The sequence below is a fragment of the Lytechinus pictus genome, chromosome 2 (genome assembly GCF_037042905.1).
Source record: "Lytechinus pictus isolate F3 Inbred chromosome 2, Lp3.0, whole genome shotgun sequence".
In the NCBI taxonomy this organism is placed as follows: domain Eukaryota; kingdom Metazoa; phylum Echinodermata; class Echinoidea; order Temnopleuroida; family Toxopneustidae; genus Lytechinus; species Lytechinus pictus.
Window position 1 is genome coordinate 36,171,626 of NC_087246.1, and position 144,179 is coordinate 36,315,804.

Below are 144,179 nucleotides of genomic sequence, written 5' to 3' on the forward strand. Positions count from 1 at the left end.
CGCATGTATCCATTGCGATATATTTAATAACTCAGTATTAACTGTATCAACTAAAATATTTGGATCTTTATGTGAATAGAAAATATTGGTATCATCAGCAAATAATATAAATGATAAGGAGTTTGATGATCTATAGAAGTCATTTATGAACAAAACAAAAAGAAGAGGGCCAAGTAAACTTCCTTGCGGTACACCGCATCTGGTGTTTCGTAGTTCAGATTCGTATTCATTTAAAGATACATATTGTTTCCTATTCAGTAAATAACTCCTGAACCACTCCAAGGCCTTCCCACGCACACCATAGTGCGACAGTTTATAAAGTAAAATGTCATGGTTGATGGTGTCGAAGGCCTTGGAGAAGTCCAGGAATATACCTATAGTGTGGGACGATAAATCAATTGAGTGAGAGACTTTCTCAACAAAAGACAATAAAGCGTGTACGGTACTGTGCTTCTCACGGAAGCCAAATTGAAAGTGAGAAAATATGTCAAACTTCTTAAAAAACGAAATTACACGAGTATATACAATCTTTTCCAATAACTTAGAAAACGAAGATAATAAAGAGATAGGTCTATAGTTTCCAACATCAAGCTTATCACCTTTTTTAAAAAGTGGAATGACCTTCGCAGTTTTCATTGCATTGGGAAATTGACCGCACGATAGTGAAAGATTAAAAATATGGACCAAAGGGTCGACGATAAACGGTATTATGGATTTAAATATAACATTGTTGATTTCATCATACCCTGAACTGTTTTTATTCTTCAAATCCGAAACGATTTTTATTATTTCTTGTTTATTTGTTGGTAAAAAGAAAACGGAATTGGGATTTTGATTACCTAGAAAATCTTTAAAATCTATATTTGTTGGTGGAATAGTTTTAGCAAGATTATTTCCAATTGAAGAAAAATAATCATTAAAAATGTTTGCAATTTCTTTGGGGTCTTCTGTTATCTTATTTTCATGGTTTATTTTAGTAACATCACAATTATTATTTACTTGGTTCATTGCCTGCTTAATTATTTTCCAGGTATTTTGCGTATCATTTTTGAAGCTTTTTAAACGAGTAACAAAATAATTTCTCTTTTCTAAACGAATAAGTCTTGTTAATGTGTTTTTATAATTTGTGTATTTTTGCTTAGACTGTTCAGTACCCTTAATTTTGAATTTGTAGTAGAGATTATTTTTTCTATTTATTGACCTGAGTAGAGACTTCGAAATCCAGGGAAGTTTAGGTGTTTTCTTATAATTTGACTTAATTTTTTGCTTAGGTAAGTTTATATCTAGTTGAGAGGTAATTATATCAGAAAACGAATTGAATGAACTATCAACATCATTGTTAGAATATACATTGGACCAATCAAAATTCTCAAGACTTATCCCGAGACGAGCTAAATTTTCTGCAGTGACTTTACGCTTACTTCGACTGGTGCCATTGTTTAGTGTTTGAACAATTGGATAGTCTGCTAGAATGGGAAAATGATCGGAAATATCCGAGAGGACAATGTAAGAATTGGTATGTGAGGTGACATTAGAAAAAATGTTATCGATTAACGTGGCAGAAGTATTTGCAACACGAGTTGGTTTCGATATAAGTGGCAAGAATGAGGCGGATAGCATTAATTCTAGAAAATCCTGTGCAACAGTATTGTAATTATGTTTCATCAAGTCGATATTGAAATCTCCCATTAAAAAAACGTCTTTGTTGTTAAAATGAGTGTTATGTAACAAGTCACTTAAATGTAGGAGGAATTCTTGAGCATTTGAATTTGGACATCTGTAAATAACACCGACGATTATATTACGGTTACCAGGGATAGCAATTTCAACAAAAAGAGATTCAAATGAATGGTTGCATAACGAAATCTCGTCCAGCACAGTGTAATTTAAAGTCTTAAAAAGATACAAGGCAACGCCGCCACCCACCCTATTTTGTCTATTTTTATGAATGAATTCGTAATTATCAATATGAAATGGGAGGCACGAATCACTACTGAGCCAAGTTTCTGTCAAGCCAATTATTGATATAGGATTTTGCGACTGGTTATCTATGAGCGAAAGTAGATCGTCAAAATGTCTATTTAAACTTCTAACGTTTGCATGAAAAAAAGAGATGCTATTATTTTTGAAATCTTTGAGAATATCAGAAAACTTATTGACAGAAACATAATTGGAAAAGGTGCGATGAGCAGGATCATCGAAATCAAAATCAAACTCAAGTTCATCAAATGAGGAATTGATGTTATCCATGACAACATTGTCATACGAATTAACTGAAATATCCCTATTTACGGTATGAATATGGCTATGTAATCCAAAAAAATCATCATCACTTATGTTATGAAAAGGTAGCTGCTTATTTGGGCTTTCTACCATGTATTGGATAACAGTAACAGATCACAGTAGATCGACCGTGTAGGATGAAATATGAAAATAATTTTGGCACTACCAAAGAGGGAAGGAAATGAGGAAAGAGGAGTAGAGAATCCATATGCAGCTTGGAAAATGAGAAACTGAAAAACATCAACAAGTAACATGAATATGAAAAAACATAGGGGGTAAACACAATAAAGAGATGAACAAGTGAAGATATAAAATGAAGCTCTGTTGGCATTGTGATTTTGTGAGAGCAATCGTAAGATTTAGATTTCATAATTCATTACATTATCAGCATCAGAAATAAAATCGTTTGAGGTCGAGGAAATCTCTGGATAAAGAACTTAATGTCATCCTAAAATATCGATCAACAAAAAAACAAAACTTTTTTTGCGATGAAAAGCATAATGTATTACATAATTAACCTTAATGACACTGCTCCTAATAAACATTGGAAAATTAAATGTAAAGAAAGAAAGATTACGCACTGGCATTCACATTCCTTGTTTAAAAGAATGCTATATACAGAAGCTGGGATTCATTGTCAACGAGTGAAATTGTCGGAGATGACAATGATATCAATTAAGAGTTCAAGCAACTGGAAAATGCATTCATTCTTGTACAAGCTGGGGATAAAAAAAAAACAAGTAAATAAATAAATGAGCAGGTCATAGCCCAGTCGACGGACACTATTCAATAACAGAGGTATATGCAAGAATTTAAGGATTGAAATAGTAAATACATGACGTACAACTGGTATTTAAATTTCTTTTAAAAATCCAGTCTTGGTAGACCAGGCGAGGACAGACACAGCGCATTCCAGGGGCACATCAATGTAATTAAACAAAGCGGGCCCCCGGAATACACCGTATCAAACCGGGCCATATCCACCACTGCACTCTAAATCATGAATATTTATGAAAAATTATTAAGTTGGATTTGAAATCGAACACGCAAAACAGCAACAACTCAATTTTTTTTGTTTAAAGTTAAATTGGTGTAGGAATAGTTATCGGTATGTCGAAAGCATGAATACTTGCTTTCAACCATCAAGTTCATACATAACTTAACTTAAGTTATGTATGAACAGGCAACCATGATATTCACTGCTTATGCTTATGTGAAATATGACAGCAAAATAATTAAAAAAATTTAAGCTCTATTGGGCGCTATACAAGAAAATTATTAGAAAAAGAGTATGAATAAATGAATGTGTGTACGTACAATGCATGAACTGTCGGCTTATTAAATTCAATGTCATCCTGTTTTCAGGTAATATACCTAAATAACATCAATGCAAACATGAATAACCAAGTCCAATTTACAGAGTAGCTTGGTAAAGAAAAGGAAAATCCTATATTCCATCAATAAATCTTGCTTTGAAAAGGAGATAGTGACCAGACAATATACGGAAGGGTAACGAATTTGATCATTAAATGTAAAAAATATGTCAAACAGTGATGATATGAACACAAATCATTAAAAAACACAAGTGCTATATAGGATTCCACAGGTTACCTCATAGTCAGATCGGTATATAAAAGAAAAGTATACCTGGTGGGTGTTTCATAAAGCTGTTCGCAAAGTTACGAACAACTTTACGCACGACCGGAACATGTTCTTAGGTCATAACTCAATTACATATAGATATCATATAGCATAAGAAAGGATCACCAGTCGTGCGTAAAGCAACTCGTAACCCACGAACAGTCCTATGAAACGGGCCCCTGTAAACCTCAGAAATATGACATTTGTTTATTTTTTTTTCTAAGATAAAATTACTGAAGTGTAAAGTTCTGTCTTCAACAGAATATTTTAAATTATTTCCAAAGATATAAGTTAACAGCCGTAGCAAACTGTTACCTTCTTTCATGGATTTTTTTTCATGAGATAATATAATAACACACCAGAATCTCCACTTTGGTCTCCAATCTACAAATTCCGGCTCTTCCAATATTTATGAATAAACCATTTATAATATCAATGGACAAATAGCTACATCATGAATTGTGCCCAAACTCAGTACTCTTTTTTTGTACAACTTGTGGGGATAAGCAAACTGAGGCACAATAGATATGCAATTTTCATAGCTTTAATAAAGTTAGAAGTCTAATAATGTTAATAATAATAAGAGTTTCAAAGTAAAAGGAAGACAAAATACAAAGTTTTGGATACCAAGAAAATCGCTTCAGTCATAAAAAAATTAGCAACACTATATAAATTATGTCGCATGAGTGGTATTATTCAGGCCATATACATTTTTTTCCATGACAAAGACTTGAACAATATAAAACAAGAGCCTACATTCATTTTTGCCCAAAATGTTTTGCTCATTTTTTTTTTTTCGTTATCGATATTATTCTGGCTTGCATCGTTTTGTAAAGAGAGAAAAAAATACAATTCAGGCCATATACAATTTTTTTATTTTTCTTGAGAAAAGCTTGATAATAAATAATTTAGATCCTAGATTCATTTTTATCCAAAATGTTATGCTCCTTTTTTCTTTTTCAATTTTGGTATTATTCTGGCTTGTATCGTTATATAGAGAGAAAAAATACAATTCATTTTGTTTGATGTTGCACATTTGTAAAGTGTAAAAGCAAAGGCCATCAAAATGATGTCACTCTTTGAAATTTACATCATGATCGAACATGATCATATAGAAATCAAGGAGAGGAATGACTTTAATAGCTGATATCAATCACAAAAAAGATCAAAAAATTGTAAATATATCACAAAATGTCAGGATTATTAAGGTAGGTTGATAAATCTTTCTTTCAGGCATTGTTTTTTCTCATGAGAAATATAATAATAGGCCAGAATTAATCCATAAATTTCGGCTCTTCTATTATTTATGAGTAAACTATTCTTATATACAAATGGAAAAATAGTTACATCATGAATTGTGCCCAACTCGGTACTCTTTTGTCAGGGGATACATACTTGTGGGGATAAGCCAATTTATAAATAATGAATATGCAATTTCCATAGCTTTTAACAAAGTAAGAATAGTTAAGGCTGTTATGTATTGCTCAATGTTTTTTTTTTAGTGTATAAATCTGCAAGAATCTTCAATCATGAAGGAGGCAGATTTAACCTGAAGAAGAAATGGAAAGGTGAAACAGAGCAATGCATATTTTTATGTTCTGTGACATAATCTACGTTCTGTTGCACAATAATAACTTCGTTCAGGATTATACACAGATGATTTGAGAATGGCATAATGATTAAATAACTGACAAGGATTAAAAATTGTTTAATGCAATGGTAATTGGTGAGGCGAGCTTACTTTGATCATGCGTCTTGGTGTTGGTGATTGGAATGGTGGTTGATTACTTTCCGAAATAAATGAATAACGTAGATAGGGGTAAACAGTGGCACTACATGTATATTGGTGAACAAGTTGCAGAGGTCACAAACTGTTGATGATCCATGATGTCGTGATCAGGCGTTGTCAGACCAGTTGACCCAACTTGATTGCGGTGATCCGTTGCGTGCTGGTTGGCGAGTTTGCAGAAATACTTTGGTGCCGTTTACGCGGATTCTAGTGGAAAGCTTCTTATCGTTGCGAATTTTAAAGGCAATAGATGCTAGTCGGCCTCGTTCGCGTTTCATTACAGGTGGCAAGTCGGAGCGAATGGTGACGCGATCAAAACAGGCGGCGGGTGTTGCTTGCTGGGGTTCCGTGGGTTGTTGTCCTGGTTGTTGTTGGGGCTGCGTGGCTTGCTGTTGACGATGTTGCTGGCCGGGAATATCATTGCGGCGCTGACGATTTACTTGCTCAAAAGCATTAAGTAGACTATCACGGTCAGCCATGTTGGCAAATCTGATGATCAAGGGTCGAGGTGCTCCTGTTGCTTGTTTAGGGGCCGGTAGTCGGTGTGCATTTACTAACTGCGTTTTGGTAGCTACAGCCGATGACACTTTAAGAAAGTGAGCAATGATACCATGTACAGTTGAGTATACATTTTCCTTTTGGTTTTCTGGTACACCATAAACAAGCAAATTCTGCTTCCTCTGATGAAGTTCAAGTAGGATAATTTTCTCTTCCAAATCCGCCGTTTTACGATCAATTTCCCCTCTAATATGAGGAATAGTATCCTTCTCCAACACCTTAATTCTGTCCGAATTAAAACTCACAGTGGTCTCCAGATCCTGGATTGCCCTTCTAGTTTGGGTTAGCTCCACTTTGATCATATGGATATCATTCCCCATAGAGTCAAATCTTGTGTTCATTTCTTGAGAAAGTTGTGCAAACATTTGCTTCATTTCAGCTAACATGTCATTAGACCCACCTGCTGTACAAGCGTTAGAAGCGGCGCCTTGGGCGTTGGCGGCTGGTGAAGTCACGTGATCGCTGCTGGCGTCTCCGGTCGCATGGGTACCTTCAGGAAATTGGAATGGGTTGCTTCGGGTTGGCGAAGGTTGGGCGTTTCCCAATACAGAAATGTTAGACTGTGAAGCCATTTTATCCACTTTTTTCAGATTTTTGGTCGTCGACTTTGTAGAAGGATTAGATCGTAGGTTGTAAGAACGCTCTTTACTCATGTCTTGATTCGAAAGATCGAGATTTTACCTCTCACATAACTTAGAATTGAGAGCTGAAGTTGAACACGTCCGCACTCTACGATTGCATTCTATAAATATAAATATCTCCAGCCTGGACCATATCCCTTTAAGTGACATTTCTCTAAATTACTGTCTTAATTGAGGTGCATGATGATTGTTTATGTTATTTTTTATTTAAGATGTGAATAATGTCTATATAGGGGCATTATTTTAGTTATTGTTTTAATTTAATTTTTGTTCTGGTTTTTATTAATGCTTATTTTGAGCCATGTTTTAGTTTAACGAGTGACTTACACACGATGTTATTTAAGGGAATCTGCAGGCTTCAAACATTTTTTGTTTATGCTTATTTCCTTCTGTGTATTATTATTATTATCAATGTAACATTATATTCTGTAAATTTATTTCTTACAATTCATGGTTAAAAATAAAACAAACAAACTTGTTAAACAAAAAAAAAGAAAGTCCAGAGTAAGTAATCAATACAACTAACTGTTTTTCTATATTTTCATTTGGAACAATTCTGATTTTTTTCGCAGTCTTGACAGTGAGATATACATTTTTTTTCACGTATAAGATCTTGATTCATATGATTTGTGATTTTAGTATGATTGATTTGAAGGGAAAGAAATAGAATATGATTTAAAACAAAAATTCAATAACAGTCGGACTGCAGGTCATCTATCCTCTCGTGGCTGCATGAATCCTGCCGGCCCTGCAAAATGAATCGTGAGATTTTCTTTCTTTAAGAATTTACCTATTTATCTTCTAATCTTCTTTACACAATTGGACAGAGCAAATGTTTCACTTTCATATTGGTCACTTATTTTGTATAAAATATTTTGACAAATAAGTGAATCTCAGGCCTGAAAATGTGCATCAAAACTGAATTCTCTTCCTCTGTTTTCTTTTGCAAATTGTGCAAAAAAAATATTTTGAGCCTCGAAGATATCTATATCACCACAAAGCTGAATTTCTGTACTTTCTCACTCTTAATATGCATGGGGCACCTTTTAATCGGGTCAAGATCACACTTTTCCCACCAAATTGTGCAAAAAAAAATTATTTTGAGCCTCGAAGATATCTATCACCACAAAGCTGAATTTCTGTACTTTCTCACTCTTAATATTGGGCACCTTTTAATCGGGTCAAGATCACACTTTTCCCACCAAGGTATACAAGACGAGATTTCTAAAATGTTGGAGCAGCCAACCGCGTAGCCAGGGTATCATTTCGGAGGGGGCGGTAAATGCACGCGAAGCGTGCCAACGGTGCCAACACTTACAGAGCGCGCGAAGCGCGCTCCCTAGGGGGTGGGTGCAGGGAGGGGGAGTTTCCCCCTCCATCGCGAAGCGCGAAGCTTTTGGTGTTTCATAAATTAAAATGAAAAGGAGCCGTCTCTCTTGTCTCTAGTACCTATATCAGCCCCAATTCAGTTGACTATATTGTGATTTTGAACCTTGTTTTCAAAAGTGATTGTGAACGCACAAAAAAGGGATAAAATGGAGGAAATTAACCCCGCGCAAAGCGCGGAAGCGAAAGTGTTTTATCAATTTTTTTGCAAAGAAAAGTGTCCCGAGAAAAGGGTATTCTCTAAGTTATATTGAATACTTCCTTTGGAAAGATCAGATTTGGTTACCAACAATTTAGCGACAGTGCATATCTTTAACTCGCAAAACAGAGGAGAAGGATATATGCCGGGAGGAAGATATTCCTCCCCGCGCAGAGCAATGAAACTCTAAAATTTCAAAGGGCGGACGTTTCGTCAAATGCAGATATCTCTAATACCCCCATCTAATTCAGTTGTTTTTCCTCTTAGATTATTGGACTTCATTACAAGGAAAAATTGTGCGCAAAGAGTTGAAACTTTTGTGATTTATTAAAATTATATAAAACAGGATGATGTATAATTATCCTGATGCGCTTCATTTTTAATGATAAAGAAATTTAAGTGTCATTCAAAATTTCAAACTTAGGGCGCAAAATAGGACAGGAGATTAATGTGTAGGGAAATGACATGAAGTTGAGTAGAATTTGATAAAACATATTGTACTCTTCTTATTTAATACAACACGAATATTTTATACCTTCCTCTTTTTAAATTAGGAACCTGTTGGCCCCAAATTATGATTATTTAGTAATGAGCTGAAAAGCGGGATAAGTTGCCTATATGGAGGTGACGGCAGAAATTGATATAAAGATTTTCTTACCCGCCCGGAGCCGACCCGACCAGAAGTTGCGCGACCAATTAAAAAAAAATAACTTCATATACTTCGGACTATCCTTACTCTAATTCCATGCCCTAACATATATATTTGAACTTTAACTGGCAAGAAACACGTATAGCTAAAATAGAAAAACAGGGTTAGAGAAGTGGTGAGGGAAACAAAGGGGAACTGCAATATCATTTAACCGCGCGCAGCGCGGAAGCAAAATTCTTGTATATAAATTTAGAGCAAGAGTGAAGGAGTTTCTTTTTAAGAAAAAAAATAAAATAAACAAGAAAAACCCACAAAGCTACCTTTCTTCCCTTTCCTTCCTTCGCTTTTCCTTTTCTCTTCTCTTTTTTCCCTTTTTTTTTTTCTTTTTGGGGACGTTTTGGGGGGCGACCGCCCCCACCGCCCCCCCCCCCCCCTGGCTAAGCGCCTGGGAGCAGCATATCCAGAGTTCCGATGGCTGGATAAGGCTTCAAACCAACAGGCGCGGGTATAATTTGATATGAGATTACCATGGGGAGTGTGACCTTGCCGTGATATACACTGGAACCGTTGGGTATGTGCATTCTATGATCAATCAGAGTGCAGTATTCTTAATTTCAAGCTGCTTAAAAAAGGTGTGATCTTGACCCGATTAACCCAATTCTTGAAATCTATACCATTTTAAAGCATAGAATTCAGCTTTATCATGATCTAAAAATCATTTGGGCTCAAACAAAAATGAAGTGTAAAAATAACAACTTTTCTCAGGTGAAAATAATTATTTTGTAGCATATTTTAGATAAAAAATTTCACCTATATACATTTTCAAACACATGACCTGAAAGAATGATTCTTCTTCTTTACAATGATACCAAATTCATGAAATTTGATGCATATTTAGAGCAGCAATGACCGAATTAAAAGAGGTGTTTGGGTCCGCACCAAGCTCATTAAATATGCAAAACCTCTCTAGTCATGAATATCACTTGGATGAAAGAAGCCCGGTTTTGGGACCTGCCGACTGATAATTCTGTGAACGTCGTCTGAACGTCTAAAGCGTATAATAATCTGTTCAGATAATTAATCGAGATTTTCTATTTGGCATATTTCTATTGAAACCAAAATACAATGATTTGAAAAAGAGGAGGGATACTACACGAAGTAAGTTTAGCCAGCTTTTAAAGAAACATGGGAAGAACTCAGGGACGACGAACTGGGAAGTGGAAGGTTGAGGGAGACACCAAGGGGAAAGGTTCACTTATATATTCTTTTGAAACCAAGAATTGAAAAAAAAAGTAGCAATTCAATGATGTGGGACGTAAGCTGGGTGCAATCCACTGACGTAAATCCCAGGGGGTGCAGATCCCCCCCCCCCCCCACTTTTTAAGACAGCAACAATATTTTGTTTTTAATTATCAAAATTATTAATACGGCTGTGCATATATGGATTCATCTTTAAATGCATTCAAAGTGCTAAAATAGGCCCAATTTTGCAAAAACGCGAAATTTCTCGCGCGGTCGCTTCGCTCCCGAGCTCTATTATATCCCATATTGGCCATGGCAAATCCATGACGTCTACTATCTGCACTCCGCTTCATCTAGAGTATGGTTATGAACTTTATAATTCCAATGACTTTTAAATATGGTTATAACTGTTATTATTAAAGGTCAAGTCCACCCCAGGAATATACTGACTTGAATAAATAGAGAAAAATCAAACTAGCATTGTGCTGAAAATTTCATAAAAATCGGATGTAAAATAAGAAAGTTATGACATTTTAAAATTTCGCTTATTTTTCACAAAACAGTGATATTCACAACTAAGTGAGTCAGTCGATGATGTCCATCACTCACTATTTCTTTTGTTTCTTATTGTTTGAATTATACAATATTTCATTTTTTATCGATTTGACAATTAAGGACCAACTTGACTGAACCATTATCAATGCTAATTCCACACGTTCAGGGAGGAATTAATCGTTGTATCACTTGACATTGAGGAGAAAATTAGAATATTTCATATAAAGAAATAGTGAGTGGATGACGTCATAGTTTCCCCATTCGCATACCAGCCAGGATGTGCATATAACTGTTTTGTGAAATTAAGCGAAAGTTTAAAATGTCACAACTTTCTTATTTTACATCCGATTTTGATGAAATTGTCAGTGTACGTTATGCTTGTTGGATTTTTCTCTTTTTATTCAAATCCACTTTTTGTTGGGGTGGACTTGTCCTTTAATTAAGCAGTCAAAAGGAGGGCATGAAAATGATTCCGTGCATTTTCATGCCCTCGTGAGTCATGGCTCATGTTCAGGCATTAAACAATGTCTGGGGGTACGGGTATTGTGATCATTATCTAGATCTACGGAAGATCTTGAAATAGTTTTTGAAATATTTCACAGTCTAATTTCAAGGCGTTATCTAATGTGTCTGAAATAATCAACTTGCTATTCAATTGAAAATAACCTGATTGTAAAATTGAATAATTTATCCTTTAAATTGATATGAAATTGTAAATAAAATACAAAAGTATAATTATATTAGACCTACCGTTTTAGCCTTTAGACCGCTTTCAATTTTACGATCCGACATTATTTATTTTTTGTTATCCTTGCAAGTTCAGTCTAGTCAGAGCTTGAACGAGATTAGACGGAGGCTCCTTTCGCAATTTCCTACCCGAGCTGCTGATTTACTGGTTTTCTCTTATTTTCTTAGTAAGTCAGTTGTTTTATATATATATTTTTTCAGTCATTGTCCAACTACGCTGATCTAGCTCATGAGTTGCGATTGATATTGTATTATTATAAGAAATATAACTTTGTCGGGTCCTCTCCTAATTCCTGCTCATTCGCACTGGATTGCAGAGCGGTGCAGCTGCAGTGTGGCCCGCGCCCCCAGCACCTTGGCAATGGCTCGCCTTCAAAGTTGGCGCTGGTTGTTGCTCTCCGAATGCCGCACTGGTCGGTCGTCGGATACTTGTGGCTAACCATGGCTGGGACTGACTGGGAGCTTGGCTAATCAACTCGGCGTGATGCATGTGGGGTCAGAGCGTATGTCTAGTAATCAATGGTAATAGCTTCCCAGGGAGGGGGCGAATGCACGAAACGTCGAAAGGGTCCTTCCAATTCTCGCTAATCAGAACCGCAATGACATGGGATTGAAAAGGGGGCCGTCTAGTTAGCTAGCTCTATAGTATAAGACTATATATATCTTTCATATGCATAAATTCTAAATTTTTGTTTGCTTTTTTTTTCATATCAAATCTGAGCAGATGTTGGTTATAAATTTGTGTTTACTTACTAATTTTATTTTTTCTTGTTAGCTGCATGTTCCATGACTTTTTCCAATATCATAGTATCTCGTTCGTATTGATGCACTGTCGATCGTAGACTGCTCTAAGTAATCACGGTAACCTTGCGCACTTTATACCTTGAGGCTAGCCATCGACGATCATCCACAATACACCACACCTCAAATTTCGATCAAAGGCGCAGATGAGATTGAAATTCGGCAAATCAGGCCCATATTTCCGTCAGAAAATATATCAATTGTTAATGCAAAACTACGTGTAAACCTCTGTCTAAGTTACAATGTTATGAGATAACACATTTTAAAAAGAATGATTTTGTCTAGAACCTACTTTAATGGAGGAATGTTTGCAGGTAAGTTATCGAAAATGTGTTTCACATGGCGACAGACAGACACAAAAGACGTTTTTTGCAAAGACCCTTTCTTCTAATCAGCCCCATGACATGTATATATTATCAAACATTTGCTTTCTTTTCTTCCGTAACAAAAATTCTATTAAATCGTATTTCAACATTTCTAATATTGAGTAGATGGGCAATTTCACGGTCAGTCATATTACACTTTTATGTGACTTTTCTAATACTTGGTGGTGTCAGTTTTACAGGGGCGAGTCATTCTGTCAAGTTTATACTGTCAAATTATCTTGACAAGTGAGGCTTTAAAACAATACCTAAAGAATGGTTGTAGGCTGTATATTATGGATGCTATGATGTCCCAATAATCGGTTAGTCGCATTACACAAAAAGGACATGGAAAAAAGTGACTGATTACTTTTTATTAGTTCTTTCAAATCAAAACACCAATTTCAATACCTGCAAATCATTACTTCCATATATAGAAGTCTCAAATAAGACATTTGAATTTGGGAAGCAACTTTGAGTTTCTCTTTTGGACGGAAAAACTCTGGTCAGTCGCATTAAACTTTATTCGGCACCACAAATTTGACATTTTTTAACCTTTCCCGCAACTTGTATTTGAAAATTTTCTTTTAATGTAGTAAACTGGGTTTGGGTTGTAGTATGGGTTGGGGTTCTAGTACTCAGTCAGGACATGCAACCATAGACAGGAAGTAGGGGTGGGTCAGCCATTTATTGAAAGCCGGGTAGAACATACAAAACAAGGAAAAACCCCTGTAAATAAGGGAATAATATTGATTGATTGATTCTTTATTTCCATGCAAAAGATAAATCATACAACAGAAAATATATTGACAAAAAAAATATTTCACGGTAAAATAACAATCAACAATCATTGCATGGGAGGGGACAGTCATAAGCACAAAGGCTTGAAAAAGGACGCCCCTCAAGAAAGACTATGTATACAATGAATGAATGATCACGTGATTATGATATCATATCTTGATAAATTATATTTCATTAATCATTAAATCCTATTTCATTAATCGAATGCATGATAATATATGTAATCATGGATTTACCGTAATTCAATAACCTGTAGAAATTATACAACAAAAATTGCATGCAAATGTACAAAATTCATTTCTTGCTCATAAGGCTTTAACATTACTAAGAAGAATTATTGATCACTTTTCAATGAAGTCTGAATTATTACAAAAATATATATTCCAATTAACCAATGGTAATAATAACAATAATACAGCACTGATTAAATCATTCCTTTTAAGCACATTATGATATCATAATACTTAAACAGTTATTGCCTTATTATGTAAATCATAACAAAATAACCATAAGTTGGCCATGCTACCAACTAACTCACCCTACTATTGGCCAAGAGATAACAGGGTACATCCACCAAGTCACCCTCCGGAGATTTCACTTTGCATCGCTCATACATGGTACGTCAAATGAAATTCCCTAAAAATTGACACAACAAAATTAGCTAGTACGGTTTTTCCTAAAACTCATCTAATTTAATCGACTCTGAATTTCTAAGACTACTACTACCACTCGCCAAATATAATCAAAATAAATAAAGTTCATTCACTTTCTACGTACAGCGAATGGGGGGTATACAAAACTGATCATGACAAAATACTGAAAAGAAAATCAACTTCATTTAATATACTCGATCTCATAGAAAATAAACATAATACAATTTCATTTTATAAACTGATCATAAGAAATCTTCTCTTTTATAATGTGAAATTGACTATAACAATAACATGAAGCATATAACGATCTTGTACCAGATATACAAAATTGAATTGACATTCAACCCTACTCTCTGTAATAATGTTTTTCTTAAGAATGATATCAACGTAGTCAAAATCTTAGCTTCTAAACTGACAAACGATATATATTAGATTCAAACTTACATGCCTACTTGTCGAGCATGACTTGCAAGAACGAACATGTAGCCCTAACGTGCACTGTCATCACCAATCGCTTTCTGATTTATCCTCCCGCCGTAACAACAAAACGCTTGTTCTTTCACGCCACCTACATGTGAACGCTATCTGATATAAATATCCTTCCACAACATCACAAATATTTATGACATATTACTAGATTTAGTATCAATGAAAAAGTATAATGAAAACAACTGGTTTTAACACAAAAGTCATACACATGTACTTAGCTATAAATCTGAGGAACTAATTTTTTTTTTTTTGGGGTAACAACATCATTGCCATTACGTAACAGGTGAGTAAACAACGGAAAATATCGACCAAAAAGAAATACACTTTCGCTTTAAATTCTCGTAAGGTGTTTCCTAAGAAATAATGATTTTGCAAGAAAATTCAATTCCCCACATTAATATGATGTAAATAATGACCAGATTATCCAACTGAAAATTTAAAAAAATAAACAATAGTTCTGTTCAATTGAAATTCATTGAAAAAAAAATGTAGTCCCATGTATATAATTTTCTGTATGGTTCGGATTCTTCTATAAGGAGATGCGGAAGAAAAACATATTGAGGCTAATTTATGAACTTCCATATGAGTTTGAACAGAAAATGTTGATTCAGATTTGAAATAGAGCTAATATTAATTTGTTGAAAAATGTCTGCTTTTGCTTGGAATCGCCCCAGATACATGTATTTTTACTTCGATTACTTGTCTCTATTTTTCAGTTTGACATTGTCTTGATTTTCTGCTGAGCAACCCAGACACCTTCAGAAATGGAAGAAGAAAATGGTCCAAAGATCTTTACTGGCTCCTCTGATGTATTTTGTGGAATCACAGTAGAAACAGAGTCACAGAACTGGAACACAATGGATGAATTTAAAACAATACTGACAGGTAATGTTTAATGCAGATTTTGCCGTATTAATGCATTGATCAAATGCGTTAATTCACACTTTCCCCAAATAAGTCATCATGTTTTAGAATTTATAAATTGCATGTGAAGCCATTGAATTATTTTTTTCATTGGGTTAGGCACACAATGGGTGGTTTCGGACATTGGGTCAGATGCATAAAAAAGTAGCAATCGCTTCAAGCACAAGCAATTGCTAGCCAAACAAATGGTCATTCCTTAGCAATTGCTTTATTTTGAATGCATAAACCCTTTGCTTGTGCTTGAACCCTTTTATTGCCTTCAGAAAACAATTGCTAGCGGTTTGAACAATAACGACGTCATGCTGGTGCAAACACGACTCACAGAACAAAGGCTGGACTCGAATGCAGAGTTTTGGCAGTGCAAAATACCCCTACTCTCATGTAACATCTTATCCTTTGACGTGACGGTGGTGTCAAATTATTCCTTGAACTTGTTTCTAATTAATAAATTTATATTCGGTTTGCACTCACTAGGAAGAAAATGTGTTCATGTAGGGTTCTGTACACCTTGGAGTTCTCTCTTAGGTACATAAACATGATCATGGAACGCGAACACCCTGATCAAGCAAACACTCAGCTGCTCTGACAGCGCTTGAAAAACCCAAACAAATGCTTAAACGCACAGGCTAAATGTTTGCTTGATGCATACGCTTTTTATCAATAGCTTAATCTTCAAGAAAATGCTACCAGGCAATCAGCAATTGCTTGAGCTTACTAGCAAAAGCATTTGCTAGCTCATTTTTGTGCATACGGAACCAAGCAAAAGCCTAGCAAAAGCAATTGCTACTTTTATGCATCTGACCCAATGCCATCACTCGTGATGGATATTGCTGAAAATCATTAGTGATTATCACTTGAAGTCTACAACCATCCTCTCTGTGTTGAGTCTTTGCAACAGATAATATGCTCCAAAGAATGAAGTCTTTGAAATATCCCAACCCAAATAATACTTCATTCCATTTACCGTATGTATGATCTGTTTTTTGTTATAATCTTGTGGATTTTTTTATTCACCAAAGTGCTAACAAACTGTAATTGTGAGCATAATTGTGTGAGGTACACTATTGATGGAAATTTAGAAATGTAGCCTGCAAATTCTCTTTTAGAAAAAAAATATTGAAAGAATTCACTTTAGCTAAATTAGGCCTACCGAGGTAAAAAATGACTGTGTTCATGGTGAAGTATGATACATCATACAGGAATGTCAGTTTTCTAGCAAATCTGATCTTTCTAGCGCAAAGTTTTTGTATCAATCACTACATGGCAAAGGCCAAATAAGATCAATTTTGACCATCAACCAACCATAATTGTTCTTTTTTATTTGCTATCCATCACAAACTTTTGTGTTTCATGGCCCTTCTTGTCACAATCATACTGAATAACTAACTTTGAAGCTTTTGGGTCATGCATACTATCTGTTTTATATGGAAAAGTACAGTATACACACACAAGGAATGGTGATGTACTGAATGACCATTAACATCAATCTGTTTCAGAATGCACTCTACAAATGCTGCAAGACTTGACATTTTCTTGTTATTTCAGTGCATTCTTGATTGCTGAAATAGATGAAATGATTGTCGAGTACAGACATGGCCTGATTTTTGTTGTTGTTGATATTTTGTTTCTTTAGATTCGCTTGATCACTGGAAGGAGACTGGCAAGAGAGGTATCTGGATCAAAATACCCTTACACCAGGCTGACCTTGTTGGCATTGTTGCTAAGGTGATGCCTTGACACTCTTTGTTCCTTCACCAATCGCTCCCACGGTAGATCAGGGTCCTGGGTCCCGTTGCATAAAAGTTACCATTATTGTAACTCTGACTGTCAATGGTAGCTTTCCTGAAATCCTTGATTTTGATTGGCTGTTCATCAGCATTACCATGGTAGTTAGTTACCATTGGATGTCAAAGTTACTATTATGGTAACTTTGCCATCCAATGGTAACTATCATGGTAACAGTGGCCAACAACCAATCAAAAGGAAAGATTTCTTAGAAGTTGTCAGTGGATGGCAAAGTTACCATAACAGTAATATTTATGAAACGTAACTCTCCACAAATATGAAAACCCAAGACCTCAAAGGTTATGCTAACCCCAATTTCAATCCCATAGCTCGTATCATTCTGATCAACAGCAAATCAAAGCCAAAACCCCAAATTTTCAGAGAAAGACATGAAATATAGTAGGGGGTGGGGGAATGTTGTATCTCCTAATTCTGTGTGGAAGTGTTTCATTAAAAAAAATCAATAACCTCACATTTTAAGCATTGATCTCTTATATCCCTATAAAGTTAAGAAGAAAACCCCCAAACAAAAGTCTGGCGATCTTGATACAGATGAATGAGAAATCACTCTCCTAAGTATTCAAAATCCATTGGTCAAGGGTCATATATTCTAGAACAGCAGAGAAACTATGCTGAAGATGCCCTCGAAGAAGTATAGAAATTGGGTTTTTAGTACTCGTTTCCTTCTGCCAACCGCTCATTTTAATTGGTGGCACATTCTGGTTATATGGGATTCTTGGGATGAGAATATTGTTCTGTGTAATGTTGCAGTATCATTTATGAGGGTATCTGCATTTGCTGTCAATTTCTCTGTATTTGCTTACACGATATTTTTGACTATTGGATTTGATTTGATTTTTTCATGCTTATGATACCTGTCTGTCATGCACATGCAGTATTTCAAATGTCAATTAATGCTTGTGTTATGTACGATGTTTAAGTGTCAGTTATTCATTTATTTATCCATTCATTCATTCATTCATACATTCATTCATTCATTCATTCATTCATTCATATACATAGAATATGTTTATTCATATATCTCTTATTTCTTTCTTCCTTTCTTCCTTTCTTCCTTCCTTCCTTTCTTCCTTCCTTCATTTATTTATTTTGTTTCATCATTGCTTTTCCATGGGTTGCATTAACAGCTTATTGCTGTAATATTTCTATTACATTACCTTCTTTACATTTCTATTCTTTGTCTATTTCATTTAAATTGTTGTTTATATGTGTATGTATTTTTCTTCAAGTGCCATGAGTACCTAAAGGTGGATCTGTGTGTGGCCACCCTTATTAGTATAATTTCATTATAAGTTGAAGTATGATCTGGAACATCTAGTTATGTTCCACACGTAACTCCTCATTGTTGCCTGCTATCAAAATTTGATCATCCTCCATTTTGACCTGCACTGACACGTTTATTTCCTCGCTTGCTTTGCCATTTCTTTCACGTACCCCAGCTTGGCTTTGTGTTCCACCATGCTCAACCAAGTTATGTGATGATGACAAGATGGCTTCCTGAAGATGAACCCAATATGCTGCCAGGCTTTGCTACACATTACATTGGTAAATGCACAGGTGCACTCTTTTCTTATGCTACAGTTACACCAATGAAACCACCTGCAGACTGAAAGAAACTGTTAGTACTGTCAATGAAATACGATTGGTCAGTTTGGATTCGGTATTGTTGATGTGACTGTAGCATCATTCATTTTGGCCACGCAATAGAGCTTTTATAATCAGGGGAGTGTTTCATAAAGAGTTCAGTAGGACTTAGAGTCGCACTTAAATGCCGACGCGTACATGATATGCAACGTGCAATCTTATTGATCAATACGCAGTTGTGCAGTGTGCACGTCCGCTTGGTATAATCTGACCAATGCGGTGATGTCTTTTATACCGCATGCAAATATGCATTTATGTGCGACTCTATGTCATACTGAAATCTTTGTGAAACACCCCCCTGGTGGAAGTGGGTTTATATCTTGCTTTAGATTCCAACTGTTCATTTATGACAGTGGTTGATACTTTTCTGCCAAAATACTGCAAATGAAGACCATTCTATCTCTCAATATTTGCTTAGTGTTTTCATTTGCATTATGTAAAATTTGTCATTTTTGTAGTGCACTTTGTATTAAAGTCAATTGACTCCAGGTGCCCTTTATCATAAGTGTCTGGATATAGTGTTTGAATTGCATTAATCTTTTGGAGATCTTTGTGCCATGTTGGGCAAATCGTAGGCTGCACATTGTTAAGCATACCCAGCATAGCAGCGGCTTATGGGTTCGGCATGGGTTCTTTTTTTTCGTGGGTGGTGTATATCTCGACAGGGGGATAAAATTTTTAGATTAAATTTTGGGTGCATTATGAAGCTGACCTCTTTGTATATAATGTTATATTGATTGATGTCTTGTGATTCTTGTTATTTGTAATTCATGTTCATTTTAGTTTGTAACTGCGAGTCAATGATTTTAAGTAAAATATTTAATTCATCTGTTACAGGTGTCGGTGGCTTTGTTTTGAATGAAAATAATGAGCTGTTAGTTATTCAAGAGTTGTATGCAAACAAACGGCAATGGAAACTACCAGGAGGAGCCGCAGACCCAAGTAAGTATATATTTTAATTAAAAATGTACTTTTTTACAGCTACAAGTGGTTTTGTAATACTAACTCTTTGATACTTAATAACTAATGGCTTTTAAAAACCCCTTGGTAATATATAGTCGATCGGGCCATTGGAGCCATTGTGGAAGAATCATCATTTCTCTTATTGCATACGTGTATACTTCATGACAATATGCCAATTATTATATCGTATATTTTAATTGTGGGATAACAACTAATCAATATTCCAAACTTATTAAAATATAAGTACATGGTTTCAATAGAAACACCAATCGGCATTAGGTGGTGGAATGTTCTCGGGCGGAATCGAATTATAATACATCAAACCATGTCATTTAATCTTTAAAAGCTATATAACTTTGCCTTTGGATGAAGTGATGTGATCATAAACATATCCAACCATTATGCGAGTTAATCCATTGCTCTTCATCCAGTTACAACAAAGCTAAAATTGGTTTCTATTGATATAGATTTGAAGAACATATCTTGTCACTTAATATTCTTGTAGAGGAAGATATACCAGACGCTGTTAGGCGTGAAGTCCTTGAAGAGACGGGGATATCTGCAGAGTTCAAGTCCATCTGCTGTTTTCGTCACTTGCATCAATTTCGCTTTGGCAGATCCGACATCTACTTTGTGTGCCATCTGCAACCTTTGACCTCGGAGATCAAGATGGACCCCAAAGAAATAGCAGCATGCACATGGATGCCCGTAAGTTGTCGCAACTCTCAATTAACCAGTTTTATCAGAGCTAATGAAATTAAAACTTCTCAAGTATGCGAGCCAAAAGGATGGTGTTTCATAAAACTGTTCAGAAATTACACATGACTTTGGCAGATCCCAAAAGAGGGGGGGGGGGGCATAAAAAGTGCTGTGTATTGTGTGATCATTGAACTATTGAGGGGAATATCAGATGGCCTCTTGCAATTCATGGATATTTCATATATTTAGGGTGATAGGAGACCGATTAAAAATTACTATTACAACTGATTTTATCTTTACATGTAGGGGTATGCTGATATATGTAGGGCAAGCAGTTAGACCATAATTTGGGTTACTAAGGGCAAAAGCCCCCCCCCCCCCCCCCACCGTCCCCTCTACAATCCACTTTGGTACACTTCCAAGTCGGAATGTGCCGTATATCTTTAAGTTCAGTAAGTTTAAATTATACTATTTTTTAGACCAAGAATTCAATTCTTGATGTCAAGAGTCATTTAGAAATAATTTGTTAGTTTTTAAATTATATTTTTTCATTATTTTAATTAAGCAATCTGTGATATAAAGAATGTAATTTGTGATATAAAGAAATATGATTGAATGATAAAACGTTTTAACACACATATTAACCAAGCGTACTCTGCTGGAACTGTCCCAGGCCCTGTTGCATTGAAGTTACTTATACTGTAATTTTATCATCCAATGAGGTCTTCCATGGAATCCTAGAATTTGATTGGCTGTTGGGCCCTATTTCTATTGTAGTTACCATTGGATAGCAAAGTTAACATGATAGCAGTTTTCATGCAACCGGGCCCAGGTGTGACAATCCCTATACTTAAGTCTTTCATTGTCCCTCTTTTCAACAGATCAAGGATTACCTGGAGCATCCTGATGTCAGTGAAGGCAACAGGTACTTTGCCAGGCAATGCCTCACTGTTCTATCTAAAGACTGTAAGGTGAATCTTCGTCCAGAGAAAAACAACAAGGTGCTAGTATACTCCATCCTTCCCAAATCTGTGGCCACTACATCAGAAACCTCTTCCACTGACGATGAACACAGAGAAAGCGCGAGTGACAGCATGGAGAAATTGTCGCTTGGAAAGAGTTGATGATTACCACAATTCATATGTAAAACTGATCAAGTTATAGTTTTCAGTATTCATCTATGTAAAATATATGCCCATTCCTACGAGACATTTGTTTCATATTACCAATCAGAAATCCTTTTTTTTAACGAATTTCATATTTCATTGTCTTTCCTAGTGAACAACTGACCATGGCAAATAAAAGTGCACTTTGGCATTTTGTCTGTCAAGTACTTTTTAATCTGGTTTGTAAAGAATGCTCAGGTAATGTGAAAATATCAACCTTCAACACATGGGCCTTCAAGCCCATCTCCAGTTTAAATACCAATATGAATATTTATCTCTGATTAGATATATAATGAAAATGTTTGCTTTTCATACAAAGGTACATTTTGCAATCTGAGATCTGATATTACTCCCATCTTTTCCAGAAAATCTCATTTAGTTTTTGCAATTAGTGCAAGGAATTTTTTTCCCAAATAAAAGTCAAAGTCATTTTTTTAAACCTAATTAAGATAGTGCAATACATTTTTTATACCCTAATTGGCCCTACCTTCTAGTCATAAAATCTCACAGATATGTAGTTTATGGGAAAGAATGAACACATAACCAGGATTCAAATCTTTGACCAAAGGACTACTAGTATTGTAGTCCTTACTTTACTTTCATGTTTATCTATCTTCATATGGAAGTTTTCCCTTTGCCTTTATATTGACTAGTTCAAAAATAAGAACTTGTATTCAAGGTCTTTGGCAAACAAAATTTTGGAATTTAGAGGGATTGTGAACATCATCGAAAGAAGGAATTCCGATTGTGATCGAATGTGAAGTCTACTATTTATAACTCTTTCTTGTGTAATAATACCTAACCTTTTTGATGTAATTGAAGCCTTCAAGTTTCTAATAAAGCAGCGAATCATGAAATCAGTGGGCAGACCATGTAGCCCAGTGCAGCTGTGTAGAATGTGTCTGTCAGAAGAATTCTTCACAGTATGGTGGTACCTTATCACCTTCACAGTATGCTGGTACCCTATCACCTTCACTGTATGGTTGTACCTATCACCTTCACTGTATGGTGGTACCCTATCACCTTCACTGTGTGGTGGTACCCTATCACCTTCACTGTGTGGTGGTACCTTTTCACATTCACTATATGGTGGTGCCCTATCACCTTCACTAGTTGGTGGTACCCACTCACATTCACTATATTGTGGTACCCTATCACCTTCACTGTTTGGTGATACCTTATTACATCTGTATGGTGGAACCCTATCACCTTCACTGTATGGTGGTACCCTATCACCTTCACCCTATGGTTGTACCTTATCACCATCACTGAATGGTGGTACCCTATTACCTTCACTTTGTGGTTGTACCCTATCACCTTCACTGTATGGTGGTACCTTATCACCTTCACTGTATGGTGGTACCCTTTCACCTTCACTGTGTGGTGGTACCCTATCACCTTCACTATATTGTGGTACCCTATCTCCTTCACTGTTTGGTGATACCTTATTACATCTGTATGGTGGTACCTTATCACCATCACTGAATGGTGGTACCCTATCACCTTCACTGTATGGTGGTACCCTAATCAGCTTCACTGTATGGTGGTACCCTACCAACTTCACTGTATGGTGGTACCCTTTATCACCTTCACTGTTTGGTGATACCTTATCACCTTCACAGTATGATGGTACCTTATCACCTTCACTGTATGGTGGTACCTATCACCTTCACTGTATGGTGGTACCTTATCACCTGCACTGTATGGTGATACCCTTTCACCTTAACTGTATGGTGGTACCCTACCACCTTCACTGTGTGGTGGTACCCTATCACCTTCACTGTGTGGTGGTACCTTATCACCTTCACTATATGGTGGTGCCCTCTCACCTTCACTATATTGTGGTACCCTATCACCTTCACTGTTTGGTGATACCTTATTACATCTGTATGGTGGTACCCTATCACCTTCACTGTATGGTGGTACCTTATCACCGTCACTGAATGGTGGTACCCTATCACCTACACTGTATAATGGTACCTTATCTTCACTGTATGATTGTACCCTCTCACCTTTGCCTTATCACAAAATCCCAGATGTCTTGATAAATAATTTATCTCTTGTCTTGGCTAAGCTTGGGACATCTTAAAGGATGGTAATCAGGTTATCACCCACTGGGACGAATGGATGTTGCTACTAAATGATGTTCCCTCCCAAAGTCATGTGATGACTTCAATTCAAATATCAGAGCCATATGAATGCAGTATTTTTGATGGATTTTATAGATTTAGCCTCACTTCTTCAGGGACTTTTCTATTTCTTGAAAACGAGCAATGGCATTACTGCTCTGTTGATTAAAAAGGTTTCATAGAATTTGCAGGGTAGTATTCAGGGTTCTGCATTAATTTCACATACAGTCTGACCTCTCTTATCCGGCCTCCCCTTAACCGGATCTTTCTATTATCCGGATGCACACTTGCAGAGATTTTTTTTTTCAATCTAGTACGTGGGGAAATTAGATTTCAATCTAAAATCAAAATTCCTATATGCTAACTCACTTTTATTGCATACATTTTCCAATAAAGTCTACCTACAACTACATTATTTTTTATGAAAATATCTTGTGCAAATTACCGAAAGAACTTAGACAACATAGTTTTCCAGTAAATCAGTTCACAGCGCAACCATTTGTCACCTTCTCTTTTGTTTTTCAGGGAAAACACAAAACAACACGTCTTGCATTATGGACAGCGCCATCTGTCATGTTTGAGCCTACAGTTAGTATAACAATGGCTGACTTTGTGAAGCTGCAATGCCTGCTGCGATGATCCAATTTTCTAACTTAGTTTTGAGTCATTCTTTTTCTTTCAAGGTATGCTCGATGTATTCCTCAATCATTTCGGCAGGTAACTTATCCAAGAGTTTTGGCAACCAATTAATTTCATTTCCGTAAAAAAAATGCCTATGATTTGTACTGACACTGCAGTGAATACTGTCTATGTACCGGTACGCCCACTACAATAGATTACGTGTATTGGGGAGGCAGCTGCGTGTATTTAATATTGGGTCTCCCAGATCCTGATAAATCCCTTATCTATATTGGTGCTGGTCCCAGCTTGTCCGGATAAGAGAGGTCGGACTGTACTGTGAAGGCTGAATGTATTTGTTTTAATATTGTACAACCGCAACAATTTTCACTTCCTGATACAGTTTATCCTACCAAAGTAAAGTTAAATGCAATAGACTTTAATTCTTGTGTGAATTTCACATTGTGGATTGCAATTGCAAAATAAGAGAAGGAAAATGAGATACATGTATGTATTGTTCCACCCAAAGATGGTCACTAGTTTTATAGGTGAGGGTCAAATTAAAAATAAGGTATTACATGTAGAAGCATGGCTTATCTTCGCAGTGTGTTTTGTAAATCTAAAATACAGTAGATTATATCATACTCCATTGATGTTAGTATTAATAGAAAATATTAGAAACTGTTTGTATATGTGTATTATGTATATTTCAAATATAAATATATAATATATTTATAATAATATGATGTACAGTATGATAAAACAAAAGATTATTACAAGAATTTTAATTCCTTAATCTAACATAGATGTAACGGTGTACAGTTCTGTGCATTTGATATCAAGGACTTTCATAAAAAATATAGAATGATATTAGTATATTTCAAATTATAATGTATAATGATTCTTGCCAAGAGAGAGAGAGTGCAACAAGAGAATGAAGAACTAGACAGAGTTACATTGAAGATAATTCCAGTACATACAACATATTTTGTGATTTATTTGTAAAGAAAACGTCAATTTGTGATTTATTTCCTAAGAAAACATCATGAAAGTTCACTATGCACCCTGCCTGAACGCAATCATCAGGCAGACCATGTGGGTAACCCAGTGCAGCTGTATGCAATACACACATAGAATGTGCTTGTCAGAAGAATTCTTTACAGTATTTGGTACCTTATCACCTTCACTGTATGATGGTACCTTATCACCTTCACTGTATGGTGGTACCTTATCACCTTCACTGTATGTTGGTACTCTAATCACCTTCACTGTATGGTGGTACCCTATCAACTTCACTGTATGGTGGTACCCGTATCACCTTCACTGAATGGTGGTACCCTTATCACCTTCACTGAATGGTGGTACCCTTATCACCTTCACTGTATGGTGGTACCCTATCAACTTCACTGTATGGTGGTACCCTTATCACCTTCACTGAATGGTGGTACCCTTATCACCTTCACTGTATGGTGGTACCTTATCACCTTCACAGTATGGTGGTACCCTATCAACTTCACTGTGTGGTGGTACCTAATCACCTTCGCTGTATGATGGCACCTAATCACCTTCACTGTATGGTGGTACCTTATCACCTTCACAGTATGGTGGTACCCTATCACCTTCACTGTATGGTGATACCTTATCACCTTCACTGTGTGATGGTACCTTTCACCTTCACTGTATTGTGGTACCCTTATCACAAAATCCCAGATGTCTTGGTGAATAATTGATCTCTCGTCTTGGCTTACTAAGCTTGGGACATCTTTAAGGATGGTAATTATGATTAAACTAGCAGCTGAATCAGTGATTATTCCTGGACAAAGTTACCAAGTTACAACTGCCTTTATTAGTAAAGGCTCCTGACTACAGTCTTTTCTGTATATTTATGTCCTGAACGCAATCATCAGGCAGACCATGTGGGTAACCCAGTGCAGCTGTATGCAATACACACATAGAATGTGCTTGTCAGAAGAATTCTTTACAGTATTTGGTACCTTATCACCTTCACTGTATGATGGTACCTTATCACCTTCGCTGTATGATGGCACCTAATCACCTTCACTGTATGGTGGTACCTTATCACCTTCACAGTATGGTGGTACCCTATCACCTTCACTGTATTGTGGTACCTTATCACCTTCACTGAATTGTGGTACTTTATCACCTTCACTGTATGGTGGTATGTTATCACCTTCTCTGTGTGGTGGTACCCTTATTACCTTAACTGTATGGTGGTACCCTATCAACTTCAATGTGTGGTGGTACCTAATCACCTTCGCTGTATGGTGGTACCTTATCACCTTCACTGTGTGGTGGTACCTTATCATAGTCACTGTATGGTGATACCTCATAGTCACTGTATGGTGGTACCCTATCACCTTCACTGTGTGTTGGTACCTATCACCTTCACTGTATGGTGGTACCCTTATCACCTTCACTGTATGGTGGTACCTTATCACCTTCACTGTGTGATGGTACCTTTCACCTTCACTGTATTGTGGTACCCTTATCACAAAATCCCAGATGTCTTGGTGAATAATTGATCTCTCGTCTTGGCTTACTAAGCTTGGGACATCTTTAAGGATGGTAATTATGATTAAACTAGCAGCTGAATCAGTGATTATTCCTGGACAAAGTTACCAAGTTACAACTGCCTTTATTAGTAAAGGCTCCTGACTACAGTCTTTTCTGTATATTTATGTAGTGAGGCTATCATGATATTTAATTCATAAAAGTCCAGACGATTGAAAGAAAATATAGCTGTAGCTGAAGTTGGTGTAACTACAATTGTATTTTAGATCCAAATGTTAGGGTAATGGGGCTTTTATGCAAGGTAAACTTGGGAAATATGAGTAGGAACAAAATCACATGACAGATTTGTTTTAAAAAATCACATAGTGCACATTTAAATTGAATTTATCTTTTGAAATTAGTTTGTTACTCTTTACCTTTATACCAAAGAAGCTATCAAATGATTAGTGTAAGTAATGTCAATAGAATAATTGACATACCAGTACTGGTGCTACATGGATGCAAATCAAAGCAGGTTCAAAAGAATATATTGAATGATTAATCTCCTAATTCATTCATTCATTCAGTCCAGTGGGTGTTTTATAAAGTTGTTCATGAGACATGCATGACTTTATGAATGATCGGTGCATATTCTCAGTCATTTTGATCTGCATAAGTTGAAATTTGATCATTTTACATTAAAAAGTTTTCTTGTTAACCATTTCAATGCAAAGTTGCATAGTATTATGCAAGTAAAGAATCTGATCAGAAAGTTGATCCAAAAATCTCATTCCACGAAAGAAGAATAGGATATTTGTGTTTAGTTTTGTTTGCAAGTAATTCGTACTGTACCTTTTTAGAAACGGCTTTATGAAACAACCCACCGGCTTTTTTTTAGGAGGAAGGGGGAAGTGGATTGAAGATTAGTCTGCCTGTGGGATACATTTGTTATTTGCAGCAATGCACAATACTAGCTCCATTTGAAATGTCATTGGTAATTTCATAATTTTCACTGTAGGAAAATAAAGGTGTGCCAGGTGGGTGTTTCATAAATTTGTTTGTAAGTAACGAGCGACTGGTGATCATTTCTTGTGGTATATGATGCACACCGAATTTCCATCGGTGTTGATTTATTTCCTAAGAAAAGATCACCATTCGTTCGTAAAGTTGCTTGTAACTTACAAACAACTTTACGAAACACCCACCTGGCAAACCTTTTTTGTTTATATTGTGAAATTTATGAAATTGCAACTTGTAACTTGCACAGCGTTATGAAACACCTACTGGGACAAATTAAAAGAATGGTGCTACTAAATGATGTTCCCTCCCAAGGTCATATGATCACTTCAATATCAGAACCATATGAATTCAGTATTTTTGATGGATTTTATAGATTTAGCCTCACATCTTCAGGGACTTTTCTATTTCTTGAAAACGAGCAATGGCATTACTGCTCTGTTGATTAAAGGATTTCATAGAATTTGTTGGGTTCTTACTATGCAGGGTGTGAAGGCTGAATGTATTTTTTAAATATTGTACAACCACATCATTGGGTCAACATTGTGGATTACAGTTGCAAAATAAAGAAGGAAAATGAGAAACATGTATGTATTATTACACCCAAAGATGGTCACTATCTTCGCAGTGTGTTTTGTGAATCTAAAATACAGTAGACTATATCATACTCCAATGTTAGTATTAAAAGAAAATATTTATAGAAACTCTTTGTATGTGTATTATGTATGTTATAAATTATAAATATGGGGATAATTTATAATATGATGTACCTGTACAGTATTATAAAAGATTTTTACAAGAAGTTTAATTCCTTAAAGGGATGGTCCAGGCTGGATATATTTATATCTCAAGAAATAGAGTAAAATTCCCAAAGCAAAATGCTGAAAATTTGATCAAAATCGAATAACAAATAACGAAGTTATTGAATTTCAAAGATATGCATTATTTAGGTGAAACAGTTCTAGGTATGTCTATGAATATTCATTAGGTGGGCTGATGATGTCGTATCCCCACTTGTTCATTTGTATTTTATATGAAATTCGGTTTATTCAAAAATTTTCTACTCAGAATTAAAACAATTGGATTGACAACTGATTTAAGTGCATTAGTTATTTATTGCCGTAACTCATTTTATCATAATGGAGACACATCATTTACACATGTATGAAAAAAAGAAACATTTATAATTTCATGTTATGACATGATGACAGTTTTCACAAAATATTTATAAACTTTAAAATTCAATAAATTTATTTGTTATCCGATTTTGATGAAATTTTCAGCAGTTTGCTCTGTGAATATAATATTTATTTAGATATATTTTCAGCCCAGACCATCCCTTTAATCTAACCTGGATGTAATGGTGTACAGCTCTGTGCATTTGATTTCTAGGACTTCCATAAAAAATATAGAATGATATTGAGTATATTTCAAATAATAATTTATAATGATTCTTGCCGAGAGAGAGAGAGAGAGAATGCAACAAGAGAATGAAGAACGAGATGAGAGTTACATGGAAAGATAATTCCAGTACATACAACATATTTAGTGACTTATTGAGAAGTTCTACGGACATTGGAGAATAGAACAAGCTAGAGAAAGTGGGAAAGAAAGAAAGATCTTAGAGAATCAGAAAATATATAATTTGGTAAAATTATCAAATCATTACAAGTACAAAGAACATATCAAATCAAGAAATTTAAAGGCATCATAATTATGATCAATATAATTTAAAACATTTGCAAGGTGTTCATTCAGCAGACTTGACATTTCGTGCACAAATTGAACTGAAAATAAGTACTGGCCGCATGCACATATAAACCAGTGTGACACCCGTCCTGTATTCAAGCACTGCCTGAATCGGATTACTTCATATCATTTGAAATATATCAGATACAGCGGGTGATTTCAAGTACGGTGTTGACTTTTTGGTTTTGGTTTTGGGTTGGTTCGTTAGCACAGTATCAAACTCATAATGAAGTTGCTCCTGGGATTAAATATTACCAGGTGTTAAGCTATCGATTATATGATTCAATGGATCATTTTTTAACACTCGGGTTAGGTGTTGGAGCTAGGAATGGCAATCTTAATTGTGCTTGCAACACCAACACCAGCATCAACACCAAACTTGAAAGCACCCCCAATACAAAAGATATTTATTTCAACTAATGTTGAATCAAAAAGCCTGGTGCCCAAGACAAAAAAACCCACAAGTTATAAGTATTCTTTGGTATTTGACACTGTAGGAAGTCTTCAAATATGGTTTACAAAATAATCATGTTAAATCATGAGAAAATAGATTAAAACTGTGATTTAATCAATATGATTTCACACTCCGAAAATTTAGATCTTAGATTGAAAATCTGATTTTTTCTTTATTATACATAGCTATAGCCAGTATCAAAGAACTTTACCTTATTGGTGTTTTATAGGTTGACAGTTGATGAATTTACAAAGGACACACTTTTGTTGACATCAGCTGTCATACTGGATAAAATACACACACATTTCTTTTTTTCAGCTATCATTATACAAAAATAGAAACATTCCTTGATGTATTCTTTGGCATTCTCTATTGGCTGCACCATGTTTCGCCAGAGCTTTTTCATATATTTGGTTTTAAAACTTCAGGAATTAGTTTCTTTTCTCTATAACATTTATGTACCATGATTATAAATATCGTACATCATTATTTAAATATGTGGTTGATTTAAAGTCCCATGCTAGGGAAAGAAGTGATTAAGAAAGCTAGTCAGAAATTATTCGTGCTACAAGCTGATCTTAAAACATTCCGCTCAAAAGCTTCAACATGAAGAACTCTGTCGTAGTATTGTATACGTATTGTAACTGACATATTGGAAGGATAATATATTCCTGCAATATGAAAAACATTATATTCAATCCACTATTTACTTCCTAAAAATCTATCTGAAGGAAAATATATACTTTAAACTGAAGCCAGTGCATACTTGTATATAAATTGCTTCAATGGTCAGCCTTTTGTCAATTTCCCATGTGGTCATTTTCAAATGTGAGTGACACGACAATCGGAGAGGGTTAAGGGCTCATATCTTTAAACTTAAAGGTTATGAATCAATCATGACTACTATATTATATACAATGTAGGACTGGCATGGGCCACTACCAGTTTGATTTGAATTCTACAATTTGTTTAGTAGATATGATTGAAAAATGATGCGTGAGTGACACGACAAATTTCGGACATGGGTTTCTGACCATCATCACTTATGATTGGATTCGTGCCCAAGTAGCTGTCCAGGAGTTCTGTGAGTACCCATACATGTACGTAAATAGTGTACCTATCTAGCACATATAGTCAGAATCAATCAAACCTTCTCTATGGAAAATGGTGCCCTCCTATATACCGTGAGTGACACGACATCCAAAACGTGAGTGACACGACGAGTACAAAATACAACATTTATCTCAACAACGAAAGTATTTTTGGCATGATGTACAAGAGTGAAATCCCATCAACCAAAAAACAAGCTTAATTACATAACAACTGCCTTCTTTAAAGTTGATAATGTGTCATCCTTATGATTTATTCTTGGTTTATGGTCATATTTGCCCATCAACTCACATTCCCTATACCATACCACATTATTGTCACACTCGGGCTTCTACCACTCTCCTCTTTGGGGGAGGAGGCACTTGAAGGAGGTGTTATGTGGTCTTGGCATTGACATCAACTCAAACATTCTTTTTGTGGCCTGATTTCATTCAAAACTAACTCTTTCTCCCTATCTGTATATGAAAGTTTACGGGTTTACAATTCAGCATCCACCACTGATGGAATAGTTTTTCCTTGTAAGAAAGGTATTCTCAATAGTCACTCGCATCATCTGGCATGGTCTGGTAGCCAATGACGTCATGTATGACTCCTTTTTCTTGAAATATTGGATTACAATATTATCCTCCTTAAATATTCTAGGCATTGTCCAAATAGGACTTGGCAGCTTCAATGTCTTTTTTTGTACACTGTACCAAACCACAGTTACTTGGCTGCACACTTCAGATGGACTATTAGCAAATCCTTGAGAAACTTTAATAGGGATCAAGTTTAACTCATCAAGCATTGGTTTTCTCCTGAACACTGCTTGTATGTGGACCCCTCTAAAGGCACTGTACCAAAATTCAGAGCTATGAATTTCAGCAGGAATCTTGCAAGCTGCTTTTCATTGCTAATTATCATATTTGATAATAAACCAAACCACGGGTAATACATGGAAAGCCACGAGGTGAAAGACGCATAGTCAGTACCTGATTCTTGCAAAAAGCCAAAGCACAGTCTGTTTGTATTACCTACAACTACATTGTACAAGTCATTAGCCTTTCCTTTGATGAGCCCTTGGATGTTACACTGAAATTCAATTCAGCATCCCCAACCATCAAACACTCCCCCTATACCTCCATATGGCATAGCTTTTTCCCCACGAGGTCCAGCTCAGTTCTAACCAGGGTACCCCCCCAAGAAAAATTGATCTACATGAAAACACGGCAACTCACCAAAGTTGCTCAAATGCAAATTCGGTCTTGGTTGGGACTTGTTTGGACCTACATATACATAATTTACTCTATCAATTTGTTGTGTGTAATGCAAATAAGCTCTGAACCCACATCAGCCCGCTCACGGTAGTTAGCTGAGCAGACCCTAGTTCATCACTAGTGGTATGAATGGTGGCCCGTGGCCGAACAAAGAATGATTTTGAACCAGGCATGTAGCTACTTCAAGCAATATCCAAAATGCTCTTTTAAATCTCAGTATATTCTCACCTGAGATGTTCTTGCATAAAAATTGTTTATTTCATGTCCTCGAATACAAGCTTTGTGGCAAAAAAGGTTAGTTTTAATTAATCAGAAGGGAAAGAGTTTTTTCTGATTTTGAAAGAATGTTTGGTGTTCACGGAGATCTCTTCATACACTTTTCTACCATTAGAATATTTTATCTATTTCTGCAAATTTCAAAATAAGATCCCTGACCTTGCTAGCTTTAAACCTTTCTTAATTAGTAAGACAAAGAAATAACATTCCTAAAAACATTGGTGAACGTTCTGCTCATTTCTGTAAATGGAGACAGAGAATGTTCAAGTCATACCTGACTAACTTGAACCATCACCAAATCTTTATGCACTGTAAATATGTTCATTACTATGTATAGTGGTTTTTCTCTTGATATATTCATAATTTTGTGTTGATTATGTTATTATATTCTTTTATCTCAGTACATCATTAAAATATGAATTAGGATCTGAGTCTTCACACGAATGGAAAGTTGTCAGGATTTTTGAAACTGAGGAAACCATGGAGTGGAAAGAAAATAGATGAACTCAACGTCAAATTCTATATTTTCATTGATAAGGGTGAAGTTGGGAAAACAGAAAAAAATATTAGCCTTACATAGGCTTAAATGATGTCAGGAACAACATTTTGACTCCATCCCTGAATTTATCTCGTAAAATGCTTTAAAAATTATTTGATGTCCTTTTTTATACACAATATGAGACCGTGAGTGACACGACATTTCGTGAGTGACACGACATTGTGAGTGACACGACATAACTTTAACAGTTAATTTTAGCTTAGCCTTAACACATTGGACCAAGTTACTTTATATACAATAAGGTATGGGAAAACTGTATTTGCTCCTGTACTGGGATAAATTAATTTTCAGAATACACAGCTCTAGAAAACTTTTTGTCTTTAAAACGTGAGTGACACGACAACCAGTTTTGAAAACTTTCAAGATCTACTTTTTTCAGAAAAACACTTCAGATAATTTTTTTTTGTTATTTAGGAGTTAGCTACAATACAGAGCTTGTATCTTGCCAACAAATATGCTTCTAATACAAATTTAATATTGTGATAGGCAATATGTGAATGTTAATGCAAAAATCGGCATTTTGTAATATTAAATTTCCCTTGCACTAAATTCACTGTATTTCAAGACACAATGAATAATTTTATGTAACTGAAATGGAAAAACATTCTTTGAGATGTCTAGTTTCAAAAACCATTGAAGCCTACTGATTTCTAGCAAGTTTTAATTTTCACCCCCATGTCCACTTATGTTTGAAAATGACCATCTATGAAAATATTTCATCTTAACAGAGTAAAAGACATCAAATATTTACATGTATACAAGTTGAAAAAAATTTAATATATATATATATCATATATTTACAACTTTTCAGTGCAAGAACTTTGAATGAAAAATGCAATATCATAAGAAAACTAAGAGTTACAAAGTTTTCAATATTTATAAGCTGCATATTGACATAGAACAATAATGATATGCAAGAAAATGAAAAGAGAGCAATAGAGTACTGAGGTGAGGATGTCACACTAACCCTTTTTTGCATTTCAGAATTTTGATACATATTTTGGTAGAGCATGATGGAATACCTCCACTACCAAAGTTTGGTGCGAATCAGTCCATGGGGGCCTGAGATATGACTTCATGTATACATTGACTTCAATGGGGCTAATTATGTATTCATGAGGTTATATCTCAGGCCCCCATGGACCGATTTGCACCAAAATATGGTATCTAAAATGCTGAAATGCAAAATTTGAAAATTGATGACGTCACACTTTGGTACTCTATAGGAGGGGGTAGCCCTCAAAATTTTGGCAAAACAGATGAGCTTAACACAGAACAGAATTAAAAGGAACATGTATCACTCAAGGTATAGCTTTTGCATAATCATGGTAAAGGCACTAAAATAATACCATAGTTTGACAACCCCTAAATACAAGGTACATGAAATTCAACAATATGACCCAGTCGCTATAAACACAGATGACTCTGCCTAAGTCAAATCTCTTGAAACGACAGAGATCTGTTTCTGACTAAAAACGAAATTTGACTTAGAAGAAGCTATTATTTACAAATTTTGCATATTCTGGTCTGAAATAATGCTTCAAGTTAGACGATTATTTGACTTATGAAAGGTCAACTACTGTAGAGTCTATTGTACATTCAAGTTTCATGCACATTTTTCAAAGGGTGTTTGTGATATATCTGAAAGGTTGCCAGAGGCTGGCCAGACATAGCAATAAATAATTATTGAACAAGAATCAAGTATTGAAATTCATTCAGACTAAAACCTCATTACTAGCTTCCACAGAGAAAAATATGGATAAATATGAATAACTTAGTAATTAGGCCAATTGGTAAATCATATTCATTTCAAACATACATGTAGGAATGATTTAGTATCTTGATTTCTTGTTTTATGAAACTATGTGAAGAAAAAAAACAATGTTGCATTTTAATCCAACACAGATACATGTAGATAATGTATGGGCATTATGCTTCTTTAAGTGTAAAACGCTAGATTGAACAACTATTCAAAAAAATTTGGAAAACATTAATACTCATTGTGGCCTTATAGAAATTAATATTTCTTTATCCTTTTATGACCTCTTGCGTGACCTTGGTATTGTTATAAGATGTGACCCCAGTGTGCGACCTTATTAGACTCCACCCTCCTCTTTGAAGTGCATGATTGCCTCGGCCATCTTTTTTCCTTTATCCTCCTTCTCTTTGGTTCCGAAGTAAAGCTCACTGAAACCAAATTGAGAAGAAATGAGACAATGAGGGAGAGATCAAGAACAAAACATAATAGCCTTACTGAAATCAAGAAAATTAACAGAAATCAACATTTTCTGGAAAATAACTCTCACATCCCTGATATAGGTAAACATGCAAAAAAGCTTTCATCACTTGGCTGTATTGTCTGTAAAAAATTCTGACACAGAAAGCCATAGATTTCTAATTTTGAGCTACATCATAAATATTTTTTTTTTACAATCAGTAATATTGTTTGTATTATTTAAAAAAAAATGGAATACACTACAAACCATCCAAGTAAAGACTGGAATTGATAATCATGCCAGTAACATTTGATCAAATACTTTCATATTATTTTTTATCACTGTTTCACCTATATTTTCTTGAAAGTTTTATTCTTTACAACAAAAAGGAGTAAAAAAAAACCCAAACTAATATTTGTTCACATTTCTTTTTAAGTAATCAAAAGTCAGCTTACTACTTTTCTCTTATTCTGCCATTCATCTCAATTAGAAACAATACAAAGTTAAAAGTTAGTAAAGGTAAACATGCTTCTAATACATGTACGTTTCTAAAAATGTTTAGAACTGGTTAAAGAATTATATCAAGCATTGAAAATAGATTGTAAAAATAAAAGATTCTGAAAATGAGAAGATAATCTCATCTATGTTACTGTGAAAGATCGAACTTAAAGAAACAAAGAAAGAAATATGATAACGTGACCAATTGGTATCATAATATAAAAAGGTGATGACTAAATTATTTAGATTATAAAATATTATCAAACAATCTAGTAGCCTCATCTAATAAAGAGTTGTGATTGAATGAATGAAGATAATTGGAAGGTGAAATCGATCTGAATAAATCGCAACTCTTTTTAACAGACATCGGGTGATATTCTCATAAATATGGTTTCGTTTACATCAAGAGTTAACACTAATCATAATTTTATGGACTGCTACATGCAGTTGCCACTTTATTCCCTAAGCATAAGTTAAGTTTAGGATATCAAAGATGTATTTCAAGAGTAACACTGGCATTCCATAGAAGTGTGAATTAATATTGGTGTGAATTATCAGAATAACACCATCTAAATTTGAGACTGACCTGCATTAATTGCAATGATACATGAATGTGAAGTGAATATTTGACAAACATAGAATGTGACACATCTGGTGCAAAGTGATAACACATAAAATGCTTGGTGCAAAATAAATTAATACATAACTACCACACCTCAATCACATAAGCAGTCCAAGTGCTTAACACAAAAGAGTGGATGTTTATTATTAATGCTTTTTCAGAGTTGACCAAAAAAATCTAATGATCATAAGCTGAAGTATGCTTTGTTTAACACACTTTTAAAAGGTGGCAGCTTGTAAGGATTCTGAAGCAGGCAAGAATTTTTCTTTTCTTTTCTCTTTTGAAAAAAAAAGGGAGTATGATTCAACTTCTATTAAAGTGATTATCTACAAGCAAATAAGAGGATTTTAAAAGGAATCTGCTGAGGAGTTATTGATATTTTCAAAATTGAAAATCGCCAGCTCTTTATCCATTTGTCACTCATATTAAAAACAATTATAAAACAGTTCTTTCAGTAATACCATGAACTATGCAGGAGGCACCTTCACAGAAAACTGAAAGAATAATTTTCTTTTGGAATGAAGATAAAAAAAGAATAATAAATAAAGAATTAAAAATGAAGAAAATGACACAGTAGAAGCATTAACCTTTGAGAGTAAGAAAATTATGATTCAATGAAATAGAATTAGAAGTTAACAGAGATTTCATTATTAGAGCACCGCAAGTTTGCCATAAACATAAAAAGTTAATATCTGCTATTTCCATACCATGTAACATACGATATAAAAAAACTCAATACTCTATACTTTCCAAAAGATTAGCATTGCATACAGTTATATACATACCTCAGCATTCTACATCTTGGCATAACCAAGATAAAGCTCGCTGAATAAATGCAAATGAAGTAAGACAGTGCCAGGGAAAAGCATGCGAAAATAAATAAATTTGGGAAATTAAAGAATGAGAAAACAGCAAAATGTGATAAATAAATATATTTGAAATGGCTGGAGCAAGGCAGGTCTGTTGGTATAGTGCACACTGTTAAATACCATGCTGCACGAAAAGTAAGGATTTTGTATTCGCCTTTTTATGAAAATAATTGTGAAAACATACTGTTCAGACCAAGAAGATACACATTTTCCTCTTCATAATAGAACTATACATTTCACAATAATTTCATTTAAATTGGGAAAATAAACCTTTTCAGCTTTACAGGTAACAGTGTCACCACCATGATCAATGGAGCGGGAAAGGAGGTGGGAGTTTGTATCAAGATTCAAAATGAACCTTTTCACAATTCATCCCTTAAGAAAAAAAAATTAAAGTAGATAGGATTAAAAATTGAAATCAAAATGCCTCAGGTGTCAGAACAGATTAATATGAATTCATGTGACAGGAATTGAACCTCTATGGGATTTATGTGCATTGTGAAGGGAACTTCAAGAGTTCAATGAGAACAAAAATCATGTAATAAATAATAATATCGAGGGGGAAAAACCAATAAAGATGGTTATCTGAAATAGAAAGCTCCCAATCACTACAAACAATACAGGTACCTCTCAGTAGATTACTTTAAACAAGAGTTTGGTATATTCAAATCAAATAAATTAATTGTAGAAAAAAAAATCTCTGCCATTGTTAAGCCACTTTTAACCCCTGACTCCATGCATGTTCCAACACTCTATGTCGATAAAATATTAGTTTGATAAACTCACGACAACAATCTGTAAACTAGATCTGAAATGCAGTGATAATTTCAAGTGTCATGTTGGGAGTTTGGGTATGGCAGCAATGGTGCCGGAAGGCTCTGGGTACAGTAGGATTTGAGGAACAAAAAAATGCGGTTCTAACAACAGCATGCAAGTGTAAGTCTCCCTGTACTTCTAATAATAATAATAATATGCAACATTTATATAGCGCTTAATACAAATGTTTCTAAGCGCTGCATACTATTACTCCAGCTTTAGCACAGTTATCCTGATCGGACGCTCGAGCATTCAAGGAATTCTTTCCTACTGGGTACCCATTTACTACAACTGGGTAGAGAGTAGCAAATGTAGATAAACGCCTTTGCGAAAGGACGCGAGTGCCGCGGTGGGGTTTGAACCCCGGACCTTGTGGTTCAAAGTCCGGAGGCTTATCAACTGAGCCTCAACACCTTCTACAATGCTACTCCAGACTAACATTTGAAGAGATACATTTCTAATTGATTGCAAAGTATTAATTGCAAATTTTCTAAAGTTAGATCAATTTTAAGTACAGCAAATTCTGTTGCAGAAGTGGACAAGGAGTCCTTTGCATGAAGCAGACCAAAAATCATTTGCAACTTACATTTGCAAATATTTAATCAAAATTTAGTTTGCAATCAATAACAATTTATTTGCAAGACTTAATTGTAAGTTTCTAGCAGATTTTTTTTAACGTGCCAAGACTATTTAAGAATCAGAATAATATAAAATTTAAAGTAGTGAAAGGGAAATAAATAGTAATCTATAGGTGAATTAGGAAAAAGAAAATTTGCCAATTCTTGCAGAAGAGCAATTAGAGAATAGCTTCTTACCAAATGACTAAGTGATGAACCAGGTTAAAAATTAAAATGCAAAGGAAAATGTTAAATTGAAATGTTTTATAATCATAATAAGATAAGCCTCAATGTTACAAATAAAATGAGTTTCAATATCAGATTTAATTATTAAATTTGACTAGGTATTCACTCTCTTAAACATGTCCAATTTCGATACTTCAGGAACTAAACGTTATCTTTATATGCATTGGCTAAATTATGCATCAGAATTGACCAGTGTCTAGTAAGAATATACATGTAGGTCTACACTTAATGCCTTATTTGACATTGTGTCTTATCCTCCCAGAGAGCATTATATTGTTATATTGATTAAGCATCTGTAAATCCATGCGATCAAAATGTAACGAAATTAGTTTCTTTTACAGTGTTGTTGAAATGCAATGAGATACAACTACAAAAATCAAAATAACTTTCGTTTTCCATAATACAACACATGATTTTGATTCGACTACAGGCAAATCTTCTTTTATCCTAAACATGCTATAAAAAACCATGCTCTATAAATAATCTGAAAACAAATAACGGTCCAAAAATAACATTGATATTGTCCACCTTTGAATTTTAGTTTTAGTTGAGAAAAAAATGAGTAACAATTAAATACTGATCATACTTTAACATCCCATATCTACACTTTCTTCTATTATTACATCTTTTTAATAAAAAAGATTGTAGTATTTTCGACCTTGTTATGTTATGTTTATCATATTATGTACAATTGTGAAATGGAAATAAATAAATCAAATCAAAAATCAAAAAGAAAGAATCAGCAGCAGAGACTCCAACCCCAAGCACCCTCTGATCACGCACATCACAAGCATGAAGTCCCTTGTGTCCAGCTGATTTTTCCAATCATCTGCACTCTAACAGCAAATCTATATAAGTTATTTACGAAGCTGTTAGCTGTAAATAATAATTGGACCACCTTTTTAAACGCCTCTACCTTTTCAGAATAATTTACTCTGCAATGCTGCAAAGTATGATGTATATGACCTCGAGTCTGATTAAATGGGATAGTGGTTTAGAATTTTCCCTTATGAAGAAACAAGCCTTTTGGCGAGGTTTTTTGTGTTTTTAAAGGCACATTTTCTCCAACAAAAGTGATGCTATTTTAAAAACAAGCACATGAACCCTCAATTTTTAATGTTCACACCTCTTAAGAATATCTTTCTCTACAACCATGCAAAATTTGGTTAAAATGACATGGGTTTTAAATAAAGTGAAGCATTTATTTAACTTCTTCAATTTGTTATATAAATTTCATTTTTTTTAATATATTTTTTTTACCTTTCACACCTTATCTTTAAAACTGAAGGTGCTACTACTCTTTAAAGAGCAAGCGAATCGCAATATGAGTAGATTCTTTATCTTAAATATATAATTCTTGATTTTGACTGATTAATAGAGGTTTACACTCTAGTGGGGTTTAAAAATGCAAAATTATTTTTATTGCATATTTCTTGAGACATTGCAAATGGGTGAACTTCAAAGCTCGATAGTAAAAAATCAAGCACACGAACCCACGTTAATTTTTGCATATTTGGAATGATTAGATGCTAAAGTAACTCTGTGCAATATTTGGTAAAAATGACATGGATTTCATTTTAACTGTGGAACGTCCTTCAAGGCCATGGAAGCTCTCAGGGTTCTAGATGCTCTCTCGTGCTATCTCAGGGTAATTTTTCAATATATGATGGCACTAAGTAAATAACAATTCAATTAATCAAAAAATACATTTTGGCTTTTGGATGGTGTATTTTAATACAATGCTTCACCCACAAAGCTTTGTCTACTCAGAAAATGCCAGTGCCGCTGACCTTTATCAATAACTTTTGCTATAGTTTTGCATAACCTATGTTCCTTTGTAAATACATTTCTAAACTAAACATGCAATGTGTTATCAAAATATTAGGATGATGTCACTCATGGGGATTCCCCTATTCAGCATGCAATCTACATATGAGTATCATTAAGTTTTCTTAGAAACAGAGAAGGAATGCTAAATGGCACTTGTATCTACAAGAAAGGAATTAACTCTGCCACTAATTCTAGTCCCCTGGGGTGGGGAAGGGGAGGGGAAGGGCATGCACATAAAACCAACGACTTACCACAGGTAACAAACAAAAACAAGGGTGGGGTAATCACGTAGCTCGGAGGAATTGCATATGAACAAGGAGGTTGCTGTAGGGGTTACACGGAAGGACATTGTGTGGACGTAAACAACATTCATGCAAATACACATATGATTACTCCAAATTTAGTGAAAACTGTGTCTCTTAAATGTGTTTCAAGGGAGTAAACTACATTCTTGCAATCAATTTACTCAATATTCAACCGAAAAAGTTACAAACATGCATTCACAGGTCCATAAATTCTCTTATCAAATTAAAACATTGAGATACATTTACGTGTACATAGATATAAGTATGCTTCATGTGATGAAAATGCACGGCTTGCTTTCTTCCTTTAAAAAAAAAATATACACATGTACTATTTAACAATAAATGGTGAATTAATCATTACAACTGTTATCTCATTGTTTTGCAATTGGGCATGGCATACATGGACAACAAAACAATATTTAAGAACCTCAAGTGGGAACGTTATATACACAAGATTATCCTCTTTTATGCATTTCTATGTAAAACTAAAATGTTGCTTTGGATATATAGCCAAGACCAGCACCGAAAGAGTACAAGCCTCTGGACTACGAAAACAATGAGCAAAAGCAGCATGATATAGGAATGATGCGAGGTAGAGAACTGTTATGTTTATGCACATAGGGCTGGGACGATGCATCACATATGAAGAGCTTGGTTCCCAAAGGGTTTTACATCATCAAGAACATTCAGTTATGGACAATCATGCTATTGTTTACATAGGTATCTGTCGTTCAAATTTTTTTTGCAGCTACCATTATGAAGCACACTTTCTAAAAATTCCAGAGATTCCTGTACAAATATAATAAACAAGTGCGTGTTTCTCTTACCATGTTCACATATGCCAATACTGTAATATTACAATAATATAACCAATGCACATTGGTATTAAAGCACTTTCCAAAAACCCTGTTCATTATAACACCTTAGAATACTGCAATATTGCTGTATTTCGACTGAGGGGCATATGAATAGGACTCAGTCAAAATCAGAGCTGCCAACATTGGGAAGATAGAATCCAGTAGATTTCGCGGAGGTATGGTTTTGTGAGGGAGCGGCGGAATGTTGTCCCACGGATGGGAGTTTTGGGGAGCAAAAACACATTAAGAAAAAAAAAAACATTTGATTTTTTAAATAATTCATAAAAAAATTGATTCAACAAGAAAATACCTTTAATTGTCCAGAGGGGGAAGGGGCTGCAGTAGTGGTAAACATACATGGTAAATGAGCTTGCCTGGCCCTGCAAAGACTTATATTTGTGGCGTGTTTAAAGTCTCTGAGGGATTCCTGTGAAAATTGTCACACAGTCCCATTCCGCTTGAAAATTATCTTTATATTTCGAAAAGTATTTTGTCGTCTTGGTCATGGATGACTCCATCTCCATGATCTCCATGGTCACTGACAATGCGATTGTAGTGTGGATGAATCAGGACAGGGCATGCTTCGCACAGGCACAGCTCAGCCAGCAAGCGCCAGGCTAGCTCACTCCCGAAAGAGAAAATGTTCGAATCCGATCAACCCAAGTGAAAGTAGGGGAAAAAATCTCCACTTTGCTTCTGTTCTTCAGGATTGTCAATAAAATTATTCCTGAAAGTAATCCACTTGTTAATCCCATGATTGATCCACAGTTTCAGCTCGAATAAGGCGCACACAAGCTTACGAAAAACGCCTCGCAGCGCTCGTGGACTTCCCTTCTCCTGGCGCGCGCGTGGAGGCCAGGCAGGGCCGGCTGCGCCGGGGAGCATCAGGGGAGCATGTGCATGGAGTGCCGCTGAAGTGTTTCCGTCGCACACATTGCAAAACCCAGAAATAAATGACTTGTTAGATTAGTTCACCAGTCGTTCAGTAAAATTATCTTCATTTACATTGGAAATCAATGTACGATTATACAAAAACTGGTAAAAGCTACTGGGTAAAATGAAAATGTGATAAGGAGTTTCCACGTGGGTGTTAGGGAGTTGAACATGCTAGACTCGTAAAACAGTCGTTTGTATGAATTTTACAATTTAACAGCTAAAAATCCTGATTATCCGGGAGATTTTGGCATGGGGTCGGGAGAACGGGAGATTGGATCGCAATCCAGTATTCTCCCGCAGGATCCGGGAGACTTGGAAGCTCTGCAAAATGCATATCATCTTTAAGGTCATTGATCTACGTCACAAATAAAATGATTCTGTAACAATGAAATGATCGCACATAAAATAAGTGCCTACTGCTTATCAACAAGAAAGCTGTCACAACAATTGCAGTATGGCATAAATGAAGAGGGTAGGGGTATATATCTGGTTATACCGCAGTAGTACTGCATTTTTTTTCTTAGGCCCTATCTGTAAAGTATCATTAAAAATGTTCAAGAGGATGCAAAATAAACTAATAAATAAATCATCTAACCCCATTCAATCACAGGATCAACAGGATTACATCAATGAAAAAGCTGTCATATCCAGGGGGGGGGGGGTTTACAGAGAGCTAGAAAATATGAACGGCATATCTATACCTATCCGAGATAGATGTGATACCTTCTGTGGAGCGTTTCATGAAAGTTTTGGAAATAATATTCACTGACTAATTTGCTCTGCCAATCAGATGCAAGGGTCTTTAGTAGCTTATAACATCTGTTAGTCAAAAATGACTAATGAAAGTTTTCATGCAATGCTCCCCAGGTCCCAGGCTCTTCATATGAATATATATATATAATATATGCCTGCGTAGACAATACAAACATATACTTTAAAGAAAATGTTGACAGTTTTAGCACCATACCTGTAGTTAATTTCACCGTCTCCGTCTTTATCTAATTCTGCAATCAGATAGGCAATGTCTTCATCGGTGAGATCTATGCCACTCTCCTATTAAAATAAAGAAAAGAGAAATAGAAATAAGATGAGAATTTGGTTAAAGTAATATTCCAATTCTGGGAAAGCTCAAATTTAAAATCATTGTGAGCTATCACAATGATGTAAAGATAATTTGGGAGAATATTATCAAGAAATGATTCACTGCAAAGGACTATTTTTCAAATGCCTTTACATTCATATTATCATACAGAACCACTGAAACGGTCAGACCGACTTTATGTGTGTAGACAAAAAACATGACCTATAACGCTAATGATGCAAAGTGAGGCAAGTAAGATAACCCATATAAAAACAAACAAATACCAAAAGCAAAAAATAAGTCTGCATGACAAGATGAACCCTTTGCCTTGAATTCACATAAGAGGTTTAACCTAGGAGGGGTACAAAAAAACTGATGCAGATTTTTTGGACGTAATTGCACATATTTTAGCATGGACCATAAGATAGGTCCAATAATAAATGCAAGCTTTTGGCATCTGACCTTAAATTCACGCTTGAATGAAGTGCGATTAACCAAGAAATCTGCATAATCTACAGGATTTTTTTTAGCCCCTCTTAGTTTAAACCTTTTGTGTTTGATTTGTATGTTACGAGGGACCGTTTCATAAAGATGACGGTAATGCTATACCAAACATTATGCACTGGAATAAGGTAAGCCATATTTGTGTCTCAATAGTAACATGCATTTCCTTCTTAAATACCTGAAGTGTAAAAGTTGATAATCTTCTAGCATAGTATATTTTTGTCTCAATTCAAATGCAATCAATGAAATATACGTGTAATCATAATTTATTAAACTCTAAAGGATATTTTTATATGATGATAATGGATAGGTTCATTTATATAGTGCAGCTACTAAATGCATATACTCTACTGTGCTTATATCAATACTTGGTATCATATTATAAACAATAGCTGGATTTGTAGCTGGATTCAAGGAACAAATCCTACCCGGTACCCATTCACCTCACCAGGGTTAAGAGCAGCCAATTTGGATAAATGTCTTGCTGAGAGAGATTGACTCCTGAAATAGGATCCGAACCCATAACTTTGTGATTGAAGCTGAGAGGTTTCAGAACCACTTCACCATGGCACTTTTCCCTGACTTTCTGCCACTTCATGCAGGAACGTTGTGGCCCAGGTGGATTAGTCTACTGACTTGGAAACATTGGCCCGTATTCTGAAGTAAGGTTTAACTTAAACTCAGGTTTAAAGTTGTGGTTTAAGTATGGGAAGCCAAAAGTATCAAAATATTTTATTAAGTTGAACGTTTTTTATGTTTACTATGCTCTTTCCTGATTCATCGATGGTGAAGACAGTAATCCATTTATACTTCCTAAACATTTATGAATGATTTGAGAGCCAAATGAGCTGAGATATGACATCTCTACCGTTAGTGATTTATGTAACAATTGGCTATCCATACTTAAACCACAACTTTAAACCTGAGTTTAAGTTAAACCCGACTTCAGAATACGGGCCATAGGGTCGTGGGTTCGAATCCCAGCCATGGCGTAATTTCCTTCAGCAAGAAACTCATCCACAATGTGCTGCATTCAACCCAGGTGAGGTATGGGTACCCGGTAGGAAGAAATTCCTTGAATGCTTGAGCGCCTGGGCAGCTCAGCTAATGCCGGGGTAATGATGATAGCAGGGCCCACTGGGAGAACAGTTTTCGGAACTGAAGAGGCTACCCTGGGTAAATATACCTATATTATTATTATTATTATTATTATCATTCATATATAGTAGTTCATAAAATCATGAGTAACTTAATGAATAACTTTATGAAACAGCCCCCTGGATGAATCATACCTTCAATCCTTCTTCAAACTCATCATAGGTTACACTCATGCTCCCATCCTTGTCAAACTTATTGAAGAAGTCCACAAGTCGGAGGTTGTTCTTCTGGATGAAACGTTGAAGCTTGACCATTGGGTTGACCCTCCGTTTCGGCTTGACCTCCACCTGCATACCACCGTGCTTGATCTTCAGGTTGGGTTTGAGCTCCTTCATCTCGTTCTGGAGCGCCTCAAAGTCCTTATTGACTTGGATACTCTGAGAAAGGTCAAAGGTCAAGGTTCAGAAAGAAATGGTGTTTTATGGGACCTGGCATATGCCCCTGTTCCTGCATTGATTCTCAGAGTCTGCTATTAACACATCATTATGGTTAGATTGTCAATAGGGTTTTTCACACTTTTTATTCCTAAGTTGCCATCACTTTACAGACATATCAGATAATCTACAATCTACTTGAAAAAAAAATTCTTAGCACGACAAACATTTACATGTAAGCTCTAAACACCAACGAGGACACACACAAAAAATATTCTCATTGTATACTAGATGTAAATATTGTGTTTGTACTAAATAGCAGAGAATGTATTGCACCATTTCAATTCATATCTCAATTACTCAAAGAATACATAACATATCTTTGTGCATGAGTGGTGAACTGTTCTTGTGCTAAGGGAGCTACCCTTGATTTGTCCTATAGGTTTAAATGTAGCGGTAGTGGCTTTTCTATATGATAACCCTAATCAAATTTGTGAAAATTTGCATTCCGCAGATGCACAAGAGGAATTTTAATCTGCAAAGTCTGGAGTGTTACTTCAGCTATAAGTAGTACTCAAAATGAATGAGAATCTGATTTTAAAACCAAGAAAAGGTCACCATTTTGCATAAGGCAGGTGTGTAATTTATTATAATGAAACAACACCCTGGGATATTAGCTTACTGAAAAATCAAGTTCTTCCATCGGTGAGTTTGCATTTTCTTTGATTGCCTTAACAATACCATAACAACCAGCAGACTGCATCGGATTCTTGCCCATCTGGAGAGAGAAAAAAATTCAAAGAATTAGTTATGTTAAGTAAAAATTATGCAATTATTCAGAGCACTTAGAGACTTCCGATAAAGAACCGATATATAAGCAAGTATAATTATAAATATGTAACAAAAATACACCAGCTATAGTAGTATCAGCAATGTCATCAATATCAAGCTGAATTAATAGTATGTTTTTCTTGACCTTCCTGTCATATATATTTTCTCTCTTGATCTTCTTTATCTTCTTCTCCTTCTCCTTGACTACCTTATCTTCTTCTTTGGTCCTTTGTCGCTAGAAGAGTCAATTATCATGACCAAGGGTGGATCTAGTTACGCACAACTTTACGCATGACTGGAACATGTTCTTAGATCATAAATCAAATATAGGGATATCACATAGCACAAGAAAGGATCACCAGTCGTGCGTAAAGTAATTCATATCTTACGAACAGATTTATGAAACACCCACCAGGTACAGTATTTAAGATGGGCCTCCCATTGTATGTAAAAAAAATATATAACCTGTGAAATTGCAACTAACCTGGCTGAATCCATCATTGATTATAATTATATTAATAAAGTGAAAATGCTGAATTTTCAAAATTTGGTTAGGAGGATAGAAGGACTTGAACATGAGGCCAGAAAAAAGACTAGCTCAAGAGGGCTCTAACTTTTCTGGGCACCATGACACAAAGGTTAGCGATTGATCGCTAAATGAAATGGCCTACCAAGAACATCGCTGCATGTACAATTTGCTCAGTAGACCGACCAGGATCCAATCAGAATTGTTCTTTCAAATTAGCGATGATTTGCTAACCTCTGTGTTACAGGGCCCAGGTCACTGGAAGAAGGCCTCGCAGAATACCTTCATATCCCAGAGGAAAACCAACATAGAAGATGCTTAGACATCCGATTCATTTGAATCTCAAAATTGATATATTGGAAAACTTCAAATAAGGAAAATAAATATCTTGTATCCTCTGCTAAAATATAATTATCCTGAAAGTCATGTAAGAAATAGTGGGACAAATAGATGCTTGACTATGATGAAGATGGGTTAGGTCTAACAGAAATATTGAAACAGTTGGAGCCGACTTACTCTTAGCACCTTCAGACTTTCATTGACTGTCAGGCCTTTACCAAGAAGAACAGCACCCTCTGCTGAAATACGATTATTCCTGAAGCCATGTCAAAACAAACACAACAACAGAAAGAAAAAAATACAATATCAACCTAAAATCTTGTAAATTCAAGTTTACTTGATAAACACATCAGTGGCACCAGGGTGTTTCAATATAACGATGGGGTAGGGGGATTTTGCATTCTAAATGATAAGAACAGATAAGAAGCATCCCGGGTCGGAAGTGAGACTGTTCTCCGTTTCAAACCAAGAAGTCCAGATGATCAGATTTATTTCTATTCGGAATTTGTATTTCTTCCTGGATGAATCAAAACCTACATCAGATTAAAAGAACAGATATTTTATTAATGACCCATTTCTCTTTTTATTCTTCCTCTTCTTTTTCTTCGATACACTTGACATATCACATGAGGTAATTCCTTAAATACATTATTTGAAAAAATGTCTACTTTTGCATTCCAAGTAGAGGTGATAACCTGGATCATAATAGTTACACCCTGCTTGCTCACGTAATATGGGAAATATCTGTTCTAGTTCCATATTCCATGAGGCCATATGGAATATGGAACCAGAACGTATTGGTAGATATTTCCCGTATTTCGTAAGAACTAGCAGGGTATTACGATTATATCTCTTTAAGTGAATCCTTATATTATTGCAGACTAGTGGAAATCAATAGAATAGAACTTTATAAAATGGCAAAACCCTGCATTTTGTGATTTTTGAAAGAAAATCATTCGTGACTTCACAATGATCACAGTGGAAAGAATGCAAATAGTAGTGCGCAGCGCGATGCTTGAATACGCACGTAATACGGCCTCATATTACGTGGTTGAAATCAGCACTGGGCATGCACATAACGATGAAAACAACATTTACACAACAACAGCTAAACACCAAACAGGTATACGGGCTTATATTACCTGTTTGAAGTTTGTGACCCAGTAAAGTAGGTAAATACAGGTTTGTCTCACAAACAAATCGACCAATCAGATTAAAGAATTCATGAGAAATGTGTATGGCCCACTAAGATAGAAATTGTAATACTTACGTAATATCTAATTCTTCCAGATTGGTATTAGATTTAAGAGCTTCTCCTAATGCTTGGGCACCATCTATGCTGAAACCATTCCAAGATAAGTTGATTTTCCTCAGTCCTATGTTATTCTGATGAACAAAGGGAATATGAATTAAATGCAATACCCCAAACTTGATCAAGCATCGATTTTGTAAAAACTGGTATATATTTTCTTTTATTCCTTATTTTACTTGTGTTTAATATATGATCCAGGTTTTTGTGTGGTATAATCCACATCCCTCTATTGATTTCATTTTTATATCAATTCATTGGTTCCCTATATTTAACTTATTCTAGGCATTTTCTCATTTAAAATATTTTACTGTTTTATTTTGTCATTAATTTAGTAATCAATTATTATAATCAATATCTTTATCAATTAATAATTATCTATGTGTCTATCTAATCAATAAATGGTATCTTTTAACTAATTTATTAAAAAAAATACAAAGCATATATTAAATTTGGACTCATTTATATTCAATATTTTCATCACCTTTTATTCATTTGTTTATGTATTCACTTTTATTTGTATTATTAATTTGACAGTATTTCTTCAAATTATTCATTCTAGAAGTATATCATTAGCTACTATGATTATTCACTCCTCTCCCTGAGATGGCACTATAACTATATTCAACACTATAATGTATTTCCTTATTTCACTAGTCCAATGATCTCTGGCAGACAATTCAATGGATTCACAATACTGTGCGCCATCTATCGGTTGCAGCGGACAGGCCTAAATTCGCAATGCCCCATGGGAAACAGTCGACTCTGTTGCGCGCTATAGTGTATGCATGCCATGGCATTATGCTGTTTACCATGGTCCAGGAGGTGGGAGAGAAATTTGCCGCATATTTCTGTGCGAAATTTAGACCGTTTTCGGTAAATTCTTCCTCCGCTTTTGCCACATGTTTTTTTTGTTTTTGAAGCATCACAGTCATAATGCAGTACACTGTACTGTGCGCTGCCTGCGCCTGCACGCGGGATGTCGACCCCGAAGTTAGAAATTGGCCTGTCCGCTGCAACTGATAGATGGCGCACCGTATTGTGAACCCACCGAATTGCAGGCAGAAAATATGACTGGGGCCTAATACTTACCATAATACCCTTAGTGATAGCTAATGCCCCTTTTCTTCTTATGTGATTCCAGCTAAGATCTAGATGTCTAAGGGTGATATTTTCTTCTATTGCTGGTCCAAGAATAGCTCCTGCCATCTCACCAAAATCATTATGGCTTAGATTCAAATATTCTAACTTCTTGTTATTCTAAAGAATCAAAATATGGAGAAGAGAAAATCAAGTATCAGTATCATTAATTGAAATATCATGCCATCATGCTAGCAGAGCAATGATGTAAAACTAATGAAATGTAGAATTGAATTCAATAATTGTCAACTTTACTATGTTTTTAAAATAAATTGTTATCCTATAGAGAATTATTTTCAATAGTCAATACCTTTTTATTCAAAGCAATATCCTGAATGCATACTAATAGAAGCTTCATGCAATTTACGTCCCCTGAAGCAATAAACCCGCATTATATCAGATTGCAATTGGCAAGTAGTTAATTTTCACAAGGCCATACACTATCTAAAAAAAAAAATCACAACAACCTCATAGCAAGCTAACCTTTAAATCTTAATTTTCTGTATCACACTGATGAAACTTACATCATTACCTGTTTAAGAATTAAATTACTTTGAAATCAACTTGCTGGTTATTTCTAGTAGATTTCTTATCTCCTGTAATCTACAAGCTTCTTATTTTCAACATACCAGTGAGGGTATATTACACACCTGCTCTGAGTGAATTTCATCTAGCTCGTGTTAATTTCAAACAGGCATGTCCTGTGAAATTAAGTACCTTTTCATCAAACTACTACCTTGTTTACACTTGATCGGCTTTTGCATCGGCCAGAACCGCGAGCCGATGCAGCATCGGCTTTTTCATAGCGTGTAAACGCGATTAACTTGCATCGGCTCTCGGTTCAGAATCGGCAATTTTGCACCACCAAAGTAGTAGGTTCAGAACCGCGAGCCGATGCAGAATTGGCTTTTTTACTACGTGTAAACAGAAAGCCGATTCTGCATCGGCAATTGGTGCACATTTCATTTACTTTACCATTGTGACGTAATTGTAAGCGCACGGATCAAGCGTTGTCTTTGTTATGACGTATATTGTTGGTGTGCGTATCATTTCAGGTTTTTGACATGTGAGCCGATTCTGCACTGCAAGCCGATGCAGCTTGTAAACGCGGTGCAAGATAAACCAAAAGCCGATTCTGCATCGGCTTTTGGTTCAGATCACATGTAAACACGGTATACAACACCCAAATAGTTTGACCTACATGTACTTCTCTCTCAAACCCACTGAACTGTAAGGTTGATGATACAATTAATTTTTTTTTAATCCATCCAAACACAAAAACTTTTTCCCTTTTTTCTTTAATATGGCTATGACTATTAAATCAATAAGTCAATTTCAGTAGTCAATTATATATCACATTATTCTCATATATTGTGTTTACAGCTCATATAAAATCATTTGGAAATAGAGGAACAGAGAATTTTTTAAAAATGGAACAAGGGACAATAAAAAAGTAAAATGAGACTCAACATGTTATTGTAAGGCATTAAAAGTCTTTGATCTCGAGTGTTGAAGTGTCTTATCTACAAAACATGCTTGATATTTGATCATGTATATCACATATATCTAGAGAAATACAAAGCTTCTGTTCTAAAGAATCATGTTTATATGATAAGACAGGGCTTTCACAATCATGACTGTGATGACATTGCATATTCTTGTTTTTTACTTATATTTTCCCTTCTGCTATGTTCAAGAAGTTTGATATGAAACAACAAGGGAACACCTCTCAAAACCGTTACCACACAAAATCATAAATTGGTTGCTTAAAAGGGAAAGGCCACACTGAGATCAAGTTGGTTTTGATAGAAGCTGTATTATGAGGGAAACATATTAATCAGGGTTTGGCAAATCCCTCACAGCATAACAAAAGCAGTATAATTTTTTCATTTTGTGACATTAAATGAGAGCAATTCCCACTAAATATCAGGCGATATCTATTCCATTAATTGTCATTTCTATTTCATGATGACTTGATGTATACATGTACAGAGATGCATGTATGAAATGTGTTTTGACTATGGATTGAATGTACCAAAGGTAATGTAGTGATATGCAATACAGGTGCAAGCATAACTCTTGGGCATTGAGCCTGAATGAAAGAAAGTTATGTACAATACAGGTCAGCCTGTATTGTATGCCTGCACCAGGCCAGGGGAGCGTTTCATCAATATTTTCGTCCGACAAGTTGTCAGATCTGACATCTTTCCTTGATTCTGATTGGCTGAGAGGCACTGTTCCTATGGTAACTGTCGGATAAAATGGGACTTGTCGGATAAAACGTCCGACAAGTCCTTTCATGAAACGCCCCCCAGGTGTTTTATAAATAGGAAAAACTTTTTGGTTGGTTTTTAGGGTGGGTCCTGGAAAGGACCCTTGATATGTAAGACATACATGTACCATGCAACCTGGCAGTTGACTCTTCAACCTTGTGGTAGTTGTATTCATTATATGAACTTGGTTTTTGTGAGGTCTGAAGACTATTGGACTTAACTTAAACTGAACTGAGATATGGAGGAGATGAGAATAAAGTGATTTATAAAGTGATTTACTTTCTCTATCCCTGCGTCGTTATTTTGTGCCCCGTTTATTTCAGTAAAATCATGATCCATTTAGTTAGAAAATAACACCTCATGGTATTTTTATATTAAACAACATGTCATAGAGGATATACTTTACAAAATCGATAACTATTCTTTTGCGGATTTCATGGGAGTCAGCACAAAGGATTATACTTTCTTCATAGGGGGGGGGGGCATCTATTTTTTCATCCCACCAAAAAACAAAAGATAATGGTCTGTGCTAATGCCTATGGTGGATTTTACCAAACAGCAATTTATGTGTATCTAATTGTTCTGCTACCATCCAAAACCAACGTGACATATTAAAAGGGAAGACTTATTTCACCCGAACTTTCAGCTCAGAGAGTTATCAACATGTTGACGAACAGAATACTTACAAGTATGACATCGGCAAAAGCATCAGCTGTCTTATCCTCAAAGCCATTTCCTAGAAAGAAGAAATGATGATAATAGGCATTACTATATAGCAATAGCTATCTACAAATATTCTATTCCAATACAATATTTAAAGTAGATAATCTTCATTATATCAACTTCATTACCAAAGCCATGGCCTAACTGCACAATTACCATTAAGTGGTAAATTTGCCACACATAGTGTCATCCATAGAAGTGAGTGGAAAAATACATACTGGCTGATGAGGGCCAGAGCCCAAGAAATGTCAAATCCTAAAGATAAAAAAATGAACCTGCAAATTAAAAACAATACTTCAACAAATTAATATTGGGCTCAATATTAGTACTTAAGGTAGTTTGGAGTGAGAAAAGACAGAAATAGCCCCTAAACAGAAAATATAATTCTATTTTTCTTTGATCCACAGCTTAATTTCATTGGCCATGAAATCTAAGAAAAATTAAAATGTAACATCAAATGGTGACTCTCTAAAATAAGCCAAAGTACTATGAAAATCTAATATTTGACCTGAATGATAAATAATGTAAATTATATAGAAAGAGATACATGCTTATTATGTAATTTATAAATGTATTTATAACAGAATCTCCAAATATAACCCAACACTCTAAACCCTAAATATGAATGAACTCTACATCACATCCTGCACAATTAAAATTCACAATGTTCAAGGATTAAAACTCTGGTTTGTCATTCAGGTCGATGAATTTTACACTTGTGAAAAAAAAATAATGTAGAAAACGTTTCATAAGTAACAAACCTACAAAAATGAGAGAACAGTTTTTTTTTTTAAAGATAATTTAGGTATCCAGTGACCTTTTTTTCGTAGAACATGATACAGTATCAATTACAAATACGAGAAATCTATGACAAATTTGTTCTTAGCAAATTGAATTATAGGATTTCATAGATATGTCATTTAAAAAGAATATATCTGATAGCACACAAGGCCCAACACAGCAAGCACAGAATGTTTTCAGAAAATTAAAAAATGTCTACAAAACATCTAAAAGTTATGAAAAAGTTTTTAACAAGGTATTCTGAATGTCCTGAAAACTGTTTATAAACATTCTGAAATCATTTCGAATTTGCCGGGAAGCAACAAAACACATACCTGATAGCGTAACATGGGTTAATGTACTATTCTGTAGAAGCATTTCTGAAACAGCAGAAGCTCCAACACTTCCTAGTCGGTTTTCTGATAGATCCTATAAAACAAATTTCAAGTTGAAGGGTTAGATAAGTCTAAGATTTTAATGAACTATTACACTCTAAAGAAACAGCATCACATTAAAGTGCTATATAAATGTTGAATTATTATTCTTAGAAAACCTGAAATGTTCATATAAAATGGAAATATTGTATGGTTTGTCATTAATAAGCATACTACTTTGCAATGACATTTTAACCCAATGACCTCTGAAACCTGAATGTCCCCGTGATTAACACAAAATCTTTTTCAATTTTAATTAGAAAAATTCGACTTTGCAAACCATCTTTTTGTTTCTTTATACCGTTTTATTGCACTCCTTATAATTCAATGATCTCCTACGCTTGGTTATTTTTATCTCTTTTGTCTTTACTTTGTCTGTTCCCACATGTGTTGAACACTTATTGATGTCTCATGCTGGTTAATCAGACTAATTTCTTACCGCCACTCACATTTCATTTGGTTTTTCTGGTTACCTTTGCAAGGTCAAATAAAGTTCATTCTTTACTGTGTATTGACTGCCTGGTTTTTTTAAATCCACATATATTTTGTTTTTTTACAGTTTTGTCAATTTCCTATGTGAAAATTTTACTTTGTACGAGCATTTGTAATTCAGCTTTTGGCTACAAGGAATGTTTTTAATGTATCAATAAAGACCATTATTTGAAAAAAATCAAAATTTAACGCAGGTCGAATCTCAGTGCGTTCTGGGGAATGTGGCACATCCAATAGTTGAAAAACAATGAGACAAATACAAACAAAACAAACAAAAACTGATGTCCGATTTGGATACTTACTAATTCAGCAATATAGCAGTTTTCTTTCAGCATATCTGATACTGCAATTCCACCTTCTGGATCCAACCAATTATCACTTATATTCAGCTTTACGATTGTTGTGTTGGTCTAAAATAAATCAATTGATCACATACAGAATCAAATTAATTATTGAAAGTATTCAAAATACAATCTCAATAAAGCATAATAATTTTTCAAGACTTTCTATATGTTACACAATGATTTTGGACAAAGTTAACTAGGTAATGCAACTCTCTCTAATCTTTTGTGCATAAAGGTTGTTTGTTTTATTTTTCACCATGCATAACGAAAATAAATTGACAGAATATGGTGTTACATTGTTAAAGATACTGAGTAGGAACAAAGCGAGGAAAATAATACAGAGTTTTTTCATGGATATGGCATTATCTTTTTTTAAATTTTATTATAACAAGTGGAACGCCTCTGGCAGTCTCCCCTGCATTGCGCGATTCAATATAGCGGCAGTAATGACTTTCAAAACGACTATAGAATGATCATTTACAAAACATCATTCATGATAATAAAATACTATGTTCATTGACCCTAAATGACATTTGACCTTGATCATGTGACCGAAGCGTAGTGCAAGACGATCAGTGATACTTGATTACCCTTATGTCTATATTTCATAAACTAGATCCATAAACTTTCAAAGTTATGATTTCAATTCAAGAAATACCCCTAACACGGCTAAAGTTCATTGACCTTGGCCATGTGACCTGAAATTCATGCAGGATGTTCACTGAAGCTTGATTACTCTTATGTTAAGTTTCATGAACTAGATCCATATACTTTCAAAGTTATGATTTCAATTCAAGAAATACCCCTAACACGGCTAAAGTTCATTGACCTTGGCCATGTGACCTGAAATTCATGCAGGATGTTCACTGAAGCTTGATTACTCTTATGTTAAGTTTCATGAACTAGATCCATATACTTTCAAAATTATGACATTTCAAATGCTGTATTAAACCTTGGTTAAGATTTCGTTTTGATTCCCCCAACATAATCATTTGAAATGAGAAAATGTCTAATATAAATAAATTGATATAGAAATGAGATCCATAAACATTCAAAGTTACGATGGAATTCAACAAATGCCCCCAACATGGCCAAAGTTCATTGACCCTAAAATTACCTTTGACCTTGGCAGGATGTTCAGTAATACTTGAAATCCCTTATGTCCAAGTCCCAGTATATGAACTAGGCCTATATACTTTCCAAGTTATGATGACATTTCAAAAATTTAACATTAGGTAGAGATTTGATGCTGACAACGCCGCTGCTGCCGCCGTCGCAAAAGCGGCGCTTATAGTCTCGCTCTGTTATGCAGGCGAGACAAAAAATAATGATGTGTTTGTATTTGCAAAAACAAAGAAAAAAAAAGAAGGTTAATTAGTTAGTGAGAGTGTTGGGGTTAGCGACATCTGAATATCCCCATGGGGTGGGAGGGAGGGGGTGGGGCCGGGATAAGGGTAATGGCATGGTGCAATAAGGCATGTACATCTTCTGCTCAAATGAAAACAAAAAATATTGAGACCAATACGTTTTCAGCCGAGGAAATAACCCAGGATTGTACCAAACAAACAAAAATTGAAATCCAGTGTACAAAGTAGAATGAGAGATGACCCCTCCCCTGGATCCTCTACCTTCAATTTTACAATGAAAATGACAACATAGCCACATAAAATTATGGCCAGGGGTATATCAATGACTTTTTTGCCCCCCGGACATAACTCATGGTGCTTCATTACACCCCCGAATTCAAAATGATATGCAAAGAAAATGACAAGGGAGCTACTTACGACCAGGGCAATAGCAATGGCCTTTGCGCCCCCTGGACCTAACCCATGGTGCTTCATCACAAGCTCTGTATCTCCAATGTGACGAAGGAAGTAGGAGACGGGAATCACTCCATTGATACGACACGCCTCCTTGTACGTGGTGCGCCCAGAGGGATCGTAATCCTCACGAGCCTCTAGATAGATCAAAGAATAGGGAAACTTTGAATGTAAAAGGCAAGGATAAAATCATCCAAAAGTAGCCTAAAGCTCAAAAATAGATTCAATGATGTGAATTGAATAGGACTTCTAATGTTATAGGCCCGTATTCTGAAGTCGGGTTTAACTTAAACTCAGGTTTAAAGTTGTGGTTTAAGTATGGATAGCCAATTGTTACATAAATCACTAACAGTAGAGATATCATATTTCAGCTCATTTGGCTCTCAAATCATTCATAATTGTCTAGGAAGTATAAATAGATGATTGTCTTCACCATTGATGAATCAGGAAAGAGCACAGTAAACATAAAAAACGTACAACTTAAAACAAAAATTGGTACTTTTGGCTTCCCATACTTGAACCACAACTTTAAACCTGAGTTTAAGTTAAACCTGACTTCAGAATACGGGCCTATATCTTTAAAATGTGCTTTGACCATTTTTTTATGATTCAAAAGATTCTTTTTGAACATATTTGAATTTAGCCTATAAATAAAATTCAGTGCCCTGTCTAGAGTAAAGTTTGTATGTAGGCCTACGCCATGAAGGCACTTGGAATACAAATCTTATAGATTTACAGCAGAATATTGTATCCTGAAATTTTTATCTCATTCCCATTACAGTGGTTTAAAATATCAAAAATTCAAGATCTCTAAATTTTAATTACTTTTTATATTCAAACTGATAATTTACCTGCTTACAAAGAGATTTTAGATTGCATCTTCCACACCAGGGGGCGTTTCATGAAGCTGATCGTAAATTAAGAGCAACTTTAAGAACGACGGGTGATCCTTTTTTGTGGTAAATGATATTCACCATTAAATGTTCATTGGTGATTATTTAGAGCGTAAGAAAGGTTCACCAGTCGTTAAAAGTCACTCTTAACTTACGAACAGCTTTATGAAACACCCACCTGTTCTTTATTATGGTATGTGATCTTTCATTTATCTGTAAAATTTCTTTCTAATTATTTTCCAGAAGTTCCAAGAAACTACTGTATCTCTAAATTTAAATATCAGGCAACATGTACTTCCCATCAGTGGCAACTTGGCAATTAATAATTAAACTGCTCTGGTAAAAAATATTGTCCAACAGCCAATGATAAAATATTTCATGGAAAAATACTATCCATACGAGTTACTTTCGATGATATTTGATGCACCATGACAATCACAATAAGGAGATCAACTATAAAGTTGTTAAAACTACGAATACATGGCAGCGATTATGTTCTATGTTTACTACCATATCTCAGATAATAGCAAAAAAAGTGTTAAATAGTCTTGATATTCTCTAGAGTAAAATAACACGAATATGTAATTCTTTTTAATTTCAGTCAATTATAATGTGTTCTGTATATTATATTTCCTATTTATTGTATGCACACATTGGATCGATATTGTTATATTAAAGAATTAATAACATAAGTATTCCATAGGCTAAGACTGAAAAAGTATATATAAAAAAAAGAAGATCAGCTGGGAAAAACTGATATTACAGAGTGAATATACTGTACTTGTAAAAAAAAATTAGAAAGATAAAATAAGAAGTTAATCTTCCTAGCATCTCATTAAAGTTTCCTGGGAGGAGGAATGACAACATCTGGATTTAACTACTACATGTAGTAGCACTAATTATTTATAAAGAACTTTCTAAACCTAACAACAAGTTTGACATTCAAACATTCCCTTTCTACCCCCATTTTCTTTAATAATTTCAATGTTTATTTGGTTTTACCTAACTAACGCATACTATATAGGAAGCAGTCTTCATTGGAATAGTTTATATTATTTCTTGCAATAGTACATACAAGTGCAGACATTTTCTCTTAATTTAATCTACATTTCTGGCTTATGTTTCATTGTCTACCATGACACTTAAAGCCTCCCAAGAGCTTCACTGTTTACAAGCAAAAGTGTTGAAAGTAAATATCTGCATTTATGCCACACATTGTCATTAAGCTTTTATTCAAACAAAGAACAAGTTCATGCATTCAGAGTTCACATCAAAACTACGGTAGTACAATTAGGCTATTAGTTTTCACTTAATACCAAAATAAAAGATGATCAGCGGACGATAAAGCCACACATACACCAAGTCAAGTTAATTTAAATTATCATTCAGTTTGTTAGTAAATAATACACAATGATGAATTAGGAGAATGGGATAATGTCATTATTGAGAAAAAAAGTCCATCTTCATTTTAAATCGTCACAATGCTAGTTATACCTGTACCTAATACCTATTTAATGCTGGAAAGAAGAAAACATCATTGATTAAATCAGAACTCTGAAACATAAGCAAATTCATCTCCCCCCCTTATTTTATTTTCCTTTACCCTTCAAATATATTTTTGCTCCATTTTGATAAATTTAGAAGATTCTTTCTTATTCAGTGATGGGAACTACAGATTTAAATTTTCTAATTAAATTGAAATTTACTTGCCGACATTCAAACTATATATGAACCAAATCATAAAATTACAGATGCACACAGGTGGATTGGGGAAGATGGGGGGGGGGGGGGGGGTAGACAATTAAGAAAAGTATTGAGAACTTTTTAACCCCACCCTCATTTTCTAATGTTTATCAAGGAGTGTGTGATTGGAGAAGTGTGACCACTATTTTGTTTTTTACTTACAAAGTAAAAAAATAAAAAATAAAATACTGACAGGAAAATTGAAAATGTGGGTTACCTTTGACCTAATGTCAGAATTCATTTTCAATAAACCAGGAGAACCCCTACATGTACTGTTCAATCCTGAATCTGATACTGCTGCTAAATGCATATATATATATATATATATATAACGATATTACGTTCCGCGTGTTGGACATAGAAGATATTAATGAGGCAAAGTGGTAATGCATTGTACTTTGTTCCAACAGTTTATTTTGAATTCCAAATTTTCGACGTTAAACATACGTCTTCCTCAGGGATACAATAAAGCTCACAGAGACAAGAACTGAAATAATAACATTCATGATTGTGGTAGTCATGGAACCGCGCACAAAACAGCATCACCATCATAATAATAATAAAAAAGCATATTGCAGGCGCAGGCTGTAAAAATTATCGCGTGAGGATATCATTGTTACGTAACAATCACTTATTATGACGCCACCACAATCATGAAAATGCAAGAATAGAAAGGATAAAGGCTTATAATATATCAAGAAAATAAATTACGATAAAAGGAGGTGACAATGGCCTCCCAAATCACTCTATCTTGAAATCAACTGTTAATAGTGTATGGAGGAGAGTAGAGCAATAATAATGATAATAAACCTATGAGAAATTCTTGAAATTATTTATAAAAATTGTATTTGTCCAGCCAAGACAGATCCTTGTTTAGGCCATACTGAAAACTTCGGCTATGAATAATGGCTCGAAGTTCAGCGAGTTTCCTCTCTTCCGCGGATTTATAACCTCCTCCGAAAAGGACTATTTTGAGATCACTGATAGAGTGATTTTCTCTGTTGAAGTGCTCAGCTACCGGGAAACCATCGCGGTGATGTCGGATAGTAGACCTGTGATTATTGAATCTTGTCCTAAATTTAGTACTGGTTTCTCCAATGTATGTTACATCTGGGCATTTGCTACAGAGTAAGCAATACAGAATATTGCTTGAATCACAGTTGTGGTTGGGAGGTTTGATTGCATAACCAGTAGGGAGGTGTACTGAGCTGTCGGTTATGATGTGCGGACATATTTGACAACGGGCTTTTCCACAGGGTTGGTTACCCTTAGGTTGAGGGGGTCCCGGTAGCCGACTCTTCACGATCAACCTTTTAAGGCTGGGAGGCTGCCTCTGTGCATGCAACGGGGCCTTAGGCATGACCTTAGTGAGATGCTTGTCCGCCGTGATTTCACTCCACTCTTTCTTAACCGTCTGGGCAAGCTTTTTAGTTTGAGGGTGGAATGTGGACACAAAGGGAATTCTACCTTCATTTTTGATCTTCATTTTTGGATTAAGTAGATCTTCTCTATTTTTTTCTTTGACCCTTTTCATTGCCTTCTTTACCATGTTAACGGGGTAATCACGTTCGATAAAACGTTTGCCAAGTTGAATGGCATCAGCTTCATAGGTCTTAGGATCGGACGTGATGCGTTTGTATCTGAGGAGCTGGCTGTATACAATTGACTCCTTTATGTGTCGAGGATGAAACGAGTTGAAATTGAGATAGGTAAACGAGTCGGTTGGCTTCGTGTACACCGACGTTTCAATTTTGTGCCCACTGGTAGAGAGAGTGACGTCAAGGAAGTTGACTTTCTCTCTCGAGCTCTCCATAGTGAATTTGATATTTGGATTCTGTGACTCAAATCTGTCATGAAAAGATTTAAGCTCATCAGCCCCATGAGGCCAGATAATGAAAATGTCGTCAATGTACCTGAGGTACAGAGTCGGTTGGAGCTGAGAATTCGAGAGAAAGTCTTCTTCTAGAATGGCCATGAATATGTTGGCATACGCTGGCGCCATTTTAGTACCCATGGCTGTGCCTTTCTTTTGTAGAAAGTATTCATCGTCAAATTTGAAGTAGTTATGCTTGAGGATGAACTCAGACAGTGATGCTAAATCGTCAATTTCAGAATTAGAGTACTCAGATTGACGGCGCAAGAAGGATCGTAGAGCCTGTATACCGTCTTCGTGAGGTATATTGGTATACAAGCTTTTGACGTCCATAGTTACGAGCAAGGACTCATGAGTGATTTCTGCCGATTTGATCTTGTTCAAAAAGTCAGTGGTATCTCTCACATAACTTCTGATTTTGGGAAGGCACGCCTGGAGTTTCTTGTCGACGTACTCTGACATGTTTTCAGTAAGACATTTGACACTAGATATTATAGGTCTTCCTGGAGGAATGATTTTGTGATCTTTGGCTTTGGATACGACTTCTTGCGCGTCATTCTCATCACAATCAGTGACATCACTTACTATCTTTGGTAGTTTATGAATTTTAGGAAGCATGTAAAATTCACTTACCCTGGGTACTTCTGGCACAAGCGTATGACACTCACTTACACTACTTAAGTTATTCATACAGTCCATTGCTTGCTTGACATAATCTGTTGTAGGGTCTGCATCAAGGCGTTCATAGTACTCCTCGTCAGAGAGTTGTCGTCTGGCCTCAGAGATGTAGTCCTCCCTGTTCTGGATCACCACAGCTCCCCCTTTGTCTGCTGGTTTGATGATGATGCTTTCATTGCTTTGCAGACTCTGTATGGCACGGTGTTGGATGGGATCAGGCTTGGTATCATGATGGTTGTTGAAGTCTCGTAGAAAGTTGTCGAGATGACGTTCCACACTACATGTATATCTGTCGATGTGGACATTTCTTCCTCCAGGTGGCGTCCATCGGGTTTTTGATGTTGATTTGGCAGCTCGTCTGTTGTTGAGGGTTTTCGAGCCGTCACCTTGAGTAGGTTTGTCGTTCCGCATATATATATATATATATAAAACATTTTATTACATTCCGCATGTTGGACACAGATGAGATAAAAGGGACGAAGAGGTAATGCATTGTAGTTCCAACAAAGTTATTTCCAATTCCAAGACAAAATTTTTGATGTAAACCTCACGTCTTCATCAGGGATACAAAGCTCACAGTGGTCATAGATGCATACATGATGAATGCATCTGTTATTTCAATATGTTGTCACTGTGAGCTTTGTGTCCCTGACGAAGACGTGAGGTTTCAGTCGAAAATTTGGACTTGGAAATAAACTTTGTTGGAACTACAATTTATTACCTCTTCGTCTCTCTTTTATATATTAACATTGCAATGATATCATCCATACAAATAAACAAGATAATATTTAATATTTAGTTTTTCTTACCAGTATTGATAAATATAATGTTCAAGTGTTGTCTCCTATATTGCAATTCTCATGTAAATTTTTACAGACAGGTGTTACACCGTGTATTAACTTTGTTAGAACAGTTAGAATGTTATCGGTATAATATTATAGCCACATTAGTTAATCGACAAGTCTGAAATATGCTGTTTAATTAATATTCCTTAAAAAAATACACACCATGCTAGGTTTGGCTGTTAGTATGTGTACATGTGTAAAATGTACACATTATTTAGTTCTCTTTGTTAGGATGAGTACAAATGTTAAAAGAAAGTAAATCATTTCATTTTTCTTACTCCTTCTCATATCCATTATTGTAGCTGCAAAAACATGATAAATCAGTGCAAATAAGGAGTATTGTTAATCTCCAAACTTAAATGCTCAAAAACACATCCAATTAAAAAAAAAAAGGCAGTCACATCGTCACATGGGGAACTTTGAATACAAATATACTATTTACATGTATCTATTTGATATGTAATCAACAAACATAAAAATGTCAAAAACACAAGCAATAAGATAAAGGAGAATCAAATGGATGCCACGAGAGGAAAAAGATTTATCAAATCACCATAGCCCAAGGACCTCCCTTTCAAATTTTATGAAACTAAAATTGAAGACAAATGTGATTAGATTAACAAATATGAAGAAAGAAATGAATATATAACAAGCAGACATATCTATTATTATCATTAATATCATTATTTAAAATATCTGGGACCCTACCTCTTTTTTGTGTGTGATTCTGTCCACGTTTTAAACTAAGTTAGCTAAGTATTTATAGTCACAAGAGTTGTAGATGTCATTGATTTGAATAAATCACAGAGCGCGACTCCATTTTTAGATGATGGGGAACATACAATTACCAATCTTTTTACATTTTTAATCTTTTCAAATTTACCCGTAAAATCCTTGAAGTACTTATTGAGCTATGATTTCATCATTAAAAAAATCTACAAAATTGCAAAGCATACTATGTAACCACAATTAAAAAAAAAATTAACTCACCTTAAAATACTCCTTTCAAAAATCACTTCTATCATGCCAAACCAATAAATATATATTTTAGCACTGCATTTAAAGTTAGCGATTTGATATCATTTTGAATACAGTAACACTATAAAGAAACAGCAATTGTCATTCACACATTAAAAAAAAAGGGAATCAAAGCAATAGAGTTATAACTTTTCCATGGGGTATTTGCTATCATTTGAATAGTTAGAGTACCTACCTAGTATTATCATGTAATTCACTGTTTGATACCCCATTGCCTAATAGTAAAGCCATTGTCTCAGTCTCTTTAACAGAAAGTTCCGGAGGCCGAAATGAAGAACAATGTGTCTTTTCCTTAGACATTGAGTTGCCGGCTCTCTAATTTTATTTTAATTTTTTTATTAGTTTTTATTGTAGTGAATACTTCCTATTTTTCTCCCAGTTATTCTTACATTTTCGAAATCAGCAAATTATAACATTACCATGACAGCTGACAACAACATCTCTTTCAAGTTTTACCTCTTGTAATATGAAACTATTTTTTTAGGATAGGAAATGGTTTGTTATACCTTCAATTTCTAGGTCTGTATCAAAACCACAAGTGGTCTCACTAGAGAGGGAACGTTGAGATGCTGCCCTGCTTTCATCCTCCTCATCATTGACAGAAAGATGACTATCGGGTCGAGATGCTGATCGGCTTCCTGTCCGACTTATCGTCTGAAAAGTTTTGTATAAAGCACAAAATAAATCAAGATTGACTCCAAAATGATTGATCATTGAAGTACAATTCAATTGATAATAATTCAAAAAGGGCAGGTTCTGCATAATTCTTTGTTTTTGTGTATGGAAAGAGCATACATTTTGTAAAGTGAGTTGTTCATTCACGAGAGATTTTGTAAATCAATAAGAAATCAACTACACTCTTCTAATATTAGCCACTTGCAACCATTCTGCCTGGCTGTGGGAAATCTACATGTAGATAGTAGATCCATGCAGTATTCCACACACATTAAAAAAATCATTAAAGGTCAAGTCCACCCCAACAAAAAATTATTTGAATAAAAAGAGAAAAATCCAACAAACATAACACTGAAAATTTTATCAAAATCGGATGTAAAATAAGAAAGTTATGACATTTTAAAGTTTCGCTTATTTTTCACAAAACAGTGATATGCACAACTAGGTGAGTCAGTTGATGATGTCCATCACTCACTATTTCTTTTGTTTTTTATTGTTTGAATTAAACAATATTTCATTTTTTACAGATTTGACAATAAGACTAACTTGATTGAACCAAATAGCATTAAACAATGCTAATTGCACATGTTCAGGGAGGAATTAATCGTTATTTCACACGACAACAGGGAGAAAATTTGAATATTTCATATAATAAAATACAAAAGAAATAGTGAGTGATGTCATCAGTCTCCTCATTTGCATACCGACAAGGATGTGAATATAACAGTTTTGTGAAATTAAGCAAAACTTTAAAATGTCATAACTTTCTTATTTTACATCTGATTTTGATGAATTTTTCAGTGTAATGCTTGTGGGATTTTTCTCTTTTTATTCGAATCAACTTTTTGTTGGGGTGGACTTGTCCTTTAAAAATACCACTTTTGTAATGAATAAATACTCATTTCCATACAGAGCTCTGCAATTCATTTTCATTAGTAACTCAATCGGGGATCATACATGTAGACCTATTTGTATTCACCAGAGCACTCAAAAACTTGAATTTTGGGCATATTTTTCTGTAGGCCCTCTATTGGTTGAAAGTAAAATTTCAAGGAAACTGTCATTTTTTTCAATCTCTATTTCAATTAAAAATGATAGGCCTAACTAGTAGGCCCTAAGCCTATTAGTATACCCAGTTGTGTGTCCGGACAGGTTGCGTGTCCAGACGATTAATTTTAGAAAGTCACTTGGAAAAATTTACAAGCGAAGTTTCGTCAATTTTTAGTAGGATGGGGGATCGGGTGTCCGGACACTTTATATTTTTGAAGCCTTCTTTTTTGTCTTAAGATTACACTAAAAATATTAATTCAATAGTTATCATCTTCTATTTTGTTCTCTATAATATTTTCTAAAATTTTGTACTAAAATTTGATGAAACTTCGCTTGTAATTTTTTCCAAATGACTTTCTAAAATTGATCGTCCGGACACACAACCTGTCCGGACACACAACAACTGGGTATACAAAATGTTAAGAAATATTATAGAGAACTAACTAGATTCTAGAAGATGATTACAACTATTGAATTCATGTTTTTAGTATAAAAGAAGGCTTCAAAAATATAAAGTGTCCGGACACCCGACCCCCCCCCCCCCCCATCCTACATGTAATTCAATTTAGACTGTCGTCTGAGGCTGAGCCAAGCCCAAGCCAAGGCAAGACAATTGACAAGTTACTAATATTGTAAAGTCAAAAAGGGGCCTAAGCTTTCGATCCTAGCAGAATCTTCGTCGGAGGCAAAATGACAAACATATAAAGTGGAACAACCATAATATAGACCACAAACAAGCTACAGCAACACTAGAAACAAGGAGACAAAAGGGGCATTAGTGAGTAGAGAAGACCAATCAGGTTAGTGAAGGGGATGAAAGAAAAGGAGTAGGCAGACACAAAGGGAAGTTAGTGTAAGTAAGGCCAAGAGGGATTAAGATAATGAGGCAGGCAACATCAAACAGGATCTGGAACAAAACAGTGATAGAGGGATGAATAACCAGAGAATTAGTGAGAGGTGGGTCAAACAGGTTACAAAGAAAGGCTTAATAAACTGGTGCTTAAGAGTGGGGGGAAAAAAGAAGAAAAAGAATGGGGACCAACTGATAATGTGAAAAAGACATATAAGTATATATGATAAAGCATTAAACAAACTAAGAGAAGAAGGTAAGTGTAAATATGTATCTAAAAGTGATATGTATATAAATATATCCAAAAAAAGAAAAGGATATGAAAAAATATATAAATATATACACATATGGTGTAACTGATATGGTAATCCGCTAGGTGTGACGGGAAAAAACATAAGACTATATAGTAGGAAAGAAAAAAAAAAAAAAAAATCTGTATATGTGAAAAAGAGGAAGCAAATTGCCTAAAAAGGTAAAAGCAAATATAGAAGAGAGGGGGTGTATTATGAAGAAACCATAGTATACATGTAAATAAGCAAATGTGGTAAATCTAAAAGAGGTGAGTGGAGAAAAAACAAATATATATATACATATATAATAATTATTATATCGCCTGAATAAGGAAGGAAAAATTGGAGCTGAGCTTGTATGAGATATGGGAGGAAAGTAGAGTAAGAAACTATAATGTAACTATTCAAAAGAGCTGAGGGGAAAAATTATATGTATATATAAATTGAAAGTGGATAGGAAAGAAAAATCAGTCGTTCCCCTCTTGGATGTTCAGGCCATGAGGTTGGGTGGTGCGAAGTCGTCTCATCCAGAGCTTCTCCCTGCTAGTACGGACTGAGTCAGGACGGGTACCTAAAGATTCGATGCCCTGTAGCATCATGTCAGTGATGGAGTGGTTGGGGAGGTTAAAATGGCGGCCAACTGGAGTGTCCAGCTTTGCTGTGTTGACGGTGGATCTGTGCCCGTAGAATCGTTTCTTGAGTGTGGTCTTGGTTTCCCCTATGTATTGTACCCTACAAACTCTGCAAGTGATGAGATATACAACATTAGTGGTAGTGCATGTGATGTTGCCCTTGATTTGGTGAGACAGGCTGGTAGAGTTGCTGGTGAAAGTATCGCCCTCGTGAAGGTGTATTTCACATATGATGCACCTGTTGCTGGTGCATTTGAAGGTGCCATGCTGTATGGGAGAAGAATGGTTAGTGAGGGAGGGCACTTCAGCACGAACAATGAGGTCCCTGAGATTCGGTGGGCGTCGGTATGCTAGAAGGGGAGTATCGGGAACGGCCTGTTGGAGACGATCAGAAGTGTGTAAAATGTGGTGGTTATCAAACAGGATTTTGCGGAGAGGGGGTAGATTGGGATGGAAGGTGGTCACAAGCGGTATTCTGTCGGTGGTCTCCTTGTCACTTTTTGGTTTGAGAACTTCAGATCTGGGGAGAGAACGAACTTTGTTAATTGCCAGTTGGACTGCCCTGGCCCCGTGGCCCCTAGCACAGAGATGTTTCTGCAGATTCCTGGCATGGAAGGAAAAATCAGGGTCCTCGGAGCAGATACGGCGAAGTCTGAGGGCTTGACTGTAAGCGATGCCGGTTTTGCAGTGACGGGGGTGGCAGCTGGATGAGTGGAGGTACTGGTGGGTATCTGTGGGTTTAGAGTATAGGGTAGTGGTGATACCATTAGACTTTTTCTGGACTGTAACATCAAGGAAGTGGGTTTCCTGTTGGGAGAAATCAGAAGTGAATTGGATGGTCCTGTGGAAGGAATTGATGTGGTCAATGAAAGTATGGAGGCTGTCTTCATCCCTGGTCCAGATGAAGAAAATGTCGTCTATGTAACGCCACCAAATCCATGGGCGACAGGGGGCTGAATCTAACATCTGCTGTTCCAGCTTCGTCATGAAGAGACAGGCGAATGAAGGAGCCATCCGGGTGCCCATTGCTGTACCGAATATCTGTAGGTAGTGCTTGCCCATGAATGTGAAGTTGTTTTTTGTTAGTACATGAGACATCAGAGATTTGATATCGGATATGGGGGGACTGGAATGGCCACTGGCGGCCAAGGCTTCACATGATGCTTGGATACCTTCGTCGTGGGGAATGCTGGTGTACAGTGAAGAAACATCGAAAGTGCCGATGATCGCAGTCTCGGGTATCTGGTCCTTGATGTCATTTAGTTTCCTGAGAAAGTCTGGAGTGTCGTGGATGTAAGAGGGTGCACGTGAGACAAGGGGCTTAATGTGGTAATCAACAAAAAGGGAGATGTTCTCTGTTGAGGAACCATTTCCTGAGAGGATGGGTCGACCGGGGTTGCCAGGTTTGTGGATCTTCGGGAGGAGATAGAAGCGGGCAGGTTTAGCATTAGTAGGGGAGAGAAATTTGTGGGCCTTCTCAGAGAGATACTCGCGTTCTTTCATGTCATTCAGTGTCGATTGGATCTGTAGGGAGAAATTACAAGTAGGGTCAGAATCGAGGAGTGCATAGTGAGATCGATTATTGAGATGTTTCATGGCTTCATCGATGTACTGCTGGCGGTCCATAACAACGACGGCTGATCCTTTGTCTGCAGGCTTGATGATGATGTCGGACCTGTTTTTGAGTGATGAGAGAGCCTGGCGTTCTTCTCGAGGAAGGTTGTCATGTGCTCTGGTGTCGAGGGTATCTGTGGAGCGAACTTGGGATGAGACAGCTTGGATGTAAGTTTCAAGGGAAGGAACTCTATTCTTAGGTGGAATCCATGTGCTTTTCTTGTAGAAGGGCTCGGGATCAGAAGGGGGTGCATCTAAAAAGAACTCTTTGAGACGTATCCTGCGATAGAATGTAGAGAGGTCTTGGCTGAGAGCTATCTGTTCAACTTCTGGTGGCGTGGGGCAAAACTTGAGACCTTTAGAGAGAAGAGAGGTTTCTGCTTGGGAGAGAGGGGAGGATGAGAGATTAACAACCAAATGGGTGGATACATCATTGCTGTTGGTATGTCGTCTAAATCTGTTTGACCGTTGTCGCTTCTTTGTGAGGTTGCCTATTTTCTTGTTCCTGCGTTCAGTGAGGAGAGACCTGTGTTTAGAGAGATCAGATTCAATTTCATCATTATACTGAAGCCATTGGGTTTGGGTACAGCAAGAACGTAGTTCGTCTTCCAGGCTACTGATGTCAGCTGAAAAAGAATCAAGAGAAGCAATACACTGTTCAGAGAGGATGTTAATTAATCGAACTGAAGCTCCATGTAAGGTCTGGTTCCATCGTTTGCGAAGTTCAGGTGTGAGCGTACCGAGACCGGGAGTGCAATGAAGTTGGAGGCCTGTGGGTATAATGCGATTAAGGGAATAAAATCTGTAATTGTCCTGGTGAAAAGAGGTCTTGAGGGCCTTCAGCTTGATCTTCCTGAGCTGGTGAAATAAAGATAGATGGTTAGTCATGGTAGAAAAGAGACCTAGAATAAAAAAAAGTGTGAAACAAAGAAAATGGATATTCATAACAAATCAAAATATAAAGAAGGAGAAAAGTCGAGTAGATTTGAACTAGACCTAAAACAGAATGATAATAAGAATACACAAAGTTAATTGAATCAAGCTGAAAGAGACCGAGAATAAAAAAATAAATAAAAAAGGTGTAAAACTAAGAAAATGGAAATTCAAAACAAATCAAATATAAAGAATGAGAAAAGTCGAGTAGATTTGAACTGGACCTAAAACAGAATGATGATAAGAATACACAAAGTTAATTAAATCAAGCTGAAAAGTAAAATCGACCAGACAAAGATACCAGAAAAAAACAAAAAACAAAGTTATGCAAGTTTAAGTATGGAAGGAAAGTAAACAAGAAAACACTAAAATACAAATACAGAAAATCAAACATATATGGATAAAACAAGACAAATTAGATAAGGAGGATCACATGGGAGTTACTAATATACCATTGGCATTACCATGTCAATGATGAATAAATGGAAAGTGAAACTCGACTCACTGGTAAAAAAAATCAAGCATTTGTCCCCAAGTACAAAATAAAATAAGCCAAACATTGCCAACCTTATTTCCCCAAACAGAAAGCAGTAACAAACAGAGAACAGGGTTATATATAGTAATTCATTGAATGAGTGGCATGCAACATTTATGTAACTTGTAAGCGCATCGGCGGCCATCGTAACGCACCTTTCTCTGGTCCCCGATGCTGCCGCGGCTCTTCGCTCGACTCGGTGCTCTGCTCCCGCTACGAAGCAAGTTTTTCTCGTTGTTTTCCTTGTCCATTTCTGTCTCCTCATTGTTACCTTCATCTTCTACAGTAATGTCTACCTCCATAGACATACTAGTTTATTATTGCAAGTGAATAAAAAGTAATTTTAGTACACTTTTAGGAGTCTTTTTCGAGATTTGGCCGGTTGCTACGCACGCCGAAATTCGAGTCGTATTGTTTGCCGAAACAAAATATTTACTGGTGTGGCGCCATCTCTAGTCTTGAAACGGGAAAAGGCAATGACTGGGCGGTGTGGCGTGCGCCTGTAATCGGGCTGTAATCCAAGCTGTGGGGAAGTTACAAATTGATGCAGAGGTTCGAGGTTCGAGCCCTGGTCACGTCTTTCGGATGGTGACGTTAAAGGTCGGTCCCAGACGTAAATAATCATATCTGATTGATACACGTCTGACAAAACTCAAATACACACACACACAATGAAGACCGGGGATGTCGATTACCAAGACAAGGAAACGCTTTATCGACAAAACTTTTTTCTCATGATTAAGAGTTATGATTAAGAGTTATGATTTGAATTTAATGGGAGATAGTGTTGGGATGGAAGGAGTATCCCACAAGATTTAATTTCCTTAAGGGCCTCAGCAACCCCAACTTAACATCAACTTTTGATTGCTGGGGTCTTTCCCCTGAATTTCATTTTACCCATAAATCTAAATAACGAACATTTATATTTACACAGACTAAAATATACAATAATAATGAACGAGAGGTGGAATATTATCAGGGGCAGGAACGATTTTGAAAGTGATTCGCTGAACCAATAAAAGTATGGGGCGAACATGCATTGAATTGAAATGAATTGAATTGAATTCAAAATAATACTTGGTGGACATTTTCAAGTTTTTGATATGATTTGATTTGAATTTATTTTACATATTTCAAAAGTATACAGAAGTAACACTAAAAGCTATTTGAAATCAGAAGACTTATAAAGTGATATAAATCAGATATCATTCACATAATACATCACGATTTAAAATTCAAGACAATCTAAAAAAAATACGAGGGAATATGACATATATACATTCAATGCATTGCGTGGAAAAGGGGAGAGAGAGGTGAAGGCACCGGGTCAGTGAAAGGGGGATAAGAGAAGGAGAGGGGGAGATAGAGAGGGGGAGAGAGAGGGACCATATCCCCTTTAGAAATTTGTGGTTCTGTTTTACAACGTGATTTTCTGTACTCTGCAGTATTATTGCTGTTCCCATTGCTCTAGCTATCCATACCCATTTCCTGATTTTGGCATAAAAGTCGGAACATATTTTTTTATAAATAGAGCTTTCCAAATTAAGTATAGACATGTTGGTTACCGGCAGGAGTTGGAAAAAAAAAAACAGAGGCAAATAGGCGGTTTGTGTTATGACCATTCTGTGCTATATAGAGTGAAACTAGTTGTTGAAATCCTTGTCAAGTCCACTCCAGAAAAATGTTGTTTTGGATAAATATAGAAAAATCAAACTAGCTTATCGCTGAAAATTTCATCAAAATCGGATGTAAAATGAAAGTTATGACTTTTAAAACTTTCGCTTATTTTTCACAAAAATATGCACAATTCAGTGACATGCATAATTATGAGACAGTCGATAATGTCCTTCACTCACTATTTATTTTGTTTTTTTATTGTTTGTAGTATACAAAATTTCATTTTTACGTATTTGACATTAAAGAACAACTTGACTGAACCATAATATATAAACAATGCTAATCCCACATGCTCAGGGAGGAATTAATCATTGTTTCACTTGACAATGAGGAGAAAATTATAATATTTCACATTTCATATAATAAAATACAAAAGAAATAGTGAGTGGATGACGTCATCAGTCTCCTCATTTGTATACCGAGCAGGATGTGAATATATAACTGTTTTGTAAAATTAAGCAAACTTTAAAATGGCATAACTTTCTTATTTTACATCCTATTTGGATGAAATTTTCAGTTTTATTCTTGTTGTTAGGATGGACTTAATGTCCTGACTAATTGGGCGTTGCAAGAAACTTGCCTGGAAAATCTATTTTCAGTCCCTAAAATCAGTCCTGCAATCGATGAAAAAAATTGTGATTGATTGCTAATCTGCTTCTTTTCATTTCATTTCATTTCGTTTATTTACATTTTCAACAATTGCAGTTTGTTTTGTACATTTTGACATACAAATAACAAAACATATTTCAAGTATCCCTGTACAAAAAACAAGGAGCGTAATCTTATTTGCTACATCAGCTAAAATTAATATCAATAATTGTAAAATTACAACAGAATATTTGCAAGTGATTGCAATAAGAAAACGGAAAGTGGAGATGTGACATCGTCAGCCCACCTAGTGAATATTCATGACAACTGTTTTCACAAAATATTGCTAAATTTAAACTTCAATAACTTTATTATTTGTTATCCGATTTCGATGAAATTTTCGGCATTTTGCTCAGTGAATTCTACTCTATGTATTAAGATATAAATATTTTCAGCCCGGACCATCCCTTTAATTGTTGGTCAGAATGTTCTTTTTCAGTATTCCATAGATCATCGATCAACAACCTCAAAAGTTATCGTTTTCGGGAAGTACTCCCCCCCTTAAGTTGCTGCCATCCCAGGTGATACCATATTCAATGCGGGAGCGGGATTGAACAGTGCTTTCGCTTGGATTGTAAGCTTATTGCTGGTGTTAATGTTTTTTTTTCTCCCATTGTTCATTTCATCAGAGAAAAAAAGAGGAATTTAAACTTGATTTTTATCCTACTTTACTTTACATATTGTGTGGGCACGGTGTGTGGCAAAAATAGTCAATCATTACTATTGCCAAATAAAAACACGGAATATTCCTTAATGGAATGGATGCGGAATGGATGGAAAGGGCAACTCCCAACTGTGTTCACATCCAGCGACAGCATCCCTTCTACACGGCGACATGCATAGATCGTTACTTTTCATTAAAAAAACAAAGATACAATCATCATCCGCAATTTGGCAACGTTATCATTTTCGGTTCCGCTTTTCGACGTCGATCGCCTACGGACGTTAACGGCGTCGGGTTCAGAAGAAAGGTGTTTCCATGTCCTGGAGCTGGAGGAGTGGAGCAGAATATCTTTGGAAAAATCAAAATCTATTATCACTCGTAAGTAAATTTACCGTAAGTTATTGCTTATTGGCAATTGTCTTAAGTTTAATCTTGTTCACTAGTGACGGTGATAGATTAGGTTCAGATAGTCTAGCTCCGACCGGCCCGGCCCGGCTGTGACCCAGGTCAGATGAGCGCCCGGCGAAGCCGGGCTCTCAGACTCAGGGCAAAGATCCTCACGTCACCCAGGCCACTCAAGGGTTCATTACATGCCGCCGCGTACAGAAAAATCAAACCATAACCCTAGAAGTCGTGTGTTGTGGACGCCAGAACTGAGAAGAAGTGGCGTCGCAGCACACGAGACCCAATAACTATTTTAGTTAGAAATCCACTGCCAAACTGTCGAGCTGTCTTGGTTCTTTGTCTGACTTTGCACTCACATTCACACTTCTGCACTTAGAGTTAGACTTAGTCACTCACACTCACACAGTGCGAATAGCCAGGAGGCTCTGACCACGGAGCCAGGGACGGGATGCCATTGCTCTACACGCACCTAGACAGCTGGCAGCCGTCTGTTTCGAGGAGTTTTTTAACATTTTATTTTTTTTAAATTTCTCCTCATACACAGACGGCTCGCTAGCGTGCAGCCACCATTAGGGGACTTGCAATGCAAAATCCCCCCGTCGGGGCTCTTCAATTTTGTCTTTAATGAGTAAAAATTTTGAAAATTCACGCGACCAAAATGCAAATTAATATTCCCTCTTGGCATCAATTGCCAAAAAACTGAGAAAAATCAAGTTAAAAGGAACAAAAACAGTGACTTACCTCGGGTGTCGCGCAAATTCACTTCCCCGTTTTATCCGATCTTAAGTACATAAACATATGGCCATTGAGTCCCCTGTACAGATCGCGCTAGAACTTCGGTCTCTGTATTTGGTGAGTGAAGCCAACGGAGTTCAGCTGAACAACCAACATAACAGAGACCGAAGCTTTTGGTCTACACGCACCGAGTATTTTGGCAACAATAAAGTTGCTGCAAAATACTTGTTTTCTTTAGGGTTTTGAGCCCAAAGTTATCATTCTTATGTAAATAGGCAACAATACAATTTAGACCCTTTTAAAACTAAAGGGTTAGACAATATTAGTCTAATTATAAAAAAATTGAAAATATTGAAAGTAGTGGAGCGTTTATACAGTCTGTTATTGACGCCATCTTGCCGTCTTTGTTATCGTAGCCTAGCTGCAAGACGCGTATAGAGGGCGACAATATCATGAGCAGTGCCAACTTAGATAAAAAAAATACTTGCATCGGCAGATAAATATCATGAATCATATGATTCATCACAATAGCAAGCTGTAGGAAAAATGCATAAAATTACACTTTTTTTATATTTCAATGAAAACAAAGTTATAGAAAGTAAAGAATATTACCATCAGACCATATCCCAAGAAAATTGTTAACAAGAAATGTCGAAATGACAAAAAATTAGACACAAATTGGTGAACAAAAAATCACAAAACAGGTGGGACAACTTGGCCCGGCGTCAGAGTTGTCCCTGAATCCTTTGTGTAGACTGCTAGACCTCTAAAGGCTCTATGTGTGGGGCATCCTCTTTGTCCACTTTGTCATCTGATGATTTCAAGGTTTGGATATTTTATCCTACTTCAATATTTATGAAGCAGTCTCCTTTATGAAATTATACGGGTAATTTTTATTATCATCGTCATCTCTTTTGCTCTTAATACATGGACATCTTGCTTGTATCATATTATAGCTCTTGCCACGATTTTTGATAATTTCAATGTATTCAATGTGCACTTGTATGTAGACCTATACATGTTAATGTGAATGATGTATTATATCTTGGAAATATTTAGTATCCATTAAATGCAAAATTTGTATAATGTGACTTATAAAGTGCCAAATCTCTGTAGAGTGCTTAAGGCACATAAAGATCTAAGAGTTTATTAAATAAAACATTTTTGTTAAATTAAATTACCGTAAACATTTTTATGCTACGAAGTATGGATGAAAATAAATTAATGCATTGAATTATATTGAGTTATTATTAATATTAACTTCACTTGTGATGTTCATTTGTGATCTAAACCGTGTTTTTTTTATTAACTATCATGTTATTTTCATTTATTCTTACAACTCTTTATAGATCTCTGAAGATTTAGTGGACAATGGTAAAATTTCGCAAAGGTGGCGCAATAGAGGCAGGAACCACCGAGAATGACTCCCCCTCCAGGGGCAGTATTGGAGGAAACAGTATGGATGAAGTAGACTTGGGCTGGGGAGGAGGTCTAGGATCCCTTTCCCGTGATGGTCCGCTTGGGAAAGGCTTTGGGTCCTTTGACGGGCAAGCTGAAGCTTCGGCTAGAGGAGAATGTGAAGGTGAGGTTTATAAAAATATCATTCAAAGTTCATAATTTTGGGTGATAAAAAGACGATAAAAAAAACTAGTACGGACGATGAATGTCAGCATTTGTACCAGAATATTTGCTCTTATGAAGCACTGGACGGACAAGCTATATTGTACAAGATAACAGCGGTTCACCCTTTTTCCCGGGCCCATTTCCTTTCTTTAAACTCTTCATTATCTGTTGACTATATAATACATACAATGCATCTGATTTGTACTTCATTCTTTGTAATCTGTTCATGTACAGATGTATTGATCTTTGTATATCCATTTTTTTGTAGTTTTTTTCATATTTGATTCTATTCTGTATGTTTAATACCATTACAGATGAATTCACAGTAGAGCAAGCTGTTGAAGCTATAGGATTTGGATGGTATCAAATTAGGATATCAGCTCTGACAGGATTCTGTTGGGTAAGTCCTTTGATAATAAAATATTTAATATTTCATATCAGTCTTTTCCTGTTACCCCTTTTTGTTTGTCTCCGTTATGATGTTTTTTTTTTCTTACATGACTTAGATTTCTTAGCATCTTAGTCTAATTCTAATTTAGTGCAATGCTCAGTTGGTTTAATTTCCACTTCTATCCACTCATTATTTTATTAAATGAAAATTTGGGTCATAAGCAGTTCCACACATTGACTAAGTGGTATTACAGCAAGTAGATATTAGGAAAAAAGTATTGCCTATTAAACTGTATATTGGAAAAATGGTAAATGGGCTAATTGGCAATTTAGAACAAATGTTTAGCATGCAAACTGGTTTATAGCATTAGAATTAGACCATTAGGATGAGACCAAATAGAAATCAGACGGCATGGGTGTTGACCAGTCGACAATTGACCTGATGAAACTCCATCCTGGTTATTTTATTCCTTATACTAGATGGCTGATGCAATGGAGATGATGATATTATCTATCCTCTCACCTATTTTGAGATGTGAATGGAGATTAAGTTCATGGCAAGAAGCCCTTATCACGACCGTTGTATTCATTGGTATGTTCATCAGCTCCACCATCTGGGGTATGATCTGTGACAAATTTGGAAGAAGATCGGTGAGTAGACTGTACTCCCCCCTCTCTCCCTTTCTGTGCCAGACTACCCAACTATATAGAGGATTTTTTCCCATTCCTATATTCATTCCTATATTTTATATGAAATATTTCAGCATCATCCTTTGGGAAATTATGTTTTTTTCCTATTTTTCCCCCTTTTTCCCATATAAAATGATTTAGAGTCTGCTGTTGCTTATTGCACAGTGATCATGTTAAATTGAGTGATATTTGAAGTTAAAGGAGAATGAAACCCTTGAAACTAGCTGACAACATATCAAAGAGAAAAATCAAAGAAAAATATTGTTGAAAGTTTGAGGAAGATTGAATGAATAATAAGAAAGTTATGAACATTTGAATATTGAGATCACTAGTGCCATGTAGATCCTCCCATCGGCGATGCGACCAAGATCTGTGATATCACACACGTACAACTCCCTCATTACTTTGGTACTTATTTCACTTATATTCTCACTTTTATAGAGTCTATCACAAGGTTAGGTGTTTTCTTTATGAGATGACAAGTACAGAGGTTTCACAACATTATATCATTGATGAATCGTTTGTCATATGATTAGAATGAGCAAAAAGAGATGTTTTGGGGTATATTTTCAGTGTCCGAATGGGAGAGTTGTACGTGTGTGACATCACAGATCTTGGTCGCATTGCCAATGGGAGGATCTCCATAGCATTAGTGATCTCGACATTCAAATGCTCATAACTCTTTTATTGCTAGTCCTATTTTACTCAAAGTTTTGTTGATCTTATTCTTTGATTTTTCTGCTTTCACAAAAGCTAACTTGCTCCAAGAGTTTCATTCTCCTTTAAATACAACATTTATAAAAAAATCAGATTGGATGTAGTTGAATTTTTATATTGCAAATTTGTTTAGATGGCTAAAAGCTTTTAAAAGTGACTTTTACATAATGGATGAATCTTGTGTGATGATGATAGTGCTGAAGATGATGACAGTGATGATGATGAATTAGCTCAGCCACCATGCTGGTGAACATAGGATAAAAATGTTCCTTCCAAGTTTACTACTATGTGCCAAAGTATTTTGAACGTTAGCAAAAACAGGATTGTACATTCATACCCATCATTAAAAAGAATCGATGCCCTAATAGATATATCAATTTATTTACATATTTGATAATATTTGAGTATGATGATATACAAAATGATAGAGGTTGAAAGGTTTCTCATTGCGCATTTGACTCCCATGTTAAAATTACAGCTCATAATTCATAATCATTTGTTTGCTTATAATGATCCCAAAAAATGGGTATGGATGAAAAGAAGCAAAAACGATAAAGTTTTTTGTTGATCTGAAGCTGAATTCCAGTTCCTCACCACCACACAGTTACAATGTACACACGCATCCTTTGGCAAGATGTCATTTCAAATAGTTTTTCATTCATTACCTACTGGAACCAGGTGGTTCCTATGTATTTTCTATGGAAATTGCAGTCACTATAACTGTTAGAATGATTGCCTACTGTAGGCTGTGACAGCCAATTTAGTGTCCAGATGCTCATCATTTTATTACCCAAGGAGGAGAAAAAGTAAATGCACTTTGTGCAAACATTGAAGGGAGTATCCAATGGTCGGTTAGTGATATTGGTAAAGCAAAGTGATGATGTCCCCATTTATTAGTGTTTTCATATGAAAAATAAATGATAATGATGATATTGATATTGTATATTTAGGGTCTCATCATTGCCAGTGCCTGGATCTTCTATTTCGGAGTAGTGAGCAGTTTCGCCCCTACGTTCGGTTGGATTCTTGTTATGCGAGGCTTAGTTGGAGTCGGTGTTGGAGGAGTCCCCCAATCGTAAGTTTATTTTCAATACCATCGCCAACTGCTAGCAAGTCTAACGTTCAGTTTGATTCAAAGCCTGTGTAACATTCGGTATGGGTTTGGTGATGTCGATTATATTGACATATTATTCTACCATGTCTCTCTCCATAGACAGTTGCATCACTTTCATTGACTATTTCTTTGAGAAAATTTGAATTTTTCCATCAATCAGATTAAGCACCCTTGCTTGGTGTTTCTTGTTTTTGTCTCGCCTGCATAGCAGAGCGAGACTATAGGCGCCGCTTTTCCGACGGCGGTGGCGGCGGCGGCGGCGTCAACATCAAATCTTAACCTAAGGTTAAGTTTTTGAAATTACATCATAACTTAGAAAGTGTATGGACCTAGTTCATGAAACTTGAACATTTAAGGTTAATCAAGTATTACTTAATATCCTGCCTGAGTTTCAGGTCACATGACCAAGGTCAAAGGTCATTTAGGGTCAATGAACTTAGACCATGTTAGGAGAATTATTTTCAAAATCTTAACCGAAGGTTAAGTTTTTGAAATGACATCATAACTTAGAAAGTATATGGACCTAGTTCATGAAACTTCGGCATAAGGTTAATCAAGTATTAGTAAACATCCTGCTCGAGTTTCAGGTCACGTGACCAAGGTCAAAAGGTCATTTAGGGTCAATGAACTTTGGTCAAGTTGGGGGTATTTGTTGAATTACTATCATAACTTTGAAAATTTATGGATCTAGTTCATGAAACTTGGACATAAGGTTAATCAAGTATTAGTGAACATCCTGCCTGAGTTTCAGGTCACATGACCAAGGTCAAAGGTCATTTAGGGTCAATGAACTTTGGCCAAGTTGGGGGTATTTGTTAAATTACCATTCTAACTCTGAAAGTTTATGGATCTAGTTCATAAAACTTGGACATAAGGTTAATCAAGTACCACTGAATATCCTGTGCAAGTTTCAGGTCACATGGCCATGGTCAATGGTCATTAAAGGTCAATGAACTTTGGCCGTGTTAGGGGTATTTGTTGAATTACCATCCTAACTCTGAAAGTTTATGGATCTAGTTCATAAAACTTGGGATATAAGAGTAATCAAGTATCACTGAACATCCCCTGTGAGTTTCAGGTCACAAAACCAAGGTCAAAGGTCAGTTAAGGTCAATAAACTTAGGCCATGTTGGGGTAATTGTTGAATTACCATCATAACTTTGAAAGTTTATGGATAGAGTGAATGAAATGTGGACATGGGTGTAGTTGACAAGTCTTAAGTCACCATTCAAATGTCATTTATGGTCAATGAACGTGGTATTATGTCATTATATGAATGGTGTTTTTGTGAATGATTATTTTATAGTAGTTTTCAAAGTTAGCACTGCTGCTATATTAAATCGCGTAATACAGGCGAGACTGCCAGAGGCGTTCCACTTGTTTATGATAAAAGTCCCTTTAAATTCTTATTATACATATCACTTGACTGTTTATCAAAACCTACAAAAATAATATCCTGCATTTTCTGTCCTATTCCATCTGACGGGTGGATTTATAACAAAAAGGGGGGAAATGTCCCTTTTTAATTCTTTAGTTTGAGGTCATGGACCCTACTATTTTTATTCAAAAATATTTTTGTTACAAGTTTTAAACATACATTTAGATACATTATCTGGTTTAAAATCACATTTATTTCACAAGTATTTTATGATACTCTATTGTTTTATCTCTTTGGCAATTCAAAAGTTAATAATTGATAATATTTTTAGTTTTTTTTCTTCATTTTTTTTGTATGTGGTGCTCTTTTCCAGGCTTCGATGGTGAAGACAAAGTATCTAAACTATTTTAGCTGTCATTCCTTGACAGACTTTTATAATCTGAGTTTTGAATATGCTGATAAATGGAATTACAAGAAAGTAGATATTTTTTTTTTACAACCTGACTGCTAAAACCTGTGGAACAATCTAATTTGGAAATGCAAAAGGTGATATCATAAGTTTACATTTTACATGAGACCCTAAATGATAAAATGTTGCACCTTACTGATGACTTTTTTAATGATAATCATAATACAAGTATTAACTAATGTGTTTAGGGTTTTATTCCATAAAAGGATACTTTTATTTCTGAACAATTCTTGTTGATAATATGGTCATACATGTAATAAATCACTGAGCTTTGATTATGGATGTTAATCAATGATTAGTATTGATCGTATTTTTTTTCTAACAGGGTCACTCTATATTCTGAATTTCTACCATCCAAAGTCAGAGGACTGTGTGTTACATTTATTGAGGTAAGTTAATGTGTTTTTCAGGTATATTTCAATTTATCTCCAGTAATGTTTTTCTTAAATGTCCATGAACCACCATTTTCCTTCAAACGTCCAACTTTCACTTTACAGGAGTCTTTGCTATCATATCAAACACCATCATGATCATCATTCTAAAATATTTTTTATTTAATTGCATGATATGTACATACATTGTATATGCAATTTGAACATTTCACAATACATGCACCATTAATATTCATTATCATGAGAGTCAACAAATTTTTGCCACAAGTAAGGATTTAAACAATAAAGAAATGTTTTTAAACCGAACAATGAATCCCAAATACAGGGAACAATAAGGATTAATCTGTATAACTAGCATTAAGATTCTAAAAAACCTGGGGACTGTTTCACTAAAGGACTTGTCAGACATATCCAACAAGTCAACAGTTACCATGGTAATGGTACTTCTCAGTCAATCACAATCAAGGAAAGTTGTCAGATCTGACACAACTTGTCAGACAAAAAATATTGAAGAAATGCTCATCAGTAATGTTTAACTGAGAATAGGAGAGAAACACTGATTAGTACAAGGTGTTTAGTTGACCAATCTCTCATAATTAACACTGTAGATTGACGTGAAGGTTTAAGGTTTCATTTATACATGTATCTACATTCCACATTTGTATACATTGACAACTGAATTTACAAGCAATCACTTAATAAAAAGAACATAGATTTTCTTAGACTTGTAAAGTGCAAACAAAGTTCCTGTATAAAACATTGAATGTACAGAAAGTACTAATAATGATATCTTGTAGTGTCTTCAAAATCCTAGTGTTGATGGAAGAACGCCCTTAACACCACACTTTCACGCATCGCATGCGTGCAAAAACACCCTTAGCAGCTCACATTAGGGCATTAGGGCATTTCTGCCCGGAGATGAGGAAATAATGACTGAGAAAAAAAGACATGGGGACAGAGCTTGTTGGTTGAATATCACAAGGCCACAATATTGGATGCAACTTGTGCTCAAAGATGTATTTTTACCAGGTTTATTGTTATTAATATGAGTAGAGAAAACTTTCAAGTGGACAGTAATATTGAATAGAATAGATGGATGTTCTTGCTGAGCTTTATTTCAGAGGGCTGTTTCATAATCCTTTTTGTAAAGTCATCCCTGACTGGTTACCCTTTTTTCTGTGTAAATTTGATACCCAAACTCTACATGTGTCATGTGGTAACATAATTTGAGTGCGTTTCTATAACCCTGATCAAATTTTGAAAAGATATTGAAATTTTCATTCTGATTATTGTTAAAAAATGAAAGAAAAAAAAAAGATAATGATTGAAAATCTGATTTAGCACCCAAGAAATAACTGCCACTGGTGTGGGAAGTCATCTGTGTTAACAAACAAACATCTTTATTAAACACCATTCAGGTTTTAGTAATGTAGACAAAACAATAATGATTACAGAACAGCTTTAAACAAAACAGATCTCTTATAATTGAAAATTGCAATATAGAGATGAATTGTACAGTAGTTTCGGACTTGAATGAAACGATATGTTATATGCTCAGTTGCATTATATGGGCATTTTCACGGTAACTGACATTACACGGCACAATGTTTTCACATCTTTCATTGTGTGTATCTCTAAAACAACAAATGATGGGAGTTTGCTTTTGATAGAGTTAATAAAGTGAACCTTGCTGTATACTCTGATACTAAGTTTTCCTATGTAACCACATTTTTTTACGCATCAGCAAGCAAAAATGTGTCGGTAACAAATTGTCTCAGAAACTTCAGGTCTTGTTTTATTAAAAAACATAAAGCATTTTACATGAATATCAACTTGATTTTTTTGCCTCTGTGTCCATCTGTGGTGAAAATGCCTATATGCATACCAGGAGTATGTTACTTCATGCACTTTGTCTCATAGAGATGAATTATTTTTATTGCAGGTAGCAAAATCAATTCATACTTACATTTCCATATATGGTATTGGTAATCTGTAGCTTGTGTTACACATCAGGGCAGTTTGAGTACTTATTATTATTAACCTTATGGGCTATTCCACGGTTACCCACGTTACATTTGGAGACACCTTGACTCATACTTGGAGCTGTAACTCAATTGTTATTGATAGGAACTAAACATCTCTTTATCACAACATAGTACGCAGTCTGACTATCCTTTGTATAAAAACAAAACTTGGGAAATTTCATTATGCTCCTGGCAAATCTTTTAAATGTGTTGGTTACTCATGTTACATGATTTGGACATGCATAAAATGAAAAGTGGACATAAGTGAAAAGTGTCCTCATACAAGGCTTTTATGAAAGTTGATTATATCCATTTCAAAGAAGTATATTAGGGAGACAAATTTGTATATAATTAAAAAAATAAAGAACACATGGTTTTTACTAGGGGTGCAGATAAAGTGGTTACTCATGTTACGGTTCAGATGGGCTATATGTACAAAGACACATTGAGCTCATGTCCACCAACCTATGGAATTGCCCTTATCAGACATCTGAACAGGGCAACTTTGATACATTGATGACTGCTTAAGACTGGGGTCAAATGGCCGGTCAATGAATTTCCAATTGTTTATCCACTGGCCCAATTATTGCCTGCTCAGGAAAGTCAATGAGAAAATGCGTGGAAATGCATCCTTAAACCGCGCAGTGCTATACGTCACAATGTTAATCAGGTTGAGACAACGCTGGATACTGCATCCCTAGGCCAGGGACGCATCATTTCAATTACGTCACAATGGTAAAGTTCAGAGGCTCAGTCTTCTCAACATGACAAACTCATTCTTAAACTTTGAAATATCTAAATTTGAACGATTTTTGTCTCACCTGCATAGCAGAATGAGACTATAGGCGCCGCTTTTCCGACGGCGGCGGCGTCAACACCAAATCTTAACCTGAGGTTAAGTTTTTGAAATGACAGCATAACTTAGGAAGTATATGGACCTAGTTCATGAAACTTGGCCATAAGGTTAATCAAGTATTACTGAACATCCTGCCTGAGTTTCATGTCACATGACCAAGGTCAAAGGTCATTTAGGGTCAATGAACTTAGACCATGTTGGGGGAATCAACATCAAAATCTTAACCTAAGGTTAAGTTTTTGAAATGTCATCATAAATTAGAAAATATATGGACCTAGTTCATGAAACTTATACATAAGGTTAATCAAGTATTACTGAACATCCTGCATGAGTTTCACGACACATGACCAAGGTCAAAGGTCATTTAGGGTCAATGAACTTTGGCCGAATTGGGGGTATCTGTTGAATTACCATCATAACTTTGAAAGTTTATGGATCTGATTCATGAAACTTGGACATAATAGTAATCAAGTATTACTGAACATCCTGTGCAAGTTTCAGGTCACATGATCAAGGTCAAAGGTCATTTAGGGTCAATGAACTTTGGCCAAATTGGGGTATTTGTTGAATTACAGCCATAAATTTGAAAGTGTGTTGGTCTATTTCATAAAACTTGGACATAAGAGTAATCAAGTATCACTGAACATCCTGTGCGAGTTTCAGGTCACATGAACAAGGTCAAAGGTCATGTAAGGTCAAAGAACTTTGGCCACGTTGGGGGTATTTGTTGAATTGCCATCATATCTCTATAAGTGTATTGGTCTAATTCATAAAATGTGGAAATACGAGTAACCAAGTATCACTGAACATCTTGTGCGAGTTATAGTAGTTTTCAAAATCAGCACTGCTGCTATATTGAATCGCGTGATGCAGGTGAGACGGCCAGAGGCATTCCACTTGTTACATTAGAAGTCTGATTTGGCTAATAATAGCAATATTGACTGACCTGGGGGCGAAAGGACATATATCGCCCTCACTAAATTGATATCACCCTCGTCTACGACTTGGGCGATATAAATCTAGTTTGGGCGATATATGTCGTATCGCCCCGAGGCCAGTCAATATTGTTTTATTATTGATTACATTCTGGGTAATTGACAACACCTGCTACTACATTGTAGGTTACAGTTACAGGTAATAATTATATCGGTGTTAAATTCCTTATGAACCTTGATGAGCCTCTGACTTTAAACCAATCATTATTTCATCAAATTACATGGTGTTTACTTTTTATACGCCCGTCCTAGATGGGACGTATTATGAACCTAGGCTCATATAATTTGGTGTGTATGATACTAGCATAGATCCCAGCAATTCTATTGATTTTGAGGTCAGAAGGTCAAAGGTGAAGTCGCCACCTTCCACTTTTCTTGCTTGACCAATAACTCCATTTTCCGCGTTACAGGCGGGCGTATTATGTGCTCGCCTTAGAGACAATCTTGTTTACAATTAAAATGTAAATTTAGGCTTTCATATATTATATATTTTTCAGTATTGATATATATTTTTTAATTGTTTGTTGAAAATATATTTTGATTAATTTATTTTGTTTCAAATTTGTTACACAGTTGTTTTGGGCTATTGGTACAATCTTTGAGGTGTGCTTAGCTATTATGGTCATGCCCTCTCTTGGATGGAAATATCTTCTCTTATTCTCATCCATTCCTATGCTCATCTTCATCTTATTATGCAAGGTTAGTATAATTAAGTGTTCTCATGACAAACATGGAGGTCAATTCATTATTGATCTGATTCTAAATACATAGAACCATACTACATTGACTCTAAAGGGGCTAATTGCATATGGGCAATTCCACAGGTTGGTGGACATGAGCTTAAAAATTCAAATTCAATATTTTCTTGAATTTTTTAATACTTTAAGTCCTTCATTCATGATAGTTTCAGGAACAAGAAATAAAAAGTTTATTTTCATATGTATACTTTGGAAAAAAATGGTCAAAAGTTGTGTCTTCCATTCTGTACCAAAATACAAGAAAAATAGTGAAAAATGATATATGCCTTACTACCATTTTGTTATTGCAACAACATACCACTTTATATATTTCTGAAGTTTAGAAGAGTCAAATTACCTAAAATACACAACAGCTTTTCAAGTAAATTTGTAGTACTCATTCAAAAATGAATATTGCAACCTGCTCAGGTGATGTAACGTGAGTAACCAAAAAAACTGACTTTGTTTTCTGAGAGAAAAATTCTTCATAGTTAATTGGTGGGATTTTAAATTCTCTTCCTTCAAACAATCTTTGACACAGTGATGACTATCAAAATCATTAAAAAGTACAATTTTTTATAAAAATGATGAAGAAAAACTGTAATGTGAGTAACCTTGTAACGTGAGTAACCATCATGTAATGTGAGTAACCAGTAAAAATCATGCAGTGAGGTAATATTTTCAGTGGGATGTCAAGTTTTAAGTCTCATGGTGAGTTGTGAAGTTATTTTTGATTAATTAAAAGCAAAATGAGGGTACACCTCTTTGATGTGACTCTTTGTTCATCAAAATATCAGTGGTCATGCAATCACACAAAAAATTGAATATTAGTAGAAGTATTCACAATGCGAGAGTGCATTAGTAAGACTTGGTTTCGATGAACCAAACTTTAAAGAGTGTTCGAACAACACATTGAATGTCCTTACCTGTAACCCTATCTAGGCTGGGGTATTTTGGGAGTTAATATGGTTCGGGGGGGGGGGGGTGGGTGGGGCTTCCCAGGCCCCCCTTGAGATCTCGGCCATTGGCCGCACGATCACGCCGAAATTTTGCACGCAGGTTGTCTAGGACATAATCTACAATACTATACAGTAATTTATTTCATGCAAATTGGTAGTAAGCAATTATGCTAATTTATGCATAATTAGTAAGCAAAATCATACTTTTCCCTCTTACTCCCTAATAAAGCTCCAATATTTCCAATTTTTTGTATAAAATCTCTTTTTGATGTTGCTAGCAATGAATTTTACACACATTATTGAATTTTTAATGACATTTGTGTTGTTAACCATACATGGACAAAATGTAACGTGAGTAACCGTAACGTGAGTAACCATATTATCTGCACCCCAAGTAAAAACCATGTGTTCTTTATGTTTTTAATTATGTACAAAGTTTGTCTCCCTAATATACTTCTTTGAAATGGATATAATCAACTTTCATAAAAGCCTTGTATGAGGAGACTTTTCACTTATGTCGACTTTTCATTTTATGCATGTCCAAATCATGTAACGTGAGTAACCGACACATTCCAAAGATTTGCCAGGAGCATAATAAAATTTCCAAAGTTTTGTTTTTATACAAAGGATAGTCAGACTGTGTACTTTGTTGTGATAAGGAGATGTTTAGTTCCTATCAATAATAATGGAGTAACAGCTCCAAGTATGAGTCAAGGTGTCTCCAAATGTAACGTGAGTAACCGTGGAATAGCCCATATTCATGTGGTCAAATTTTTGGCCCAGTTTAACTGATTCCTCCCAAATTTGGGCTGTAGATGCTTTTCGTCATGTTATTCCAAGAGGTGATATATATGAAAAAAAATATGATGAAATGCTAAAATGAAAATAATTGAGACGTCATCCTTTGGTGTCAGTCTTTGTGGAACATTCCCTAAACGTTATCTATTTGGTAAGTTTACTTTAGAATTAAAAGACTAATAAAAATGTTGTGGAAGATAGTAGTGAAAATAATAATTGTGAAGTGTGAACTCTTAAATTCTTTCTGTGGTTTACAAAGAATATTGTCCACTACAAGGAATTGCTCCTGAATTTCCTCACATTCAAAATTAAACAAATAACAGCTGAACCGATGAGACCAATTATTTGAATGTAGTCCTGTGCATGCTTATCTATGCGCAGTCCATGTGACCTTCAGATAAATGGATTTGATTTTCTCTCATTTGGTGATTAAAAAAATACTTCTGTTTTTTTACAGCAAACACAAGTACTTACGTGCACTGCAAATAGCCTTTCACTATCACTTTGAGATATTTTCCTCTGTTATTAAGATTTATTAGTTATTTAGATTTATAAGTAGAAGAACTTAATTGTATGAATAATATCTTAAAGTAATTTATTGTACCCTTTCATATACCCATAACATATTATGTTATACAGGGCCCAATTTTAGAGTAGTTTCCTAATTAAAGTAGCTACCCTGCGTAAATAAAACATTATTATTATTATTTATCATTGTTCATTGTCAGTGGTTACCAGAGAGTAATGTATTGTACCCTTTCATATACCTATAACTTATTATGTTATACAGGGCCCACTTGTAGAGTAGTTGCTAACCTGGGTAAATAAAACATTATTATTAGTTATTATTATTTATTTTCAGTGGTTACCAGAGAGTGCAAGATACCAGGTGGCATGTGGTAATCAGCAAAAAGCGCATGAAATCCTCAAGAATGTTGCTTTAGCAAACAACAAACCCATGCCTCTTGGGAGACTACGATGCGGAGATGCCGAGGTCAGTGGTATATTTTATATTTCATTCATTGGGAGAAAAGGCAAGAACAACATATCCAGTTGGGTGTTTCATAAAGCTGTGCGTAAGTTATGAATGACTTTGCGAGAGACCGGTGATCCTTTCTTGGGCTTTGTTTACATTAAGTTCCAAAGAAAGGATCATAAGTCGCTCATAAAGTTCCCTTTATTTTATGAACAGTTTTGTGAAACACCCACCTGTTGTCCATTGGAGAGAGAATTGTATTTGAATGCAATTCAAGTCGTAAGTACATGTACTTGCTTGTTTCTGATTGGTTGGATATCATGTTACAATTGATCGCAAGTCTTTCTCCAACAGGCATACCTCGTACCAGTCTGAATTTGGATGGGTTGAAATACCCAAATTTGACTTGTTTTTAGCATCTTTATGTTGCAATTTTCCTTCTTTCTTTTTTTTGATGAAATTTCCCTTCATTTTGTTTTCCTTGATAGATATAAATACACTACTGTGAGAAATTTGGTTTCATTCCTATTTTAGAACAATATTATTCCTATTTTTGTCTCGCCTGCATAGCAGAGCGAGACTATAGGCGCCGCTTTTCCGACGGTAGCGGCGGTGACGGCATCGTCGTCAACATCAAATCTTAACCAAAGGTTAAGTTTTGAAATGTCATCATAACTTAGAAAGTATCTGGACCTAGTTCATAAAATTTGGACATAAGGGTAATCAAGTATTACTGAATATCCTGGCTGATTTTCACATCACATGACCAAGGTCACAGGTCATTTAGGGTCAATGAATTTTGGCCATGTTGGGGGTATTTGTTGATTTCAGTCATAACTTTGAAAGTTTATGGATCTGGTTCATGAAATTTGGACATAAGAGTAATCACGTAACACTGAACATCCTTTGTGAGTTTCAGGTCACATGACCAAGGTCAAAGGTCATTTAGGGTCAATGAACGTAGATTATTTTGGGGGAATCAAAATGAAATTTAAACCGAGGTTCAGTTTTTTAAATATCATAACTCTTGAAGTATATGGATCTATTTCATAAAACTTGGACATAAGAGTAATCAAGCATCAGTGAACATCCTGCATGAGTTTCAGGTCTCATGATCAAGGTCAATGAACTTTGGCCTTGTTGGGGGTATTTTATGGATCTAGTTCATGAAATGTGGATATAAGGGTAATCTTACACAAGTCTTCGGTCACACGATCAAGGTCAAATGTCATATCATATGAATAGTGTTTTTTGTGAATGATTATTCTATAGTTGTTTTCAAAGTCAGCACTACTGCTATATTGACTCTCATAATTAAGCTTACTCATAATGCAGGCGAGGCTGCCAGAGGCGCTCCATTTGTTTTGGCTGAAAAGGTTGGGAGGGACTAGATACTTGATATGGTGATCACTTTGGCAGCTCATACAGAAGTTATACTGGGAAGATGAATAAAGTCAGCCCAGTGCATAACTCTCCTGTAATTGAATATTATTTATGATGTATCCATTCACATTATGAAAGGATATTAAGAAAAAAAAATGCATGAGTGAAATTAAAAATCTTTGATATAGAAAGGCAATGCAATGACTTCATTCCTTCTTTTTTTTTTAAATAGAAACGTGGATCATACAGAGATCTGTTCAAAACTAGAGAGTTAGGAATAACAACAGGACTTTTACTCTTCATATGGTAAGATTCTAATTTTTAAGTTAGATATTATTTTATCAGGTTAAATTTTCTTGGTTTCCATGGTTTCCACCAATTTACACACAGGGCTTGAATTTCCTGGCCGGCAAAAGGCAATTTGCCGCAATGCCCACCCGACTTGCCGTGACGCCCCTCTCAAAATTACGATGCTTACGGCAGCTTGTTGCCGTCCCTTCTTTTCAGTTTGCCGTGATCCCCTTCCACCTGAAACTTATCAGGATTCTCAGCCCATCAGGGAAAATTCATTTAGTTTTTTCGGAATTCGATAAGAAAATACCTCAAATCAGGGAAAAATGCCTTAAATGAGGGAAAAATCAGGGAATTTTTATCAGCCCAAACGATGAAAGCACGGTTAGTCAGTCAGACTCTGTTATATTTTGTTGCATATCAAAACAACATCCATTGAATGACTGGTTATGTTGGTACTAATTAGTTTTACATTATTGTTTTTATACTGAAAATACATGTAATTCACTGCAACAACTTAGAAAACATGCGAAACTGGGAATGGGTTTGAATAATTATCAGGGAATTTTTAAACTTCATCAGGAAAAATCAGGGAATAATTTGTTTTCTTGAAAAGCTGGTAACCCTACTTATACAAACAACAGATATCGATGGCTTGGTGATGAGCATTGCGCGAGTGAACTATTTTCAAATATTGCACCATGTTCTCCACATCACACTAGAAATATGCCTCTCCAAAACCCCCGGAGCTCGCACACCCACACACATGTGGGATCACCCTCATTATTGCGCAATCAGTATATCGCATGCCTTTGCATAACATTAACACACCGTATACGCAGTACCTCTAAACTGAGGGCGCTTCTCAAAAGTTTGGCCCTGTGAACCTCCCACTAAACTGTCAAAATTCACATTTCACATATACAGCTCTTCTAATGTCCATATTGCCAAAAATTGGTGTAACCATGTCATTTGCTAGTATTACAAGGAAATATTGTCACGTTTCTGTTATAGCTCAATAAGATTTTTTTGGTGTGATATTGTCTGTATCAACACACATTGGTGAGAGTACATTACAGTCTCATGTATGCATTTGTGTGTGTTGATAAACTTGGTTTTTCTCCTAAACTATATCCTTTTGAGGGGGAAAATCTAAAAAGAGCCCTCATAAAAAGTAATTTTTTAGTTGATATAATATTAATACGGGTATTGAAAAATCCAATACCGAAAAAGCTTAAGTGCCCTTTCATATTTCTTTGGTTTTGCCTTGGTGCCCCTCTAACTTGCCTTGCTTGCCCTTAGAAAAATATTGAGAGAAAGTGCCTCCCAAACCCCAAAGTTGCCTGTCCCTAAAACTGGCGGCATTCGAGGCCTGTACACATCTTTAATCATTGCCAGACAGATGTAATGAATGGCAAATTCTTCTTCAACAATAAAAAACAACATACCTGTCCATTTTATGAACTAGTGTATGGATTGAAGTAATTATATGTGGGGGATGAGTGAAATATATCACCATGTTGTGATATTCCAGCTAGTGATATCCAAGTACCCAAAATGTAGAATATGGTTGTAGCCATTCTATAAGAATACCCTATAATCAGATTTTTCTACAATTCTTTTTCTTTCTAGGTTTGCCAATGCATTCTCATACTATGGTCTGGTTCTGCTCAGTACAGAACTGTTTGCCTATGGAGATTCTTGCTCGGGTAAGGGCCAAATATCTACTGGGATGAAAAATACTTGTGCATTAGGAAACGGGTTAAGATGATGGGATAGTTCGGATATTTCCATATTGATTATATTGCTTCTTAATTAGTGTGAGGGAGATAGATAACCTAGCTTTCTTTTAAATTAGATTATGATTATGTTTTCATTCTAACAATATGATATAAACATGGAATGTTAGGGTTAGAATCTTGTATGAAGACTTTTCCATTTTTAATTCATCTTGTCTCTCTCATTACCAATTGCTTTTGTTTGGATGTATGATATTTTATTTGTTCACTTTTGTACATCTGCCTGTGAGAATGAAACGAACCCAAACTCCCTATTTCAGGTGCAGGAAAGACAGCGGGTGATGACATGGGATGTTTTGATGAATGTAAAACACTCACTACGGCCGATTATATTTCCCTTCTCTGGACTACGCTGGCTGAATTACCTGGTGAGCTGCAAACTACAACAGTTCATTATTCTTCTGCAATGATTTTTATTTTCTAAATTGCACAGTAGGCCTAATCGTAAACCTATGTCTAGCTATGACACTCAGTCTGTCAATTTGATGAAGCAATATCACGTAATGAACATACAGACATTTTTGGCTTGCATGCAGTGTGAAATGAGATCATAATCCTAACTTTTTTTCTAGAATGAGATTCAAGTCAGTTGGAATACAGAGTCCTCGAGTTTAAAGTCACAGATCATCATATATTCAAATTGATATCTGTATGATATTGGATGGATTTCTCTCCATTTCAGAATGATGAAGTAAAGAATGTTGTCCTATGGGCACATTCAATTTCTAGTCTTATATATATGATATATAGGTTTCATACTAATCTGCCTTTATTAGCCCCTTGCTTCTTCTCTCCACCAGCATTCTTTTGTATCTCTCGTATCTTTGAATTGCAGGACTTGTGATAACATTCCTGATCATTGAGTTACTTGGACGTAAGAAGACCATGGCTGTGGAATTCCTCTTTTTTTCTCTCTTCACATTCCTCATATTCATGTGTACATCAAGGTAAGATTGCTCATTGGTCAAACTTATGGTAAAATTCTATGTTTTTAGCATTCATATATACAGTTCTAAATAATAATAACAATGGTTATTATGACAATAAGGATTATGTAATGATATGTATTTCTATAGCTAGCTCTTAATATTCATTGTTCCTCAGCAATAAAACAAAATTTCTCTTAACCCTAAATAGACTGGGCTATTTTGACACCTAAGAAGACAGGGGGGGCTGATTCAGTCCTCCTTATGATCTCAGCCGTCGATCGCGTGATCGCCACGAAAATTGGCACGAATGTTACCAATGGCATAATCTCCAAGACTATAAGATCAAATTCTGCCAAAATCTCATTGCTCATTAATTATGCTAATTTATGCATATAATCAGAAGTTTGCTCTAATTAACTAAATAATGCCCCTAAAATGCTAATTTTTGGTACACAGACTCTTTATAGGGATCTAATTAAATGTACTGAAAAAAAAATTCAACATCACTTTTTATTTTCTTATGTATTTTATTGTTTTCTAAATTTCTTATGTATTTCTTTGTTTTTCGACCTTTCGTTTGTTATTGTTTTTTCAATGAAAATTGTCGAGGAGTATATTTTGACCATAAATAAGATGAAATTAATTGATTTTAATCAGAAAAAGGGAAAATAATGATGAATTTTGGCTAAAAACACTATTTGCATTGGATTTGTACACAAATTCACATTTTGGGTCTGCATGCACTTACGAAATATTGCGTAATTTGGAATCGCGTACCCGGGGGTCACAATTTTGGTCTCAAAATTTGTGTGAGACTTGAAAGTAAAAAGTCAGTGAGTGACACGATCAAAGAAATTTGCACAGCAGATTTATCACGAAAAATTTTGAGGGGGGGCTGAATCAGCCCCCCCCATCTTCTTAGGGTTAAATGCAAGTAACCGGGTACCCCAAAATGGTATTTTCCAGGGTCTTTCTATTTATAACTTTACAGTTTCTTTGTATTATACCGTGCAAGAAAAAAAAGTCTTGAAACCACAAATCCTGATTGAAGAAAAAAATATGACATGAATGCATAATCATATATGGCTGGAAAGAGTAACTTCTCCCAAATAATTTGATACCATATTTGTGTGGTATGTCTTCGCGCTTGGATGGTCAGTATAGTAGGTATTCTTTGCAGTGATGTAAATTTTGATTTGCGCCAAAGTAAGGCATGACTGCAAGTAGTGTCTTTAAAGTGTCTTTCATCAAGGAGGAATGTTCCTCTTCAACTTCCTCCAATTTGACCTCACTGTCATCGTTAACATTAATGGATGAAGACAATTCAGCTAGACTCTCCTGCGCAGTGACAGCATTGTCCATAGCTGTTTGCAGATTATCACGGCTGTCTTTAATCACTGATGATTCAATACTTTCTTCAACAAGAAGTTATCAAAGTTTGCTAGAAAGTCTTCTCCATTTAGTGATAGAACTTTTCCAGACCTTAAGCCTAGCATCCAGCTGATGTTGAAGTCACTTCTCAGTTGGCTTTCGTGTTCTTACATGTACATCATCGCCACCATGTGCTGTGACTTGCTTTGATTCGATAGGTTCAGCCATCTTGAATCCTCTCTTGGAACCATGCAATGATAATTAATCTTCGAAAAGAGTTTTCACTGTAGCTGCAGACTTATTTGAGAGTTCAAATAAAACAAAGGTCTCGACGGGAATTGAGAGTTTCATGTCATTTCTTTATTTTTCATTCTTTGACTTTTCAAATCCTTGAATGTTTGAGACATTCCATGAAACCTTTCCATAAGTCACTTAATTCCATGAAACCATTCCATTCCTTTAATTCCATGAGAACAAGTAAATTCCGTGAAAACTGTGGTTTGAAACAGAGTACAAGAAAGTTATAAGTACAACAGCAACATAAATCCTTTGCATCATCTACGACTTTAACCATTGTGATACAATAAATACAATCTGACTCTGAATGCAAATTATCACAATCCAGCTCAAATTGCATAGACGACCTATTTAGCAATGAAAGGATATTTGTCACCAAAATGCATGCAACTTAACCTTGACAATTGACATTCAATCTAAGTTACATAATTATGTGGCATTCATGTATTTAAAACCAACACACAAGTTGCTCATAAGATGCATGTCTTATCATCATTTAGAATAACTCTATAGCATTATCAGGTGTTTACCTTTCAAGTGATATGCATTAATTGACACACATGCTTTCTGTGTAAACTGATGGTTATGTACTATCACATTATGCATTAAACTTACTTGTGCCATGTCAGTATGCAAACCAAAGTAAATCAGTCTTTCTTGCAATATACATTCATAATTCTTAAATACATATACCGGTGAATCAATGTTTTAACTAACCTCTTTGCCTCCAAAAATCTTCTAATAAAAAGCAATCCCGTTTAGGATGCTTCAGATTGATGTAGATTTTACTCCCAAAAGAAAATCTCCAGCACTGATTCCATTTTATCACCTCTATCACCTCAGTTGACCAAGAGATGGCGCTAACAATAGAAACCTCAGGCAAGGCATACACATGACATGCACTGTGTGCACTATGTACAATATACAAAGAGGTGTGTGTGTGTGTGCTCACCCAAGCACATTACATACAGAACAAGCAGATCAATACAATTAGTCTGATCCTCAGACCCAAGGAGATTCATTTTTAAACTGTTGATGGTTTTTCAGAACAAAACAGTTTAACAATATTTTGGAGGCTAAATAGCTTTCATATCAATATTGATTTACTTGCATATCTAATCTAATAGTATATTCATATGGTGCTTTTTAAGCTTTCAATCAAAGTATATATTCTCCTACTTTTTTCAGAACGGTGTTGACAATTTTTCTCTTTGCTGCAAGAGCATTTATCTCAGGGTGTTTTCAGGCAGCCTATGTATATACCCCAGAGGTGAGAATGTGAACATATGTATAACCATGCTTTACCCTTATCCTCCCATGCCCCTCATGTTCCATAATTTTATTTAATTATTTTTTAATTTATTTGATTATTTTTTAATTCATTTATTTATTTGTACATTTATTTATTTATATACATATGTATGTATGTACGTATGTATTTATAATTTGTTTATTTTCGTCATTTTTTTATTGATTGATTTATTGTCTCGCCTGCATAGCAGAGCGAGACTATAGGCGCTGCTTTTCCGACGGTGGCGTCGTCAACATTGAAATCTTAACCAAGGTTAAGTTTTTGAAATGTCATCATAACTTAGCAAGTATATGGACCTAGTTCATAAAGCTTAGACATAAGGGTAATAGTGTATCACTGAAGATCTTGCCTGAGTTTCAGGTCACATGATTAAGGTCAAAGGTCACTTAAGGTCAACAAACTTTGGCCATGTTGGGGTTATTTGGGGAATTGTCATCATAACTTTAAAATTTTATGGATCTAGTTCATGAAACTTGGACAAAAGAGCAACCATGTATCCCTGAATATCATGTGTGAGTTTCAGGTCACATGATGAAGGTCAAAGGTCACTTAGGGTCAACAAACTTTCGCCATGTTGGGGTTATTTGGGGAATTGTCATCATAACTTTAAAATTTTATGGATCTGGTTCATGAAACTTGGACATAAGAGCAATCAAGTATCCTTGAACATCCTGTGCTAGTTTCAGGTCACATGACCAAGGTCAAAGGTCATTTATGGTCCACAAACTTTGGTAATATTGGGGGTATTTGTGGAATTGCCATCATAACTTTAAAAGTCTATGGAGCTAGTTCATGAAACTTGGACATACGAGCAGCAATGTATCCCTTAATACCCTGTATGCATTTCAGGAACATGGCCAAGATCAAAGGTAATTTAAAGGTCAATGAACTCTGGCCGTGTTGGGAGTATGTGTTGAATTGGCATCATAACTTATAAGGTTTATGGATCTAGCTCATGAAACATCGATATAAGGGTAATCAAGTATGAATGATTGTTTTGCACATGCCTTAGGTCACATGATCATGGTCAAAGGTCATTTTGGGTCAATGGACATAATATCTTATTATCAGTTGGTGTTTTCTTCTGTGAATAATTATTCATTAGCTGTTTCAAAGGAAGCACTGCTGCTATATCGAATTTCGTAATGCAGGCGAGACTGCCAGAGGCATTCCACTTGTTTATTTATATATTTATTTATTTATGTATGTATTTATTTATTTGCAGGCAAGATTAAAATAACCATGACAGATACAATAGTCTCATTACATGAGAATTATTAACTTGAGCACCAGCCAATGCCTAGGGATCACCTGAAAGAATTGAAAATTGTGTAGAGAGGTTCTGCACATTGGCTGGTGCCTACATAGAAAAGGTCAAATGATATCAGGTCATGTCCATTCGTTTTCAAAGTTTTTGTTCAACTTGCTCTGATTTCTTTATTTCTGCATCAATTTTGATCACAATTGATTCAAATGATTCTCCACAAGTGTGTTGTTGAGGATGATGGCGTCGTAGGTCATCTAAAGGTCAGAAGGTCAAGTTTTTGTTCAACTTGCTCTCATTTCTTTATTTCTGCATTGATTATGTTTACACTTAGTAAACATGATCCTTCAGTAGTACCATATGTATGTTTATGAGGATGATAAGGTCAAAGGTCATCTAGGGGTCAAAAGATCATATTGCATACTTTATTGATCGCGAAATCAGGTGAGACTCATTCGCGGACCATCTTGTTTTGCATCAAACCTTTTTTGAAAGATGAAGCCATTTTGATTGAGGGGAGGGAGATTTACTCTTAGTGTTCTATGTAATGTTATGTATAAACTTTCTGGCATTTGGTATAAAAGACAAAAAAAATAGATAAAGTGACCATTCAGCTTAGAACTCCCAATATTTTCATACAGTATTGATATTTGTTTTTTGTTTTGTTCATTTAATTTGTTGAAAGGATTTGAACTTTCCATAATGTGAGAACAGCTCTTATATAGCGGAAAATGTCCTTCAAAAGGGTCTGGAATGTATCCCAATAGTAGTTTTATTGATAAGCGAAGAGTGTATTTGTAGTATTAATGATTTGTATTCCTGTACTGTACTATAGGTCTATCCAACCACCACTAGAGCAGTAGGTCTTGGTTGTTGCAGTGCTGCCGCAAGAATAGGTGCTATCATTACCCCATTTGTGGCACAGGTAGGTTGTGACCTCGTACCTGATGAGCACTTTAACAAGGTTCCCAGTCCATCAGGGAAATAGGGGAGAATTGTTTTACTTTTTTCCAGTCAGGGAAAAATTTGGGAATTTTGATCGGCCCAAAAGTCGAAAGCATGGCAGTCAGTCAGACTCCGTTTATATTTTGTTGCATATCAAATCAACATCCATTGAATGACTGGTTATGGTAGTTTGTTAGTGTAGCCTCTTTGACTACAGTACAAGTACTGGTAGCTGTAGCACATGATCTAAATAAGGCCTCTAACTTTAAACACTAAAGCCAAAAGGGAGTAGTGCAATATGCCTCCAGAGCAGCGACTTTTTAAAATTCATCAGGGGTAAATCAGGAAATTTTGTTTTCTTGAAAAGCTGGGAACCCTGTTTAAGGGGTCTCTACACTGCACTTAATTCAGAAGACAGGGAATCTCTTGCCTTAGGGCTATGTACATTAGGATAGGCTTGATATACCCTTTCATCAAACTAGCAGAAATATAGTCTGAATTTTGCTTTAAAAACATGATCTTCATTTGATCTCTATTGAAAAATAGGAGTGTCTAGAACCTTTATGAAAATCTATTATTTCTTTGATAGCAAAAAGTGTTGTGTGAATGTTGTAAATGTTAGAAAGGTGAGAAAAGACTTCCATATCAAAATATTGCATCCAGGATAAAGGTGCATTGGTGACGTGAGGTAGTTTAGGTATCGAGATAGCACTTTCATAGGTGGATATGGCATAGTGCCTTTAAGTGCCATATCTGAGTTATACTACTCAACTATTTTTTTGTCTTTTCACACTTGTTTTCCTCTGTAAAGCCTACATTAATTTTTTTGGTTATTCAAAATGTTATTGTAAATCAAGAATGTTGGACCAACAATTTGCAGAGTTTTTGTTTTCTTTTTGTTATAAACCTCTTCTTAACCATGGATTTGCACTAAAATTTCAGAATACAACTTCATATTCAATTCAGATAAACATTTGTTTTCTTCCATTTCACATATTTCTACACTTTTTTTAACATAAATTCATACAAATGATGTAAACTCTATCACAAAATTTATAAGATTAAGTGTCTGAAGGTACTTCTTTAAGAAAAATAGTAACATCCCCAATGGAGGTTGCTAATTTATCTTTATATCTTCATATTTTGAAAGGTACTTCTTCCAGTCTCTAAGAACTTGACTGTAGGTGTGTATGGGACCGTGTGTGTCTTTGGTGGAATAGCATGTCTTTTTCTTCCCATAGAGACGAAAGGCAGGGCTATGCAGGTAAGCAAAGAAAAAAAAGAAATATTCAGAATTTAAAAGGGTGTTTCCTGAAGCTATCCGTAAATTATGAGCGATTTTCCAACAACTGGTGTTCCTATGTGTAGGAGCTACATCAGGGGCGAATCCAGGATTTTCCTAAATGGGGGGGGGGGGGGCACATTTTCCCAAGGAAAAAATTGACAAGCAAAAAAAAAGGGGGTCTTCACTTTCAAAGGGGGGGGGGGCAGCAAGAAACTTGCTATCAATTGCAAGTCTATTTTTGGTCCCTAAATCATTCCTTTGTCTTGCAATTCGGTGGATTCACAATACCGTTCGCCATCTATCGGTTACAGCGGATAGGCCGAAATTCGCAATGCCTCATGGGGAAAAAGCCAACATCTGTTGCATGCGCTAGTACTAAAGTGCATGCATGCATGCGATTATTAAGTGCTGGCCGACACGGCTCAACTGACTATGCTGTTTACTAGGGTCCAGGAGGTGGGAGAGATGTTTGCCCGCATATTTCTATGTGAAAATTAGACCATTTTTGGTGAATTCCTGCCATATGGTTTTCATTTTTGAAACATCACAGTCACCTTACAGGAAACTAGCACTGTGCGCTGCCTGCTTGCGATGTTGACCGCGTAGTTAGACAGTTTGCCTGTTTGCTGCAACCGATAGATGGCGCACCATATTGTGAATCCATCGAATTAATTGTGACGTTGTGATTGATTGCCGATCTGGTATCTGCTCCTTGCAACATGGAGTGCAATCTGATTTTTGTCTCACTTGCATATAGCAGAGTGAGACTATAGGCGCCGCTTTTCCGAGGGTGGCGGCGACGGCGGCGTCAACATCAAATCTTAACCGAGGTTAAGTTTTTTAAATGACAGCACAACTAAGAAAGTATATGGAACTAGTTCATGAAACTTGCACATAAGGTTGATCAAGTATTGCTGAATATCCTGCCTGAGTTTCAGGTCACATGATCAAGGTCAAAGGTCATTTAGGGTCAATGAACTTAAACCATGTTGGTGGAATCAACATCAAAATCTTAACCTAAGGTTAAGTTTTTGAAATTTCATCATAACTTTGAAATTATATAGACCTAGTTCATGAAACTGGGCCATAAGGGTAATCAAGTATCACTGAACTTCCTGTGCTAGTTTCAGGTCACATGACCAAGGTCAAAGGTCATTTAAGGTCAATGAACTTTGGCCATGTTGGGGGTATTTGTTGAATTACCATCATAACTCTGTAAGTGTATTGGTCTAGTTCATAAAACCTAGATATTAGAGTAATCAAGTATCACTGAATATCATGTGCAAGCTTTAGGTCACATGACCAAGGTCAAAGGTCATATAAGGTCAATGAACTTTGACCAAGTTGGGGGTATTTGTTGAATTACCATCATAACTTCAAAAGTATATGGATCTGATTCATAAAACTTGGACATAAAAGTAATCAAGTATCACCAAACATCCTGTGCGAGTTTCAGGTCACATGACCAAGGTCAAAGGTCATTTAAGGTCAATGAACTTTGGCCTTTTTGGAGGTAATTATTAGATTGCTGTCATAACTTTCAAAGTTTATAGATATAGTTTATGAAATGTGGATATAGGAGTAATGAAATATCACTGACAAGTCTTAGGTCGCATGATCAAGGTCAACTGTCATTTATTGTCATTGAACATAGTATTGTATCATTATATGAATTGTGTTTTTGCAGCACTGCTGCTATATTGAATCGCGTGATGCAGGTGAGACTGCCAGAGGCGCTCCACTTGTTACAGCTAAAGTTGATATTTGAAAATCGCAATTGATTTCAAGTGTTTTCTTGCAGCATCCCCTAAGTTAGACCAAGGGGATATTAGAAGAAATGTGTATACCCTAACTGGAAATGGTAAGTGGTAAATGGGCTAATTTTTGAAATGGCAGTCTATCAAATGGTTAGGAGATGAACTGGTTGAAGACAAAATAAGAATAGGCCATGTGAGGTGAGACCAAATGGAAAGTAGACGAGGTGGGTGCAGACCAATGGGCTATTCACCCTAAAAAGATGTTTGGAGTTTGTGGTTTTATTTGTTTTCTTATGGTTTTATTTGTTTTTTCTTATGGTTTTATTTGTTTTTCTTATGGTTTTATTTGTTTTCCTTGTTTCAGTCATCCAACCAATAACCAGTCACAATCCAGATGAATCATCATTCTTGGAAGACGATCTTCATGGATTCTATGCAGGAAAGGAATCCACCAACACAAGCCTCTCTGTTAAAGCAGCTCCAAACAGAATCAGAGGTAAACAGAATCTGAATAGGTAAAATACATCAGAATAGCATAGGAAAGAGACATTGAATCTGTTTTTTATGCTATCGTCTGAGTCAACGGCAAGAATAAAAAGTAAGCAACTTCAAATGATATAACATTGGTGTCGACATTCAACATCATGCTATTTAGGTTGGTGGATGAAACAGTTTATCGCATTTCCTCTGAACTAAAAGTTCACTGCTCAAGACTTCACCAGTGATCTTTAAATAGAAACCAAAGAAGTCAGACTGCAAGTTGTGGCTTGACTATCCAGACTCTAGAAGTACAACTGAATTAGGCAGTATGCAACTATGCCATGCATGCTTTGATTTAAAAAAAAAATCAAACAGTCATTTTTATCAGAGAGAACTATCAGAACATTCCACGTCTAATGTCACCAAAGTATATTTTCAGTACTGCTCAGCGCCCGACATGCCAGGGGCCCTAAACACAAAGGTTAGGGATTGATTGTAAAATTGATTTGTATGCTTGAATGTGCATGGAGATCAATACAATCAAGTGTTCAAATCAGTCCCATGATCAAGTGCTTGAAGCTATGTATACAAGAACAAGGGCACCGTTTCATGAAGAGTTGCAACTGTTGTAACTTTACCATTATGGCACCTACCATGGTAACCTTGATTGTGATTGGCTGCTGAACCCTGTTGCCGTGGTAGTTGGCATAATGGCAAAGTTATAACAGTTTTAACTCTTTATGAAACGGGCCCGAGATATTGAACTCCAAATGTTGCAGTGGAAATTCCTAGAAAAATGTGATAATTAATGTCTCAATATCACTCTCAATAATTATGTTATCCTCAAAATGAAAATTAGAATGTGATGCTCTGTATTATAGGTCACGCATGTACCATATGCAATTTAACTTTTATAAGTTTATTTGTAACTGCCATAGAGTGAAATGTAAATGAATATCTTGTATTCTTTCAATTGTAATGGTATTCATGAATTAAGTTTGGCAACTTTACATCAGTAAGGGCAATACTGAAATACACATTGACTGCATGTAATTAGAGGCTGCAAGATTTGATATTTTGGGGAATCCAGATAATGAAAATGGAATTGTCAGTAAGTCCAGGGTAGCGCTAGTATTTATAACCAATTTAAAAGATCTTCCACTTGAAAAAGAATGCTGAAGATGAACAGAGGGTTATTTGTAGGTCTCCATATCTGAATTTTATTTTCACTTATGGAATGAAAAAGAAAAGAAAATTGGTACTGAATGTTAGTTGTAAATGTACTTTAGATCAATTTAAAAAATATTTATTATTAAATATTCATGACAAAATATTAAATTTTGTCTCGTAGAAATGAAAAATGAAATATTACAGGTCAACATATAAGATTTCAAATTAATATAAAGATTATGTTAATTTAGCATGATTCATTTGACACATCTCACACACTTGAATGTATTTATCCAAAGCAAGAAAAGGCAATAATATATATCTGTATGTAAGTGGATGTTGAGCTTTCAGTAGAATGGTGTTTCTAGTAGTACTAATGTTGGGTGTGTGTTTTTGATAGTATGTGGATCTAGTATGTATATTTTAGCACCGAATGGTCTATGTTTATACAGTAAATGAGAATTATGAGATCTATGTTTTGCTTATATGTACTGCCAAAAACATATGAATGTAATCAAAAGTTATGTTTATATGACAAACTGGGCCCTTAATCTTTGTTATGGGTAGCCAAGATTTGCTACTGTGTATTGACAACTATTGAGCTGTAAAGCTTTAAAGCGACCTTCCATTGACAAATCATGGGGAAATCAAGGCTACTCTCCGAACAGAGAAGGGATTCAAGCCTTTCACTCGGCTGCATGCCTGGGGGTGTTATGTAATAGACGCCGGCTTGTCTGGGAGGTCTAATATAGGAGAGCAAGTTAGTAGACTAACCAACCAGAAGTAAACTGCATGTTTTCACTTGATACTTATAACTTCTTCACAGAGGTTATTTATTTTTGTTTAGCAATCAAGAGACCTGCTAAGAGTCTAGAACTGCGACAACCCGAAGTAAATAACGATCACGAGTTCGGTCAAATTTGTGCTGTCCAAACTTTTATCGTATTAGTCCGACGGGCTCCCATGACGGACGGATTATATTATGCAAGTCAATTGGCCTTTCGCAAATTTCGTACCGATTCAATTTCCCCATGATTTGTCAATGGCAGGCCGGTTTAATAGCAGTGTCATAGCTTGCAGGCCAAGTAGACACATTCTACTTTCAAGGGTAATAGGATGAACATACATAGGGATTTGTAGCAACTAAATAGGCTATTGGAGTCAACATTTGAAGGAGCAGTTTTGAGAGCTTTCCTCCAGCTTCAAATGTAAGGATGTGTATTAATCTGGTGCTTGCTCCTGGCATCAGAGATGCATGACCTGAAAGCGGATTAGCCCTCAGTGAGGTATCACTCACAAGAGAATTTCAATGAACGACCATTTTATGGTATCTTTTACCTCATCATATGCTGTTTGTTATAGGAGATTATAAACTGCTCGTGGAAGCTCAGCAAATCGTTTCGATCGTATCCATCAGAGTTTGTATAAAGATTGTTCATTTTTTATGTCACAAAAATTACATGCTGTGCAGGCATCCTGTTCATACATACCTATGACATTCCTATGGTAACTTACATGTACTTCATAGTTGCTTTGATCTGTAGGACTTTGTATACAGAATAGCATGAAAAATTGTCTTTGTATCTTTTTTTTTTTAATTCATCAAAAACTGCAGAATGGCAAGACCAAATCTTGCCAATCAGAAATATTCTACCATGTGGCTTAATATCCTGTATTCTATATTAAAGTCTCAAGAACTTCTTTTTGTCTCACTTACCTATTAAATCCCTGCTTTGTACTCACTTAATGTATGTAGCGCCCAATAGGATGAATAGGAACTAATGTGAATACATTTTATTTTTTTAAGAAAGGAAGTTGCACACTATGCAAAAATAGTTAATGCTTTTGAAAGGAGAATAATACTCTTCCAAAGGACCTGTAAATATAGTACACGTAGCAGTGGGCCCAAGGATACTCGTGACACAGCCCATCAGCATTTCACATGTTTAAAGACTTGATATGTCTTCACCTACTTCATATCAAAGCATGTTTATCTTGACATTTCACAATACATTATTCAGGCCAATGTGAGAGAAATATTAGATATACTTCAAATCTATCTATAAATCAATTAAGGCAGTCTATTAAGATATTATCCAACCTTATCGCACACTTGGAACTATTGAAACTGGTCATATTACCTGTATTGATTTTGAGGGTCATTGGAAAGTTGGTCTGGGATTTGACCAGTTACTCATGATAATTGTTGATAAATGGTTTTATGAAGGTTTTCGCATAATACAGAATATAACAAAAGATTGTTTGTGTATTGCACTATGAGATTACGATATGAATACTAATCAAATATTGGGATGGGTAAATTGCACACATTAACAAGTTTTTATTTTCACAAACATGTAAGTTAACAGTAATAATATATTATTATGAAATAAGAGTGAAGTATTATATGAAATTGTCAGTTTGCAATGATGGAGATTTATAAAATAACAAGGATTTATACTGCTAACATTAATATAATAAAATAATCCGTGTAATTTTGCTTGGTAGGTTGCATAAATAATAGACATTCGGTACCTTCAAAACAGTCCAAACACATTCTTAGGGGGTGATAGAACTTTTACATGGGTACCTTCTGCATCCACATATAGAAGTAAACTTGCATTTAATAGTCGATCTTCCATAAGTCAAATATTTGCCCAAGCTGAAGCATTTAAAAAAAAACCATATGCAAGATATGCGTTAATCCTGGGTTACACTGGAACCGAACCAGCTCCGAATTTATCCGAATACACGTATTCGGGAGTATTCTGTTCTCCCTCCCCGAATGCAAGAAAATTTGGGAGGGATGCGGAACATTCTTGGAGGGATTTAACTCGTTTTGAAATATTCAAAACCAGCTGAATAACCTCCGATATGTGGCCACAACAAATTTCATTCGGGCCACATTCGGGATGTATTCGGATGGAATTTGGTTGGATTCTGGGAGGCATTCGGTGTGTTCTGGGCGGGCAATTCTTGTTGATTAGTCTCTGATTTGGGGAACTCCATGAATCAGAGATGAATAGGTTCCGAATCCATCCGAATCGGGCTATATTCGGGCAGAATTGGTCTGAATTTATTCGGGAGAATTCGGTTTTGGTGTAACGTTGGCTTAATATACCTCTTCTAAATCAAATCTATTCCCAGGCAACCAGATTTCTGTGAGTCCAAAAGGTTTGACTAAGGCAAAAGTACCTGTAGTTCTTTACTTAATGTGTATTATTTGTTTATAAATGTTAATTCCCAAGGTTCTAAATGTGTCAAGCTGATTATAGTCAAAGCTGAAGTAACTAATTTACAATTTAGATTTTCATATTTAGATGCACGTACAGAAATCTTTAGCATTTGCTTTTATTCTTTCTATCAAATGTATAATGAGTTTTTAATAAGTATGTCCATGGGAAAATGGATTTACAGGGTATAGTTTGGTGTATGGCTTGTGCAATATTATAATTAATGGTATATTTTGAAGTAGTCTAGCTTGTAGAGAGAAAGTAAATATTTGGTTGATTTATTTTGTAATGTAGATAAGGTTCTGGGTTTTATTGACATCTGAGGTATGGATCTACATTCTTCAAGAATGTGAAGGATGTTAACATAAAATAAACACATTTTCAGCTGAGCATAAACCATTATTTGAAATAAAACCCTTTATAATAGTCAAGCAGCTTAAAAAATAGTATTTATTAATAGGATAATTGTTGTATTTTATTGAAAGTAAAAATTGTTTGTGTATTTAAAACCTGTATGAGTTATGTGTCAAGGGGAGAAGTGTGACTAATTAGCTCCAACAGAGGATTTAATATGAGAATATAATTCAAAGAGATATGAAGCAGTGAGTTATGTAAACCCCTGAAGAAGTATATCTACAAGAATGGCTTCAAAATGTTTGAAAGGTATTAATATCATAAATTATATGTTTTTCCCATAGCCTAAATTACATACTGAAGTAAACTAAAACTTAGGATGGTATTTGGTTAAGTGTAGGTATTTTTATAAAGGAAAACATTTGTGTACAGGGCTGGTATTCGATGCAATACTTAGATCAAGTATAATGTAAATTTTGTACTTTGTATTTTTGGTTTGCAAGAAATATGTTGTAAATGATATTTAATTTAGTATCATAATTCACTGTGTGAAATCAAACTTAATTAGATATATTGTGGTGTCACACTGCATGGCAAGCAGTTAACATGGAGCACCAAAAGTTACATCATCATAATTCTACACAACACATATGAAAGATTGCATTATATAATGTACTCAAATTTTCGACATCCTACGTCTCTTGCTGAGTTCCACTATGTATGACAATATTTTAGTGTTAATGTGTAGATTGATCAGGTATGTCTATGGAAATGCGTTCATATACACTTTGGTAGTATATTTATTATATTTGTAATAAAGTACTTATTATAGAAATGTCAGATATGTCTACAAGTTTGCTGGTTTAATTTTAATCATTCAAATGATCGGTGTGTGACTGAATGTTACAAGTTTTAGTGTTGAGGGTCAGTGAGTGTTAACATTCAGCGAGAGCAGTTGTAGCCATGTTGAAATTAAAGAGGGGAGGGTGTATTCATACAACTTCAACTTCAGTATGGTGACAATTCTTCAGTATGACACATATTGCAATAAGTGAAAGATATATTAATTCAAGTGCAAAACAGTGTGATTGTTTATTTAGCAAGAAACCCTTGTAAATCATTTTCATCTTTTTTTCTCTCCAAGAACGTGTATTATTATTGCTTTATTACCAAAAGCAGGCACGGATCTGGGGGGGGGGCAAAGGGTGCGAGTGCCCCCCCCCCCCGTAGGATTTCCCCCAAAAAAAGACGGGAAAAGAAGGGAAAGAGAGGAGGAAAAAAAAGAAGAGGAAGATGAGTGAATAAAATAAGATGAGGGGAAGACTTGGGGAAAAAATCTTTCACGTCACTACAAAAAAATTTCACTCAGCCCATAAACCACAAACAAAATGCCCGGCCAAAATTCTTTCACATCAACATTTTGGCGGACAAAAACGATCTGAATTGGAAAGGGTACGAGTCAATGGTAATTATGGTAGAATATACTGTTCAGTTTACCGTAGTTGATTAGCGCCAGCTTGAGATGATATTGTGAAAGTGGTTTTTGTGAATCCAACAATGATCACATTTGATTTGAATTTTCCAGAAATTATAGCACATTACCATGAAAAATGCTTTGAAAATGAATAACTACGGGCATGAAAAGTTTTTTATGTAAAATTAGTCACAAATTTATGTAGTTCATATACCGGTTTGACAATAAGAACCACCATGACTAAACCACAAAATGAACGTTATATAACACTGGCGATTTTACATGTTCAGGGTTGAATAAAACTGTGATTCATATGACAATGAGGAGAAAATTAACATATTTTATACTATAAAATACAAAAGAAAAGGTGAATAGTTGGTGTCATCATTCTCCTGATTTCATACCAACGAGGATGTGAATATCACTGTTTTGTGAAATTAACGGGGAAGTTTACCCCGACAAAAAGTTTATTGTAAAAATAGCAGGACAAAAAATGTCAATATTGCCGAAGGTTCCATTAAAAAAATCCATCAAAAACTAAAAAGTTATTAGAATGTTCATTATTTGATTTGTGACGTCATATGCGAGCAGCATTCCTATATAGCGAATGGTAAAAAATCAATGAAATGTCATTTTCTCAGTAAATTGAAAATGTTTTTTATTGTACCTTTTGTATATATCAATAGACAAATCATTTCACACCCGACTATGAAAAGAAAACAAAAATAAGTCTTCAGGAACCATTTAAAAATGAAATTCATGCATTTTATATTACATAACATATATGAGACAGCTGCTCGTTTATGACGTCATAAACCCATAACTTAAAATTCTAAAAACTTTCTCAATCTAACGGATTTTCCTCAAACCTTCACCAATATGTTGTTTCTGCTATTTTTACAACAAACTTTTCTTCAGGGTGAACTTCCCCTTTAAGTAAAACTTTAAAATCACAAAACTTTCTTATTTTACATCTGATTTTGCTGAAATTATGCTTGTTGGATTTTTCCATGCTACTGAAATCAACTAAACTCCTCAAAAATGTTTGGAAATTTGACTGATCGATAATCCTTCCTCGGTTTTAGTACATATCAATGTGAAATCAATATCAATAAATTGATCATTTAATTTGTTTAAATGATACCCTACATGATATGATTATGGTTCACATAGAGGTGCAGTGCCTTGAAATGTGGGGCAAGGTCAAAATTCAAAAAGTTGCAAAATGACACAATATTGAAAGTCACTGTTATTTTATCCGTTGTGATGAGTGAGTTTCTCACCCGGGGTTTCTCAGCGGTTTCTTTTGACTTTGATCGATAATCCCTCCGCGGTTTTAGTAAATATCAATGTGTAATTACTATCAATGAATAGATCATTTAATTTTCTTTAGAATGATACCCTACATGATATGATTATGGTTCACATGGAGGTGCAGTGCATTGAAATGTGGGGCAAGGTCAAAATTCAAAAGTTGCAAAATGACACAATATTGAAAGTCACTGTTTTTTTTCCGTGGTGATGAGTGAGTTTCTCCGCGGTTTCTTTTGTTTTCATGCACCTCAACATCAACATTAACATGGAATCAAACACACCTCTGTACCCCTCTGTACAAGCAAACACATAACAAACAAACATGCATGGGTATTTCAAACCACGACTCAAACCATGTTATCTCACAGAACCATCACTACATAAACCACAACAAAACATAAAAAAATTAAGAAGCAAGGGTTTGATTTGAATGGATTTTCATCTCTATTGACACAGACAAAAGAATCATGTTATGTATTGACCCTTCGTCGCTATTTCTGCTCGTTTTGCAGCTTTTCTATTTAGACCTCATCCAACACTTTTGAATCCTGTTCTTTTTGTGATGGTATGCTCATAACAACCATGGTGTCAATTTAAAGAGAATTAAATGTTCTTTCGAATAATGTCAAATATGCACTGTGTAAAATTGGGAGTAGGGAGAAATTAATGGCCAAACTCAGATTTCTAAACTTTTTTGCTCGTTTTGCAGCTTTTCAATTCAGACCTCATCCAACACTTTTGAATCATGCTCTTTTTGTGATGGCATAATCATAACAAGCATGGTATCATTTTAAAGAGAATTAAATGTTCTTTCGAATAATGTCAAATGTGCACTGTGTAAAATTGGGAGTTGGGAGAAAATAATGGCCAAACTCAGATTTCCAAACTTTTTTTGAGGGGTTTATTTGTTGGGATGGACTTGCTATTCAACTACGCATGCCTCAAATCTGAGGTTTGGTTGGCCCTCGGTGGTCAAATTGGTCACGTGATACGGCTACTTTTTAGTAGGCCAACGCCGTTCAAAAATTCAAACTATAATTCACTTTACGGACTTCAAACATTCGGCGGTACAGTTATCGTTCCCGATCGTCTGATGGGTATATACAGTGCGTATCAAAAAAAGTTTACACTTAGAAATAATCCTGTGAAATCATATATTTGTAATATCCTGAATCTTTTTCCACATTTAAACATTGGTACAGATCTCTTTAAGCAAAATGACGATATAACTGTCGAAAAATCTTTCCGCTTGAGTGAGCACCACTTACTTTTGAAAAGTTCGTGAAAAATTATTTGCGCAGAACTTGGAAATAGTTATATTAATAAAAGTAGACGTTGATCATGAAGAAGCATGGACTTTAGCTAGGAAGATTGATTTGAACCTTTTTAATTTGTTTCCTTGCCCAAAACACTTCATAGAGTGCCACTGCGCCCCCACCCCACACACACCGTACATAATCTGCTTTACATGGAGCTGTGATTCATATGAAATGACTTAGGTTTGATTTTCCTTCTGTTAATCATTGTCAAGTTTGGAAAAGTGCGGAGAAACATGTATTAAATGAAATATAAAATGTAAACCCACATTAGATGTTTAAAATTAGTGAAAAATGCAAGAGATGACTGAAATAAACTTTTGTTTACATTCAGTTATGTTCACAGATCCAGCTGGCACAAAAAAAGGTATAGGATGTGCTTACATAGGGTTAAAATGTTAATTTGGATGGCAAAGTTACAAAATGTTTAAATGTACCTGTTTCATGTCAAATGGCTAAAAATGCAAAAGAAATGTATGAGAAACGTCCCGCACGGTCAGTTTGTTTTCTCTTTTTTTTTCCTTGACAAAGCGTGAAAATGAGCATTTCTGCATGCGCAAACCGATTTCTGAGAGCCTTTACAAAAATGGGCAGTGCTCACTCAAGTGTAATATTCTGTCAACATTTTAATTTCATTTGATAGATGATACCAGAACCCAAGAAAATATGTGAAAAAATTAAGTTGTATATTTTTCAATTCCCAGGACTTTTTCAAAGTGTAAACTTTTTATTGATACGTACTGTATAAATCAGAAGCATCCACCGTCCCAATTTTTATAACGAAAACTCCTTTTTAATAAACATGATTGATACACAGCGTCTGTAAAAACAAAAACTGCAGTATTATATATGTATATTGGAGGCATCGTCTTCTTTTCATTTTTGTAACTGGGGATGCATGGTTAAAGTTATCTCCATATTCCCCAGTTAAAAAAAAAAAAAAACTTTGAAGGTCATTCGGATTTCCTAAAGCCACTTTCTGATACAGCTCAAAGGTTAGGCTTGTCGAATTGCTTCAACTTGACTGTGTTTTCCGCTCCATTGTTAAATTCCGTGTGAAAGACTGCCGTTTCTTGTTGTTCTGGATGTTTTACGCATCAGCATCTCAGATATCCTGTATGCGAGATTATTTACTTCAGTTAATATCTTGTCTAAACCATTTCGGACACATAAAGAATGAATTCATTCCGTCATTTTAGGGAGTCAATGAACACAAACCTGAAGAAATCGACTATACTAATGAAGTGTCAAACACCTTTTTTATCATGTCATAATTGAACTAATTTTGTGAAGTAACAATTATGTAATTTTCAGGCATGTATATATTTGAGGCAGGTAGTTTCAAGTCAAGAGGCTGCTGGAGAAAACCTCCCATAGACTTTGTTCACGTGACTTGGGCTAATGGGCCGAGGCCAAGGCCGGCAAAATATGGCATTGAGGGCGGCATCGACTACGGCCCTGGCGATTTGTGACAATATTACATTTCACAATGGCAGAGTGGGGATTCGAACTCACAACCTTGCGATCATGAGTCCAATGCTCTAACCACTGGACCACACGACCCGATTGGTCGTGTGGTCTAGCAGGGCGACCCCAACTTCCCTGCATCTACTATCATTGATCCATTAACAAAATATGGTGACTAAAATTGATTAGGTTTACATTACAAATTTTGTCTTTACAGAAAACATGCCCTACATTATCATGCAACCATATAGGCCTTCTGTAAGAAACTTGAAGATTTTTGAAAGGATATCCCTCCATTATAATTGAATTTAACCAGAGAAAAAAGGTAAAATCAATATTAAAAGCTCGGCCATGATTTTATTTTTAGAGTTCAAAGTGGAACCCTCATACTTTTAGCTATTGATCAGGCACCCGACACCACTGTTACTACATATCCGACTAGTAAGAATTAGTTTTTGATTGTTATTGTCTTGTGATTCTACTCTTTATTGACTGAAAAAAAAAGAAAACGATAAAACATTCGATCTTGGTTTTAAAATAAAAATATTTTATTCAACCAATAACAGTGTGCATCTTGAAATCAGTAATAGCATTTATTGACAACAATTTAGCCCCAAATTAATTATAAAGTCCTTCATATTGTTCCAAAACAGATGTTGGACCGCACTCCCTTTCATTAATGAGGAAAACATTTTCTCTTGTAGATGTTAATAATATCAAAATACAATCGATTTTTTTCCGACGAAGGTACATAACAGCTGACTGATTAAGAAAAATCCCTGACGGCCCTTCATGTAAGGTTATGTTATTTAACAGTACAAGAAACATTCAAAATACATATAACATAAAGTTGAGATACTGTACACATGGCATTGCACAAAAAATGTTCTCAATTAATTTTGTAGAACAGTGACCTACATGAGTGAACATCTTTGCAATATTCATCACACAGAAAAAGTATTATATCACCCGGGGGTGGGGGACATACCGATGGTTTAATTAACAGTGCATAGCGATACATGCCGAGGCTGATCATGAGGCTATGGAACAACTGCCACCAAGCGACTATACCAATAATTTTGAATTGCAAAAGTAAAAATAAAATGAAAGATACACTCTAAAAAAGGTTTACCCAATATTGGGTAAAATGGGAACATGCATGTTGGTTGGGTAAAAAGATACCAAATATTTTGTAAATTTTACGCAATGTTGCGTTGGAATTTACCCTTAAACATGCATTTTGCCCAATATGGGGTAAAATAAAATACCCAGCAAACATGCAATGTTCCCTTTCTACCCAATATTGGGTAAAATTCGACTCAGTTTTTTAGAGTGGAAGGAATAAGAAAAAGAAGGATAAACGAAGATGAAAACTATGAAGAAAAAGAACAGAACGAAAATAAGAGAAAAAATAGCAATGAAAATATGGGTGTATGTCTTTGCATTTATCTTAATTACATAGAAAAAAAATGAGTTTTAAACTTTATATAATCTTTCTATACATCTGAAGAAACGTACCGGTAAACAGCTGTAAATTTTACCAAAAATACCACTGTTTAATTACAGAAATGTTCGTACATCATGAGACTACACTGTTAGAAAATTTATCCTTAAAATAAAAGAAGTTCCTGCAGCAGAGTCTCGAGAACACCTGTAATCTTACCAGATTGCGTAATCTTACAGGAAATTGGTATTTGGTGTATGGAACCTTACAAATTTCCTTAAATAAAACAGCCTTTTCCCCTTTTTAAACAGACCTGTTCTGTTAAATTGCAGAAAAATTCCTGTTTTTTCAATTTACAGAATGATTCTGTTATTGCTTTCTGCAAAGTCTTCTGTTTTTTTCTGTAAAATCAGGTTTTTTTAACAGTGTATGTTGGTAGAACCATACTTTCAAGAACGTCCTTCATAAACACAGTCAAGCAATCTAAGACCACGATAGACAATGTTTTTTTCTTCTTCAATTTGTTTTCGAGGTTTGCTGAGACGCACGTACTTATCTGAATTTTTGTCATTCTTCCGCCCCACGTGATTAAAAAAAATATTTCCGTCAGATAACAACATTGATAAATGGATATCCAGTTAACTATTTTGCAGTTACTGTAAGCAGGGATATCTCGGGACATCCCTTCTAAAAAGCCGATTTAAATACTGTATAAGGTTCATCATGTTCATAGAGGTGTTCGAAATTTAAGCCGACAATAACTTTCGAGATGTGGAATATCGAAACTGACATTCAGATTATTCAAGTTCAAAGTGACATTTATGAACATACTTCAGTGACATGCCTTCCTAACAATTGCGCTTCTTCCATTGGTACTTTAATTTATATCTCGGTAACAACTTTTTAAAGAAATTCTTAAGGCGACTGCATACCTTATACGATTGGTCTGCGACCCGATTTCAGAATAAAATGTAGTAGAATTTGATGCTAATATTGAGACTTGGAATATCTTACTGTGTAATGTTCTAAATCATCATACGAATACCTATGTTCAAATCTGTGACTATGCTATCATCCTACTTAGAATAAAAGCGAATTAAATATCTAGTCGTAATGACGTCATAGCATTCGTACGATTGGCTACGATTTGAAACTAATTTGGCCTTTACTCCAAATTAAAGGCTTGCATTCTTTCAAAATGGTTATATTAGTATTATTTCTATTAATTTTAATCTCAAATAAAATGATCCATTCACATTTTCAGAAAATGAGCAAAATGCGATTTGTTTCAAAATCGGATCGCGAACAGTCGTAAGGTGTGCGGTGGCCTTTATTCATATATTTTTTCTGTAATAATAATATATTGCATTTTGAGGCGCCGATTATCTATATCATTTGACTATTCAATGGCGCGCTATATTACCCCGGCTTTGTAGATCTAGCTGCTAAAGGCGCTTGGTGCATTCAAGGAATTAATCCTGCCGGGTACCCATTCACCTCACCTGGGTTGAGTGCATCACAATGTGGGTAAATTTCTTGCTAAAGGAAAACATGCCATGGCTGGGTATCGAACCAAGGTCCCTCTGATTGAAAGACGAGAGTCGTAACCACTAGACCGCGTCATGGTCTAGTGGTTCTGACTGTTGCCTTTCACACAGATGTTCAATCCTAGCCATTGCGTGTTTTCCTTCAGCAAGAAATTTACCCACACTGTGCTGCACTCGACCCAGGTGAGGTCAGGGTACCCGGCAGGATTAATTCCTTGAATGCTTGAGCGCCTATAGGCAGCCCAGCTAAAGCCGGGGTAATAATAGCAGGGCCCGCTGGGAGAACAGTTTTCGGAACAGTAGTGGCTACCCTGGGTAATTATACCGCTATTATCATAATTATTATTATAGACCACGACGCCCCAAAATTAATGAGTAAAAATTAAAAACGGCAAATACCTGCTGATACGTTACCATAAAAGTGGCGATGCTCAAATCCCCAAGCTAAAAATGAATTGTCATATTTGGGTTAATCTTTCAGATAACAGAAATTAACAATGAATGTCACCAATAAGATCAGGCTAATCGGATATCTGTGGTAAATTTTGTTATTGGGCCAATATATTTCTACATAAAAGTGTGACATCATAGTAACTTATTTTCAAATCATAATTAATTTCAAACGTCACGTTCACTAGCGTACCTACGGGGGGGGGGGGGGGGGCAGACTGCCCCCCTGACGAGTCACAACCCATGCAAGGGACATATCCCTGCCCCCCTGACGAGTCTTGAAGACCCTTTGTTTTTTTTTTTGCTTGTCAAATTTTTTTCTGGTACGAAATCCTATATTTGTGGTTAAAGCCTTTTTTTTTTTTTTTTCGCTTGTCAAATTTTTTTCTGGTACGAAATGTGGTTGAAGCCCCCTTTTTTTGGGGCTTGTCAAATTTTTTTCTGGTACGAAATCCTATATTTGTGGTTGAAGCCTTTTTTTTTCGCTTGTCAAATATTTTTCTGGTACGAAATGTGGTTGAAGCCCCCCCCTTTTTTTTTGCTTGTCAATTTTTTTTATGGTACGAAATGTGGTTGAAGCCCCTTTTTTTGTTTTTTTTGCCTGTCAAATATTTTTCGGGTACGAAATGTGGTTGAAGCCCTTTTTTTTTTCTTTGCTTGTCAAATTTTTGGCGGACGAATTTGCCCCCCCCCCCCTGTGGAAAATCCTAGGTACGCCACTGGTCACGTTCATTGTGCGTATACAAAAATGAAGAAAACAAAATGGATTAGTTAAAAAATACTTAGTTAAAAAACAGGACATAGATCTTCTTTAGGCAACGGATCTAAAAATAAAGGAATGAATCGAGCATCCACGAAGGCAACAATATCGTATCAACAACATCAATATTACACCGCAGAATCAGCATGATCAACGGTATTTTGTCAGAATATAATGTCATTAAAAAATCATTAAGGAGGAGTGCGGTAGCATGACTTCGTTCACTGAATGAGCATTTGATTCGGCAAGTCGGGGTTTTTGCCATAACGAAACTTAAATGCATTTTCCCTTGTGCCTACCATCAACATCAAGATCATGAACAAGATTATGTTCATCTTCTCATTTAAGAGAATAGAAAGCGCCGCGCCTAATTGGCACACGCCCGTCGACCGGTCATACTCAAAATTATTGTCATTCGGTTCGGTTCAAACCAAGGAGTCATTGGTACTGTGTCCTGAGGCTCTACCACTTACACCAGCACCAGCGGTGTTTTCCAGGGTATTGGTAGGCGTGTCCCCTTCTGCTGTGCCGGTACTGGCTGGTCCAATCCTGTTTAGGAAGGTTAGCATTCCTTCGGGACAACCTAACGACTCCAACAACCCTCTCCTGAAATATTTATTTTTGTAGACGTAGATGAATGGATTGAGGCAGGAATTGAAGAGCGCAAAGACAACTGAAACGTGATAGTACGGTTGGGTAAAGTCCACAGGAGCACCCATATTGAAGGCGAAGAAGATGAATTGATTGGGAGCCCAGCAGATCATGTAGGTGATGATGACGACCAAGAGTGTCTTCTGGATCTCGTGTGCAGCTTTGAGTTGCCAAGCGTTAGCATCCTTCTTTGGCTTTTGTCCTATCAATGATGATAAGAAAGAAACAAAAAATATGAAAAAGTAGTGTCTTTAAGACATACACGTTCATAACATCTGTGATTTATAAGTTTCAAGTTTTAGAATGTTATGTTCGACGTTATTAGAACATGCACGATCGCAAAGACCTTCCTTAAATGTTAATACGATGCATTGCATGCATTATTATGCAATACGCTATATAGAAACATAACATTTCTTTGGTTCATTATGATTTTTTTTTTCATTATTGGTCAGATCTAGTCACGAATAATAATGAATCCAATTAGAATAGCCAACAAATTGATATATAGTTTATAAGAGCTTTGGGGTAAAACTTTTTTTTTTTTTGGGGGGGTAAGTATTAGCCTAAAATTTCAAACCAAATATATTGCTGCATACGATACCTGTTGCTCTTTTCTCTCGTCTTTCTTGTCTCAGAATTTCCAGCTGTTTCTTGAGTGATGCGATCATTTTATGATGGCAGAACAAGGTAGCCACAATTGGTATGACATACACAACGGCAAAGGTATAGACGCCCACGATGCGTTGAGCCGCCACCGATGGATAACCAACGAAGTCACAAGACCCTTCTTTAGCATCGTACAACCAGAAGAAGTAGATGTTGGAGAGAAAACCGATGACCCACGTCGCAGCCATCATCAAAGCGCTCCACTTCCTGGAGAAAAAGATCTTGTACTTGACTGGGTGAACGACCGCGAAGTATCGCTCGAGGGTGACGTTCACGAGGCTGTAAACGGAGGCGAAAATGGTGCACCACAGCGGGAATTTAGAGATGTATAGCCTACAAACAATCTCGCCATTCGTGTTGTCAGCCACTCCCGGAGGATCGGGAAACAAGTGAAATGGAATGGTCCAGGTAGAGGTCAAAAGGTCAGTGAAGGCGAGATGGATGATAAAGTAACTGGTGCGCGTGCGCAGTGTTGTGTTCCTGAAGAGCGCGAAGCAGACGAGGAAGTTTCCTAGGATTCCAGTCATCGCGATGATTCCGTAGACGGTGCGCACTGCGATGTTGTTTTCGATCCTGCCCACGCCCCATCCTTGACCCCCACCTTCCGGTGTCATGGTCGAATTCATTGTCGACATCGGTATACCTGTCATCGTGACGAGGTTTATCATATCCGTACTCACTTCCTCTGTATAATTATTCTCCATCTTTCCGTTAAACAATATTATTATGTCATCAAAACACTGCTCAAAATTCTTAACACATGCAGTTCTGAATGGCGTCAATAACAGTTTTCCGATGCACTTGATGTTTTTTTTAAACTTTACTTTCACTCCTTTTTAGGAATCAAGATTTGGTATCGTTTTATAACGCGGTGTTTATATGAGTCATTTCATTGATTAAAGAACGAAATAATCAAAATCCTCTTTTTGAAGGAGAGAATCATAAACTTCATCGAGGAATACTTCAGATACCACCGTAAAATTATTTTCTTTCGAGAGCTGGTGACATCGTTTCTAGGTCATGATCTAACTCCTGCGGTATATAGGTGCAGTTTTTAGTTGATGCTGTCATATATATTGAGATTCGAGAAGAACGTATGGGCAACTTCCAAGTCTTGGCCTCAGCGGGTATACACCTACAAGTTTTGAGAAAAGGGTAGAGTTAAGTCTTGTTAGCAATAAAACCTGAAATGTAAGTGTATTTCTCAATCATTTTAATGTTTCACTGACGTGGACCTACAAGGTCTATTCTAATACCCATGCGGACATATGCTTCTTTAGACATGTTAGACGGTTATTTAGATCTCATTTTATGATTGAATAATCTAGCATAAATAGATGAACCTGACCAACATGTAATTTCTCTCCAATCCACCATGCGACATAGCACAAATAGACATAGGTTATTGTCATTTGAAGAATGGCAATTCATTGAGCATTCCCATGAAAGGAAACGAAATATGATGACTCACTATCGTAATATGAGGAACCGATGCAGCACTCTTTGAAAAGATTATAAACATACTGTACTTAAAGGAAAATACAGTTTGGCACATTTGCCGTCCATAAACCGCTCCGTGTACTTTTCATTATTCTTTAAAAGCTAGGTTTCTCATAAAAACGAAGGCCGTGAGAAAACGAATGAATGCATGATAATAATGAATACATGGTTTGACGATATAATTTTCGAAAATATGACAATTATAAAAATATCAAAAAAGTAAAAAATGCAGACAACATAAAAAATAATTAAAACTCATGATGAGCCGTATAATGAATAGAATGTGATAATAATGAGGCCTATGGGAGTCTAGATTATAAAGAGAAAGGGAGAGAGAAAAGGGAGTGAAGTGAACCGGATATTATAAAGACAAACCCCTCCCCCTTCATACAGATCAAGATCGAGATAGAAGGGAAGGCAAAATAGTAGAGAGGGGGTCGCTGCCCCTCCCATTAATCCTTAAAGGACTGGGGGCCGTGCGCCCCGCAACGCTCAGAGTCGCGCGATATATCCAAAACGCAATAAGATAGCGCCGCAAAATCTTATTAATATTTTCTTTAAAGTCTCGCACAACTTTTGAGACCATATTTGTGATGTACGGGTATAGCATCGCGACGCCACTGACGTATGTCCTGCCGAAAGTGGCTAATTTCTATACTTTGTGTAGAAAGTCTATGGGAGATGAAATTCGCAAAAGGGTGATCATATTTCATTCTAATTGGTCTGCTTATTTAATTCCGGGTTTAATATTCTTTTTAAATGGTCTGTAATAATTTCCATTGAAAAATACAATGAAAAACAAACGATAAAAAACAAGGAAATAAAATAAGATATTAAAAAACGCAAGGAAAATTGGGCTTTCACAAAACCTTAAAATAAGATTAATAAGATGACATCTGGAATATAAATCAGAAATTTTGAATTGAAATTGGGTGTTAAATGTGCAAATAGACGAGCAAACGGTGGCCGAGATCAGAAGAGGGGCATCATGCCCCCCCCCCGGCTCAGTCCTCAATACATCTCAAAAAGCCCAGTCCTTTAAGGGTTAACCTCTGATACGGTTTCCAAGGTATACGTCAATGCCAAGAACGCTATAAGAAACCGCAGATGAAACCACAGACTAATGGACTTTCATTTTCAATACTATGATCACTAACATTGTGCCCTGATATTCTCATTATTGGCACGACCAATAATATGCAAGTATTAAGTCTACTTGTTGGTGATATCTATTTTCACAGCACGTCAACGGGGCTGATCTAGGTTTTTTTTTTTTTTTTTTTTTTTTGGGGGGGGGGGGAATAAGAGAGCGCGCCAATCGAGATTCAAAATGCTATTAAAAATAATCGATATCATCGTGTTTGATTATCTTCGCAATCACTTTCTACCCTCTCCCTACACCCCGAACAATATTTTACTGTATAACCCATAAGAAATATGACGATTGAATCTTAAACTGCTTTCACACCAAGGTACGGTCGACCGATGAAACCATGGCGAGAAAGCATTTCGTCGTACTCAGCGACCGATCGTTTTGGTAAAAAAAAAAAGATCGGTCCTGAGTCCGACCTTAGAGGTACTTCAGCGACCGAACGCGACCGATGCAATCGTGATGTGAAAGCACATCGCAGGGGCCGCGGAAGCGGGGGGGGGGGGCTTCAGCTAGCCCCCCAATTTTTTTCCAAAACCATGTACAAAAACGTAAAAATGACCATATGAATGTGTTTTTATGCATGGTCAGCCCCCCCCCCCCCACTTTGGAAACCGTTCCGCGGCCCCTGCATGGTATACTCATGCAGCGACCGATCGAAATGCAATAACCCGGGAATAACCCCCATACATGCCCACGCCACCACGCGCTATATACTTCCGCTTCCGGCTATATACAGCGACCGATCGCTCTGGGCCTGACCAAATTGACGGCGGTTTGACAGCACGTCCGATCGGTCGCTGGGTACGGGTAGCGACCGTACCTTGGTGTGAAAGCGGTGTTAGTTTAGAGATACATTAATTTTATTTGGCGATTTTCAGTATTCTCGATTGGGACTGTCGAATAGATTCATTATGGTGATGATTTAGCGAGTAAAATGTAAGTATTACCACCTGCGATCAAAAAATTGATACGTATCCCATTACAAAACATGTACTTCCGAATAATAATGGTAAGATACAACGACCCTGGGGAACGGCAATTATATGCATCAGAACCAATTTATCCAGAGGTCGCCTATAATTGGTGCACGTTTTATACACTGGGGATTTAAAAACAAGTATACGATGAATAAAAGCTGTTGATGTTTGGTGTAATATATGGGGTAGCACAAGACAGAAAATTGCTTCAGTAGATGTAATGGTGTCTGGAAGGAGTGCAATTATTAGAACGTTACTTTTTTTCCTGAAGAAGTACTGGTCAAGAGATATCAATAGATCTTTATCATGTAAACTTCAAAAACATTTATCTCAGAGCATACAACTCAATCACATGGATTGCTCGGACTAGGTATCACAGCTTTAATGGAAAAAAATATTCAGTTAGGCCTATACTAACATTGTTGATTACAATGCTGTACACAACGCCCGAAATTTTCAAGACCTTTGTTGCACATTTTCATTGGTGAACCAACAAATTTCATAAGCCTGTATATTCAAAGCGAAGGTGTTTATTGATTGCATCAATTTCAATTATAAAATGATTTCTTGAATTATGAGATTAATCAGTTCATTCATATTTAGAATTTTAGATGATTAAAGGAAAGTTCACCCTGACAAAAAGTTTGTTGTAAAAATAGCAACAAAAAATATATTGACGAAGTTTTGAGAAAATTTCATCGAAGAATAAAAAAAAAGTTATTAGAACTTTAATTGACCTGTGACGTCATATACGAGCAACTTTCCTACATATTGTAACTATGGTAAAAAAATATCAATGATATGTAATTTTCTCAGAAAATAGAAAATTTAGGTTTTTACTATACCTTCAATATATCAATAGACAAATCATGTCACAACTGTTTCTTAAAAGAAAACAGAAATATGATATTACGAATGATTAAAAATGTGAACAATTTATGCATTTTATATTACATAACATGTGGGACAGCTGCTCGTTTATGACATCACAAATCCAAAACTTAAAATTCTACAAACTTTCTAAATCTTTTATGGACTTTACTCAAACCTTCGCCAATATTTAGTATTATTATTCTGTAATTTTTACAACAAACTTTTCTTCAGGGTGAACTTAATTCCACTTTGTCAAACTCCCTATTCCTTTATTGCTTTTATTCATTGTTTTACCTAATCAGTTGCATTTAATATCCTTAGGTGCAGAAGCGTCGATCCTGGGGGGGGGGGGGGCAGGGGGGCGATCGCCCCACCAATGAAAATATTGGGGGCAAACATATCGTTTTGCCCCCCAATAATTCCGGATGTGCACAAATAAAATAAGATTGTAATGTTCAGCAAGCGAGATTGAGATACACAACTCGTTCTTTATTTAAAATTGTGCTCAAAATGTCCGCTTTTCAGATTGGAATTTAAAAAATTCAGCTCGCGCTTCGCGCTCGCATCATTTCTGTAGCAAAAACCCTATACTTTTCATGATTAAATAGGTGAATAGAATGTGCCGTTTTCAGTTCTAAACCCCCCTCAAAAGAACTCCCGCTTCGATTTGCAATAATCTTTTGTTGGATATATATCTTGTTCTTTATCAAAAACGTCCATTAAACTGTCATTTTTTTCAGATCGAAATATCAAAATGTTCAGCTCGCGCTTCGCGCTCGCATCTATTGTTCTTTTAAATACCAATCTTAATCATTGGTACCAAAAATGCTTAGAATATCAAGCTTTCAGGTCAGAATATAAAGAAATTTCAGCTCGCTCTCGGCATTCGCATTATCTGTGTAGTGAGATATGTATCCTCCTCATGAGTTACCACAAACAGTCCTAAACAGGATTCCCTTTTCCTGTTTTAAGGTCAGTATATACTAAAAAATTTCAGCTCGCGCTTCGCGCTCGCATTAATTTGTTGGTGAGATACGTGTCTGTATCTCATGAGTCATATATATATATATATATATATATATATATATATATATATATATATATATGAAAAATGGATCGACGCCCCTGCCTAGGTGTATAGTTATGTTCCCGGTCGAAAACAATCTGATTACACACATTTATTGTGTTTTTCTTTTGCAATATGAAGTGAAAACATTCCGCTGAAAATGAGATTTCCTGTGTGTTTCTCCATCATGCTGGTCAAATTGTCCCAAATAGTCAAAACTTCTCAGAACTAATTAAACCACACAGAAACCATCTAATTTCTCATTTTGCCTATATCAAGTACCCATTCTAAAGGCCAGACTGTGATGTTCTTTCACAACGGACAATACTCCATGTACTTCCAATAGCAAATTCTGATCATTGGACTTCTTAACGGATTGCATGTGAATCTCCGACATAGTATATCTTTACCAATGCAGTACTGCACCAGTCCCCTAGAGAACTGCCACTTCATCGAAGCCAGTCAGCATCCCTCAGCTTGATATACCTTTGTCTTCTGGGTCTTGATGATCAATGTCAGTTTTCCTCGATTGGGAATTCAACTATATGGATGGCTTGATTGGTAGGGTAGGTATAGATAGAAGTCATCTTTATTTGTTTCAAGAAATTCAATTCAGAACAAAGTATTCTGCGGAGGCAGTTCGCTTCGAAGTCATCATGTTTGTGTTCTCGAGAATATGTCTGATTCTCATGTCACAGATCCGTACAGAAAACATATTCGTTTTAGTCTTGAGAGAGAATCTGCCCGAGAATCGACTGTTTGACCAGATTTTGTTTAGGTGTTAAAATGCTCGGAGTGTACTTTCCAATACCGCAGTGACTTTCGTGTTTGGTGTCCCTGTGGGTGGGTATTAATCCAATTCTTTTGTCCTGCATTCATCCCCATCAACACCCCTAGCTCTAATAGGCTTCATGCGAGTCTGAAATATCATCATCGAAGTCTAGGTCGGGAATTTATTCGATTGTATACAGTCAGGAGATCCCTTTCTCTACAATTACCGTCTTCATAACCAAATTGATTGCTCATGACAAAACAAATTGGTGAAAGTATATGCAACCGTCTTGACGCACTTCTGTTAGTACCTCAAACCAGTCACTAAAACCAGTCTTCCGTTATTACAAAACACAGGGGACTGTCAAAGATTGTATTGATGGTATAGAGAGCATAGTTTACGGGGGACCGTAGGAAGTGAGCACCTTCAGCATGTTCAGCAGGGGCCGCGGAAGCGGGGGCGGGCTTCAGCCCCCCCCCCACTTTTTTTCCAAAACCGTGTACAAAAGCTTAAAAATGACCATAATGATGCTTGTGATTTTTTGCATGGTCAGCCCCCCCCCCCACTTTGAAAACCGTTCCGCGGCCCCTGTAATCAGCAGTGACTGTTTATACTATCAAACGTCTCGCCAACATACAGTAAGTCCATTGCAATGGAAACCTGGCATATATCACTTGCACTTTTTCAATCAGGCAGTGTGCTCACGCGTTTACCGTCGGGCTGGAAAACCTGCTTGTTCTTGCTCATGTTTTTATAATGGAGCTAATCTGTGTGTTTTTTAACTCCATGTTTTTAACATTTCCTATATATCCAGAATCGTTTGACAAAGTATTTTTTAAGGAATGGATAGATCTGATTGATAAATTACAATGCATAAATCACACATTCACTTGATTATTACTAATATCTGCCAGTAGCTTACGCATTATTTTTTAAGGGGGGGGGTTCAAGCTGAATTAAATGTTGACAACCCCCCCCCAAAAAAAAAAAAAAAAAAAAAAAAAAAAAAGGTCTTCACCACAAATTTTACGCGTTTCGCACCCCCAAAAAATTGAGAAACAGAAAAAAAACCTTTTAGGGGGGTTATGAATTCCGTATATAATAGGCCGATGTCCTCTCAGTCAACAGTTAACAGTAATTAGTCTAGATCTAACTTAGATTATATATCTAGCCTAGATCGAGTAGACTCTAGGCCGAGAGAACTTAACGTTAATTAAAAGACTCTAGATCTAGAAATATATAGCCTAGCCCTAGACTACTATCAAATGCTGGTCGTAAGTGGTAAGAATTTTTTTACAGTAGGCCTATGTTATAGCAAATGGCAGAGTATACAGCCACACGCGTGTGGTACCGGTCAGGGGCCGCGGAACGGTTTTCAAAGTGGGGGGGGGGGGCTGACCATGCAAACAAATCACAATCCTATGGTCATTTTTACGTTTTTGTACACGGTTTTGGGAAAAAGTTGGGGGGCTGAAGCCCCCGAAGCACTGGCGTAAATCCGTGTTGATGGGTGGGGGGGATGACTGAAATATTTTGGCATTTTTTTGCAATCATGTTTTTAGATATGCAAGGAATTGTCATTGATATGTCCACAGTGGCGTACCGTGGGTCACGGCATTGGGGGGGGGGGGGCACCAGCAAAATTTTTGAATGACTGAGTGAGTGACCTAATAGAGACATTTTAAGGACAATGTCATTAAACGGATATGTATCTCACTGATCAAATAATGCGAGCGCGAAGCGCGAGCTGAATTTTTTTTATATTCACACCTGAAAAGGGACATTATAATCAAATTTGTGAAATCATGATAGGTACCTGTCTCGCTTAACAATGCGAGCGCGAAGCGCGAGCTGAAAACTTAGATAATTCAGACCTGAAGTGCGGCATTCTAAGGTTTCTTTGTAGGAATTTACTAGGACCATACGTATTTCATTAACCAAATGATGCGAGCGCGAAGCGCGAGCTGAAAATTTTTGTTAATCAGATCAGAAGAAGGGACATTTTAAGGACTGATTGTAGGAATTCATGAAGAGCAGACATATCTCACCAATCCACTAATGCGAACGTAATCACGGACAGGAAATGTTTCATATATACGAAGACCTTAACATGGGGCAATCACTTTTGAGTCATGAAAAAGAAGCACATGTCACTACATAAAACAATGATAACTCAAGTGCTAGGAAATATATTTGGTTTATATTGACTTGAAAACGGGATGTTTTAGTACAACATGATTATATATCTCGTTAAACAGACAATGCGAGCACCAGGAACAATGAAGACGTAGGCCCTGGGCAAATTAACATAATTATAATTATAATGAATAATATTTTTTTCTTTCCCACTACGTTTCTCTTCCTTTCTCCCTCTTTTCTCCTTTCCCCCTTTCCCCGTTTTTTTTTGGTCAGCCGATGGGGGGGGGGGGATGTGCCCCCCATGTCCCCCGTAGTTACGCCACTGTATGTCCATATGGCAAATACCCCTCCAATATTATTATCTTTTTTACCCCATGATGGTTTAATGGTTTTATTAGAGATTACATTTAAAAAAAATTGTCATTCCATCTTAATCCCTTCCCAAAGACCCCAACATTGATGAATTTGAAGAAACGGGGGTTCTCTTCAATGTTGTAATAAGGACATAAGTATTTCGTTTGGAAATGGTGAACTGGCTCTTTATTTGCATTTTATGATTATATAATTAGGTCAATCCAATTGCCTACCTGCCCAGTTTCATTAACACAACGTTAATCCCATATTTTAACAGATTCGGCTACCTAGAACACATTGTAGATGTAGACATGAATATGACAGAGTGAAATGGTTTATCGCTCAAACAACCATTGCAATGTATCTATACCAAAGTTTCAAGAGTTTTTGTACAAAACAAGTTTTACCTTTTTAAGACAATATTTATTATAACATTCTGTTGTACATATATTACATGTAAATAGTTTTTATTATGTCAAAACAGATATGAACATACTGAGTAAAAAATGGTTTATCATCCAGTCCTTAATTTTGACATAACATGCCATCTCATAATATTCTGATCCTATCTGTACCGGTATTTTACCTTCAACTGACATGTTTATATTTTGTTTGACATGTATTTTACAAACTCTGTTGTATATAATATAGATGTTAATTAAAAATCATGAATGTAACAGAGTAAAAATGGTTTATCGCTTCAACAGCCAATACCGTGTATCTATAACAGACATACAGGGACCTTTTTTATGCATTATAACATGCCATCTCAAATATTATGATCTTTTCATCTGTATACTGTTGTAGCATATCTTGCCTTTAATTAACATGATTATATTTTATACATTGTGTTTGACATTTCTATTAAAAAGACATAATCTAACATACACGTATCAATATCGTTATATATGTGAATGAAATTAAATATTGTATTCTAATCAGTGATGATGCCCATATAACTTTGAAAGACACAAGAATTCCATAAGATATACATATACAGTGTACTTTCTAAGATTTTTATCAATTATTTCAATGCATAACTATTTGACCCACCAAAAAAAAAGAAGAAGATATCCTAAACCTTAAAAAAAATTAAAAAGCCCCTGGAAGCCATACAAATCTTATCTTTTTATCACAATTAATATCTAAAACCTTTTTTCTCTCTCTCTCTCGCTCTTTGGTATTCTTTGTAATTTCTCTATCTCTCTCTTCATCTCTCTCTGATTTTCCCACCGTCTCTCACATTCATTTCCCCCACTGTCTCTCTCATTTTCCCCACTCTATGTCTCTCTCATTAATTTTCCCCTCTGTCTGTCTGTCTCTCTCTCATTCATTTCCCCGTGTGGGTCTCTTTCATTTTTCCTTTTGTCTCTCATTTTCCCCATTGTCTGTCTCTCATTTTCCTCACTGTCTGTCTGCCTCTCTCTCATTCATTTCCCCGTGTGGGTCTCTTTCATTTTTCTCTTTGTCTCTCATTTTCCCCATTGTCTGTCTCTCATTTTCCCCACTGTCTGTCTGCCTCTCTCTCTCATTCATTTCCCCGTGTGGGTCTCTTTCATTTTTCTCTTTGTCTCTCATTTTCCCCATTGTCTGTCTCTCATTTTCCCCACTGTCTGTCTGCCTCTCTCTCATTCATTTCCCCGTATGGGTCTCTTTCATTTTTCCTTTTGTCTCTCATTTTCTCCATTGTCTCTCTCTCATTTTCCTCACTGTCTGTCTGACTCATTTTCCCCACCACTGTTTCTGTCTCACTCATTTTCTCACCCCCCCCCCTTTCTCTCACTCTCACTTCTTTTCGACATCCCGCTGTACTTCAATATGATTGAGCAATATACCTTTAGTTAAAAAAGTACAAACAACCGCAGTCTAATGTACATTTACAAGTGCAATATGTACTTACATATTTCTTTCTGACCCAAAACATGTAATGATAACATTTCTACGTCACAATCATATCATCTTCCTTATCTCTTTTTTAACTACCCTTTTCCCAACAACTTCGCCTGTTAAAAATAATCAGCAGTGCGCTGCCTGCATATAACTGGCGCCAATCAAGAATAATTAGCGCCACCTTAATCTAAATCGGCGCCAGACAAGAATAATCAGTGCCATTTGGTTATAAATCGGCGCCAGTCGAGAAAAATCAGCACTGCCAGAGTCTTAACCGGCGCCGATCAAGGATAATCTGCGCCACCTAAATCTAAATCGGCACCAGATAAAAATAATCGGCGCCATCTGGTTATAAATCGGCGCCGGTAAAGAAAAATCGACGCTGCCTGAGTTCTTTACCGGCGCCTGATCAAGGATAATCAGCGCCACCTATATCTAAATCGGGGCTGGTCAAGAATAATCAGCGCCATCTGGTTATTAATCGGCGCTGCCTGAGTCTTAACCGGCGCCGATCAAGAATAATCAGCTCCACCTAAATCTAAATCGGCGCCGGACAAGAATAATCAGCACCACCTGGTTAAAAATCGGCGCCAGTCAAGAATAATCGGCGCCTCCTGGTTCTAAATCGACGCCAGTCAATTATGAATTGCCGCTGCCTGAATCTTACGTGACGTCGGTAAAAATAATCAGCACTACTTGTTCTAAATCGGTGCCGGTCAAGAATAATCAGCGTCCCCTGGTTCCAATAAATAGGCGCGGTAAAAAAATGAAGAAGGGCCTATTGCCAACCAAATCTAGATCGGCGCCGGTCAAGAATGATCAGCGGCACCTGGTTATACATTTTATTGTTGAATGGTCATAACAAAGCATGCCCTTACAGAGTGGACTGGGGCGGGGCAGTTGCCCACAGAATGACAGATGTCATGAAATCTTTAATTTATTTAAAAAATCCCAGAATCATACAAAAGCGTAGAGCAAATCCTTTAATTTTGATCTTATTTTCCAATGCTTTAATAAAAAGAAGGTCAGTCACTTTTCTTCTTTACACATTCCACATTGTGCCACCTCTATGGCCTTTAGTTTAAGACAGCTACTACAGTGTTTTATGAAGATGATTCTACATTTTAGCCCAAAACTTTGCTAAAACCCGTTGCTAGTACCGGGAGTGTATAATTACGCAACCAGTCGTATATTGAGATTGAGCTACACAACTCGTTCTTTATTTAAAATCGTGCTTAAATTATCCGCTTCTCAGATTGGAATATAAAAATTTTCAGCTCGCGCTTCGTGCTCGCATCATTTCTGTAGCAAAACCCCATACTTTTTATGATTAAATAGGTGAATAGAATGTCCCGTTTTCAGTTCTAAACGTCAAAAGAACTCCCGCTTCGATTTGCAATAATCTTTTGCTGGATATAATCTTGTTCTTTATTACAAACGTCCATTAAACTGTCATTTTTTTCAGATCGAAATATCAAAATTTTATGCTCGCGCTTCGCGCTCGCATCTATTGTTTTTTTTTAGATACCCATCTTAATCATTGGTACCAAAAATACATAGAATATCAAGCTTTCTGGTCAGAATATAAAGAAATTTCAGCTCGCCCTCGGCACTCGCATTATCTGTGTAGTGAGATATGTATCCTCCTCATGGGTTACTACAAACAGTCCTAAACAGGCACCTTTTTCCTGTTTTCAGGTCAGTATATTAAAAAATTTCAGCTCGCGCTTCGCGCTCGCATTAATTTGTTGGTGAGATATGTGTTTCTATCTCATGAGTCATATAAATATATATATATATATATGTGTGTGTGTGTGTGAGAGTTTGTTTTGTGTGATATCGAGCGCCTTTGGAAAGTTGATTCATGATTTTGCCCCCCAGATCTTAAAAAAAGGTTCGACGCCCCTGTGTATATATATATATATATATACATATAGTAAAAAAAAACTTGTATCTCTATTAATATACAAAAGTAATGGCCTCATCGCAATAAAAGGGTTAATACACGAGATTTTGAAATCGCACATAACATGCATAATTTGTGTTACTTTTTGCTTGTTTCTTTCTTTAATAAGTTTTTCAATCTCTCTCTATATATGTATTAGATTATATGTTTAAATTGATGTATATTTTCTGTTATGATGAAATATGTTTAAGTGGACTTCAGGGAATGGTCGTACGCAGCAAGGGGGAAGGGGGCACATTCGCGATCTGCTGTTGTGAAAAACAATTTTTTTTCCTTAACATTTCATGAAAACTATGAAAAATATGCAAATGTGAGATGTGCACCAAATTTTCGAGTCTTGCCCCCCCCCCCGGAAATATTATCTGCGTGTGGTCATGCAAAATGGTATGACTGGAAATCCTACATTTTGAAAAGAGCATTTGATAGGGTCAGATTTTACCCCTTTTTCAACATTTTCTTTTGGCGCCGGTGAAGTGCAAAAATATGTGCGCCGCTCAGCAGTGCGCCCCCCCCCCCTTTCGCCAAAAGCTGGATCCGCCTATGTATATCTATATTAAAAGAGAAGTCTGCTATGAATCAGTTGTTTAAATATATTTCATCAATGAACTGTTATTGTTACTGCTTGGCTTTCAGTGTAAATATGCAGTCTAGCTGTACGTACAAGAATGTCACCCCCTCCCCCGCCCCCCCCCACACACACCTTGATAAAGAAAAATGACTCCTACCCCCTGTGCTGCCAAGGGTAATTGCTGCTAGTATTTCTAATTCAAAAAATCTAATTTCGACATGATTACACGTTTATCAATTCACAAACTCTTTTATTACGGGTTCAATGTGCTTTTATATTGGGCATGTCTACTTGTAAGCATATTACTTTATACAGATGTGGGTGTGGTTGTGGGTGCATGTGTGTGTTTGTTCCAGAGTACAATCAACAGTTGTGGTTAAAAAAAAGTTTATTAAATAATTTAATCAATGAAGCTTGATATTTGTTTGTCATTGCAGTTTTTGAAAGATCTGGTAACAAACATGGACAAAACATGGTATACATAATTATATGAAAAAAAATCAAAGAACAATAAAATACTTAAGAATTGACTGTTATGTTATATTTAAGGGCCGTAACATTATTCGTAATGATGCAAATGCTGTTTGTAAAAAAAATAATGAACGTTTGAGCTGAAATATTATAGCATAATACTACAAAATATGGATAAACTCGCATAATTAATTAACTGCAAACAGAAATATCAAATTTTCCCGAACGGCTCACGTTATGTATGCAGCATTTTGCAGTATCCATGTCTGTGAAAGCGAATATTATAAAAGAATATTGTAGAAATAAGATTCTGGATGGTCAATTTGGCAGCCCTTTTTTATGCAATTTAGGTGGTCAAAATATGAGAAATAGGAACCGGTCTTATCAGATTCAACACATTGAAAGGGTGTGAAATAGACCGGTTTCCAACTTTTAACCCAAAATGCTTTTGCATGGAACTCAAATTTCCCCCACAATTTATTGGTCTTGTCTATTATTAGTTCTATAGGCCTAATATTACATGTTCCCAATCTTAAAAACGATACTCCGCCCATTTATCATCAACATATACTGATAGTATCTCCCCCCTTCCTCCCTCAGTGCATGGCATTTCCTGATTAGCCACTACACTCAGGCACGGATCCAGGGGGGGGGGGGCACAGGGGGCACGTGCCCCCCTTTTGAGAAGCAAAATTAAAATTTGTAATGTAAATTTTTATTATTTTTTTTGCTTGTCGAAATTTTTTGGTACGAAATGTACTTAATTTGTGGTTGAAAACTTTTTTTTTCCTTGTCAAATTTCTTCGGGTACGAAATATCCTCCGAAATATTCCCCCCCCCCTTTTGGAAAATCCTGGATCTGCCCATGATTACACTCTTGTAAATTAAAATCTGTACCACGGTACGCATGTCCTAATCAATTTAGATAACAATTCGTACCGATTTCCATTCATGATAATTCTATTCTATTTACCACCTCCTCTTGTTATTTCTCCCTCCCCAAACTCCACCAGTGTTGGTCAAGCAAATAGAGCGATCTCTGTGACGTGACTACAGGCGCGGTTTAGGCGGGAGTATGACCGCCGTGGCGTTTACTCAGCTTCCTACTCTATGTCGGGAGGTGTCAGTTTGGTTTAGGGCCCCTCTTTTATAGACAACGAAAACACGGCGATGGGACATTGTAGGGATGGAAGTCGAAGCACGGCTTAATCACTGAGCCCTATTTAAACTTAAAGGACAAGTCCACCCCAACAAAAAAGTTGATTTGAATAAAAAGAGAAAAATCCAACCAGCATAACACTGAAAATTTCATCAAAATCGGATGTAAAATAAGAAAGTTATGACATTTTAAAGTTTCGCTTAATTTCACAAAACAGTTATATGCACATCCTGGCTGGTATGCAAATGAGGAGACTATGACGTCATCCACTCACCATTTATTCTGTGTTTTATTATATGAAATATAAAATATTCTAATTTTCTCCTCATTGTCAAGTGATACAACAATTAATTCCTCCCTGAACATGTGTAATTAGCATTGTTTAATATTATATGGTTCAGACAAGTTGGTCCTTAATGTCAAATCTATAAAAAATGAAATATTGTATAATTCAAACAATAAAAAACAAAAGAAATTATGAGTGATGGACATCATCGACTGACTCACCTATTGTGCATATCACTGTTTTGTGAAAAATAAGCGAAACTTTAAAAATGTCATAACTTTCTTATTTTACATCCAATTTTGATGAAATTTTCAGCACTATGCTAGTTTGATTTTTCTCTATTTATTCAACTCAGCATTTTCCTGGAGTGGACTTGACCTTTAAAGTCATTCTCACGTCTAATTCTTCTTTCCGACACGGTATACGTGTATGTTTTAGGTCTCTCCTTTTCTCCTTCTAAAATCAACGGTGCATGCAGGGATGAGAAAGAGGGAAATTATATTGACAATACTGATCGTGGCGCCATGCAGGCAAGACATAAATTGCTGTAAAAAAATATAGTTCACATGATTTTGCCGTTGACCGATGTGGACATTTCTATTTCTCCATGAAATGATCAGATCGAATTATAATGAGATCTCAGGAGTGAATAAGAAGGACATCCCTGCTGCTTTGTGAATTAATTATCATCAATCTTGCTGAAATGATTAAAATCATGATTTTGATTATCAAAATAATGATATATCTGTTTTGATGCCCGTCTGTTTTCCCCAATTAAGAAACTGTAGGTTGCACTGTGAAGTATTATTCGTAAAAATATATAGAATAACTGAAAAATGCATGGTGAAACTTTTTACTTTTCATTGAAAATAATCAGGAAGCCACTGTCAACGACTTTCCATCAGAGAAAATGGTTGTTAATTTATTATTTTCTTGGGTAAAAATGAGAGAGTACAGTCCTTACGAGCATTTGCTAATTTAAAGAGAACTTTAAACCTCAGAACATGTTGTATCATATTATGTTAGCAATGTCGCAATTATCATGGTCTGATATTATTCAGCATGATATCGATTCTATTAAGGAAGTATGAAATTCTAGCGTATATACATATTTAAAACAAGACATCTACAGATTTTGGTCAAGAGCCAGCACTTGATGATCCAGGGATACAGTATTACTTAAGCTTCGTAATTGTTTTCCACAAGGCATGAAGGTCGTGAGAATGTAATTTCATGTTTATAATTATAGGCCCTAACTACCTTTTTTTTTCAAAACGTTTGTATCCAGAGGCGGATCTGAGGCAATTAAAGCCGATCCAAAGATAACTTCATAATACTCTAAAGAAATAAATGGGGACCCGTGCGACCCATACCTCTCTTTTTGATAGGATAGTCTTCTTACTAATTTCTCACTTTTTATTACTCTCTCTTTCTTTCTTTTCTCCCTTTTTATCAATGGATCAAAGATTGATAAAAGGGAAATGCCTTTAATATCAAAATGCAATATTCATAACGTGAAAGGGCACAATAGCATGATCAACTCAGGGTTGGATCAAGGTTTTACAAGGTTTTAATAATTGTGGAGGTCTATAGTTGGTATCTGGTTTTGATCGGGGGGGGGGGGGGTAGGCGCTGATGGATTCGGACAGTTAACGGTTGCGGATTTGACAAGCAAAAAGGATAAAAGTAAAACATAAAAATAAAAAGAAGACATTTTCACATTTTACGAGGTGCGCCCCCACATCCCCCTGGTCCGCAACTTAGAAGCAAACAAGGGGAAAAATTTAATTTAAAAAAATGAATGCTTTTGTGTAAAATTTTACTACGTACGACGTGATTTTTAAAAGGAACGAAGGATAGAAGAGTGTAACATAATGTGGCCACATACACTGACATATAGGGAGTCAAATACCCCCCCCCCCGCCCCGATCTTTGGGTGAATCGATAAAAGGAAACGGAAGCAGGATGTTTCTCGATTGGTCAATCATGCAGATCGAATGATATGATGCTGATGGCATTCGCGATACTTTCACTTTGATATCTCGTTCCCACTCTCCTACGATCCTTTACGAAAGCCACGATTGGCCTTAATTTGTAACAGATCGCGGAAATTTTTGAACCATTCAAAAATTGTATTGTATCAATACGATTGCCAAGACTGATCTAATACGATCTGTTACGATCTGATAATATCACTACGATTATCACGCGATTAAGTACGGCGTTTGAATAGTGACAGTGGGAACTAGGTATAAAGACTAAGTACGAGTTAACTCGTGTTGGGGTCTGTGGAAAATGCGTGTTATAGTGGAACGAAATCATTTCCAACGGGTTGAAATAATATCAAAGGAAAATATGCAGGAAAGGTATTCTTGTTTGCATTGTTTTTAGCATTTTACAGTTCATAATGTATGACTTTTTATATTTTTTTCTTTAAATAAAAATGTATAAGAGGTTTTGAAATTTGGCAGTTTATGGGAAAAACTTCCTCCGACAGAGATCCAGAGGGAGTCGCGAAAGATTATCAAGAAGAAACAGAATGAGATAGGAATAAGAGTAAATGCAACCCCTATACACCTCGAATTTTACCTTATTACATCATGAAATAATAATAATAACGATAGTATTAGTAATACTACTACTACTACTACTACTATTACTACTACTACTACTAATAATACTAAAAATATAATAATAATGTTTAATTTGTCACGTATGCAAAACCGGATCTGAGTTCAATGCTTGATAAAATGACATGAAGACAGTAATGCAACTCTTTGTTCAATGAACGAAATAAAGAATTAAAAAATGTTAAGTTGTACCCGACATGACTTCTGTTATCCGCATTTTGGTTGCTTTACAACCCCCCCCCCCCGATACGGGTGATTTATCACGTATGCAACGCGGGTCAACACACCCGGATCTCTATTTATGCCCTCTATAAAAGCGACATCCAGTGAACTACTAGACAAGACCAATATGGGAAGAACATGAGTTCAAGGAGCATTTTGGGGTAAAAGTTGGGAACCGGTCAATTTCACCTAATTTGAATGTGCTGAATCTGATAAGACCGGTTCCCAAGCCAATTTTTCATGTTTTGACCACCTAATTTGCATAAACAAAATGGCTGCCAAATTGACAATTTATAATCTTTTTTCTACAATATTCTTTTATAATATTCGCTTTCACCGATATGGATACTGCAAAATCCTGCATACTTAACATGTACCATTTGGGAAAATTTGGTATTTCTGTTTGCGGCTAATTAATCATGCAAATTTATGCATATTTTGCAATATTATGCTATAATTTGATAATTACACCTAAAATGTTTATTATTTTGGGTACAAATAGCATTTGTATCATTATGATAATTGTTTGGCCCTTAAATATAATACTCTAGTCAATTTTTATATGTATTTTATTGTTCTTTGCTATTTATTTTGTGTTCTTGTATTTTCTGCCATTTGCTTTGTATATGTTTGATATGAGATCTTTAAAAAACTAATATCAATGGCAGACAAATATTAAGCTTCAATGATTGAATCATTCGATAAACTTCTTTTGCCACAACTGTTAATTGTACTCAGGAACAAATGTTCCCACACCCACACCTGTATATAGAAAGTAATATACTTGCAAGGTATAGTAGACATGCCCAATATAAAAACATTGATGCTGATCCTATAATCATGACAATTACCAAATTCAATGAACCCGTAAGAAAAGAAGAGTTTAGAAGTTGTAAAACCTGTGATCATGCTGAACTTAAATTTCTTGAAATAGATATATTAAAATGTTTTATAACAGATCAAATAATCAATTAAACGTATGATTTACGCAGTGTAGTTTATCAATCGGATACAAGTATCAGTACATTGTTATTATCCTTGTAGCAAAATTATATCTTTGATTCAGCTCCATCAGAACTGCAATCATGGCAGTTAACCAAAGAACAATTTGTAATAAATGCAAAGGGCCTGTATAACTGGATCACTTACTAGTTTTTTGGTCACTACCGATTTATTTATTTATTTGGCAACGATACATTTCCCCCAAGTCAACCATCAAAGTGATAACTGAAAACCACAGCTTTTATCCAATCCTTGCCTTGGAAGATTCTTTGACGAACGATACTGAATACAGAAGAGGAAATGATAAAAACATGGGGCTAAACACAGATTAGCTCCATGGTTAAAACATGGGCAAAACAAGGTTTCCAGCCCAGTCACTGCCCAATGCAAAACAAATTTTCACAGTGTGTCGATGGTTAAAAAGTGCTAGAAATGCCTGTTGAAGGTAAACCAGCATGGAGACAGTTGCAAAAGTGAGGTATACAGCTGGATGTCATCAGCATAGAAGTGTATACCAAGACCATGTTGCCACATTACAGAGCCAAGAGGAGTGATGTACAGTTTGAAGAACAGGGGACAAGGACAGACTCCCAAGGAACTCCATATCAAAGGGTAGTCACAGGAGACTGCATGCCAGTGATGAATACAGCTCCATACAGCTCTGTTGGCAAGGTAAGAGGAAACCTGCCATTGGAGTGCAGAATCATCCATTCCAAAACAGACTGTCAGTCTCCCAAGAAGAATGACATGTTCACTGGTATCAAAACCGGTTGACAAGTCAAACATAACTTAGGCAACTGCTTTCCTCATATATAGAAAGAGAAATCCTGGCTCTACAATCGAAGAAATTCTCGACCTAGACTTTGATGGTGATATCTCAGACTCGCATGCAGCCTATCAGAGCTGGGTAAGCTATTGGATGCTGTTGGGTTTAATACCGATCAAAATAAGTGGATTAATAATCACCTACAGGAACGCCAAACATGCCAGGAACCCACCATCCTCTGAAAGATATCTTCATTATCAATTTGAAATAGTCTATCTTATGAAGATGTGAAGATGTGTGAATATTAGAAGTTCGATAAATGGCCTAGAAGACATTACACAATTCACTGCGGTATTGAAAAGGTGCACTCCGAGCATTTTAACACCTGAAACAAGATCTGGTTAGACAGCAGATTCTCTCCCAAGACAAAAGTTTAGGTTTTCTCTGTGGATCTGTGACATGAGAATCGGACATATCTCAAGAACACAAACACGATGACTTCGATACGAACTGCCTCCGCAGAATACTTGTACTAAATTGGTTTGATTTCAACAATTAGAAATGACTTTTATAATATGAGGCTGCCCTATCAATCAAGCCATCCAATGGAACACCAACTCGATGATAACTGACATTGATCATTCAACACCCCGAAGGTAAAGGTTTATATCAAGCTGGGGGAAGCTGGATGCCTCTAAGTTGGATGAAGCGGCAATCCTTGATAGGACAGGTGCAGTACTGCATTGGAAAAGTTATATTATGGAGATGCACATGTAATCCGTTAATGAAGTCTAATGATGAAAATTGTTATTAAAAGGATATGCAGTGACTTATTTGTTGTGCATGGAACTTTAGAACATCACAGTCTGGCTTTTAAAACACGGAAAACGGTCTAATTGATAGGCAAAATGAGAAATTAGATGGATTATATGTGGGATCAGTTCTGAGAATTTTTTTCAATATTGGGACAATTTGACGAGTGTAATGGAGAAAAATACAGGACATCTCATTTTCAGCAGACGGTTTTCACTTCATTTTGCTGAAGAAAAACACACTAAATATATATACATGTAGGTGTGATCAGATTCTATTGGGCGGGAACATAACTACTCCAAAGGATATCATAATGCAACTGATTGACTATTAGGAGTTGAGAATTACAGTATTGTTATGATTAGATTTAATAATTCATCATCTAAAATTGTAAATATGAATGAATTGATTGATATCATAATTCAAGATACCATTTTATAATAAGAATATAAACAATTAATAGTGACATTCGCTTGAATACAGATAGGTTCATGAAATTCGTTGGATCTCCACCAGTGTGCTTTTAAATGGGAAGGCCCTCCGTGCAGGAGTTTACCTTTGTATGCAGATGTGGGTGTGGGAGTGGGTGCATCTGTTTATGCCCATGGATATATGCGAATAAAAAAGTGATTACATAATCAAATCATTGAAGCTAATTATTTTCTGCCATTGATAATCAATAATTTGACAGATCCCATAACAAAACATGTACAAAACAAAAGGTACAAAATACAAAGAAATACATAAGAAATTCAAAAACAATAAAATACATTATTATTCACTGTGATATTATATTCTAAGGGCCGTACAATTATTTATAATGATGTAAATGCTATTTGTACCAAAAATATAAACATTTGAGCTGAAATTATCAAATTATAGCATAATGATCCAAAATATGCATAAATTTGCATAATTAATTAGCCGCAAACAAAAATAACAAGATTTCCCGAAAGGTACACGTATGTATGCAGGATTTTGCAGTATTCATGTCTAAGAAAGCGAATGTAATTAAAGAACATTGTCGAAATAATATTCTGAATTGTCAATTTGGCAGCCATTTTGTTTATGCAAATTAGGTGGTCAAAACATGAGAAATTAGCTTGGGAACCGATCTTATCAGATGCAGCATATTTGAAATGTGTGAAATAGTCCGGTTCCCAACTTTTACCCCAAAATGCTTCTTAAAGTTTATATAGGCCTCTTTTTCCAGAATGGGTCTAATCTATACTGGTAGAATTATGATACAACGTGTCCGTTTAATGATCAAAATAAGGAATAAATAAGTAAATTTGCCCCTGGCAATTTACCAGATACGCATCATGATGTACGAGGAGTACGTGATGGTAAAGAATTATGAATACTCTCCAAAAGGAGATTACCCATGTTTGTTTGGTAAAATGTCTCCAAATATTAATACTGTGCTGATTTTACGAAATGATGTGTGATTATCTACCCCTGAAATGCAAAGAACTTTGATAAAAGGACATCAAGGAACTTGGTTGTTAGATCCGACATCATCAGTTTTGATCAGCTGAAAAACACTGGTGACCGAATTTTACTTTGGTAACCATCGAATGTTTGTTTGCTTTATCAGTATCACAATATAATCTTATTATATACGGTAGCCTATACTCACTACAGTGATGATAAATCTGTACCAACTTCAACTCTTTGCAACATTAAGTTCAGTTCAGTTCATTTTACTTATATTTTCACCAAGATAAAAACCAATTAATATACAATATGTGCAAGAATGAAAATGACATGTATAAGAGAAAAACGGAAACTACTAAAAAGTTTGTACAAACTTGCGAGATGCAGCTCTCAGTACAACAACAATAATACAACAATCATGGTGCAATTCAACAACGGGGTCACAAAATATCTCGTTAAATTCTTGTTTTCCTCTAAAAACATCATTTAAAGTCAGATTTTATTCTCAAATCTTTTGTCAAAAGAGGTATTTGTTTCGAGAAAAGAAAATTGCACTGCACCTCCTTGAAGGGCAATCCTTAATTGGAATGTCATAACTTTTATCATTTTACTTCAAAATTTTGATGGAAATTTATGCTTCTTTGGCTTTTCGCTATGCATTCAAATTAACTTGGTCTGTTTTAACTTGGCCTCTAACGTTCCATCTCGTAAGTTTTATCATGGACCTATTACGCCATGGTTTATCGAATCTCTCTTTCATCCTACCAACCGTCTCTCTCCATCTCTCTCTCTCTCCTTAAATCCCTATTTTATCACGCACTGTGATACATCATTTTGACAGCTACATGTCCCAGCAATTTGCAAAATCTACACGAACTAGGCCATCTATGCCCATTAATAAAATATGGACCAATGTAATTGGGCGGTTGAATTTTGGATGATCACGATAATTAGAATAGTATAGACCCATCAGCTGATATTCGCTTCAATGAAGTAGACTAATTAATTTAAGATGACCAAGCATAAATGAGGCACTTTCACTGAATTTATTCTATATCTTTCGACGTTCTTTTTTTTCTTCAAAACGTCACCTGAACATGATTTTAGTTTTAAAGCGGCCATCTGGCAAGGCAGTTAATTTGGTAAATGAATGATGAAAAATCAATGATAAACGCTGATTTTTCTTTTCTTGTCAGTGCTGCAGAATTTTAATGTGACCATAAGTCACCCATAGATTAATTAAAATTGCAGCGAAATGTTTTTTTTTTAATTCGCTGAGTACGCTGAGAATGCATAAAGATGTATTCGGAGGACACACTGTGTCAAAAAATCACGACCAAGAAAAAAAGAGAAAAGGAAAAAGAGAAGGGTAAAATATGATATTATTTTCTGAATATTATGTCAAAATGTGATTTTTGTACAAAAATGTCAAAAATTTTGCTCGCTCGCTTTGCCCGCCCGCAACTTTTTATGAATTTTGCGCAATATTTCGACCCCTCAAAATTATTGTCTCATTACGTCAATGAGTAAGATTTATTCGAATTATTACTATAGAAATTGCATCACGTGGATAACAGTTATTTTCGTTGTTTCAACGCCATTAAAATATATACCCAGGTCTTGATGGTTTAGGATCCAATGTATGTTAAAAAATTTAATAATAATAATAATAATATACAGTTCTTGTATAGCGTATATCACAATATGAATAATGTCTCTATGCGCCTCCAAAGGACTTGGATATTATTACCCCAGCTGTAGCTTCTAAGCCGTAGATTACAGCGCTTACGCATTTCAAGGAATAAATTCCTGCCAGGTACCCACCCATTCACCTCACCTGGGTTGAGTGCAGCACAATGTGGATACATTTTTTGCCGAAGGAAATAACGCCATGGCTGGGATTCGAACCCACGACCCTCTGTTTCAAAGTCCGGAGACTAATCCACTGGGCCACAACGCTTTAGGCCAATTTCACTGTGGATTTGACTGTGGATTAAAAATTAATTACTGAGTGTTTTGCACTAAGATTGAAATTATTTTAGGTGGATGTAATTCATAACAACCAATCCGGATTAATGAAAGGTAGGAATATTGCTTACAATATAAGATCAATTATTGATTTGATTGATTATACTAACACACACTATGCCCCAGGTGGGCTATTACTTCTCGATATAGAGAAAGCTTTATATAGAGTGGAACATGAAAATATGTAATGGAATGTTTTGATGTAGGTCATGACTTTACGACCTGGATCAAGTGTTTGTTTTTTTATGATAAAAGAAATGGCTATGTTCTGAATAATGGATATAATATGTCACCCATTGTCAATATGAAAAGACGAATGTTCGAGGGTGGTCCAATATCGCATTTTTGGGTATATGTATATAAGAAGTAACTCACTTATCAAAGGAATTCAAATTGGGGACATGGAGCAGAAGCTAAGTATGTATGCAGATGATACAATTTGCTTTTTAAATGGAGTATGATTCTATTAAGAATTTATTTAATACTTTAAACAAGTTTGGTACCTTTTCTGGTTGTAAGGTAAATTCAAGTAAAAGTGAAGGTATTTGCAGGATCCTTAAAGAAATCTACAGAAAAACCAATGAATGAAAAGGGATAAACTTGGAAGGATTCAAAGTTTTCATGTTTGGGTATTAATTTCTCCCTGGATTTAAGTTTACTATTTGACTTGAATTTCAATAAACAGGACTCTGTGGTATAACAGGAAAAATATGTTTGAAAACCAAGAAATTTTTCTTCTGCTCAGTTTGGTATGAAAGGGGTATCAAGACGGTAAAGGATATGATTTATGATGATGTTAATCGTTTCAAAGAATTTTTTGAATTGGTGCTAGAGTTTGACAATTCAAATTCGAGATAAGAGGAAGTACTCTGTTAGAAAAAACAGAAGATTTCACAGAAGAAAAATTAAAGAAACAGATTTTACAGAAAGAAATAATCAAACCATTCTGTAAATTGTTATAACAGGAACGATTTTCGGCAATTTTTCTACAATTTTACAGAACAGGTCTGTTTTTAAAAGGGGGAAAACAGTCTTATTACAACATTTTTTTTAAATTTACATACACCAAATATCAATTTTCTGTTATTTTACACAAATCGCATGTAAGATTACACAGTGCAGTAAGATTAGAGGTGTTCTCGAGACTCTGCTGCATGAATTTTTGGGGTTTTTTAAGTAGAAGTTTTCTAACAGTGTACTTTATTTGACAAGGACAATCCCCTTGTATAGAATGTGTTCAAACGATGATAGAAACCAATATGATTTAAAGAAGGAAAAATTATTAAGTGCTAGCAACTTTTCAAGATTTGCTTATTCAGTATTTATTACTTGTTTGGTTTTAGAAAACATCATAATACATCTCATGCTATCTTGTCCCTAATCAACAAAGTAGCAAACCCTTTTGACAAAGGCTCCCATACGATAGGAATGTTTTTAGATTTTTCTAAAGCGTTCGACACAATAGACCACCAAATTCTTTTATATAAACTGTCACATTATGGTATTAGAGGCATTGTCTTAGACTGGTTCCGTAATTATTTACACGAACGCCAACAATATGTTAGCATTGAAAATCATATGTCACAATTGAGAAATATTAATTGCGGTTTCCCTCAGGGTTCCATACTTGGC

The 144,179-nt window shown here is 35.8% G+C and overlaps 4 protein-coding genes across 7 annotated transcripts; 2 read left to right on the forward strand and 2 right to left on the reverse strand.

Annotated features, from left to right (window-relative positions):
• Positions 1-11,764: 11,764 nt before the first annotated feature.
• On the forward strand, positions 11,765-25,224 carry LOC129272204 (uncharacterized). The gene is made up of 7 exons (XM_064115655.1): positions 11,765-11,857; positions 15,513-15,681; positions 17,354-17,445; positions 18,966-19,071; positions 20,008-20,112; positions 20,639-20,841; positions 21,714-25,224. The coding sequence occupies exons 2-7, from the start codon at positions 15,561-15,563 to the stop codon at positions 21,954-21,956; spliced, it is 870 nt and encodes a 289-aa protein (XP_063971725.1). The 5' UTR covers positions 11,765-11,857; positions 15,513-15,560; the 3' UTR covers positions 21,957-25,224.
• Positions 25,225-34,449: 9,225 nt separating this feature from the next.
• On the reverse strand, positions 34,450-71,711 carry LOC129254326 (leucine-rich repeat-containing protein 74B-like). 4 transcript variants are annotated; one of them, XM_064115653.1, is made up of 15 exons: positions 71,422-71,711; positions 65,194-65,341; positions 63,928-63,951; positions 57,582-57,754; positions 55,756-55,863; positions 54,863-54,956; positions 53,711-53,760; positions 50,704-50,871; positions 49,573-49,688; positions 48,480-48,558; positions 47,289-47,384; positions 46,367-46,609; positions 44,457-44,542; positions 37,799-37,838; positions 34,450-35,864 (listed from the first exon to the last, which is right to left on the reverse strand). In XM_064115653.1, the coding sequence occupies exons 1-14, from the start codon at positions 71,572-71,574 to the stop codon at positions 37,808-37,810; spliced, it is 1,569 nt and encodes a 522-aa protein (XP_063971723.1). In that variant the 5' UTR covers positions 71,575-71,711; the 3' UTR covers positions 34,450-35,864; positions 37,799-37,807. The 4 variants fall into 4 exon arrangements, with proteins under 4 accessions (XP_063971723.1, XP_063971721.1, XP_063971722.1 ...); XM_064115651.1 differs by lacking the exon at positions 37,799-37,838 and having other exon boundaries at positions 35,672-35,864; XM_064115654.1 differs by lacking the exon at positions 63,928-63,951 and having other exon boundaries at positions 35,776-35,864; positions 71,422-71,708.
• Positions 71,712-74,066: 2,355 nt separating this feature from the next.
• LOC129254322 (synaptic vesicle 2-related protein-like) lies at positions 74,067-108,223 on the forward strand. Its single transcript, XM_064115656.1, has 16 exons — positions 74,067-74,633; positions 76,745-76,977; positions 77,333-77,418; positions 77,889-78,059; positions 79,766-79,890; positions 82,102-82,165; positions 86,617-86,742; positions 89,400-89,531; positions 91,129-91,202; positions 92,820-92,896; positions 93,247-93,354; positions 93,822-93,933; positions 96,772-96,853; positions 98,995-99,084; positions 100,255-100,368; positions 102,511-108,223. Exons 2-16 carry the CDS (start codon positions 76,767-76,769, stop codon positions 102,523-102,525), a joined length of 1,587 nt encoding a protein of 528 aa, XP_063971726.1. The 5' UTR covers positions 74,067-74,633; positions 76,745-76,766; the 3' UTR covers positions 102,526-108,223.
• An 8,393-nt stretch (positions 108,224-116,616) lies between these two features.
• Positions 116,617-119,611, reverse strand: LOC129272173 (melatonin receptor type 1B-B-like). Its single transcript, XM_054909405.2, has 2 exons — positions 118,411-119,611; positions 116,617-118,008 (listed from the first exon to the last, which is right to left on the reverse strand). Exons 1-2 carry the CDS (start codon positions 119,177-119,179, stop codon positions 117,581-117,583), a joined length of 1,197 nt encoding a protein of 398 aa, XP_054765380.2. The 5' UTR covers positions 119,180-119,611; the 3' UTR covers positions 116,617-117,580.
• Positions 119,612-144,179: the final 24,568 nt, after the last annotated feature.

Excerpts from the sequence above, each read along its gene's own strand:
- LOC129272204 (XM_064115655.1), top strand. The coding sequence starts at position 15,561 with ATGGAAGAAGAAAATGGTCCAAAGATCTTTACTGGCTCCTCTGATGTA. Across the intron at positions 17,446-18,965 it reads TTGTTGGCATTGTTGCTAAG|CTTGGCTTTGTGTTCCACCA; the intron begins GTGATGCCTTGA and ends CACGTACCCCAG. Across the intron at positions 19,072-20,007 it reads CTTTGCTACACATTACATTG|GTGTCGGTGGCTTTGTTTTG; the intron begins GTAAATGCACAG and ends CATCTGTTACAG.
- LOC129254326 (XM_064115651.1), bottom strand. The coding sequence starts at position 71,574 with ATGTCTATGGAGGTAGACATTACTGTAGAAGATGAAGGTAACAATGAG. Across the intron at positions 46,610-47,288 it reads TGGAAGAACTTGATTTTTCA|AGTATCCAAGTCAATAAGGA; the intron begins GTAAGCTAATAT and ends GACCTTTCTCAG. Across the intron at positions 44,543-46,366 it reads AGTTTGAAGAAGGATTGAAG|GAGAGTGGCATAGATCTCAC; the intron begins GTATGATTCATC and ends TTATTTTAATAG.
- LOC129254322 (XM_064115656.1), top strand. The coding sequence starts at position 76,767 with ATGGTAAAATTTCGCAAAGGTGGCGCAATAGAGGCAGGAACCACCGAG. Across the intron at positions 82,166-86,616 it reads TGTGTGTTACATTTATTGAG|TTGTTTTGGGCTATTGGTAC; the intron begins GTAAGTTAATGT and ends TTTGTTACACAG. Across the intron at positions 86,743-89,399 it reads TCTTCATCTTATTATGCAAG|TGGTTACCAGAGAGTGCAAG; the intron begins GTTAGTATAATT and ends ATTTATTTTCAG.
- LOC129272173 (XM_054909405.2), bottom strand. The coding sequence starts at position 119,179 with ATGGAGAATAATTATACAGAGGAAGTGAGTACGGATATGATAAACCTC. Across the intron at positions 118,009-118,410 it reads ACGAGAGAAAAGAGCAACAG|GACAAAAGCCAAAGAAGGAT; the intron begins GTATCGTATGCA and ends CATCATTGATAG.